Source organism: Athene noctua, chromosome 6 (genome assembly GCF_965140245.1).
Source record: "Athene noctua chromosome 6, bAthNoc1.hap1.1, whole genome shotgun sequence".
In the NCBI taxonomy this organism is placed as follows: domain Eukaryota; kingdom Metazoa; phylum Chordata; class Aves; order Strigiformes; family Strigidae; genus Athene; species Athene noctua.
In genome coordinates, this window is record NC_134042.1 from 10,635,040 (window position 1) to 10,776,284 (window position 141,245).

Genomic DNA, 141,245 nt, shown 5'->3' on the forward strand with positions numbered 1-141,245 from the left:
TAAACTATAAAGAGTTAAAGCGTAAATTATCTTTTCGTTCTTTAAGGTAAAATGAGTCATTCTTTTGAAGTTCAAAATAATGCAGCTTTCTACATTGAAAATTCAAAATTTCAGATGAACATAACATGATTTCTTAGGAAGTTCCTAAGCCCCTAAAATAAAATATGTGCAATCTTTTAAACAACATCAGGTTGTCATGTTTGTGATGTCTGTAGAACATTCAAAGAAGGTTCTAGCTGAAAAATCAGAATATTGTGGGTGATAGACAAATCTAGGAGGGGAAAAAAAGATTGGGAAATAATAAGTTTACTTTATTCTAGGCACAGAAAGTCCTTTATTCCTGAAACTCAGCAGCTACCAAAACTATTCCCTATCAAAAAATTACACAACACAGGCTACATACACACTAGCAGATAGTGCAGCTCACAGGGTATGATTTTGTTCAGTTAAATGGTGCTGAGGATGCTATGCCCTTACTGTACGTATTTCAGGGGGTGATTGCTGTGAACAAACTCTTAATAGTTTAGACTGAAGGCCTGTTAATGACTAACAACTATGCACCTGGAATAAGTTTTTCCAATTTAGTTTCACCCAAAAGGATTTAATCCAGTTAACGCACTCCAAGCCTGCTCTGGTGAGATTCAAAAATGTGAATTAATCTCAAAAATGTGTCTTTATCAAAGCAAAAAGGCTAATGTAGATGTTTCCATGGTTAAACTCTACTGTTTGTAAATTAAAAGTCATGTCTTTATAATGCAAAAATTCCCTTCCCAGCTTTCCTGAAGAACAGACCACTCTAGATTTACCTACCCACAATTTTCAGTGAAGGCTGAGGACCTCGAACATCTTAAATGACTAAAGTATGGTTCACTTATGATTTTCTTCAAGGTGTTGAAACAAGTGAAAAAATATTTTGACCTTTAGATTTGGTCACAGTACATTCCTAAACAACTTTTTACAAGAAAAAGAAATACAGTTTCATAAAAGTTGTTGTGGTTTGAGCTCAGAGGGCAGCTGAGCACCACGCAGCCACTCACTCCCCCCTTCCCCCCACAGCACTGGGAAGGAAAGTAAGCAAAGACGCTGCTCACTCCCCTCTTCCCCTCCAGCACTGAGGAGGAGGAAAACAAAAGACCCAGGAACTTGAGATAAGGATAAGGAGGGATGACCTCGTCCTTTAAGGCACAGACAAAAGACACATCCGTTAAGGGAAGGAGAAAAAAGAACATAAATTTAATACAGACACTAACACCACCACCACCACTTAACAGAGAGAGTAGGGCTGTGAGAAGTGTTACCATATCTTAAAAACACCTTCCCCCATCCCTCCCTTCTTCCTGGGCTCAGCTTTGCTCCTGATATCTCTACCTCCTCCCCCCAGCAGCACAGGGTGCAGGACGGGGGGTGCAGTCAGTCCTGCTGCTTCTGCCTCCTTGGGTTAGGGGTGGAGGCTTTTGGCATTCCTCCCTGTTCCAGCACGGTCCCCCTCTCCCAGCAGACAGTCCTCCACAGACCAGCTCCAACACGAGTCACTCCCACGGCTGTGTGGGTCCCCCCCCAACACGTTGCAGTTCTCCCAGCACTCAACTACGACAGCAGGACCTTCTTCCCATGGGGTCCTGGTCTCCTTTGGGGGCAGTCACCTGTCCCGGCGTGGGGCCCCATAGGCTGCAGATCACTGTCTGCTCCCCCATGGTGTCGGGGGGGGGGGGCGGCCCTGCCATCTCACCACTGGGTACAGGGGAGTCTCTGCCCTGGCACACCTTCCCTCCTTCTCCTTTCTTCCAGTGACCTTGGTGTTTGCACAGATGTTCTCCTCACAACTGCTCCTCACAACTCCCCTTCTTAAATACGTTATTGCAGAGGCACAGCGAATTGGCTTGGCCTTGGCCAGAGGCGGATCTGACTTGGAGCCAGGGGAGCATCAAGAAGCTTCTCAAAGGGGCCACTGCTGTAGTTCCCTCCCCTGCTACCAGAATCCCCTGCCACTCCCTCAGACCAGGACAGTTATCATTCTGTGTGTGTGTGTGTGTGAGTGAGAGATACTTGGGCATAATTCTTGCTGTGCTGGCTAGAAAGCACACTGCTCAGATACAGCATAACATAATGGCATCTCCCTGTCACACATGTTAACTTTAGGAGATGAGATTTCAGCACCTTTTTCCTACGCTGATGACCAGACACTGGCTTGGAGATAAGAGTTGGATCAACAACAGAGATTCCAAATCTCACCCCTACAATGATAGAGCTTTCCCTTACATGTATTTTAACATGCGGAGATAATTAGTGATCATTGTAAAGCATTCAGGTGAACTGAAGCATTAAAATAGAGATAATTGATACCAAATTAGACTGCTGTGAGTTTCTATTTCACCTTTCCATACTAGCCACCTGAGTGCAGGTGACTGGCACCATAAAACAGAATTGCCTTTGTTGTTACCCCTGTTTACCTTCATGCTCTTTTCATTCCTAGTTTCCTATGTCACATACTTGCCCTGTGTGACATTTGAACAGCCTTCACATTGCCTGCTGTTAAAAAGGATAATGCAGCAGAAAAGAAATGCAAGTACCATGTGATATAAGACAGGAAAACGATAAACAGTAATAATTCATTGTAACCGGTAGTCACGATATGGTGGCAGTAGTTGGCTCATGTGCTAAAGGGTCCTGGTAGTAAGGAAGTTATTTCCAGACAATGAAGCTGCTGGTTAGTAATGACTGTAGCATTTACGACTCCTACAGACCTCTCTGCAACTCCTACAGACCTCTCTGTTCCAGATCAAAACATTCTCCCTTACCTTGACAAAATAAATTGGCCACTGGCCTTATCAAGCATCCCAAGAACACCCAGAAAACCAATTAGCTACAACTTTGCTAAAATGTAAGCAGTGACCTTTCCTCATGCTTCATCTTGGTGAAGGACTTGTGTATTGAGGTCACTACCCTGAATCTGTGTTTTTTATAGGCTTATATAGCTGTCAGTACAGCAGCATTTGATTCTCTCTCTCCCAACTTCAACCTTACAACATCCCTGGAAGGTGGGGAGGTACTTGCTGCATTGGGTAGCTAGCTGGATATTGGAGAACACTCCACCTCCAGCAGAGAATTCATAAAATTCTCTCTGAGAATGAAGTTCAGATTTCTGAAGGCATAAAGGTGACTAAACACCACCATACATTGGAACCTGAACGAGGTATCAGATGCCACAGAAAACATTTTTGCTAGAGCACGGACCATCACATAGTCTCCTACATCCCGGACTGGTAAGTCTGATTCAGCAACTGACTCCTTTTAAATACTTGTCCCCTTTAAAACATCAATAAATCCTAACGGTGTAACAAGAAAAGCATCTTGTGATACAGTTATGTCACTGGGGGCCACGATTCATAGCTGTAGAAAGGGGCATTCAGAGGTCCACAGGTCTCTACCTGCCCTCTCCTGAGAGGAGCCCATGGCACTCAAGCTGAAGAATTTGGTGTGCCAAAAGCTGACATGCAATAGCAGTTTTTCCCCTGTGTGGATTTCAGTGTTTCACATGGCATTTTAGTGTTAGGTGCAAGGTGTACAGGTATGTTTAAAAGCAAAAGAATGGCTGGGTGTTGGATGAAGTAAAGGCAAGCCATGGTTCCCCCCTAGGCAGAAGAAAGTCTTTTTTATCAGGAAAGGAGAGGTATCAAGAAGGGGAATGGAATCAAGTATAGTCAAGTGACCAGTGTATTCTTGAATGCCTGTTTAGGGGATGGTAACACTAGGAGATTTATTAATAGTTTCTCAAATTACTTATAGCTGGATTTCGTATTTTATTGTCTAGCTTCTTGCATATGACTTCTGGGTTTTGCAGATGAGAAGAGATTTTGACGTTTCTAAATAATCTCTTACACTCATGTTTAAAGCAGATTTGGTGACTGTAGACTATTAAATATGGATACTTAAACAGTACTGCTGCACAAATTAATGCAAGCAACAGCAAGATTTGAGAGCATTTGAAATCTAAAAATAAGGAAATATTTTTCAGCTGATTTCTTTTCAATATGCTATAGAACAGATCTGTTTAATAAAATACTTCATAATAAGGGTAACGTGCATTAAAACATACCCATGACTGAACCCTGATGCTGCATCATTTAGTAATAATAGGGAGGATGGAGATTCTGCAGCCCAGACGATGTCTCTGCTATAGATGTATGTCTTAAGCCTTACAAAGAACAGAATGAAAAGTTGGCAAGGGGAACACAGATTTAACTAGCTGTTTTCACCATCTGAGCTGAAAGGCAAAATATAAAGACCAGACACTGAGAAATGTTCATTAAAATAGTAAACTTCTTTCCACCTGACAGATAACAACTGTTAAGAATAAATCATTTTAACTGTCAAAGCTATTCTCTTCATGGATATTGCACCCAGCTTGAGATCTGTCAGTTTTGGTCTAGGGTTCATTGTTTCTCCAAGTTTTTTGCTTATAGTTACACTTCACTCATGCATGAAGACACAGTGCAGTAGCTCCACTGTGAAGTACCAAGACAGTTTAAAAGGTATTTGCTGAACAGTGTAGTAGACTACACTGTTGGCAAGCCTTCAAAAACTGGTAGACCCAATTCTCCTATTCTGCATCTCAGCCTCAGGTCAGTGTAAGCTTCCCTATTAAAATAACAAAGCTATTGATAGATTTGTCTCCTGTAACTAATTTTTACTATGGATGACTGTACTACTATATTCTCCTTTCTTACCATACATATAAAAAATAAGCTGGAAAACTACTTGGTATTGACCTTTGTTTTCATAGTGGTTTGAATTCCCCTTTTCCCCCTCATTCAGTGTTGTTGCATTACTAACAGGGTTGGGTATTATAAATGTAAAAGTATTATTCTGATAGAGGAGCCCTAAGCAAGACTATAAAGATGTGATTTATACAATACTGAAAAATGGCAGTAATAGAAAAATTTATCAGCCCTTTTAGTAAGCTGAAATCATCTAGCTATCAAGTAGATATATGAACTCTGTACATATTGTTGCTTCAGATTACAAATGGTACTTAGGCTTTAGTCTGATTTTTTTCCCCCCTCTTACTGGAAAAGTTCTTAGATAAAATCCTTTTCAAATCTCTATTAAAGATCCTTCTGCACAGGGATGCAGCACTTACTCATTACCTTCTAGATCCGTACTGTAATCAGTCTGCCCACTTCTCTGAATGCAGATGGTTTTTGCTCCCTTTATAAAATCCTAAACGCCAAATATCAGCTTGGCTTATTGTGTCATTATTTTTAGTTTTGTTGTGTTTCTTTATAGTTCTTTGAAAGAGTGTGGGTAAATGAGGCTAGCTGTTTAATGCCTGTGACAGAGCCTTTCACAAACTGTTACATGACGAGAAAATAAATATATCAAAGATGATATGAGGAGACACTGAACTATGACCATGGTCTGCTTGTTCTCAGAACACTAAGAAGGAATGAGTTCCTCTTACACTATGGCAGGCAGTATTTCATGATGTTTATATTAAATGGGTAAAGCACTTCCACCAACAGATGATGGCATCTTCTAGGGAGATTTTTACAAAATGGGTTGTATAAGGAAGGGCACATTGCTGGCAACCAGGGATTCTTAAAGCCTGATTTTTCATCTGCCTTGGATCTTATATCATTACATCCCTGCAAACAAAGAACACACTAGGTAGAAAACACTACCACCTGGAAGGATGGCGTAAATGATAAAGTAAGAACAGCCATTACAGAAACACAACTATCATAGTTGCACCTCCCGTGCATTAGATAATAGTTACAGGAGCATTCAAGGAATAAAATCCTTTCATCACTGAAATCATACAAAATTCCCACTAATTTCCATAGGGCTCTTTTTTTGCTTCAGTTTGATAGCAATATCTCAGATACTCCATCTGTTTAAATCTCAGACTGGTCAAGAATTTTATTTTGTCTGATGTTCACATTTTCACTCTTTTTTATTGGAATTTGTATTCTTTGAGAATGAAGAAAATACTAATTTTAGAATTTTATAAAGGTAGTCAGTTTATTCATGTAGTATATGGTTAGCTTTGCATCACTGAGAAAAATAAACTAAGATTTGAAAGCACTTTATACCAAATAAACTGTGAAAGCATCTATGCTTATATGTTTCCAAAATTAAAACTCAGATGAGATTAATTGAAAAATCCAGTCTTAAAAGCAACTGGAAGCTGCATTTCATAAAAAGCCATGTATTTGGCAATGAAAGCAGGTTTTGATAATTTTAATGAGGGGAAAAAAAGTGAGAATAAGTGAGTTTGAACTTTTGGGTTCACTTAAACAAAGCTGCTGTATTTCATATGCCTTTAGTTACAGAGCACGAAGGCAATTTATCTTTTTATGTAGGCTTCAGTGTCTTGCAATAGCAAACTGTCTCTGCCAAAATGCCAGGATACATAACTGGATTCACATATGGGTCTCCCAGACTTCAGAAATTTTCAGATTCATTTTTACTTTGAACTTGTGCCAAAGACTCTGAAGTGTACAGACAGCAAAGCTCTGCTATTAGATTCTGCTGACATTTGGAATCACCAGTGATTTGTTCTCAGGATGCCAGAACAAGCCTCTAGATAATATTTCACCCCTATCGTGAACAACAGAATTCATATGGGGGTGTCTCTTTTTTCAGAATATTTTTGACCTTTTTGTTTTAAGTATTTTCTTCCACCTACACAGGCAGTAAATTCTTTTACAGAAGGAGATATTGACGTGATAACACTTGCAAAGTTATGGTGTTTCCTTTAACCAGTGCTTCTGGCCAAAATCCTTTAATGAATTTATCATCCATTTTGTGATCTCCCTTCCCTAGAGTAAAGTTTCTTCTCAACATTGATAAAAACAGGGATTAGAAATCAACTAGCAGCCTCCAAGCTCAGGATCTGTTGTCCAGCAAGAATATTAGTGGCACTGAACTGAGATAGACTTTTATTCCATCATAAATTCCATCACAAATAAGCCTTACAGTGTTAAGACTTAATTAAATATTGGCCTGGTTAACCTTCTGCTAACTTTCTGAGCTGCTTTTGGAGTGGGTGGAATTTTCCCTTCCCCTATTCTTCCTGTGAAACACTCTTCTTTCTCGCATCTTGCCACCACTGCACACACATGCAGATATGTATATCCCTTTAAATTAAATTGTCCCACAGCTGCAGATGGGAAAAGGTGAGTAATCTGTCCCATGAGACAGAGGAGGAAAAGAGAAGGAACCAAAAATCCTCTTTTCCAGTTGTTAGAACAGGGATAGTGGACACAGTAAAGGAGACCAAGGCCCTCCACTCCAGCCAACGGTAGGTGAAATGTAAGTAAGACATGCAGTATCCAGTGTTTTAGATTACTCATACCACCCTGCACATGTTGATCAGGAACCTTTCAAGACCTCCCAAAGACGACCATCTCCCAGTTTATCTCCCGGCCACATACTGCAGTGATAAACATGTGAAAAGGTGATTTTCTCCTTCATCTTTTGGACTTACCTACAAATACTGTTCTTGACATTCACTCCAGGAGTTCATTGTGGCTGCTCTCACATGTAGCATTTGGATTCTGGAACCATCCCTATAGCATATCTTGAGCAGGCATTACTGCCCAACCAACATGACTTGCTAATGAACCCACCCTTCCAGCAGTTAAGAAGCCAAGGATGGTACACTGATATTCCCCAGGCCCTTTCATCCGTAAGAGTCCCTCCTCTCAAATGCTGAATCTCAGGCCCCTGCTCTGCTCATTGTCTCTGTGTAGGGATGCCTGTGCACAACTAAAGAGCTAAACAGTATTGCACATATATAAATTATTAACTGGAGTGTCTTTCCCTCTAGTTGCTGTTAGTAGTGGGAACCAGAGGGAAATAACATCATGAGGCACTGCAGTAGAGAGACTCAGGATATTAGCCGTGGCTTTGCTGCTTCTGCAACCAGCTCTTTAGCTCCTTCTGCATCAAGGGATGGCACCCTGAGATTCCAAGGATTTTTGTCTTACAGCCCAGTTCTGCTAGGTGGAATTGCATCCCAATGGAGAGCCCTGCCTGCAGAGGTGTCTGCCACTACATTTAAGATGCTTGTCAACATTTGCAAATATGTATTTTGATTAAGCATAGTCACATGGCTTTATGCAAACTGTGTTTCAAAAGTAGACTGATGTCCTAAAGTACCTGCTATCAAAAGAGGAGATTCATTTAGTGTTAGCAGTGTTCTCTGGATTCTTCTCACAGGTCATTAGAAAAAAGGCATTAGGCTTGGTGGGGCCATCCCACAGCATAACATCCTTTGCCCTGCACAACAGGAAAGGACTGCGTAAGCATTTCACCTAATGGCAGGTAGGTTCCAGTGCACTGATCTCATTACTCTTTAATCAGTAATTAGTTGTGTAAAAATTAGTACTCCTAGAGAGGAGAGATTAGCAGCAGTGGCTTGTTTTTCTGCTGGGCACTGTGTGAACTCTTCTAAGCTCCACAGGTATACCTGGGGCTGTAAACTAATTCTAGATCTGCTTGTCCACTGCAGCTTTAGCCACATGCCCCTGTCCTGACACAGTGCCCTCTTCCTGCCTCTCCCAGGTCATCTTTCCAACCTGGCCACTGATCTGCAAAGCATCCCCTGCCCTGCATTAGACCCATATTAATGTTCCAACACACCCTCTGGAACAGTGACAGCGTTGTTGAACTGCCTAGCGAAGCAGGAAGAGACTACCTGGCAATCTACAGCGAGAAGAGAAATGTCAGTATCACTGTGTTGATACAGTGACTGGCAGAGATGCTTCACTTCTCACACAGGCACATTTTGTGTAGCTTTATATACTACCTACATTCAACAGCTTCTGCTGAAAACAAGTTTCCACTGAGAGCAGCTGACAATTCACATTAATGTTGATGGGAAAGTCCAATCACTACGGAAAAATTTTCTAAAAATCCCCAGACAGCTTCCAGAGAAGCAGGTCTGTGTTCATGCTGCCTATTATGGCAGGCTAGGGCAGATGTCAGCACCTGGAACGGCCTCTAGTTCCAGAGGGTGTTGAACACTTCAAACCACCTACTTGTAATCCCAGAATGACTAGTACTAAATGAGGAACAGGGATATGCATTCCCTTATTTGGTGTAATACACAATCCACATGTAGCTTTTGCAGTTTACGGTCAACACAGATATTGCTATAGCTGCCATAGGTGACTGACTCCCCTCTTACAGATCAGGTTTAGAGCCAGCTCCAATCTTTGGTTGATAAAAGGACTCTAGAGTACCTTCTTTCATTCTCTAGGTGCTTGGTCTCACTTTAGTTGGAACAGAGGCCCCTGGATAATGACTTGGAGCAAAAGCTGCATGAAAAAGGGAATAATTCACAGTGAATTAAACCATAAGCTGGAGATGCTCCATGAACAGCAATGACAGGGGCACACATATAAAAAAAATGCCTGGCAGTACATCAGTCAAAGGATGTGCTTTCTTATATTTATGAATATTTAATTGAAGTTGCACACAAAGTGGGTGACAACAATGCTTCAGAGCTGATGATATAATATATAACCACTGTCTTGACAGGAATCCCGTTCCATCTCAGACCCAACTCACAGCACTGGATTGGGGGGGGGTGGTGGTGGAAGGAGATTCTTACCTTATCCTCACCAGAAAAATACACAGAAGTATTTTGCACAGACTGTTTAAACTCCTGTTACAGATCTTATACACCCTTAAAAATCCCTTGCAAAGCAAATATTTGTTAATGTTTGTATGCTTACGTGCTTTCAAGAGACAGTGCCCATATGCAAAACTCTGTGCTTCTGCATTTATGCATGTACTTATGCTTTTATGCGTGCATATGGGGATTAGCATGTACAATTAGAGTTTTGTCTAATCCTAGTGAAATGTGGTAGGACCATTATTGCCAAGAAAGGAAACTTTTGTCTTCATACCCTTCATATTATTCTCCACCAATGGGTCGTGCCTTGGTAATTATAGCTCTAGAAAGAAGAACATTGACCTGGGTTTACCTGCTGTAGAGCTACCACAGAGACAGGATTAGCATTGCCCTGGAGATAAAAGCATGGGCAAGTTAGATACTAGTATTCTAGTAACTGTTGAAAAATATATGAACTATTTAAAAAGCAAAATGCTTACGGTGTAAGGTCTCAGTTCTCCACTGCATCCAAGAAAAGTACTAACTCTGCATAGCAGAACTGCAAAAGATGCTGTGGCAGTCCCACTACTGGCAGAGCCTTCCCGAATCACACTACAGACTCCTACTCCGTCACCTTCTTTTTCTCTTCCTCCTTCCCTTGCTTCAATTTTACTGTTCACCAGGTATCCAGTTCTTCAGCTGATGGAGACAGCCGTGTACCCTTATATAACGGTTTCCGCCCCTTTTCAGTCTCCAGGTAAAAGACAGTGACGAACCGAAATACTTTATTAACCCTGTAGAATGTTGAGATCTAAAATGCCTGACTTAAATATCAACCAGCACTACAATACTACAGCAGCTTCTCAGATTTGCCTGTTAAATGATTTGATTTTTTTTTTTCCCTACTTCATCTATTCCCCTGATAAAAAAAGCCTAGAAAACAGCTGCTGTTCATAAACATCAGACAGGCAAAGCAGAGGAATTCTGGGCATGGATAACGCACTACAGAGAGCAATGTCTTTCCAAGAACCCCACCAACCTATTAGGAAATCAGGTAGCAGTAGATGTGCATGTTGAAGCCAGTATGACTCCAGAATGCAGCTGGAGATTATTTTTCTGTACTAGCACAGGCTATAGGGCTGCTTGCATGACATGGCCCCACCATGGAAACTGCTCTTAAATGGCTCATCAACAATATGCAGTTGAAAAGGCACAGTTTGGAGATTTGTGAGATAATGCAACTCTAATCTTTGAATTGCTGCTATTATCCACTCCCAGCAATGCAATAAACCAAACTCAGTCAAACTGCTACATGTCTAGCTCCTGAGAGTCTCCAGGATTAAGGTTATAATGTGTATATCTCCTGTACATGCTGTAAACCCATCAGGTTTCAAAAGCAAATATAAACCTGTGTAAAATCGTTTTTCAGATAGTCAAGATAAACAGAAGAAACTCTGCTGATTACTAAATATATCACTTTTTCTCCTGTGAATTATAACCAGCTGATACTCACAGCTTGGTGTTTGAAGTACTTTTGGCTGGAAACTCCACTTCAGATGAGATATAAAATTAGGTCCTCAAATACTTATTTTCATGAAAGCTCTCCTAGTATGTTATGTCATGTCTTAAACTGTTGAAAACATACATTTCCCAAAACTGAGGAAGGATAATGTGGTTATATATTTCTCTGCTTTTGCAAAGAACATTATCATTTTCCCAAGGGGCAAGTAAACTTCAGTCTCCATGTTGACCCATTGCTCCAGCACACCTGATACACATCCCTCTTGCAGAGCATAAATCACTTTGCTCTTTGACCATTTATGACTTTTCTTCTCTGTTCTGGGCACTTCTGCTCCATTTCAGCAGACTAATTTTTCTGTGGGAGGTAGAAGATAAGAATATTTAGAGACCACAAAAAAGGCCTCACAAGCTGATTTTTTCTAACTGAAAATCCAAAAGTTTTGCCTAAGACAACCTAGACTGCTCTTTTCAACACTGTCCTTCAGAGCTCAGTACCCTCAAAACATTTTTCTCACTTCAGAAAAGAACACTTAGAACTATAGGATTGTAGAGTTGTATCGCCTCAGGTAAACCAGTGCTCTAAAAGTCAGCAGTGGTGAACACAATACAGCTATTTTAGTAGTAATGATATGCTACTCACCTAACTCCAAGCTGAGCTTCCTGTTACAATTCGTCTTCATCACAAATCTTTACTTCAAAGGATATTTTGGGTCATTAGCAATGTTTCCTTGGACCCCAGCTTCTCCCATGAACTCTCAACATACCATCATTAGTACCTGTATGATTAACAAAATCCACTTTCAGAACAGTATTCTAACAAGAGCACACGTGTGATGGGGAAAAGGTGGTGAATTTTAAGTTAAAAAGCTAACCTATGACATTAATACCTGGAGCAGCAGAAGCTGGACTAAGTGGCCTTGACAGGTCCTTGTAGTCTTTTATTTGTGCACTCTTACACCATCAAGTATCCACAGTGCTTGTTTTCTGCTGACAGACCACTGCACATACCGTATTCTGACTCAGAATTTTCAATACTAAAATGACAGTTATTTAGTGACTTTAAATGGTGGCACAACACTCTTCCATCACATGGGAAAATTCTGTGCAAGAGATTCCTGTTAACCACATGCTATCTAGTACCTCAGCAACTACTACTTGCAGTCCTTAGGATTAAAGGCAAAGGACTTAATCAGTAAGTATAAAGAGATTAACCACAAACACTAACAAAGCTTCCTCTATGTAAAGCTAGACAACTCCTTCAATACAACATTTTCAAAGCTGGATCCCTGAACTGTGTGAAAGCTGCAGTTATTAAGCACTTCTGGGAACTAGCATGCCTGTTTCAAATCCTAAATGTGGCTGAAGGTGCTTCTCTTTAGCATTAATCAGCTTTGAAAACCTGACCTTAATTTCTTGTCTAGAACAGAGGTAATAGCATCCAACTGCTTTGTAAGTGCTTGCAAGAGGACACTTGAAGACTGGAGGCTCTGTTCCTTTGCCAAACACTACTTGTCAGGGAAGTCTAGCAATCAAGGAGGGACGACATGGAATTCCTGCCTTCTAGTTCTCATTCTGCTACTGAGAGATCCTGGATACACTTTCTCATGAGTCAGCATCTGTATTTCTTTATTCATGAAACGTGGCTAAACATCCCATTTTTCAGTATAGTATTTCAATATATTTTCAAAATCCTTTGAATGAGACATGCTAAGAAAGTACCGAACATTATTACCTGCTCTTTCCATTTTTCATGTCACTTTTTAGTCTAGCAGCATATATTCCCAAGGCATGCGCTGTCCCTACAAACACACAGAGAAATTGAACCTATTCTATTTCTGAAGCTTAATCCTGACAGATTTATGAAAGAAATGTTTGTTCTTGCCCAATTGCCTGATGCTTATCTATTAAGAAGTTTCATCTGAAAGTGGTCTCTTGTGTATGGAACCAGTTTTGTTTCTTAGCAAGGTTTCAGGTTGCTTGGCGCGAAAGCTGCTGTAGAAATGCATATGCACATGTATATATGTTCCCGTGTTTGTATAAAGTCCAAGTTCTGGTTGCATAGAAAGACCTGAAAAATGCATGGTTGTAACATGACACTTTAAAAAGTGTAACTCCCTAAAAGCAAAGAACTTAAATAAAAGGAGCAACTAAAAGGAAAACACTTGAAAATGGCAAGAAAATATCATTATCTGAAATAGAAATAAAATACATACATTGTAAAAAGACAACAATCATGCTTAGACATAGGGAGCAGCAGAAATAAAGAGTGGAAGTCATATCTGAATGGTGAAAATAAAGAGCAGTCTAAATTCTGATAAGTGGCAACATATAACACAAGTAAAAAGATCATTTTTTTAAAAAACCTGGAAATCTATCAAAGTTGATGGAATCGGTAGATAAGCAAGATATAGAAGGGGAAGATAAGGTTACTGCAGAAAAGCTGTGCATCCCTTTGGTTGACATGTGCTATGGAGCAAGACAGTGATGTTCCTGATCAGATCATTCCTTACAGGGGTTGATCTGAGAATATCTCAGGTTGAGGAAGAATGTCTCAGAGAAAATATCATTGCTTGGAAGAAAGGGTTTTAGCACAAATCAGTGCAGTGAACAGTAACAACTTGCTAGGAGCAGATGACACTCGCCCAGGAGTTCAGAGGCAGCTCACGTATGAAACTGCTCAACTGCTGAGTGAGCTCGGTAAGTGCCGCTTAAATCACCGCACAGCCAGAGCTACAGGAATGTGCCATCAAACTTTTAAAAAGGATCCAGGATGAGTGATTGTATTTCTTCCATACCCAGCATTGGAAGAAATATGTAATAAAAATGGTAGTAGACTCAGGGATAAATATCATACGTTGGGGCTGAGTCAACATAGCTTTCACAGAGCCTGAAATACAATCTCCTAGAGATTTCTGGATAAGGCCGTGATGATCCAGTATGTGATGTGGTGGATATAGTTATCTAAGCTGCAGTTGTGTTCACTGGACTGTCCACACTGGGATATAGGGAGTGAGGAAGGCCGCTCTGCAACATGTTACAACGTTTAGGGATGGAGGGTGCCCACAGACCTGAATGGCTTCTGACTGGCCTCACCTGTGGCCTCTACCCATGGCCTCGGCCCATTGGCCTGAGGGCTCCGTTTAAGCTCTGGCCTTAGCCTTTGCTCCCTGCTTGGGCTGTGCTATATGGGTGCATATCTTCAGTCTGGTCTTTGGTTCCTTGCTGGACCCCGGATCTATGTTGTATCCTTGTCTTTAGTCTTGCCTCTGCCTTCAGCTTCTAGATGGGCTCTGGATGTGACTCAACAGGCTGTGCTGACGTACTGTGACACTGTCATGTAGTCATAGCCCCGAGGGAGCCCCCCTTATGGAGTAGCCTTTTTCTTGCTGCGCCCCTCTGGCCCATTTGTCTTCATGCTCTTTCAAGACAAACCATGGAATGGGGAAATAACCTATGTTGTGAAGTTAAAAGTGGAACTAGGACAGAGCCAGAAGAACATTTGGGTTTGGCAGTATAAGTTTTCCAAAAGCTTTCAGGAGGACACATCAAAAAAATAAATCCTGAGATTTAAAAATCCTTTAGGGAAGATGGTACAGGTAAATGGTTCATTTTCCTAACTGGCCATCAGAGCACCTCAGAAATCTATTGTGGCGTCTATATGTGTAATTTAAGTATCTGGAGAAGGTGAATAGTGAAGTAACAAGCTGCAGATGCTACAGCAAAGTTTTGAGATGGTTTGGGCTAAAACTGATTACTTCTTTGTATGAATTACAGGACAGACTCTTCATGCTTGCAAGCTTTTTCTGCAGGAAGCTGTTACTGACTGTACTGTGCAGGCAAGGATCAAAGGAGTGAACAGGCTGAGAGTGGTGATGAGGAGTTCCCGACTGTTTCTGGAAACATGTCCCACTTGCACAAACGGCAAACCACTAGAGAGCAGCATTAGATCAAGACTTCTGTTATGTGCCTGAACAACAAAACAAACCATTAACATTACAGTGATTGTGCTGTTTTCAGACTAGGTTTTATCAAAACCAGGGAAGCCACAGAGCAGCCAGTCCCATCTGGCTCAGCCCTTGGATACTTAGATATTCACCAGGAACCCAGCTTTCCCCATGCATCAAGTTCAAAAACTGTAGTAAAGTTCTCTTCAACCTACTGCTACTGCAGATAAAACCAATTTAGCTGTAGAAGTTTCAGCTGATTCTTGTCTCTAGCCATCATCTCAGGTTAAGGCTCAATGACACCTGTAGTTATCTCAAGTGTAGAGTCTTTGGACCTCTCCTTTCTAACATTATGGTATCATTTTGACACTGGAAGGGTAAAATCAAATGGTGGTAAAATAGCAGAGCTCACACTGCTGCAGGAGTAGTTTAGGAGGAACAGAGTCCAAACACACACTGTCTTCAAACAAATGTCAACATATCTCAATACTTACACTGGAAATTGTTTTCTTTTAAAGAATAAATCTTTCATTTAATAAAAACGTACCTAAAATGTGGAAATATATCAATATATGCTATGGTATAAGATACTCTAACCTACAGTAAAATCGACTCCTTCTATTAAAATTAGTGTTCAAGTGCTTATGTATCAACCATAGATTATGCTTGATAGTAACCTCTTCTGTGAAATGTTTTCGTTTGCTGCCTGGTAACTGGGGCAAAGTAAGGACTAGGCACCAGGGACCATCTTATTTTTGTGAATTTGACCTTTTCTGCAAAAGCCAAAACATTTTTTTGCACTTGAACAAAGTCAATGATTTAATTATTCTAAACTGATTAACTGACTGGCAACTTCTGCTCTCTCCCCTGTCATTTTGTGATGTGTAGCAGCAGAAATGTGCTCCTGTGACTCCCTCTGTCTCTCTTTTGAACCTGAGCTTGAACAGAAACAGAGGTTGCTCTGGTTAATGGAGTAACAAACTAATGAGGACTTCTGAACTTCATCCTCTTATCAGTCAAAGCAAAAGGGGTCCTTTATGTCTGTACTTTGTTACTACAGTATAATCTACATGGAAATTCTAACAGTAGATGAATTGTGGAAGTCACAGAAATGTGTAATATTTTTGAAGGTTTAGGAACAAACCATTATGTAAAATGAAAACATAAGTAGCAAAGCTTTATAACTTCAGCTAAAATTTTCCTAGCAAAGTACTCCTTAAAAACAAAGGACCAGCCCATACATGCATCTGGAAAGGCACTGTCTGCCATCTCAATCTGCTGTGAACCACATAGATTCCTCTGTATTTTGCCTTTTCAGGCAATCCCAAAGGTTTTCTTGCTTGTTTCTTAAAGATTTGATGCAGCAAATCCTTAGTATTTTCTATAGCATCTAGGTACCTGTGCAGGGGCTGAAGTTGGGAGAAGAAAGCAACATCTGCTTGCCTATGGTGGTGTTCATGTGGCTTCAACATAAATATTTCTATTGTGTGGTTTACTCTTACACTGTGGGTTTTCTAGGATTCAGCCTGCCTTTCTGGGCTTGTTTCCATTCGTGGACATCAAAGAAAGGAGGGCTTCCCAGAAGATGGGAAGTCAAAACTCTCGGAGCTGGTGGTTTTATTTCTATGTAGACTCCAGAAAGACACACAATCACTGCTAGTGATATGGTATTGGGAAAAAAAATTTCAATCAACAGTCAGATTCATCTCTGACTCCAACAGATTTCCAGCACTCCTGGCCAGCAATGCCTGGTTGAGAGCTGTGCACAGAGGGGGCATGCTGACAGACGGGCTCTGCAGAGTGGGGTGACTCCTGGCAGCAAGATAAGGAGTTTCTAGGACAGGTAGTCGGTGTGGATGGATCAAAGAGTTCCTTGACACTGAGTTTTGCGCTAAGACTGGTACTGGATATCCTGTCCCTTGGTCAGCAGTGAGGGGACCTGCAGCAGCTCATGCGTTCTTCTTAGAATTAAAGATGAGTCACTTTAAAGTTACTGGATCTTCTTTCCTATTGCTCCACTTCCTCTGTTTTCTGAAGATAAATAAGAAATGAGAGCCTGGAAATTCTCTTGAGAGGTTGTTTGTTTTGTGGAAATACTTGTTGTTATCTAATTTTGTTACACTTGTTAACAGCAACAGCAGCAGCTTTCCCATAAAACTTGCCCCAAGTAAACTAACCACAGCTTTGAGAACTGAGCTGCAGAGCAGAGAAGATCATCTTGGAAACTTGAAGATGAAGTACTTTCTTCTGCCAACTCATTTAGCATTTCTCTATAGCTTTGCACTAAGTAAACCTGTCCAGGTGTGTCCCTGCTCTCAGATGTTGAGAATTTACACTGCTGATGCTGAGTTGCTCTGACTATCTTAATACTACTTACAAACTTTTACTTCTGTGATTCTACATGATAGAAGCTTTCTGCTGTGGAGATAAGCATGTATTAAAAGACGTGTTTTTTCTTTTTGCAGATAGCTACAAGAAACAATTACTTCGGTGAGTCTGATTGTAATTATTATATAAATAACTGTAGGTTTTGGTGGGGCTGCTTCTCTATATCTCATTCTTATTATTCTGTATATTTTTTTCTTTTAAAATATTTTCCAGCATCAGTGGAAAACAATTCACATAGTTCAGATGTGTTTTAAAGTCATATTCAGTGTGATTATTTATGCTGTCATGATATAGAAATTAAGAAGACTTACTGAGCAATTGCTACATGGAATGTTCTTTTCCATCAGTAGCCTCAGCAAATCAGAATACTTTTCGCTTTGATTTCTTTCCTTTGTGATATAAGGCACTTCTGTGTCTGCTGTACCCAAGACTATTGTACATTTTTGGCATAAATAACCAATAGGTCTTGTCTGTGAGGCATGTATTCTATGTATTTTGGAGTCACAACTGTCACAATGTCTTATGTCAAATTAACAGTTAACCTGGAAATTATCAGCTTGCATGCATTCAATATGTATGATAAAAATAGTAATTTATTTTGTATGATTCATCCCATTTTTGCAGAGGTCAGTTATGATTTTTCTTTAATTCCAGAAGCTCTAATGAAGAGAACAATGACTTACAATGCTTAGCCTTTCACTCTGAAGGCTCCCAAATCTTCTTAAGCTAAAATATATTTAGTCATTACTTTGATTACAGGTGCACTATGACATCTGTATTAATATTAATCTTTTCTATCCAGGAAGCAAGGCCGGCCTAACCAGTCTTGGCATATTGTGAATGCTACAGATTCACTCAGTCTGAATTTAGTAATCTTTTTTCAGATTACTGGGAAATGAACTTCAGTGAAAGAAATTTCCAAAGGTACAAAAGCTTGGTTAGTTCCCTTCTCAGTACCTTGCATATTCTTTATTTTCATCATCTGCCAGGTAGTGAAATAGCTGTGTATGAAGGAGACATCCTTTTGAGAAGAGGACGACGCAGTGCAATTAACTGTGAGAGTTGTTTATGGCCCAAGTCACAAGATGGACTAGTCAAGGTTCCAGTTAACATCTCTTCTGATTTCTGTGAGTGTATGCAAATGGATGATGTAAAGTTAGCATTGATCTTCCGGTTCCTACACTCTGTTGTTTTATGTTTCTGTGGCATGCACCAAAAGCAGTCTTTGTCCAATGAGAATTTATTAACATGTCTCTTTTGCTAATCTGTTAGTCCCATGGTAGATTCGCCAAGACTCCTAACATTTCAGTTACAGACACTGAAATATGTATTTACTTGGGCATTAGTAGTTGTATAAATACCAGCTAATTTAGCAAGTATAGAAGAAGAAATATGATTTGTTCACATTATTAATGTATTTTTTGTCAAAATTGCCACCACGATCACTTCTTTGAACACTATAATTTTCTTTCAAATCTCACATAGAAATATTCCGGCAGTAGAAATCCTATAGAGGTTAAAAAGGAGGAATTCTGGAGGTGTTTTTTCCCTTATTATTTCCCCCTAGTCAGTCAATAGCTCTGTCCCATGCAAAAGGCTGCAGGACCAATGCCTTAATCTCAAAAATTTTGCTCCAGAAGGCTTCATAAAGGCTGTGCAGGTGTTCCATCTCCCCCCCAGGCTGAGGCTTCTCTGGTCTGAGGCTTCCATAGAGACACTTCTTAAAAGGTCTTACCTTGAGAGAACAGCATGGAAGTGAAATACAGGCTGTGCCTGATTCCCATTCCTGGGGAAAGGGAACCTGTGTTATCATTTGAGCTGAGGAAAGCCCAGTCTTTGTGTTACCTAGGCTGCCCATGTGCTTCCTGAACTGCAGCATATACTGTTGTGGTTGGGTGAGGGTTATTCCATCTACCTCCCTCTCTGCAAACTTTAAAGATGAGGAAATCGAGATGCAAATCAGTTGTAGATGATTCATAACTGAGGAAGCCAAATTAGGCCAAAATGTTCAAAAGTAGATAAACACTGATCTTTATTTGGTACCTGAAGAGAAACACTGTGATCTTCAGAGCCTCTGAACGCTGGCTGTCTCAAGTGACTCCAAGGGGTGTGTAGCAGACATTTGTTATCTCTGATAAACAAAATAGGTTTTTGGTGTTTAGCTACACTCAGATGGCTCATTTGGGATACTTTAATCCAATTATTTGTATCTGAAACTGTTTCATTCTTCCATTTTAACGAAAGAAACAATGCCAGTCTTTTGCTTTCGGTCAGCTGTCTCCTGTAGAATATGCATAAGGGGCAGCTATAATTCCTACATCTCCCCTTAAAAATCCAATCAAATTGAAGATCTCTGAAGGCTTTGTGCCCCTTTTTTATTATACTTGTGTGATGAAAAGCTAACGAGTGCTGTGAAGTTTTAAAGGAATGCACCACATCAATGCACCTTGGTTTTGATTAACCAAGGAAGATTTCTCCTGGCCCCTTTCTCTTTCTAGCAGAGACAGAGAGGTCTTGGATTGCTGATGCTCTGCAAGAGATCTCCACACTGACCTGTGTGCAGTTTGTAAATCGTACTACAGAAACAGACTACGTGTACGTTGAACGTGGGCAGAGGTAAGCTCCCTGTCTCCTTAGAGTGGAAGCACTCAAAAGGTCTTACAGCTTCTTTTCTGTTTTGATCTGGATTTAAGTAATTGCCCTTTTTTATCCTAGGAGTCAAGATTCAGATAGGAAGTGCAATTTTTCATTTTTCTTTAGATATACTGGTAGTTACATCAGTTAATAGGCTGCAAAGAGAAATGTATGTGTGAACTTAAAGATAAAAGGGTATAATTCAAAATTATGTATTTTCCTTAATTGTTGTAAAAATTTAAAGAAGTATAATTGTTTCCAGGTTCTTTGCTTAACTACTTAAACTGCTTCATCTTAGTTTGATGTAGCCATTTTACTGTATAAAAATTTGCTATACTCATCACAAAGGTTTTATTTCTCTCCCTGTTGAGTTTGGCAGCTTTTGGAAGCCTAGATATCTCATGCCAGTGACTATCTGCATCTCCCCTTCTGTGGCTACACATCTGGAGGCCTTGGTGGCATAATCAGTACATCTATTTCTTTGTATTTGCTGAATGTGATCATTTCGGTTATTGATTGCCTATTCTTAGCTGCTGGTCTTACTTTGGAAAAATTGGAGGACGTCAAGCAGTAGGCCTGGTGAAAAATGGCTGCATGGATAAAGGAGCAATTCAGCATGAAATGAACCATGCATTGGGTTTCATCCATGAACAGGCACGGAGTGATCGGGACAGGTTTGTCAAGATAATGTGGGAACACATTGTGGCAGGTATGTTCACTAAATCTTAAGAGAAAACATATACTCAGATAAAGGAGAATGTTTCTTCTGTGAACAGCCATGCAAATAAGAATCCTGATTAATGCTGGCTGAATTGCAGCAGCACCACATTCAATGGGATGGCATTTCTCATTCGGTGTTTGTACTAGGGGAATTTCTGTGGCTACACCTACATTAGTGTGGTCCTCCAAGGCACATGCAGTCTAAAAGTAGCTCTACCTTCTTATTTTGATTGCCATCTTCAACTCATACTCACCTTATATCCAAAATACCAACATCATCAGGAATGCAAAATGTTGTTGAAAAGACTTGGCCAGGAAGCAAGACTGTGGGACTTTTAGCTGAGGTGGGGTGAAATATGATATTCAGGGATCGTGGTAGGGAATCACACAGCAACTACCTCTTTTCCTTTTCTATGGAAAGCCATGGAAACAGGGAAGGCAGCAGGTAGGCCTCTTGGCACTGGCAGTGAGTGCAATGCACACAGCCTGAAATGTAGATGAACAAGAGACTCCATGCAGAGAGAATGGAAGCACAAGCAACCACTAGCATGTGCAAAATCCTGGGACCTGGCATGTTGTGAGAGGAAGGACTGCAATTATTTTCTCCTTGAGGGAAGACTAATATACACTGCCATGAAAAGAAGGAGCAACGGGGAGCAATCAGGACTGGTAATTATATAGAGGGAAAACAGGTGAATGTTATCTAGGGAAAGGAATGCAGAAGGAATAGCTTGTGCACGTGCCCTTGATCTGCGTGCTGGGAACACGGGAACCTATACAGAACTCCGGGCTCTGGGGAGGGGAGGGGAGTGAGAGGGAACCTCCTTTTTCCCAGGGAAAGGAAGAAAGTCATACATAGAAGGAAAGCAGGGGAAGAAATGATGCAAGGAATCACTTGTTTGACAGCTATGAGAGAGCTGGACAACACACAACAATTGTAGAAAGATAATAGTGTACTTAGTTCATTATAGAAAATAATAATAAATGAGGCTGGACAACTGAATACCAAATTCTAATAAGTCTCTCCAACAAATAAGATATTCAATTCTTCAATGTCATGCACAGCTGAAAATACATCTTTTTCTCCAGATGGAGCTTGATTGTTTTTATTGCAAATTCCTAACACACTGTTCTCCAAACTTTTTTCGGCTATTCCCTTGATATCTTAAGTAAATTCCATTTGTGCTGTTCTTTATTGAGGCTTCAGCTCTAGCGTTACGGTGTAATTTTGCTACGATTTGTTTGCCATTGTACAACAAGGGTGTACCATGTTTGAAATGCTAGCAAAGCATGTGCTAGGGGAGAGGAGTTGCGAACATGAAGTTACACCAAAGATACTAGAGACACATAAAATCTTACACTAGTTTTGCAGGGGGAAGTCCACGGGTTCAGATATCATCATTCCTAAAGGATATGGATTTAACCAAGCTCTGATTCAGGCACAGCATCATGAAAGGATAAAAGAAGGAGAAGAGCTGAAGACTATGCAAAAGGAGATGGTGTTGGTTAATATTCAGTGTTTTAACAGTATTCACCAGGAGTGGCAGCTGAGAAGATTGACATGACAAGGGAGTTAGATTGCAGTGTGTGTGCAGCACAAGCACTTTAGGGAAAAAATGCAAAGATATATAGGGAGAAGGAAATGAAGAAACACAGCTATGTTCGTGAGGACTTGTTAGCATAGATCTCCTGTAAAAACATGCTGCTGTTTACAGTGCTGATGGCAGAGCTCCCACTGACCTCAGTGGTGCAGAACTAGACCTCAAGACCTTTTGCAGCTTCCTGGCTCTCCCACACATGATGTTTTTCTTTTGCCAGGACTGCAGTACTGTGGATGTTTGCTGGGTTTTGTTTTTACCCAGCAATTCACCTTGGAAGCCATCCTATTTCTTTGTTTCAACAAAATGCTGCCTGATCGGTTGCTGTCCACTTAGCTACTTGAAATTCGGCTTGTTTTTCCCAAACTTTTTGGGGAAAAAACTTTCCGAGTCCTCAGCCAAAGCCAAAAACTATTCAGAGTCTTCAGCCAAAGCTTCCCTTTTCAGCTTTTCTGAGTCATTACACTTAAATTTTGGCAGCGGTAGTCTTTTTAGAGTGGAAAAGATGGGTAAAGTCCCCACACATGCGCAGGTCTAGACAGCCAAATCTTTCTGGCATGTGATGAGGCAGATACTATTATAGTTTGCTGGCAGTGCCTCTGTCCAGCCAGGCTGCTGTTACTTTTTTTAGCAAACCAATTCAACAAAGCACTCATGTGCCAAACAGTAGCCATATGCTTAAATGTTTCACAGCATTTGAACTGTGTTCTCTGTTCATCACCTCAAAAGAAGTTGTGCACTTGCTGATAATTCTTTCTCAAGTCAGTATAGCAGATAAGAGGAACTGAGATAAAAACCTAAGAGTCAGGAAAGCCAATGCTGTTGAGAACCAGTTTGAGCCTTAACTGAGTTTTTGAACTATGAGAAGCTCCGAAGTCATGCTTTTCCCCAAACTTTCTATAATTCAGGATTCTGAAGCTTCTCTTTGCATTTCCTAGCCCTCATTGGGGCCAGTGCTGAAGGACATTACTGGAAGAGACTGGCTCTGATTGCAAGCCTGCCAGCAAAGTTGTGTGGACTCCAGAGATTTTTCTGACAAGTGTCCAACCCTGAGCTCTTGTCCAGATGGTTTGTGGTATACAAACCACTAGTTACAATCATGAAGGTACAGATGTTGAACTGGAAAGAAGTGCTCAGTGGTTAGGGCATTAGCTTTGAGGCCAGGCTGACTGTATTCAGCTCCCTGCTCTGACATTGCCTGCTTGCCTGTCTTACCATGGACAAGAGACCCAGGGTGCAATTTGAAATCATGCTCTCCAGTCAATGGAGAGAAATAGTTGCCTTCAGATGAAACTCCCTCCAACTGTGTCTCTTTCTCTCCCTCTCCTCTGACTATCCTGGTAGCTTTGATGAATAACTTCAGTGCCTAACTTCAAGAAATAAAGCTAGGTGACATGAATTCCAGTCTGTGTCTCTGGGCCCCAGTCCTGTATCAGCGTAATGCTTCCTTACCTCATATGGGCTTTTTAAGGCTAAACAGATGAAAAGTGATGAGATGCTCAGCAGCTGTGATGAGTGGTGCTGTATCAGCAGCTGTACTCAGAATGTTTCTAGCTGATCTTACAGATTCCTCTTGCATCATGTGAGTCATATCACTTCAGTGCTGATGGGTTTGACCAGAGACAAAACCAGAATACAGCTGATGACATGTCCTTTGGGGCAAGTAACAGGCAAAATGTATCCCCTTCTTTTCTGGTCTTATAACCCTATGGTGGAAGGACTCAGCAAGACAGGTTGGTGGTCACTCACCCATACCTATGAATTTTTGATCTAGATGGTCAGCCAGATTTCCCTCTCAAGGTATGGATGCAGCTCTGGGGATGTAGGTTGGATGCTTATAATCTTCAAGATAATGCACTGAAATATACTTGGAGACACCCTAATGAAGATGGGCAGATGAACACCTTTACTTAAAAGTGGAATGGATTCATTGATTATATCAAAACTTTGACTTATTTGACTCAGTTTATATTCTGAAACCTACTAGACTGAGTGAAAATGGGTTCCCATGGACTTCAAAAGGCTCAGGTGGTTTTGATAGATTGAAGATATCATGATAACAAGGAATCATAACATAAATTACTCTTAGGATTATGACAGCAGGCAGTGTCTATTAAAGCAGCAATAATTGTTCTGACTGAAATGTTGCTTTCCTACCTTACAGGGGAACAAGGGAACTTTGGAAAAATGAATTCCAAAAATCTGGGCCTTCCCTATGACTACTCTTCAGTAATGCACTATGGCGCGTAAGTTGTTTTCTGAGATGTCTTTTCAAAGGAGCAAACAGCTTTCAGATCTACTCAGACCTAGGAAGAAGGAATTGCTCTGTGCAGGGCATGACTTTTGCTGTCCACTTAAAAGTGAGTGAATGGACAGAATTAAGGGTGAGCATACTTCCTTCGTCCGCAGGATTCCTGAAAAACAGAGTTAATATAAATAGAAGAAAAAATTAGGACTTTTTCTTTCACTGTACTCCTGTCTCTTGCTAGAGGCCTTCGACATGGCTATGGTCCAAAGTCTAACTCTACTGGGTCACTGATCTAAACCAGTTCTGAAGTCTAAATGATTTCATTAACGTAGTAACAGCTGATCATAGACAACAATATTTAGGTACAGAGAGAAAAAAAAAAAGAATTATTTTATATCATTAAGATGTTGTCCTGCCTCATATTCACCTGGGCATATGAGGCAGGAACACTAAGGCTGCACTTCAGTCCATAATGTACAAGGTATCATGTACCTTCTCCTTTATTTCTACTAGCAAGTAATAACTTCTGAACAAAACTGTGAAATAAAACTTGTCTAGTAGGAGGCAGGAAATTGCAGATAGTAAATAAACAATTACTAACTGAGACAGAACGACTCCTGCTCCTCTGCCTCCGGAACCATGAAGGTGGGAGTTCAGTTAATTTGCCAGGTCATTGGCGAAAGCCCTCCTCACTCAGGACAGTGCAGCTTTTTCTTGTTTCTTGCTTTTAGCTGCTGCACACAAAATGGCTGACATGATGGTCCTCTTCAGGGAAGACTAACTGGTGTCTAAGAAGCTTCTTGCCCTTTTCCACTGAAATTCTTTGCATGTGGTACATGAATAAGATTATGCATTTAGATAACTTCACTGTTTAAGAGAAGCAATCTAGAAATGTGATTCCCTTATTTCTACAGGTATGATTTCTCCAGCGCTCCAGGGAAAGCAACTATTGTACCAGTTCCTGACCCCTCTATACCCATTGGGCAGAGAGAAGGTCTGAGTAACTTGGATGTAGCTAAAATCAACAAGCTCTACAAGTGCAGTAAGTGCTGTAGATAGAAGGCATGTGAATCCTTATACAGCTGATGTCTGTAGGCACTGTCAGACATCCCCCAAAGGAACTAAGCCCACAGTCCTTTCAATACATCTCTCCCTCGCCCTATGAAAGGGCTGGTATGTGTGTAGAAACAGAACTGTCCTTGTGCCAAGCTGCTGCCTTAAAAAGGACAATTTACTTTCACTAATTCACTGTCATTCTGAGTTATCCTTACATAGTCCCTGCTGTTTGACATAAGCAATATCCATCAGAGAAATCATGGTTGCTATCTCTGTCAACTTCACATTTCAGGAAATCTCTGAAGGTTGCAAAGCATGTAAGCTATCCTCAGCCATGATTATAGCTTAGTCATGTGCATCAGCAGTGCCAGCAAGTGTGTGATTTCTTTCAGTTAGGAATTTACTACAGGTCTGTAAGTATGGGTGCCACTTAGGCTGATCAGAATATCTCTTTGAGGAGAATTCCTCAGGCCTTTTGTATAGTTATCTACTTCCTTGCCTGGTCCATTTCTTAACTCATCCCTGTGGCAAATTAAGGTCTAGAAATACCTAGCATTCCTCTGTAGCAGGAACTCTTCAGATGAACGCACAAAACACAGGCAAAACACCAGATGTGCTCCTGCAATGCACAGGTTTTGCCTCAACTCCCAGTACATAGGCTAATTGATTTATACAGTATTTGACTTTGCTGAGATGTTATTCAATTAGTTTCCACAAAACCAGCAAGAAACGTTAACACGGCCTAAATATTAGTGCACCACATTCTGCTCTGAACTATGTTAGAACTTAGTTAAATAACCATCAGTTACTAGTGGGAATCAGCATTCCTTCAGCTGGCTAGTTAGGTACAGAAATCATTAACCAGAGTAGTTCCTCCCCAGTTCTTAACTTCAGATAAGACTACTTTACAATTTAAGTGTCTGTCATGGTCTCAAAGATAGTGATAACGTGTATTTAATGATATTTATTTTTGATTGTGGGGCTGGGAAGGAATCACACTTCAGTGACTTTATTATATAATTTCATAATTAGATCTGTATGTTTTGGGAAAAAAGAGCTAAATTTTTAAAAAATGAGAAAATTTTAATTTTTTTTTTTAAAAAGGGCTTAGAAAGAAAAGGACAAAAAGTCCAGTTGTCTCAATGAAAGTAGAGAGCAAGAGAAAAATGTAATAAATTCCTACGTTCGGGTGTTATGTATTCATATTTTGTAATTGGAGGAGTTACATATAATGCAATAAATTAAGACTACATGTGGAAAGAGGAAAGCAGATGAGATCAGCCTTTGTATACCAGTCACTAGGTCTGTAGCTTGACTTCAATGCTCTCTCTTATTGTTTTTCCCCCAGTGACTACCCCTTTTTGCTTTCTGACAGAATCTAGTTTTCCAGCTCGATTTTTGCATATACGTATGAATACTCACAGATTTGCTGATGGGAATTGATGTACTGATGCCATTGAAACTACTCCTGTGATTGAGGTTAAGGAAGTTCATGAAAGATCCAGGCCTTTTTTAAGGCCTTTTAAAATATGTGAGTGAAGCCCTACTGTCTTTAAAAAACATTAGTAGCTGAAGCAGTGAAGTACCTTAACTAGTGTTATTTCATTCACAGGTTTTGAATAACTTTTACACTAGGGACATCAACACAATTGTAAGCATTATAATTCCTTTCTCTTTTACAAGCCCGACTGATGTAAATGGTTGGAGAGACTTGTCAGGTGTTTCGGGAAGATTTTTGTGCAGTTTTCATTCTCTTCAACACTGTTTGGTTCTTCCCTTCAGATTGCTGTAGCTATGTGTTGCCTAAATCCAAAGGCTCGTTCTCCTCTGTCAATTACCCATCCCCATACCCGAACAATAGCAGCTGCCTGTGGTTGATCCGCATCCGTCAAAGTAAGGTAATTTTTATTAGGAGAAAAAAGTGTTTGAACCACGGTGTCAAGGCTACACAGCATTATTTCATTATTATGACTGCCCTCTGGGAGTCATTTTCATGGACTAAGACATTTATTTTGTTACACAGTGAATGAAAAGACAGTCTCAACAATTTTCATAAGACTTATTAAGACTATTGGATGCATTATTTAACTTGATTTTTATCCAGTTAACACTGGATGGTTTTTCAGAGACAAGCAATAGTCAAACATCAATCACTGGGCTCAATAACAGGGTATTTAGATGAAATTCTATAGTCTTTTTGTACAGAAAGTAAAATTTCAGTGATACATAGATAGTAAAATGAATATGAAGTCCTAGTTTACTTCATCATAATTAGATAGTTTGAATCTTTCCCTGTGTATAACACTAAATACAACAACTGTTTTCTTGTTTCTCAAGATTTTCCTACAGTTTGAGGCTTTTGATCTCCAACCCTCCTCAGGCTGTTCTTCTGACTATATCAAAATTTACAATGGAAACAGCAAGAATTCTCCTGTCTTGCTGGACAAATACTGTGGGAAGGGGCCACTGCCCTCCTTAGTGGCATCTGGATCAACAATGCTGGTAGAGTTTGCAAGTGATGAAAGCATTACAGCCACAGGATTCAGAGCCTCCTACAACAGGGGTATGAACACTCCTTTACAGAACTTGGAGAACAGCATTAATAGTGTTTGTATGGAAGAACTGAAAATTTTGAACTCCAGAGTGGGTTTTTTCTGTGTTCTTATTTACACTTCCATAGCAATTGCTAATGCAGAAGGCTTGGCAATGATGGGGCTGAAGGTTAGCGGGAAACAGAAAATGTGATGTTGCATGGGTCTCATGTTAGTAATCCCAAGAACCACGCACATTCTTCTGAGACCCTCTGCTAGGCTTTTTCACATCTTTAGAACTATTTCTTTAAATAAAAACAATGCAATGACTGTAACTAATAGGAACAGTGCAGCCAAAGAGCACAACGACTGCAGAACTCAACAAGAAATCTCAAACAATGAGATGTAAAGCCAGTATCTGGGCAATATGTTATTCAAGGTTTTGTGGCTTTTTATGCAATGGGAGAGGTACTAAACTTGGGTAATTTACACTTTCTGAATTCAAGGTTTTTATTATGTTACATGAAACACAGTGCTTACTGTAGTCACTTGAGAGCTGTCTGTTTTACAAACATACAAATGCATTATGGACTGCTGGATAAAATTCTGTTGTGCTGCAATATGCTTTCAGTTAGAAGGCATTAGGCACTAGTAGCCCAAATAACTTGTTATTGTCTTATTTCAATTCAAAATGCAAACTTTTATAAAGCAGAAATTGAAGAAGTCTTAGAAACATGTCCTTTTTACTCTTTGCATTAGTTTATGGAGTAATTTCTAGATAGCATTAGAACTATCTTGATAATGGAATCTTGAATATTTAAGCTAATTCTTTTCTGAAAGTGCAGTGTTAGTACCATTAGAATGCTAATATGATAACACTCAATTTAAAGACAGGTACAGCTCTAAATGCAGCTGTTTCCTGTCCTCCAAAGGTTATTTAGCAGCCATGTTTTTAGTTCCTTCAGTACAGCTGCTGATACAAATACTAAGCAAAGAAATAAAATATTTCAGCAGTAGACTTTCATGGTAGCACTTTTTTATTCCTGGCTTGAATGCAGAATACAATAGAGTATAGGCAAGCTCACTTCTACTACCAGAATACTCTTGTTAATATGCCTTTCTCTGTTTTTCATCTTTACTCCTCAGTGAATTGTGGAGACACTTTCACAAACTCAGATGGAGTCATCACCTCTCCAAACTACCCCAATAAATATCCCAATAACCGAGCATGCTTCTGGGTCATCAGTTCTCCAGTAGGATACAAGGTGAGGCTCAGATGAATTCATTTGTGGGTTTCATCAGTGTTCTCTAATGGAATCTCTTTTTGCCTTGGAGAATAATAGCTGTAATATCACTCTTTGAGCAGGCATTCTCAGAGTAAAAATCTGAACATAAAAATCCAGTTTAAGAATTTATGCTGGATCTTGGTATCTGAGGTGTTCAGCAAGGGAAAACCTTTACACGTGTGTGTGAACTCATATGAATTTAGTTTGTACCAGTAGGTGGTGTTCAGAATAATCCCTAGGTAAGAGTTCCCACTAGAAAATGGAAACATTGCACAGGTGCTGTTTTTATATTTCTCTAGAGAAAAGAATTTAAAACGCACAAGATCAATCTTGTCCCTTGCTTCTCCCTCCAATCCAAATGATGATGAATAAGCAAATAATTTGCTACTAATTTGCATTACAATATGGGATCAGGATGTGGTGCAATCACAGAATAAATAACGATGCCTGCACATAAGGAATTTAAACTATTTGGGCTTGTTAGATACAAGGGGTAAGAGAAAAGGATATAACCTGGAAGCAAAGTCCTTTGATTGTATTTTCTCCAGATATCTCTCAAAATGTTATTCTTTGAGCTGGAAAATAGTGACAGATGCAGCTATGACTACTTGCTCATACATGATGGAAGCCGACCTACATCACCTGCAGTTGGCCCTTATTGTGGGACAGAGAAGGTTGCAGACTTTACTTCCACTGGGAACTTTGTGCTGGTTGAATTTCATAGTGATATATTTTGGGAGTTGCCCGGATTTGTGATGAGTTACACATTCAGTAGGTAGTACTATACAGATGGGAGAGGGAAAACATAGAATGAAAGTAAGAGACCAGCTAGCTACAGGTAAAAGTCAAGATGTCACCAATTCCAGCAAAAAATATAGCTCCCTGATACCTTTAACACGCGTGAAGCTTGATCTCTTAGTCTTACGTCTGCAGTGGTGTAATTTGCATGGTGAATTATGGTCAAAAATGTTCTTACCCATGGGATACTTCTGTCTGAGACTGTAAGCTTTTTGTTATACCCATTGCTGGTGTTGCATGGCCAAATACAATAGCAGAACTGAAACTAAGCAGATTTTCATGGACTTCTAGTGTTAGCAACTTCCCACAAAAATTTCAGAATATGGCTATGTAGCAACTTTAACTTGTATACTGACAAATGTTACCACCCAACCCTAACACGCATTCCAGTATGCATACAGAAGAACCTTCAGACACGTTTATTTATGCTTTGAAGCCAAGTTCACTTACACAGTTTGTATAGGCACCTTAGCTTAGCCTGGAAATCACCACTTTACACTTTACACTAGATGTTTGTACTGCATCTCAACTCAAAGAATTGCACTGCTGTCTGTGAGACGAACAGATTTAACTACAGAAACAGTTAAGAGTGGCAGGAACAAACAGTAAAGGAGGGGGAACAAAGTGAAGCACCTATTGTCACTTTGCTGTGGCCTGAGTCAAGTATTGAAATTGTCTATGGGGTATTACCAAAATATTTCTTTAAAAAGAGGCCTGAAAACCTAATGCAAAGCCCACTGAACGTAAATGCAGCCAATCACTTTGCAGAACCTTGTCTGTAGAAAGAAATCTTCCACCTCTGAGGAGACCTGTGAAGAGGAGAGAAATCACCACTGTAGACAGCTAACTCTTTGATGTATTCAGAACTAAATGCAAATGTCAAACTGGAAGATGCCAAAATGTAACAAATAATAAAAGTTCTTGCTGCAGTTATACTTTTGTGAAGAAGAGCATGTAGAAAATGCCAGTTTGTTTTCCTAGACCTAGGAAGGCAGCCAAGAAAATTTTGAATTTTACTGACTTTTGGTTTTGTGGGTTGTTTTAGGATCTGTAATGTCTTCCTTTCTAGGCACTGGTTAGTTTTCACCATATGAAGAATGATAATTGATAAGTTGTGGACATCAGGGTCCAGGGCTTGATTGCTTCATGGTGGGAAAGTGTGTGCACAACAGGCAACAAATAGTTGTAGTTCTTACAAGCTCCTGTCTTCTGGCTATAAAAAGTATTCCTTCATTTAATTTAGCTCACTATTTAGATTGGCACTTCTTTGAAGGATGTAAAAATTTCAGCAGCATTTAAACTCTTATTTCTGATTTTAACTTTAACTTCAGTCTGTACAAAAGCTAATTCTTTTCTCTGAGTCTGAGGACTTTCACGGAGGTGCAAAAGTAATAACCCCGTGACAACTGTTATTGTGTACAAAGCTGAATGGGTCCCTATTTTAAATATACAGTGCTGAACAGCTTTGTAACTTGAGTATTACTTTAGATTCCCTTCCTGTGGCCTGATGTGGGGTTCTCCATAGGTCCAGTGTTTCAGATGTTTACCCAGATTTGGTAAAGGAGCACGAACAACATGTTGAAACAGCAGTGAACCACATATAGGAATACTGGTCTTGCAACTTGTCCCTAGAAATATGGTTTTAAGTAGGAGTCTGAGATGTAGCAATGTGACTTGATCAGTGTGCTTTATTTGTAAGCAAGCCCTTCAATAGTAATGATGTAGAAACGCATTCCTGAATTTACAGACAGGTTGAAATATAGTGTGATGAATAAGTTCTCCCTTTTGTAAGAAAGGCTTTTCAGTCTGAGATCTAAAGGTCCTGCTTTTCGTAAGTTCTGTTAGGGGTCCTTGTTAACTGCTTTCCTTAAGGGGATATGAACATTAGCTGGAGTTTCCACACATGCTCCAAACCACCTCTTGACCCTCCGTGGATATCAAACCCTTCAGCTTTCCTCTAATTATTGCTAAAATCTCTGATTTCCTGCCAGCAGTCTCCACTTTAGTTATACATTACTCATCTATAAATCTGTGGCCCACCAAACAGGAAAATGCAAGATACAAAACATCCTGATGAATGGCATCCTTCTTATAATGACTGCTGCTCATTTTCACCCAGTTAGTTGGGAATCTTAAATGAGAGGCTGTAGAATTCACAAACCCTGATAAGAGGTTAGGTGTACCCAGCTGTACAGTGTAAGGGGACTTGCATCTAACGGACAATAACCCTCCCAAAACAGGCATTGCCAATATATAAAAAATATTTATAAGCTTGCTATTAACATTCATATTCTGAGATATATGAATTAAGAGTGAGCAGCCAGTAGACACAATGAACAGTATAGCCAAAAGTTTAGGATTCAAATACCACCATCGGAGGATTTTGAGAGGTTCTAATGAAAGTTCAGCATTCACTTAACACACCTTTGAAATCCAACATGTAACAATTTAACCTTAAAAACCAGAGCTGTCTAGAAGTGATGAATATATATGTGTATTCCCATATATGTGCATACCTCATGACACAAACAGGTATTACCTTAATTGCATACAAAATCAGATCTGTGCTAAGAGGCACCCACTTCCACAAGCCTGGGCATATGAAAGAGACAAGAGTGTGACATTGTATTCCCATCTTACTTGCTTTGGGACTGTCCAGGTTCTCATCTGGAAAGCAAATCAGGGCCTTCAAATGGTATCCTTCTGTAATCTGTAAGAACCAGAACAGAGATCTGTAAATTACTGCTGTATGAGAAAAGCAGCCTGGAATAAAGCACTACAGAAACACACAAAAAATGTACTACTCATAAGTCTTTTTTAAATTTAAAACACATTTCCCTTACATAAGTAAATAACTGTGGTTGAGATGACGCTTGTTTGCGTGACTAGAACCTGAATCATAGAATGATAGAATAATTTCGGTTGGAAGGAACCTTTAAAAGTCATCTAGTCCAACCTCTCCCTGCACTGAGCAGGGACATCTTCAACTAGATCAGGTTGCTCAAAGCCCCCTCCAACCTCACCTTGAACGTTTCCAGGGATGGGGCATCTACCCCCATCTCTGGGCAACCTGTATCAGTGTTTCACTACCCTCATTGTAAAAAACGTCTTCCTTGTATCTAGTCTAAGTCTACCCTCTTTTAGTTTAAAAACATTACCCCTTGTCCTATTGCAACAGGCTCTGCTAAAATATTTGTCCCCATTTTTCTTATAAACCCCCTTTACGTACTGAAAGGCTGAAGTAAGGTCTTCCCAGAGCCTTTTCCTTGTCCACTGTAACCAGTTTGCTAGCTGTGTTGATCATGGGGGAGTATGCTTTCTTTGATGTTTCTTTTCTGGCTGATATACCTGTAGAGGCCCTTGTTACTATTCTTTGCATCCCTTGTCAAGTTCAGCTCTACCTGTGCCTTGACCTCCCTGACCCCATCCCTGCATAAGCGGGCAGTGTCCCTGTACTCTTCCCAGGATACCTGTCCCTGCTTCCACTGCCCGTGCATTTCCTTCTTGCCCTCTAGTTTGACCAGCAGGTCTCGACTCAGCCATGCCCGTCTCTTGCCTTCCTTTCCTGATTTCTTACACCTGGGGATCAAGAGCTCTTGCAGTCCATGGAAAGCGTCCTTAAGGATCTGCCAGCTCTGTTCTGCTTCCTTGTCCCTGAAGGCAGTTTCCCAGGCGGTCCTACTGACTAACTCCTTGCACAGCTGAAAGTTTGCTTTCCTAAAATTCAGGGTCTTGACTTTACTCTTTGCCTGACCCATATCCCTCAGGACTGCAAACAATGCCTGAGAGAAAATATGGGCAGCTTTTGGCATGCTGATAGTACAGTTGGTTCCTCATCTAGAAGAAAATGAGCCTACTGAAACAGCAAGAGAGTACTGAAACTCAGTTTTCAATTTCACTATGGTGATGATCTGCCCTTTTTATTACACTGAACTGCAAGGAGAAATATCACAGCCTGGGAAACTTAGTAGGCAGTCAGCCACATTTTGAATTAATTTGAACTTTTTCAGACTAAAAGTTTTACTTCTACATGAATTCCATTATAGTAATCAAGCCCCAAGATTATCACGGCCAAGTCTAATACACTGGGGCAATGTTTCACAGCAAGTTAGAAAAGAACACAGCATTTTCAGCTATAACTATGTAGGACAGAGTACAACTTACTGTGCAACAACTGAGTTTGGCAAGGAGAAGACACATGAACCAAAGACCATTTAATCTCTCCTACACTTCAAACAGAAACTGAAAACCTTAGGAGCTAAGTCGTCACACAGGATTTTAATAATCGGAGTTCCCTTTATCATGGGAAACATCAGCAGGCAAGAGAAGAAATAAAGAAACGCTGCTGCTAGTCAGCTGCCAAATAGCTTTCTTGAGCAGGAGCCGGGAGAACTGTGGGGGCCGGTCCCCCTCTGGTGGACACCAGCAGGGGAACGTCACCGTCCCTTGTTCCTCTTCTCCAGACACGGCAGGGTGAGGTTTTCTGCACTCATCGCGACTCTCAGTTCCATCCCGCAAATTCAGCCGAGGTGTTTCTAAACAGGTAAATTAAATTTCTTCAACTGTCTTGCTCCCTCCTATGTGCCTCTGTTGATGGTGTTCTCTGAATAGGAAGGTTCTTTGAGTCGCTGCTTCTAATTTGTATTAAAGAGCAACACTCCAAATTACACCTGTCAGTCAGTAGGTTGCACTGTAACATTCAGATCGAAACTTCCTCTTTTCCCATTGACAAGTTCAATAGCAAAGACATCAAAGGAAGTATTTTATTTGATTAAATTCTGTTTTGTATTTGTCTTGATTCCCTGCTTTATGCCTATAGTACCTGGAATTTCCAGGTGATGTCTGATACAATTGCTGGGCAGGTGCAAAGTTTAGCTTCCAAGTTTTATACAGTTGTCTTTCCAACGTTCTTTACCATTAAAAAACCCTGAAAGCACAAGAGGGGAAATTGCAATTTTTTGCCTTTGAGTTTAGCTTTGTTCAGACACTAATGAGTCATACTTTCTTGCATAAGCAGTTTTCTAATTTAATTGAGTAGGTCTTTACAGTGTGGACTTACCTATTAAACTAGTAAGAATGCAGAATATAAGTGCAAACCCAGGCAATTAACAAGGTAACTCATGGAAACCAAAGGTACACTCAGTAACTTTTTTTTTTGACAAACACTGTAGGCCATTCATTTCTCAAGGTTGCAAACAAAACACTGGCAGCAGAGGTGTCGGCTAGGGATAACTGGAGTTTTGCAATTCAACTGATTTCATGGTCTTCTGAACCAGGATGTCACCACAGGTTTAAGAAACAAACAAACAAACAAACCAAGAGTAACGTGAGTGCAACCCTGTCAGCATTAGAGAATGCACCTTTTGTCTTGTTAACATCTAATAACGGCTAATGGGCAAAAATGCATCAGCCTACTAACTATATCTGCTGCACTGGGAGTATGGTGAGGCGCCCACCCTGACCGTTCTCTTCCCATTTCAAAAGTGGCAGCGCCCTTCGTTACTGCGGAGAGAGCGAACATCCCGCAAAGAGAGCTAGGCCGCGGCAATGGCGCTGAGGCGGCCGCCCGCTCTGCGTGCCCCCCCGGAGAGGAGGCGGGCAGGGCAGAGGCTCTACCGAGCCCCCCCGCTCCTCCCCAACCCACAGCAGGGCGGGCAGAGCCGCCAAGTCCGCCGCCATCGCCCAGAGGCTGAGCGTCACCTCAGCCCCGCCGCCGCCATCACCGGGCGCCCGCCCCGCGCGCTGCCTGCCGGGAAATGGCGGCTGCCCGCGCCCAGCCGCCCCGTGCCGCGCCACCGGCCAGCGCTGCCGGGCCGCTGCCCCAGCCTGCAGGGACCGCCGCGCATGGCGCCGCGCAAGAGGATGTTCTCGGGTCCCGGGCAGCGAGAAGTTTCTCTCTGGACACTGGGGTTTATCCGCGGAGTGGCGGCTGGAGGCGGCTCGAAGGACTACAGCTCCCGTCGGGCCGTAGTGCCCGGCGTCTGAGGGGCGGGAGGGCTGTGTTTGGGCCTCCCTGTTACCGATAGCCCCGGGTCGCTGCCGCGCTTGGGGCTTGCGGCAGTGTAAGGGTCCGCGGGGTGTGGGGGAAAAGTGTGGAGCTCCTCCGGTAGCGCCATGGATCGCCGGTGCTATGGGTGTGCGTCCAAGTTCTCTGTCTTCAAGAAAGAGGCAAGTCCGGCTGAGGGGGGGTCAGGACCGGCCGGTCCCGCGGGTGAGGGACTCAGCGGGGACCGGGGGACCCGCCTCGCCCGGCGCCGAGGCACGCTTCCCCACCGGCGGCCATCCTAGCCTTGTTTGCCTACCGAGCGCTTGTGGTGCCTGGCATCGGTATGTCGTTAAATATGTGCCGTTACTGCAGAAAAACAAAGGGGAAAAATCGTCATTGGATGTCATCCTCTAATCCAATATGCGGTCGTTGTCTCCGAGAATTCGCCTCACACCTTTATTATACTATGGGATGAAATGGTGTCTCTGCTTCCAGCAGCAGTTACGTGCTGGTGCTCAGAGGCTCTCCAGAGTCTCCGTATGTTCAGCAGCAGCTGACGGTACAGTTCTCTTAACAAATCAGCATAAGCACAGCGTTACTTTTAGCGCACCTTGGCACGGGCGTTGTTCCTGTATGTGGCCAGCCAGAGCAACGGAGTGTACACGGTGACTAGGTGACAAAACCCTGTCCTGCCCCTCTCCTGTCTCTCCGCAGTGTGGATGCAAGAACTGTGGACGGTCGTTCTGCTCCGGCTGCCTTAGCTTCAGTGCCGTTGTTCCCCGCTGTGGAAGCACTCAGCAGAAGGTGTGCAAGCAATGTCATGGAAAACTAACTGGGTAAGACAGCAGTGTTCATTCACCCAAAGGCAGTGTCCTGCTTTGTTTCTTCATTTTGCATCCCGATGTTGTGTTGCAGATTTCTGCGTGAGAGCTGTGCCTTGCACTTGTGCGTGTGTGCTGCATGTACCCTGGAGTTTTCAAGCCAGGCCATTACTGAACTGCTGTTACATGAGTTGTACTGTCCAAAGATAGGAATCAGGATTTGTGAGGCTGTTCTCTATGGTGACCCTGTTTAAACAGGGTTTAAATCTTCATGGATGGACGCTGAATGCCTTATATCTTCACTGCACGAGACCAGGTTAAGCCCCACTGTGTTTTTGCCCAGAAATCTACACCCCTTTGAAAGCTCTGGCAGTCTTTTCAGATGTGTAGTAGTTGAATAGCCTTACAAGATGCTCAAAGCATTACTATCTCTCTTGACAAACAGTGACACAAGTGCTTATTGTTGAGAGGTCTCTGCTATGTGTAGCCTAAAGACTTAACATTTTGCATCATAAAATCAGTTTGCTTTTAAAAGTAAAAAAAATGTCTGCAAACATAACATGTAGATTGCCTGTTCAAAACAAAAAAGGTGTAATTCAGTAGCAGTATTGGTTATACACGTGAACAAGTAACACAGAAGTACAAGTGTACACCAGAACCCCTCTCTCAACCAATTCGTCTGTGTCCTCGTCCTTCTCTTACCTCTCTTCCTCACTTCACTCCTATAGGAAGGAATTTTCACCAGTGAGTGGGGAATTTTCTGGCTCTGCAGGTGTCTAAAGGATGAAGGCCTCTCGTTAGCAGAGGTCTTCATTTTGGAAGCACTGGCTCATGGAAACAGTGTGAGCTACTGATGGTGAAAATACAGTATTCAGTCTTAAAGTTTTGAAATGTCCTGATTTCCCTTTACAACTCCAAAGCCATTAAGAAAACACAGCAGCCTTTCTCCATGTTTCTTTTGTTGGTTTTTTTTTTCCCCTCATCTGTTTAATCTCAGTACTATAGAGTTACAGCAGAAAAAAATCCTCCCTGACTGGATAGCAGGTAGATAATACATGTAGGCTGCAGGTCTGTAAGCTGTGTGTATTATTGTTCTTCATGCAAATAGTTTTCAGAACTGAAACCTTAGAACTGGGAAGTGGTTCGACAATGCTGCATTTATTTGTTGCTGTACAGGCCTTAGCACAGTGCAGATGTGTTTGTAGCTGTGACTTCTAAGAATGAATAAAATATGCCAGCTACCTTATGTAAGTGTGTAGTTTAACAGCTCGACCTGAATACAGCAAAGTAGAGGATAGTTAGACAAGATGTGTTTGTGGTGCGCCGTGTTCAAGTGTGCTAGAAGATGTCATTGTGATACTGGTGGTTATATAATGATTTTTTAAACATTTTGTTTAGCTTTTACATTATATAATTGTGTGTTTGTTGCATGCCACAGCTCCTTTTGGAGTGTTCTTGCTGAGTGGAGGCTAATTACACTGGGAGTCTTACCTAACTACTCTATCTGCTCTCTGAACTGGGAGGTGCAGGCTGTGGGAGGCAAGAATATTTCAGCCCCTCCTCCTTTGGATCACTGGTGACCATATTAAATCACATTTCATCCAGATGCAAAACAACTGGACCAAAGGACCAGAAATTAAGTCACCTGCTGTCCCAGGCAGCTATATTATCTTAATCCCTTCCATAAGCTGATTGCTCTCCATATTATGAAAGGGGCTCTACCGGGAGGTTGAGAAACTTATACTCATTCCTCTTGAGTTGAGAGACTAAATGAGTGAAGCACTGCTAGTATCTTGAGTTCAGAGAAATCATTGTTTTTGTCTTCCAGAGAGGAATCTCAAAGCAGTTCAGCAAAATGGTCACCACCAGAAAACTACAAAAAGTGAGTTGCACTTGCCAGTCAGATGGTTGTTTCTGCCGCAGAGTAGCCTTTCAGGCCCTCACTCTTCATCCCCTATAGAGGCCAGCAAAAGTGGGGCTTGTGATGTGGGTATTTGCTTGTTTAGATTTAGATTAAGGATGGGACTTTTGTTTTGTTGTTTGGGGTTTTTGTTTGTTTGTCTGGGGGAGTGAGCTGTGTGCTCTTTTGAATAGATTCCTGGAGAGCCACCTGCCTACATCTGATCGGGGTTGGCTTGGAAACAGGAAGGTGGTGGTGAAATGTTCCTTGTCTCCTTGGAAATGGTGCCAGATGTGCTGCTCCTGTGAGATAAGGTTTTCCTTAGTTTCGGGAGTACCTTACTGTGCCATTATGGGAGAGCCTGGTACAGGAGGGAGTGGTTTCTGTTCTGCACTGACATTCCTTAAATAGCCTGTTGGGTTGACAGAGGATGTTTTCATATCTCAGGGTTTAAACCCCTGTCTCAATTGTATTTTTTTTTTTTTTCCCATCCTTGTCACAGGCGTGTAGCAGCTTTGGAGGCTAAGCAAAACCAGCTGAAAGAACAACAGAAGGCAGCTGCAAAACCCTTGGGTCAGGGAGGCTCCAGATACCAGGGACTCTCGAAAGAGGATAGAGCTATTGCAGAGAGACTGGAGAGGCTCAGAGAAGAAAGGAAACCAAGTGAGTTTGAGTTTTGGAGGATACCAGAGATTTCTTGGGTGGGAACACTGCTGCTTGGGAAACATGGAACCTGGAGGGAGAGGGAAGTGCTGAGCTTTCAGAGCCTGCCTTTTTAGGGTTAAAATTGGACAGAGCATCCACATCCTGCTGCCACAATGGCCAAAATCTACAATGATTTTAGATTAATGTTCCAGCTTCTTTTTGCTTCTTGGGGTTTCCCTTGAAACTGCTTCTCAGTTTTGGGGTAGTATCTTATCTGTAAAACCACCTTCTCATTTCTCATTGGGGTAAAAACCTGTGTGAAGCCCACTAGGAGCAGAATGAAATGAGGGTCTTTGGCCAAACTATTATGCAGAAGATTTCCTGTGGGTCGTTGTCCTGGGCAGCAGCAGTGCCAGTCTATGCAATAATGTTCTGGCTAGCCTTGCCTCAGAGAGGAAGAAAAGAACTCCAATCCCAGTCCACAGCTGTCAGGTTCTGGGACAGCCTTGTGGTGCATGTGGGAGAATAAACTATTTAAAAAATGATGTGTTACCGCTAAAAGGGAAGGAACATGACGCAAAGTGGTTACCTGATTATCACAGAATCATAAAATTATTTAGGTTGGAAAAGACCTTTAAAATCATCAAGTCCAACCGTTAACCTAGCAGCTGCCAAGGCCACCACTAAACCATGTCCCTAAGCACCACATCTACATCTTTTAAATACCGCCAGGGATGGTGACTCAACCACTCCCCTGGGCAGCCTGTTCCAATGCTTGACAACCCTTTCAGTGAAGAAATTTTTCCTAATATCCAATATAAACTTCCCCTGGCGCAACTCAAGGCCGTATCCTTTCATCCTGAAACCCGAGGGGAGGGTTTCAGTCTGATACGCCTAGGATTACATTAAGAGGAACAATGGACTGTACTGCTTAAATGACACTTATTTCTCTGCCTGTCCCTAGTATCCCAAGTCAGCTGATTGCCAGATGGCATTACCCTAATACTAGCCTTATGGATAGGACATAAACTGTGAAGGAGGCAAGGACTTGGAAGAAAAGGATAGCAGTTAGGGTGGTCTCTGAGTCACTGCAGTATGATCCCTCATTCACATCAGGGGCTGAAGGAGGTTTTTGCTCAGGTGTTCAATCTGATTCCAGCAAGAAATACAATTTCAAGAAAACAAAATTTGAAACCTTTTGTTTCCAATAATGGAATAATCTCCTCCCTTGGGTTATTCTGAACTGCAGAGTCCATCCCTACTCAGGCTGAGATCGAAGCTAGGCTTGCTGCCCTGAAGGAGGACTGCTGGAGGCCTGTTCCATCCACAGAGGAAATAGAGGACCAGTTGGCTGTCCTGCAGGGAAGAGATCCTCCTTCCCAGGCTCCCAGACCTGTAAGCTCCCTCAGCTCTTTATCCAGCAATGTATTGTGAGCTGACACAGTAACTGGTGTTCTAGCACGTTAGCCGTTCTTTCTTCTTCAGCTTTTTTTGTGCAGGTGACTTCCTTCAGAAATCTGTTTCCTGTCTGTGATACTGCTCCAGAAGCAAACGGGTAGCCTTTACCAGTGCACTGCTTCAATCTGAATGCAGTATGTTCCTTTATGTCAAATGTAGTTCATGTGTTTATTTTTAACAATAGATGCTAACTTTTTTCCTCTCAGCCCATCTGTATACCTAAGTGATCTTTTTTTAGAGCTGTTTGTCTGTGTTTGGAGCTTATCAACCCTACCTTCTAATTGTATCTTGTAGTTATTACTGCATCCCAGCTGGCCAAAAGCCTGTTAATTATTCTGGGAATGGAAGCACAGAGTGGTTAGTCTGAGATTGCAGAGGAATGAATTGGACATATGCCTTCAAAGCCTATATGAATGATCTTGTCCCCAAGGAATCATTTCTCATGGTTCTTTTTCAGCAGTGCTGCACACCAGCTGTTACCATTGGCCTTGACAAGGCTGCTGGCTGGCACTGTTGAGAATGGCACTTCATTTACATTTGAGGTAATGGCAGAGCTGGGGTTGGGACCCAGCAGCATATCCTATACATTCAGCACCATTTTGCCTTGTTTGGGTAACTGCTTTTAGTTGTGTGTGTTCAGCACCTGAGAATGAAGCCCTGAAAGTCCTACACCAGGTAACTGCAAGCTGAGACTCTCAAGATCAATGGATGCATCTTTTTATGCTGCTCCCATCTAGGATGATCTTAGTTACCAAACTTCTCCTTTGATTGGGTATGCCACTTTCCTCTCATGTGCTTTTTCCTGTGCCTTCCTTGTTTCTTAGGTACACCAACCTCCTGATACCAGAAGTCTGGTCCAGCAGACAGATGACCTGTTAACCCAGCTGTCTGAGGAAGTTGCCATTGATGAGTGTTACAGGCAAAGAGCCCAGCCTCAAGGTATCTCTTCTGGGTTCCAAAGACCTGTTTCTGTCTCTGATAGTGTAGGTGCTATAGTGAGAAGGGAATATGTCTAGCCTACAAATGAGCTGCATGTCCAGTTTTCCCTTATCTCCCCTTACAACTCCCAAACTGACCAAGAGCAGTCATCCAGCTCCGTACTGGGTCTCACTGTCTTTGCCTGGAGATGGTTCTTCTTCTCAGGGTTGTATTATTCAGATCGCTCCTCTCTGTTTCTCTGAGGTGAGCCATCCGTGGGGAGGAACTGTTGCTACTCCTAACACACCTGTGCTTTGTTACAAAACATCAGAACCTTGGGATACTATTATCTTCCTAGCTGCAGTGCTTTCTCTGTAATCTCACTGTAAACCACAGATTAGCTCGCTCTCATACCATTGCTTTAGTCGTGTTGTCTGTGCCCAAGGAACATTGCTGCTGGGTCACCAGCATGTTCTCTGTGTCTATTTGCAGCTGTTAGTAGCCAAAGTTTGAATGATCTCAATCGGGAGAGTGAAGATTGTGTTTGCCCTGCAAATCTGGACCCAAAACAGCTAGAGGAAGAGAAGAATAAACTTCTGGCAGAAGCTGCTGCTGAGCTGCGGGAAGAGAACACTAGGCAGGAAAAAATCCTACAAGTTGCCAAGAGACTGGCAGTGCTCAGAGGCGAGGACCCAGAGAAAGGTGGGTAGCAGACAACAATACAGTGCCAAGAGAGGAACCAAGTTCCTGTGGCAGAGTAATTTTTTTTTTTCTGAGAGACTTTTATCCATTTAATTCCTCTGTTCTGTCAGAAACTGACTGAGATTTGGTTCTGTCTGTAAAGCCATACAGGTTGGGTCATCATGAGATCAGTATAAAAGATTTTAGTTGAGGGTAAGGCTGGAGCTGTAAAGTCAGGCTGCTTTGTCTTGCACCCTTCTTTGAGATAGTTCTAGCATGCTCTGATGAGCTTTAAAAAGCAAATCTCTGGGTTTGGGGGGGAATTTTTTCCTTCCTTCTTCCAGTATTAAAAACAAACAGTACACCCTTTTTGAGGAGTTCCCATCTGAAAAATCTGGCTGTGCCAGTGCCAGAATGCCAAAACCAGCTCTCGCCACAAAGGATTGTCTCCAGCACATAAACGGGCACAAGGTTTGAGGCAGGTATGGGTTACAGTCTCCTGTCTCTTATCCTGCAGTTACACTGGAAACCTATAAACTCCCAGACAGTGATGAGGAAGTGGCTGAGGAGGAAGCCATTCGTCGAGTGCTAAAACAGGTCAGAAATGACAGCTGTGGCCTTGTTTTTCTTGCTCTCAGTTTTTTCCAGTGTGTATGTTCCTTGGTGAATGTGCAAAGGATGTGTTTCTGGTCCTGGGCAGAGTTTCATTCCTTCCCCTCCTAGTGCTTTTCCAGTACTAGTTCCCATGGGCCATTAAGCTACAGGTGATTGACGACATTACTTCTAGTCTGTCACGTTGTCTTTCTCATACATGCTTGGTGTGTCTTGTGGTATGTGTCCTCTCCAACCCCACTCTTCTGGTGCTTCCTTGTTCTTCTCCCCCACCCAGCTGGAACATGAGTGATGAGATGTGTGCTGTTTAGCACAGCTTATGCCTAGATTTCTGTCTAGAATGTCTGTGATTTGTCTTGGAGGTAGACACAAGCTTTCTGTGCTTAAGTTTCTGCCTGATTACAGACCACATGCCTGTGATTAGCGTGGTGTGGAGGGTCTGCTGATAGCTGGACTGCAAAGCACAGTGTGTTAGCTGAAAGCCCCTGCTGCTACCCTGCCTGTTCACAATGTACACACAGTGTTCAGAGCGCAGACAGAGCAAGGTCACGTCTGCCTGGACAACACCAGCTGTATTCAGACTTGTCATCTCCTGTTACTGCATGAGAGCAAGGAGAAGGGCAGGAAGTTTAGAGTCTAGAATGAGGCTCACACTGTGTTTGAAACAAGAGGCTTCTTGCTTTTTGTTGTTACCAGCTCACAGAGGAAGCAGCCCTGGATGAAGCAAGTGGATTCAACATTCCTCCAGATCAGACCACCCAAACAGGACCCTCGCAACAGAACCTGCATATGAAAGCAAAGCAAAAGGTCAGTGAGCTGGTCAGGACCTCTTGAAATGACATGTTCCAGTGTGTCAGGAAAGTACAGTTCTGCAGCAAAAGTTTGCTGTATCCTAGGCTTGATGCAGGACAAAAAACCCCCTCAACCAGCTTCTCTAGAGCAGATGAGCTGAATGGCTTCTGCAAGGCTGACCAGCCCTGAGCACAGCTGTGAGTCATCCTTTTTACTTTTAAAAGGATATACTTTTAAAAGGAATTGCTCCCTGGAATACAGTTGCTTTCAAGCTGGCTTTATGCTGAGTGGGATGGTGTCCTCTAAACCCAGAGAAGTTAGCACAGACCTCTCAAGATGTATATTAGAAAAGGGATTTTTAACTCACTAATATATTTCGACCAAGAAGGCCATAGTCTAGTGCGATACAGCCTGAACCAGGGTAAGTGGGAGGTTTGCCAGGGCTTTCAGCATGTGCAGAATAGAACCTCTAGATAGTAATCGACTGTCTGTATTCTCATGTAACGTCAGAGGAAGGAATTAGTAACAAGATACCCTATGCTCGGGTGGATTCCAGCCTATTACGGAAATACATACACCTTCTCTAATATATATTACACGAATTAAATGGACCTGTGACTCACAGACACCTGACAGGCCTGTCCGCAGTGGAAGAAATTATTTAATTGTAAGCATTACTGAAAACATCCATCTCATAGATAGGCCACCTTGCGCTTCTGGGCTTACTGATGTAAAAGATAGTGCCATCTTATTGCTGTTGTGTTAGGAAGCTGCCTTTGCTAGTGTCCAGGCACTGTGTCCTAGTGTGTGTATGTCTGTTCAGTTCCATAATAGTTCTCTGTAAAGCTGAAGGAGACAATAGATGGCCTTATGGATAGATTTTTAGATTACGATTTTAGAAGATATTTTTGGCTCAACCTCAGCTACAGATCAATGATAGGGGCCTTTTGGCAGATCACTTCCTTTGTCCCTCAGTTTTCTTTCTACAACAGGGCGAAAACAAACCCCCCACCTTCCCACTTCTCTCCCTTCCCACATAACCGCTTTCAGCAGAACTGCTTGATTGCTTTTGCAGCAGGGATTGTCAGTCATATTTGGTATTGCTGTGGTGCCTACCAGAAGATCTGGGCTTCATGCCCTTAACACAGTATGGACAACGTTGGTATATATTGCTGTAGACACTAAATGAGGGTCAATACCTGTTTACCTTCCGAGCAACACAGATTCATGAGGAAATGATAGGGAGTACCTTGGGTTTTTATTTAACAATCTAGATATTAATGGAGCCTATCCTTGGGCTCTGGGCAAGTTCATCTCAGCCTTAGGATCAATAGAGAGTGAACTATGAACCATGTGACATGTCATTGTGACCACCATGCATTACAATGAAAGTCCTGTATTGTCTCTGCTGGCATTTGAATTCTATGTCTCTGTTCATTCTTTGTGAATTAGAGCCATGCTCCAACTACCACAGCTCTTGCCAGGGCAGATGACAGTGATGAGGATGAGTTACCCTGGTGCTGTATCTGCAATGAAGATGCTACTTTGCGTTGCCATGGCTGTGACGGGGACCTCTACTGCCAGCGCTGTTTTCGGTAAGTCTCACAATTCCTCTTGGTCTGACAGGCGGGTCACAGGTGAGCTTGGCTGCTTTTGATTGTCCTTCCCACCAGGCAGAAAAGCAGGCAATAGGAGGGAGGGTTTGAGGAACCCAGATCTGAGCGGAATGCTAGTCGTCACGGAAATACTTTTTGCAATCAGTAGTTATCCCAGGCTTCAGGGACTCAACTGGTCCTAGGCGGAAATATTCTCCAGTGCATGTTTGGGCACATTGTCTGAGTGTTCTCTGGAGCAGCTGATATGCTGCACTGTGTGGGATGGGATAAGCGAGACTATTGTTCAGCGACTCCTGTGGCTGGATTCCCATAAGAGGAGAGATCAGATAGCATAAATTCCTGAGGCTTTCCTTAGGTTGAGACTCTGCAGACTTAAACCAAAAATCTTTGATTTATGTTGAAATATATATGGATGAACCTTTCTTCCTCAGTCAGGCCTTGCAGCAGCTATAGTCCTGGTTCTTAAACATCTGTAGCTTGATTTTTGACAAAAAAGTTGCATGTCTCAGGTTTGGAGGGTTAGTTGCTCACACAGATTGTGTGGCTTCTCTTTTTTATTTCTCAAAAGTATTAGGTAGTTGGCTGGGTTCTCAGAGTAGTGCTGGATGACATTTAGACAGCAGGATGCTAAGAATCTGGTTGGGAAATTAAGACATGCTTTTGTATATAGTCTCTCATTTCCTGCAAATGTTTTTGTAGAGAGATGGAAATGAAGTGGGAGAGAACATATGAAAATGGTAAGAAAACATTTGACTGGCAGTGTTAGTTAAAAACAAAACAGACAAACAAAAGTGTCAGACAGCAAAAATCAGTAGAAGCAGAATCAGCAGTCTGGCAGGTGAGTGAGTGTATCAGTTGCATGCTGCAGATGCAGCTTGTGTCTTACTCAACACTGCCTGCTTCTGAGCATGGTTTAGACAGCTGTCAATACACTGTATTTTAGCCACAACAGTTAGTTTTCCAAGTTGTGTGGAGCAAACTGTCATTTTGACTGTTCTCATAGGAGTTGCTAATGTGCCTGGAAATCACAGACGCTGAAATGAGCCACCAGTTACATGAATCTCTCAAAGAGAGAAAGAGACACAGGGACCTGTTGCCATTTCCCATTCCAGCAGGCAAGGATGAGCAGACCTTTCCACAAAGCACCTCAGAGGTTTCTGTTATAAGCAAATATCTTAAGTAGTCAGTCCATGTGGCTGCCAGTCGGGTCCTCAAAGCTAACCCTTGGGATATGTTTCTAGTTAAGGGCTGCTGGGAGACATCTTGCGCAGTGGCTAAGGGTGAGTTCCCTGTCTGGGTATTTACTTCTGACCGCACTTTGTGTTTGCTTCTCAGGGAAGGCCATGATGAGTTTGACCTGAAGGATCACCACACCTCCCGCTATTATTTTCCTTGCAAGCAGAAGTGATCACACTCTTCATGGGCAGAAAAAGGGATGGAGAATGGGAAAAGAGAGGAGTTGGCCAGATGGGAAGAGGCCAAGTGGAATTGCAGCCAAAATGGGTGATGTTTTGGACAGCTAAAGGATGTGCTGTAATCTGAGAGAGGCTTGGAGGGCGTGTGACTTTGTCCTCACAAATACAGCCAGAGAAGTGCAGGGTTTGCTGTGCATGCTTGGGGATAAATGAGGACTTGATATGAGGAGGTGGATACGAGTCTATAAATACAGAGGGTAAGGCAATGTGGGTAGCAGTAAAGATGTGTGTTTAAGGCAGTAGTGACTGGCTGATAAGTAACTTCCTGCTTTTGCTAACAGCTTACACACTGGTTTAACAGGCAGAAAAGCACTTTGCACTAAGAAAACTGTCTACATCGTGATCACGTGTGTGTTGAGAACTTCCAAAGCATAATAAAAACTATTTACGGAGGCCTGTGGTTAAAGTCTCTCCTGGAAATGCCTGATAGCCCTTTGCAAAGTGTTGCCCTCTTGTAATGGTATGTTAGTCCTAGTGTCAAGTGGCTTAAGGAAAATGAAGGATCTATGAAGTCGTCAAAAATGTTTCTGTGGTGTGGCTGGAAAAGGTGCAGGGGCTACACTGCCTGGATGGGCAGTGTGGCTGATGTACTCTAAACGAAGGATGATTTGTAAAGGTAATCTGCTTTAGATGCACAGCCTTGTGATCTGCAGTGGCTGCGTCGAGGTTCCACGTGGTCTGTAAGAAGAGCATATTAGTCTGAAAGCGGGGTTTGGCTCTGTTTATTATTTGGTCCCCTGGTAGGATGAAGACATTACCCGTGTGATGCTCTTTATCTGGCTATGAGAGGAGCTCAGTTTAATACACTCATATGCCTCCCTGGGGACAGTCCAGATGCAAGTGGCACTTGCTGGTAACAAAAGGACCCAGAATTGCTTCAAATATCCAACTAAGTTTGCCCTAAATTTGCTCTAATATTGCATCAGGACAAGCTCTTCCCAGGACTTCTGAGACAGCTCTCTAAGGCTGGCAAATTCCAATGGCAAAAAAAATAAAGGATTTGTCTTTGACAGGGAGTTTCCAATGAATCTTGCCTGTCTGGTTTGACACTGCCACTCCCAGCTGTCTGCCCTGCCCCTGTGCTTAAGGTCATTGCCTCCGTAGGGGAGTTGATGAAACAGTGTTCACCTGCAACTCAGCCACCCCTGGACAGAGCACAGCAAATAAATAAAAGTACCGCTGAATGTGGATTTGTGCTCACATGCTGGACTGGATCAGGCCCTTCAACAGAAACCTGGATCAGACACTGTAGTATAGTAATATTGCAGGCTAGCACCCTAAAAATTGCAAGTGTATCAAGCAGTGCATTCAAAACACTTTGTTAGGAAGGGGTAGCAAAACCTGACTCATGTGGAGGATCTTCCTTCTCCTGGCAGTCCTTGCTTCACCAGTGCCTGCCTTTTTGGGACAGATAGACAGGAAAACTACTTAAGTTGTTCTGACGCAAGAGCTCACAATGAGCCCTGTCTTACACAAAACTGAAGCAGGGAGTTACTGCCCTGAGGAGCTTGCAGTCGTAAAAATGAAAACAAAATGCTGTTCTGGCTTTGTGTTACTGTAGGAATGACACTTCTTCATTGCTATTTGACCCGCATAATTAGTCTGATAATAGCCCAGTTCTGTCCTGGGTTAAATCCTTCGTGTTTTGCATGTATGAGAGAAGATGCAAATACCTGGTTTTATACCTCTTCTAAGGCTGATCCTCAACTTTGGGCTTCAGCCTGTGTCGTTTCCAAGCAGTTAGTAGACGTTTTCATTCTTGCTCTGCAGCTGCTTTTTTTTCTTTTAATATCTTAGTATAAGCTGATGTGCTACTTGCAACATTTTGAATGCTTCATCAGCCACAACTAAACTTCACGCTCCTTGTGCAGATAGGCAGCCTGTGTCTTGGAAGCCCTACCCTGTTCACAGCAGTAATAAAGGAGCAGGTTACAGCCGGAAGCAGTCTGTTTAGTTTCCCAGATTGGTTTCTGTCAGGCCATCCCAAGGAATCCAGAAGTGCACCCAACCCAATACCTGAAATAGCACTTAGTCATACATGGAAGAGTCGCTTCAGTCATACACACACATGCTGATGCTTTCCCTGTACCACTAATGGACATTTTTGTGGCTGCTGAGCTTTCTGCATGTAATTGGCCATTTTAGTGACAGCCCAATCACTTTCCCCTGCAAAGCCATCCCCACTGCAGCTGTTGCCTCAGAGACCTCCATGTAGGAGGGGTAGAAGGGGATTCTAGATCAGCTGTCTGCAGGAAGCAAACCTAGCTGAATCTCATTGTGGAAGAGGAATGCTGTGTGACCTTTAAGTGGGCAGTGCACTTTTAGCTGTGTTGCTTACTGGCTGTCCTTGTCTTTGAAAAGGTGCTGGTAAACAAGGCGAGATCAACTTCAATCGTAGCCATTCAAAGACTGAAGAGAGCTTGGGATCTTCAAGAAAGAGAATCAGCTTCTGTCTTTGTAGCATGCCATGAGGGTACAAGATTTTCTTTCCCTCAAAAAATGTTTTGTATGTGAACTATCAAATGTAGGCTCCATCCCAACAAGAATTCAAAACAATGATAACACAAGATTGAACTCAGATTAGATTACAAGAGAGGTCCCCACTTAGTTAAAGTGCATTTACTTGCAATTGCTGTGGTTCATGAGCATCTCAAATGCTGTAACACGGTCATGTGTCCAAGTGTCGCAGCCAGAATATTTTTAAAGGCAATGTAGGTGTTGATCATAACTAGGGGAAAATTGCATTAAAGGTTTACTTTATACACCTTCATAAACCTTCCATTAGGAAAGCACACGAACTTCCATACATTCTGAGTTACCTTGGTATAATCAAGAGGTCAAAGTTACTTTAAAGAAACATTCTTACATGGTATCTGTATACTAAACAGTACAGCCTTATGCTAGTGATGGTGCTGAGAAACAGCAAAGTTAACCAGAAGCTGTTTGTTAAAAAAAAATTTAATTTAGTCTATTGTCATAGTCTAAGCTGAAACAGCCAAAAAGTAAATAAAAGCAAGTATGATTTACTTCTTTGAAGAACTACATAAAAAGAAGTTGTTCTGATTGCTTTATGTTGCCTTTTCTTTTGCACTAGTGAGCTGAGAAGTCAGATGACAGGACTGGCCACATCATGCTTTGCTCCCCATGATCACACCGTGCTTATCTGAAGCACTCTCATGTGGTAGTAATGTCCTTATGTATCATAACCAACTCCACGTCATAGGAGCTGCAGCTTACTCTTTTTCTGCTACTTGCAGAACAAGTGCAGAGGCAACTTCTGTCAAGCAGTCTCAAGAGCCTGCTTTTTCCTGAGTTCTAATAATGTCTGCCTTAAAGCATAGACAAAAATCTTTGCATCACTCCATAGTGAGGGAATACAGAAGAGTGCCCAGCGTGGAGAAGATCTGTCTCTTGGGCCAGGGGAGAGGCATCTCAGTCTTTGTGCAGTCACAGCTCAGCAGAATAAAACAAAGCCTCTTCATAGGGTACGTAATTAATCTGGACTTCTATGCTGTGGCTAATTACAGGTCTAGTTAGCAGGTATCAGTCCGTGAGCAATGCCACATCCTCAGCTGGTGCAGCTCTGGATTTAATTTTGTTGTTATTTTACTTCCGAAGTTGAGATTCCAGGAGGGCAGGCATGTCCTATTAGCCCCTTACTAAACCAAAAATGGCATGTCCCTAGGGCTACAATAGATACACATGGACCTGATAAAGACAGACCATTTCTCCAGCTTAGTGGGTGAGGCTTAGAGCCTCTGGGAGCAGCCTTAGGACAAGGTGTGAGCTGCATGGCTTGCTAACTTCCAGGAGGCTGTTGCATACAAGAACAGCATGTGAAGGGGAGCAAGCCCTTACATCACAGTTGTTACTGCAGCTTGGATTTTGTCCTCTCAGAGATGTGCGCAGCCCACAGCTTGTCCACTGACACTTCTGCTGGAAAATATGAGGGAAGCAAAAGGTAATAGTTGTCACCCTGTTACTGATAAAGATTAAAAGATTAATGTATTTAAGACGAAAAAGACTAATGTATTTAAGTCCAAATACGTTGTCCAGCCCAAGAGTCTCTTTTGTTCCAGAGTTGGCTCCTTCTGTCCCTGTCTGACAAAACGTACTCAAAAGCTAACCTTGAACATACTGGTACATAGGAACCCCTCTGGGTGCAGCTCAGCAACTCATCTCTTGTGTCTGAGTGGCAGGCATGAGAGCGTAGGGGCAGGACATAGTGTGAGAGTCTGCTCTGCCTAAGCAATCAGCCTCCATTTGCTGTAGTATTTCCTAGCCACATGTGTGAAGTTACTGACTTGCGGAGAGGCTGGATGTAGTTTCCTCTGTATTTTTCCAGCCATACATTAGTTCTGCCCAGAAGAGTTTGTGCAGCAAGACAATGTGTCCTACTTCATTTCATTTCTCATTTGGGAGACCTACCTGTCTGCAAAAGACTTGCTCTGAGATGCTCCCTGCAGGGAAATCGGGAGTAGGTATTTTTCACTTCAGTTTTTCTTTAGTCGAAAAAAAGAGCAAAAGCAAGCAGTGCATGACTGTTTTCCCCTGTTTTAATATATAAAATAAGCATTTTCCCAACATCTTTTTAAATTATGAGAAAATTCATTCCCAGCCCTTGCTGCTAGATGCTTCTAAATCATTAAGTCCTAAATTCCACAAAAAGCAAAAACAATCTCTCTTCCATTAGCCTTAGCAGTTGTTTCACTAACTTCCCCTAAAGTAGACCAGGTGCACTTGAGCATTTTCCTTCCATCCTACTGTATATTTTCTGTTCAACCTTCATGAATAACAGAGGCTTAGTATGACTTACAAAGTATTTGCAATGCTGTAGTCAGGTACAGCAGTAACAAGCAGGAGATCACAGCTGGGTCCGAGCCAGACTGAAACAGGGTGCACCTTAACAGTAACTGATTTTCCATGTTGATGAATGAGTGATAACCAATGCCTTGTTTTCCTTGCAGTGGACGGAAAGAAAGAAGTCTTGATGAGCTCCTGAGAACTGTATTCAGTGCTCCTCAGCCAGCATGGAAATTCCTAGAAGAAACTAAAGGAAGGACATCTTGTCCTGTTCCCCAGGTTAGCATGCCCTTTAAGAATCAGGAAAATGTACAGTCTAGCTCCCTGCTGTGTGTGTGTAGATCTGGAAGGAGTGGAGACATCAAACCACTGGTACAAAGTTCACAAACTTGGTGATGTTTCTCAATAAGAGTAAGTCCTAAACATATTCTGAAGTGATGTTGCTGATCCTGGTTTTTGTGGGGAAGATACACATTTCCCTGTGACCAAAGCTGGGTGTCCCACGTGGGCAAGGTCATTTCTTCTGAGGATTGGTGACTCTCCGGAGACCTTTCAATCGACTGAGCAATTCTGTAATGAAGTCCTACAACGAGAATTGTTTGAAGAAGGATGTCACATTAATTTCAGTGCTCGCCAGCCCAAAGAGTACTATGTCACTTGCATTATTCCCACATTTGCCTTCAAGTTGAGCAGAAACTAGCATTTTCAAATGTATTGAGCAAACCTATCTTTTAGCTTAGGAAAGGAGACCTTTTGATGGATGAGAAGGGTCTGAAAGCCTCTCTACTTCCCTTCCCCTATCTCCCTCTGGAGCAGCCGTATTTACTTTCTCCCCAGAAGCCTGCCTGCCCTTCTTCATCCCAGATACCTGCTTTTCCACCTTGAGATGACCTAGGATGCTGTTGTCCTCTGTTAGGTTCCACTGCTTCCTGTTGCCACCATAACCTCCTGCCCACTTCTGCTGCCCTCCCAATCTAGGGCAAAGCAAGCTGTCCCTCTTGTTGAACCTGTAAAGCTCTGTGTTGTGGATTGCAAACCATCTCAAAGCTGTGCCAATTCTACAAGGAAGTGGCTGGCAGAGAAGAGGTGGAGCAAAACACACAGCAGGACTAATGATAACCTGGAGCAGAGGTTGAGGACAGGCAGAGCAGATAGATGAGCAGTTAGTAGAGATAAACCCCGACTACATTGCTGACACAGCCAAGGACTATGAACTAAACTGGACCATCTGGTTATTCCAAGCAGAAGTCAATGTGAGTAGTGCAAGATTTACCCTCTGCATTGCAAGTAACATCACCATAAAGGAGTGTGCAGCCTTTCTTCACCCAAAGAGATAGCTACATGTCCTTGTAATTAGGCAAGGTCACTGGAAGTATTGCAGCTTGTCACCATTTGTGCTGTGTGGAAGCCCAGCTTCCTCACCTGGGTGATCAGAGGTTGCTTGCCACAGCATGCTCTGGAAGTAAATGCCTAGGATCACACACACCTTTTCAGTCAGTTCCTTCAGAGGAAACCAGTTTGTTTCCTCTCTGTACTTTCTGAAAACAGGCTGCTCTTTCAAGGGGACTACATTCAAGATCACCAGGGTAAAAGCACATGTTTTTGCCAGTGGGGCAGCAGTATCTGTTTGTATTTACCAAATGCCATGCTGTCTGCAGAACACTTTGATGGCTCATGAATCAGTACAGCAAACTCTTTTCAGTTATCTCTGGGAACGTGGAGTTCTTGCCTAACATCTGAAATTCGGACACTGAAAATTATTTCCCTATTGCTAGCCTTGTCTGCTGAACCCTGCTAGGAAACGATCTGCAATGATTGCTACAGCCGAGTTTAATTTTAGTGACAGTCATGCATCCACCTCATTTTCTGTATGTTCATCACTGTACATAGGCTCCACAAGATGTGGAGACCAATGAATGATGTCCCAGCACAATGTTCACATGCAGTGCCTGTGACTGAGGCAGTGGTGGGACACCCCATTTTGCCCAGGTCTGCAGTGCAGTGAAGGCAACTGCTGTGTGGTGCATGCACTTCTGCTAAGTATTGGGCTCCACTCCTTTGGACATTGTGACAGCTTGTGGGATTTCTTTAACTCTCTAACTCAAAACCAGTACTTATAAAGTTCACGTGGGAAAAAAACCCCACATGTAAAACTAACTTATGTGGCCACTGCTCAACAATTACCTGCCCAGTCCAATTGAAGGCCATCCTACATTCTTGTCACACATAACACTAGAGTGGTTTAAGCTAAGAATACATTTGGTTAACAGTGTGCAAGATGATTATGGGCACTATATCACTGTCTATGGCTTTTCTACACTGAGAACCAAATAGCAACTCAGCCTGGTCAGCTTTGGATGTCCAAAACATGGAATGAACTTTATTTGGTTGTAAAGCATAATTCCTTATTTGGCCCATTGTTCTGCCTGCAGCTCACCCATGTAGATTTACATGTATTTTTCCTAACACAGCAGGATTAAGTGGAAAACACCTCCCATTGGGAAAGAAACAAATCTGCAGCATCATGTTAGGCACAGTAATATCTCGGTGATTCAGCCAAGCAGCAACAAAGACACACTCTTACAGCACAGTATAACACATATATATTGATGGTGCTTTGCTCACCTCTGTTGGGCTGGAGCACTCATGGAGGATTTCCTAGAAAATCAAGGAGGAGTCATTTCAGTATTTTATGAGTTGACCTGTTCTCCCCTCCCTATAAAAAGGGTACATAATCTTACTGCATTTGACAGGCTAAAACACAGGGAAGCATCATGCAACACTGTATACACATATTATGTGCCCCACACACCACTAGTTCTCTTTATGAACGAAGTCCCTAACTTAAAGTCACCAAGCTCTTCTATCTGACCTGTAGTTTTAATTTCTGTTCTTCATTAGGGACCTCCAGGAGATCTTCAAGATCAATTTGTGGTTCAGGAGCTGCTGCCTCTGTTTCCTCTCTTAGCTAAAAAATAAAAGGGCAAAAAAAAAATTAAGAGAGTTAATAAACCTTTGAACTTTACAGATCTGAGCAGCTGAGAAAAAAAACAGTTACAATAAAACTGTGCTGCAAAGTTGAGGCCAAGATACAAATTGTCTCAAAATAAGGAGGTTCTTAGAAAGAGGGCACAGATTCCAGCTGCTCTGTAGTGTCTGCCACAGCCACACATCCTGAGGTACACATTCTTCATCTTTTCCCACCTGAACACTTGATATCACTGCTCAAGGACTGTTGTCCATCATGGGAAGACCCTTTCAAGAATAGCCAACTGCAATTGCCAACTACAATGCAATGTAAGCCAGCCTGGGACAACCCTCATCTATGAAGAGCATGCACAAGCATTCACCAAACAGAAATCCAGCAGGCTTAATCTTAGGCACAACTAATACATGGAGATTTTAGGCTTTTAGGCTAAACACATTCACATAGTTGGTATTTATACTAAGGCTTTTTGCAGTAACAGAGAGAAAAACAATTACACTTTTGAAAGGCCCAACAATATTTTGCCAGCTTTCTCAGACACGAGAGGGATATAATAGTCTCCTTTAATGTAAGGGAGATCCCAAGCTTTGGTGAGTGGAGTAATGACCTTGTAATGCATAGAGGTGTTAGTTGGAAACATTTGTAAACTCGATCACAGACACATTTTAGCTCCACACGTCTCTACAAGACTGTAAGGAAAGCAGGCTGTGGTTTCTAATGTTATTTGCAAAATGAATGTTTGACAACACAACACTAGTGATATTTTAACATAGTAATCAGCAGAATAAGGATACTGAGTAAACAGTGCAGTATCTGATTGCTGGGTAGCATTTATGAATGTGTATGTAAACCATTAAACAATAAAGGTAATACGGGAAAAAAAGAAACTTGTTCTGAGCAGTCTCTGATACCAAGCCAGAGAGGAAGTAGAAAACTTTTGTTCAGCTTGGCTATGTAGCTGACTTGACAATAATAATAACTCAGAGTTAAATATATTGTACTGTGACCCACACGGCATTTCTTCTTAAAAGCAATAGTTATCATGTGACTATTTAGACAACAGGTGTTGATCCAGCCTGACTCAGTCTCCAGCTGAGAAGCAAAATAAGCCAGGATGGTGAAACAGCGTAGGAACTCCCTATGGCTTTCTGGTCCTAGTATGGATGATCTGCTGGCTTCCACACGCAGCGAGACCAAAACACTCTCCTGAGTCTTAGTTTTGTTGTAAAAAGCCTCATGACACTAAATTGCATAGAATTCGGATTATCTGTATCAGGAGGCCATGTTTCAACTAACCTTGCTGGCATTTGCATCACTCTGTCACATGGGTTTCTGGAAGACACTGAGGAACAATGCACTGCCAAGGGCAGGTGGAGCAAAGGAAGAAGCTGACAAAGAGACAGTGTAATGGAAGTAGATGGATCCAAGGAAGCCCAGACTAGCAGGGCTAACGACATTTTGCCACAATGCACAGAGGAGAGCAGGAGGACCTGCTGGACACCTGTGATTACAAGTAATTTACTGTGGCACACGTATTTATTTGACAAGAACCTATGTAACCCCCTGTTCTACCCTATTAACAGTCTCTGACCTGGCACAGCATCATGTTACGTAGTTCCTGGTAGCAAATCTCCTAGGCTGGCCCAAATACACCAGGAAGTTGGGAAACGTGTCATGCTGGAGAGGCGCTAGCAAAGGCAATCCACCAGCAATCTGTTCCTGTAAGGGCATGGCTCTATTTCTCACTTGTGCCTGCTGGGGTTCTGTGGTAGGGAAAAAAATATCCCCTTTGGTTAGCTCCGTTGATGACAGTAAACAGCTCCTAATTCTCAAAAAAACAGAAGTGGTAATGTAACATGACTTGGTTTTCTGACACATTTACAAGTGTACATCTGTAGACTTAGGCAAGTAAGAGTAGCACACAGGGAGCCTCGTCTTGTTACTGTGCTTCTCATCTATATATATTAAAAAAACCCAGCCTCGAAATTTCTCTTCACAATATTTACAGTAATTCCCCAAAAGGCAAGATGTTCTGTTACTTAAAGCAGCAGCCATTTTCCTTGCTTATCTCTGGCAAATCTCGATAGTCAGGCTAAGGGGTCTCTGAACTGAGCTACCAACCCAGGGACAGTGCCTTAAATGCCAGTGCAGACATGGTTGGCAAGTGACACTGTCAGTGTCACTGTTCCTTTGAACAGCCTTCACTCACCAGGACCACTGCTCTAGCGCTTCGTATACACACTGAATTTTGCCAGTCTGACCAGGTTTAGCAATAACATCTGCTCCTATGTACACTATATAATGTTTCATAATGCATTATCAAGAGGCCTAAGATACAGATGAGAATTAATTACTATCATATTATAAACTATAGAAAACAACTGGATATTCACAATTAAGTCTGGAAGAGATTATGAGCTTTTATCCTTTGTCATTTTTTACTAAAGAAGCTATAAAATTGTTTGGGAAGTCTAAGAATGTTAATTAACAGAACAGGAGCAGCAACATACTCATTTTCAGAAGAGCCATGCATTTGTGAGAGAAGGAAGGACCTTTTTCTCCATAGCTGTTTTCTGCTACATGTTCTTTGCATATTGCATAAATGAAAACAGAAAATAACTGTTTTTCTTTCCCAACATGTCTTGAGAACTCGGTATGTTCCCACAAATATCAAAAAGGAAAGAGTCACACAGAAGATTATGATAATAATAATAATAAACAATAATAACAATAATAAAGACAGCCTCAGAGTCAGTTACTGAAGTTTGGCTCTTCAGCTTTGGCGCTGAGATTGTTCTATGGCTCTCAGGCCCAGAAAATCAGCGTGGGCAGGCAAAAGCTTCTCTGTACCGTCATGGTATATAGCACAAAAATAGCCTTTGCTGGGCTGTTCTAACATGTCCGCTTCCACTGTTGATTGCAATCTGAAACTGCTGATGCTCAGAGTGGAAGACTAAGCAATCATCAGCTCTTTTTTCCTTGTATCTCAAAAAACATGCTTAACACTGCGCTGGGGTGAAAATACAGAAAACAGGGCAGAAAGGGCTTGACAGTTCATTTAGTCCGTCCCCAGCCAGGACATGAATAAATTGTTTTACGCAATTTGTTAAACCCATCTATGTCTTCTGTTGACAACATATTGGATTGTGAGTCAAGGAATCTATGTTCTCTTACTGCAACAGCCATTGCCCTACAGATAAAAGCAAAACCCTTAGTTAAGCTATTTAAATGGGATTAAGACCATGATGTACAATGTGGAAAATCCTTTCACCTTTTCCTGTACCACACTCCAAATAAATTATCTCAACCGTGGAAAAGCACTATCCCTTCTGAAAGCTCCCACTGTAAGCACCATCCATCTAAGCACAAAATATGAATAGAAGTGACACTACCAGATTAAAATTTCAGTGCACCTAGCCAGTGCTGGAACTTGACTTAAACGTCACACCACCCTGAAGACAAAATGTCATGCACTCTGCAACAGCGCAAGTGAAAACTGGTACCATTCAGGTGCTGGACTGAGCTACTCCTGGATCTTTCTTAGTGGGACAGCTCTCAGACAGGCAGGAAGAATGTAGGAGGGACTGTTCCTGGTGCAAAGTGAAGCTCAGGAAAGGAATACAGCTCTGCGGATTTATGAAGATGAAGGCATAAGATCTCTTTGAGCATGGTTTGGCTGGTTTTTCTTTCTTCCCCTGCTGCCAGTAGCGTATTCAGACTCTGCAGCTACAGATACAGCTTTATCTGGAGCATCTCGTTCAAAGATCAGCTATAGCTATACTGTTGTGACCAAAAGGAACAAGGATGCCCTTGTATAACTCTAACCCAGCTAGCTTAGATACTGCTCACAGCAGAGCCACTCACGGCAAGGAGCTCAGCAACAAGCAGCATCCCGGTTTGTATATCTCTCGAGGTTCTGCTACTTGTGCTGATCAGCAGGTGCAAGACCAGGCAGTTTAAAGCTAGTTGGATCATATCAGTGCACGCTCCTCTGACTGCAGACACAGCCGTCAGAGAGGTGCTGTAGCAGGTGGCAATAAGATATCTAATGAAGGCTGCAGGTGAGAAGCTGTTTCCAGTAAGGCAGAGCAAGCAAACTTGTGTCCCAGCACACAGGGCCTCTAGTCCCATTCACCTGATGAGTGAGGGGCTGATTTGCCCCAGTGACTCACCCGGCATTGGTACAGCTCCTGCAGCTGGGCATTGATCCATTCCTCCAGGTCTAGCCAGCGCTGTAGGTCTTTGCGGTTGTACTTTATGGTTAACTTGCCCAGTTTCCTGTGTGATGATTCCTCCCCAGGTTTCTCTGGTGTCTGGAAAGTCACCCGTGGCAGTGCGCTGGAGTTGCTGGCCATGCTCACCACTTTCTCCTCTCCCTTCTCTGATAGCAGGAACTAACTCACTTTCCTGTGGGCTCCCTCGCTCCTTTTCTCTGTCTCCTTTAACCAATGCCTCTCTGCAACTGGTGGCTCACAGCAGAAGCTCCTCTCAGACGCCCAAGGCAGCAAGCATCAGTGATCCCAGGGAGAGAGGTGGGGGAGAATACTGGGCCAGGGCAGCAGCCAGGCTCTGCAGGCAGAGTTACAGCAGCAGATTCTTGGGTTTCATCATCGGCTGTGTTGACAGGAGCAGGGAGGCAGGCAGAGGAGTTGTTGTAATAACATCTGTTGTTAAAAGAAGCCAAGTGAACCAGGGAATTGATGAACCGAGTTTGTTAATATTTAACACAAGTCAGCTCCAAGAGGTGGGGAAGAAGATGGTTTTAAATGACTGTTTTCCTACAGGCATAACTTATGTGCATGTGCAATTCCAGAGGGCTAAACCATGCATAATGCATTGAATCCTGCTGTGTTCAAGCTCCACGAGCCTCGGTAAACTACTTTGTCTGCAGCTACGGGGCTTAGCTCCCACTGAAGTGGTGTATTTGGCACTTCCCAGATAAAGCATTGGACCAGCACAGATAAGAAGCGGTCTGGAGTCAGGTGGCTACAAGCCCCTATTTTACAAGAGTGGGAATACTAGGTCAGTGACAGTGCAAGCCAAACTTGGTCTCAGTAGTCCCATTTTACATTGTTCTACACCTGTAAATTTATTCCAGCTTTCTCAAAAATTTCTGTAGCGATCCCAGTGGCCTGAATTTTAGATCATTTGATCAAGGTGTTCCTGAGATAAAACAAAATGTCTGTGTTCTTATTAAAAACAAAGTACAGTATTTGACATGCTAACACCACAGGGGAAGGCCTGCCTAGGGATATAGCACTATCTCCTTTCTACAGAAATGTATTCCTGGTAAACAGGTTCACCTGCTGAAGCATCATAAACTGCTATCTTATAATACATTATCATTGCTTGGTTTACAATCTTTTTCTTACTGGAAGACAGGATAAAGGTCGGCAGCGTTATTGCCCTATGCCATTTTAGAAGGATACACATGAACAGCGCTGTTCAGAGGACCAGAAATGAGGGTGGCTGTGTTTAGGGGATGTCAGGGCACTGGGACACCTGCGTTGCCTCTAGACGCTGTATCACACCTCCTTTTTCATCTGTTCCCAGAGCCCTCCGGCGACCTGCCCAGGAGCTGCCCTATCAAATGGACAAACCAGCTGAGACCCTCCATCATGAAGCAGATCCAACCACTCCAGTCTCATGATTTATGTGGAAAAAGCAAGTAAGTCTCTGCTGCTCCTGGCAGCCAAGGTATTTCCGATTTGAAGACCATGAACTAGATAAACCAAAGGAAAAGCAACCAACCCTTCTCCCACTGATAGCTGCTGCCAGGCAGCCCGGGGCAGTCTGCGGGGGGGCTGATCTCCTCTGGAAGTCGTACCCAGTCGCCCTGCCAAGGGCACATTCCTATGCCCAGAGGGATGGTGGTGCAGCCAGCCAGCAACATCTTGTACACAGGGTGGTAGAAAAATGATCAGGACCATTCCATCCCTTCTTTTCATCCTGAATTTGAGCAAAAATGAAAATCCTTTTCTGACAGAAAATCCCACAAAATGCTGATCCTGAAACTTGCTTCCACATCAGTGAGGGATAAAGTATTAAAGTTATATTATTATACTTGAAACTGATATCATCTTCTCTGCTTTTCAGAAAGCCTAGAATTTCTAATCAGAGACAGCTGTCAGGTCTTCAATTTAAGCATCTTTACCCATTTTTCCTCACTGCTTGGCTGTATCCTCCCTATGATCTTACTCCTAAATCTGTCTTATTTAGACCAGAATTTCCCAGAAAAATCCATATTGTGAGAGGCTCAGAGCATACTCAGTGAATGCAGATTCTTCAGAGATTCTTAACTGTTAGAAACCTTGCAAAACCCATTGAATATGTATTTACAATTATTGACTTTTCAAAGGTTAATATGCTGGCCCAACATGAGCAGATTTTCAGAAGGTAACTGTGGACCAAGGACATACATTGCCAGGTGTCAAGTTCCCGTCTCCAAATAGAAGTGCTTTATTTTGGTGATCAAGGACTGACATTTTTTAACAGGAGAAAACAACCTATGTTTGCTTTGGTCCTGTGGAGCTCCAGACAGGCTGGCATTAAGACCAGGGTAAAAGGACTAGACTTACAAGAGAAGTTACCTGGCATCCCTGAGTCAGTCCAAAAATTTGCAGCAGCTGAAGGGCTGGCAGGGAAGTTGCCCCCTTCCTCCATCCCCTGTGCTGACTCTGGTGCTCTTTGTTGAGCAGTTCAGTTCAACTCTACATGAAAGATGGGGTTTGCTTTGTTAATCTTCTGCCAGCGTAGCTGAATTTATGAAGCACAGGATCCAGAGGTCAATGAATAGGTGTGAGGAAGAGGGAAAGAGAATATAACCTGTCCTAATGGCTCTTCAAATGGCTCGAGCTGCTTTTGACTTGTAACCTCACTTGAGTGTGAGCAATGCACTGAGATCACATCTGAAAAGGTCCACAGGCAGACTCACCCCACCATCCATACTCTATTGACAAAATAATAAGCAGACCCTGGTGCCCTCGTGCTGCTCTATCACTGTCACTCTAAAATGGAATAAGACTAAGAATAAGAGGGGGATGTCAGAGGCCCTCTTGGGAAAACTGTAAGCCAAAATGAGCCAGATTACAGGATGTTCATCATACTGCTTTGTCTTATATGAGCTTAGTAATGAATTCTCTGTAATGAGAAGGTGGCAGTACAGAAAGAAATGTTTACAGATAAAGCAGGCCTCCTCCGGTAATAAACTAATCTACCATTAAAGCATGACGAAGCAGAAAAAGTGTGCAAGATCACTCTAGGAGGGTGTGGTAGAAGTTCCTGCAGGAATAGGATTGAGTGCCTTATACAGGGTAAGTGATACTGTCCCCTTCGAATGAGGCAGCATCTCCTATGGGTACACCAGCCACCTGCCAGTGCTGGTAAGTGCCAGCTGTCACCAAACAAGGAGCAGCTGCATGGCTCTTTTCACAGTGCTGCACTCCATCCTGTCCTTTCCTCGCATACAGCAGACTCAGGCGGCTGAAGGGACAGAAGGACGTTCACCATTTTGTTTGGACATGTACAGCAGGGAGATCTCAGAGATCTCAAGCGTGGCTGGGAGACACCATCTTATTTTCAACCTAGTTATCTCTCCGTGTAGCCTCAAGCATACAACCTGGACCAAAATTTCAGAAATAAACACACGTGCTTGGGCAACTGAATAATCTAATCAGACAACCTGTCTTTTCACAAGAGCTGCACACATGTAAGCTCCAATGGACCTCCTGCTGCAGTTGCTGGTGATCATGTCCTCTGCAAATATGCTTATCATTTATGTAGGTTTAAATGTGGCCACCAGAGTTGAATGTTAGACCGAAACACTGTGCCTCAGTTTCCACATGTGTGACCTGAGGTTGCTGCTCCTCCAGACCTGCCCTAAGAGTGAGGGTTTGCCTCTGAAAGGAGTGGGGGCTTCAACAGTGTGGAGCTGGGCTTTGGTGACTGTCTGGCCCCAGCGAGGGCCACCAAACCAAGCTGAGCATCTGTGTTGTAGTGCCAAGCAGCTGTGTCACTGATCCAGGCAGCAAAGCAACCAAGTGCATGAGGTAGATCTGGTTACACTCCTCTGTTCTTGAAGCTAATAATCTCCATCCCACACCTGTGACCTAAGCTGGTGCTGCTCTTTCCAAGCTGATGACTGGTGCGTGCTCAATAATTCAGCAGGGCACCAGCTCGTCTTTCCAGAGAACCAGGTCGGTGCCTTGAGTCCCAAGATAGAGAGGAATGTTTTCCTTCAAGACAGCCAGAAGCCACTCTCTGCCTGTTTTAGAAAATAATCACTTTCCCTGTGGTTGCAAACACGATAGTTAACACAAATTAAACCAGGGAAGAGAGCAGAGGTGACTGTATCAATACTACGTTGACACCACAAGGTAAAGAGGTTCTGCACCCTCCTGTGAGCAGGAACAGGCACATAAAAAAAAATTTGTGCAGATCAGAAAATGTAGCCAGGGCTGGAAATTAAAGAATCCAGAGCCCCAAGTCAGCCACACCAGTACACCCAGCCTCATGACATCCATCAGCCACTTCCCTCATCCTCCAGCATCTCCACAGGAGTGTGAAAACTGAAAAGGCTGCACTGTTGCCCCAGAGCACTAGCAGGAAAAGGGAGAGCACATCATCTCTTGCCTTCAACTCCTAGAGGCTTAAGGAAGCAGCCAGGGGTTTCTAGCTCACGCAGTCCCCACCTCTCACCTGAGCTGTACTGCTACCTTCCCACCAGCATGCGGAGAGGAGCCTATATATTCTTCAGTCAGGTGGTAGGTAATGAGCCTTACTCCTCTCCCCTGATGGTCTTGCCTTTCATAAGGCAATGAAACTTCAGTGAGAAGGAAGAATGCCAAGAGAGAGGGGAATACATTTCCCAACTTAGTATTTTACTAATCAAAACAAAATTGCAGTATTTGACACCGCCTCAGAAAACAGACAGGTCGGTAAGAGGTCAGATGAGCTAGCCTGCCTGCCTGCCCTCCCTCCTGCCTCTGCTACTGGCAGCCAAGTGAAGCATAGAGGCTACTGGCTCATCAGCAGCTGAGAAGGGTAAATGACAAATAGTTGTACTTACTGTTCTGGCACACCAGAGGAGTAGTAAACCCTGGGCTCTCTCCTTATTTAGGCAATTAATTCTGCTTATCTGTGTCCATCCTCAGACATCCCATAGGTAGTGGGTTGAGTAAGCATCTCCACTGAGGAGAAAGCCCCCTCCCCACCTTGAATACTTAGGTGAAGCTGATAACATGAATTAGATATAAATGGATTATTTGGGGATCTTTGAAAACCTGTCCATGTAGTCTTGTTGCCCTCCCTCTTGCATTGCTTTACCGTTTTCCTACAGAAAAAGGCCTGCGGCACTGAAAGCATTATCAGTGTTTTCATGTGGCACAGAGGTTTCAGCAAGTCCTTGAATGGTAGAGTTGGAGACCAGACAAACACTGACTGAATAGATGAAGGGGATCTTCCTTCTTTTCCAGCCTGATTTCAACATTTCAGGCTTGCACAAGCTGTCTGTATAGTTCTTACACCAAGAAGCTTATTGTGACCCGATCTCCTTGGACGGGTGCAATTACACTTGCAGGGACTGTACTGCTCACACCTGCAGGGAAATCGCCATCTACAAACCCAGGGGAGAGCAGCCCTTCACTGGAGGCACTGGCAGCTGGCCTGAAGGTGTTGCAAGTCAGAAGGTTTCCGGGGATGCAGTCACTGTAGGAAGTGATGGAGAAGGAGAGGCCGTGGGGAACCCCGCGGCTGATCCTGTTGCACTCACAGGTGCTGTGAAGAACAGCTCAGGTTGCCTACGAGGACTTCAGTGGAAAATGTTTATTCTAGTTCCTGCAAGATTCTTTGCTTCATACTTTCTTACCTATCTCACTGTAAAAGCCTAGCGTAAACAAGAATGCAGATATTTTCTCGGTGTAAATAGTCTTGACACTATCTTCCCTTCTTCCTTTCCCAGTGCTCCTGCCCTTAAGGGTTTACCTTGACCAGCAACATTAAAACAAAAGCCAGTGCCATGCAGGACCATAGACAAGAACCTCCCCAAAGAAACAGTATACCCTCATTGTAACTCCCTTCCCCAAATCTACCCTCTGTGCAATGGGAATGGCTCTCGGGAGGACTCAGCAGCCTTTCCCTTGCTTCGCTCCACAGGACCAGTGATTAGTCACGGCCCAACAGAAGTTCCTCCCTGTCTCCTTCCTTTGCCACATCTTTGTGCTGTCACTTGCATCTGGGTCTCACCCCTAAACCACACCAGGAGGTTTAACCTGAGGCAAATAAAACAAAACAAGCAAGCAAGCAAACCTGTCTCCCAAGCGTTAATTATATATGGAGCAGTTCCCAGGCAAAGCGCAGCAGAGTGGGTTCGTCTGCAGCAGCCGGTGGGACAAGCTGCTGTCAGGAAATCATTGCAGACAGTGATGCCATGGAGCTGGGCTGCACAGCAGGACAAAGGGGATCTGCAACAAGTCTGCTTTATTTTTTTGCCTGTTGGGATCACTTCCTTCTAGAAGGTGGGCAACCACCTACCAGTGGGTGCTGGGGTCTCCATAGCAATCGCAAGAAGGCAGGTGATGCAGGCTCCTGCACTGAGTTTGTTACAAGCCATGCGTGTCTAAGAGATCTTATAATCTTAGTCAAATATTAAACTATGGTGCGTTTTACCCCTCCTGAGTCACGTCCTGAATAGTTATTGCCAGACCAAGCACAGACACTTCTCAAAGACAGACAAATGTTAACAATGACTCACTGTTTCAAGACCCCTTAAAAACACTCCCCAAGTCATAAAATCACACACCCTACTTTCCCTTCACGCTAATATGAATAACACATGGCTCAGCTGAAGTCGTGGGAAATTATTCGTTTGGCAGAAGATGCAGGCTGCAATAGGATTTCTAGGTTAGGAGGGCAAAGAGTAAGTTACTGAGTTAGAAGGAAAGCTGCTGCTGCAAGAGAGAGGTTCCTAGTAGAAGTCCCTGATCTTGAGACTAATTTCAATCAAGATTTTAATTACTGCACCTCTTCAGAAGAAACTGGGAATATTTAGAATCTGTGCTACTGGCACAGAGGTGGGATGCATCCCTCCTACAGCAGAGGATGAAAAATGTGATCTTTAAAGGTCAAATAAACAGGCCAGACCCATCTGCTAAGCTGAAAAAAATGGATCAAATTTAAGAATATACAGAATATAAAAAGTAAGATCACATAATTGGGAAATTGTCACAAAAAATTTAGCTGGGGACAGATCAGCTGAAAATGGCAGAAGAGAACAAGTCCAAGATCCATTAAAACGTGTACTGTTCAAAAGGTGGCTCTGCAGTGAGCCTACGAATGATACTAACATGAGCCCAAGATGTATTCAGCAACGTATTTCCAGCAGAGAGAGAGAAGATTAAATACTTGGTAATGGGTGATCCAGTCTTTAGACTGTGGTATAGAATTCTGTAACACATATTTAATAATAGAAAACCTGAAACCAGAAAATGTGCAGAAAAAGGGCCATTAGGATAACAGAGGGGAAATGGAGACTCTACCATAAAAGAAGTGATTGAAAGATCATGCCTTGCCCTGGAATTGTTCAAGGCCAGGTTGGATGGGGCTTTGAGCAACCTAATCTGGTGGAAGGTGTCCCTGCCCATGACAGGGGGGTGGAACTAGATGATCTTTAAGGCCCCTTCCAACACAAACCACTCTGTGATTCTGTGATTCTATGCTTGCAGTAGTAAACTGAAGACTGAGTTAGGATATGATTTCACTAAAATAAATTCAGCTGAAGAAGACAAAAGGAGAGAAGATTTTGAAATGAAAGGACAATACTGCACAAGAAAACTGAATATAAAGTAATTATAAATACACATAGGATGAGCAGCAGAAAACCTTGTATCAGGACATCAGGACAGCCTTCTGCTGAGAGTAGAAGCTATCAAAACTCCCTACTTTAAAGCCTGATCAGCTTATGAAGGGGGTCATGGGGCTCATCCCTTCATAAACATTTTTAAAAGAAAGAAAAGGCTAGAGATTCCAATCAAAGAGTCCTCTCAGCCCTGCATTTGTAGGAGTTATGTTACCTGGCACAAGCAGAAGAGATGTCATGTCCTTCAGGTTTGCAAGAAACCCCCGACAGGGATTCTGTAACACAACACTACCGCTGAAGTAGATTGGGTTGTTGCCAGTTAGACAAAAATGCCAAAATAGAGTGTTTAGTGGCAGTTTTGCCAATGTGGATATCCAAGCACAGTTGCTGGTTTGCAAAGGGGATGGGGCCAGCTGCTCCCTGAGCAGCATGCTCCTGTGTCAGGGAACTGCACTGAGTCTCACCTGACTCCAGACCGAAGGCTTTAAATATCTATCCAGGAAAAACTCTCCTCCAGGTTAAATATACGAGGGACCCTCCCCACAGAGTGCCTCAAGCAGCGCAGAATAAAAGAAGGAAACAACCTTGTTGTCATTTTTATTTCTCCTGTGTGTATTTAGATGATGTGCAGGACAGCGAGGTCAGCTCTCCCTTCACCACTTGCACCGTCTACAGGCAGGTCTTAAAGTCCTGGTATAGAGATGAGGTCTGAGTGTGGAGTGCAAGACACCCATGCTTCTTCTGACAGAGATTCATATAGCCAATAAGGAAAACAAACATCTCTCTGCCCTGCAGACATGCATGTTTCCTACTGCCCTACCTATTTTCATGGTTTAGGCTTTGCCTATATTTTTTTTTATACCCTACCATAGCCAGATCAAAGCAATTCCCTTTTCCAAACAGAATTCAGTACTATACTCAAATGTCAGCATCAGGCCACAGAAAGTCTTGGGAGGTGTGGAATAATAATATTCCCACATTACGTTCCCATAGTGTTTGTGACAGCCAGGAGGGGGAAACATGTCTCTAAGGATTCTCAATAAATCCCGTGAAGCTGGATCAGAGGTACAGAAAGAAGCAGCAAGAATTGAAACACTGGACACCAGAATGATCTCCAAAGCTGCAAAACAAGCTGCTGTTCTATACATAGCTGCTGCTCACCACCTCTTTTCAAAGGTATGCCACTTAATACCATCTCACAATTGCTGCTGTTTTAAGTGATGCAATATTTCATTACAAATAATGTCCAAGCAAATTACAAGCACTCCCTGCTTTCCTAAGGACTACGACAGTTTAAGAACAGTTTACCCAGGGGCTTTAGGACTGTTTACAAAGGGGGTGGATGACACTGGTGTATCTGTTGAACAGAGGAATTTGATCATGGATCTGCAAGTAGAAGCAGAAGGGAGAAAATACAAGGAAGATATGTCAGGCAGCCTTTGTGTTTCTGTGGCCCCAAAGAGCACCGTACTGCAAGACCAAGGACACCATAAATGCACCGCATCTGATCTATATGAGATTGTGGGGAGTAGTGAGATGTTGCTCATCAGTGGGAAGTGATTACTAAAAGTTTTCACTGCTGTGGTGGCTACCAAGTGCTTTCACTCAAAAAGAATATCGTGTCCTAAGAGCAGGGAATTCATGATTTCGAGGTGACTGTGCTGAGCACAAAACCTCCTGCAGCAGCGATGGCAGCGGGCACTGCAGATGTGACTGCAAGGTTGACTCGTTTGGGCTAGTGAGACCTGGGCTAATAGTGCGCCGTGTAGCTGGCCACACTGGAGCACGAAGGCTACAGCCGGAGGACACAACCCGTGTGCTCCCCAGCTTTTGGTTCCTTCGAAGCACCCTAAGCACGGGGATGCAGCCAGTGCCTGTCCGGTGGGTGCTCATCTGGAGAGGGTGCCCGCGCACCTGCGTGCGCCAGAGTATGGCTCCGGGCTCCCACGGCGAGGCAGCCTTGACTCCCTTCGCCACAGGAGTGGAAGATGGTATCAGCCTGCCTCTCCTCCCCTTCCTCTTACGCAAGTCAGCAAGCAGGGGAGTGACTTCATTTTTTTTTTCCCCCTCTCTGAGGGAGTTAGTTTTCACTTCCTGCACTCTCCGTGCCTTTGTCTCCGCTGGACGCGGCCGAAGGCACACCTGAGGGGTGAAGGAGCGGGGGGACGAGGGGGACTCCCCGCTCCCCGCATCGCTTTCACCGGAGACCGCCCAGGTAGGGGGCTGAGAGCACGTGCCTGGGAATGAGTTGCAGGGGGGAGACACACGCTGGTCACCCCGGGGCGAGCGGGGTCCCAGAGCACGGCCTTGGTGGATCCCTGCTCACCCTGGGGTGGCGTGCGCTGGACACCGGCCTCTTAGCCTCATCTAACTTCTCCTTTCCTTTAGGAGAGGATTAAGGTCTCAAGGCGGTGAGGATTGGGGTGCCAACATGGCCAGAGGGAGTCCGGGTCCGCGGTTTGTTCTCTGGGTCTGCATGGTGCTGGCAGTGGACTTTGGTGAAGGGCAGGAGGAAAAACCCTTCGGTGAAACGTGCTTGGAGGACTTTACGGCAGGAATGCCGGATTTGGTGCTGGATACAGACGCCTCCGTCCAGAATGGAGCCACCTTCTTGTCGTCCCCCATGGTCCACCGGAGCAGAGACTGTATGAGAGCCTGCTGTAAGGAGCCCACTTGTAACCTGGCTCTCGTGGAGCAGGTCCCGGGCACGGAGGAGGACCACATCCAGGGCTGCTTTCTCCTCAACTGCCTCTACGAGCAGGCTTTCGTCTGCAGGTTTGCCAGGAAGATCGGCTTTCTCAACTTCTTGAGGAAGGACGTGTACGACTCCTACCTGGCGATGCAGGATCACAGATCTAGTGGTAAGGTGCCCATAATGGATTTGTGCAAACTGCGGCTGGGAGAGCACTAATGGTCACTGGTGCCGGCTCCTCCAGCCGCCTTATGTGCAGCTGTGCTGCCAAATGGTCAGCATTAAGTGATATTAAAGATGGGGGTTCTATATGTCCCTCTGCCGCGAAGGTTTTCCCTTTGATAAACCAGCTTAAGAGAAGTGAGGTTAAGTTAAACTGTGCCTCAGTTTACCTATTAGTAAACAGAGAGAGAATTGTTCTTTAACTTATTTGAAGCGGCTGGTGTGAGTGTTTACCAAACACGGGCTGAGTTTTTGATACTTGACATGTAAAGAAAAAGGTATTGTTTTTTTTCTCCCTCCCCCCAGGCCTTTGAGGTTGGAAAGTGAAATCTTCTAAAAATCTACACATCGCCACGTTTTAAAGGGCTGCATTAATCTCTTAATTGCTCAGGGGCTGGAGGCAGGGTGCAATCCACATACTTCCCTTTCATTTTGCCACAGCCTGAATCTTGTGAGCAGCAGCCTGAATGGTGAGGTGTCTCGGTATCACTCTGCTTGTTGGGGCTGGTCCCTGCTGCTGGGGGAGGGAGAGGGAGCAGCTGGGGAAAGCTGATTAGAAAACTCCCCCTTTGGAGGAGGGTTTCTCTTCCCTGGTCCCTCGTTTCCTGCCCTGAAAGATTGCACCTGGACCCAGAAAACCAGGTAGAAAGCAAATTAATCTGGAGCTGGCTGCCTGCCACGTGCTCTGCCCTTTCCAAAGAAACGCAGCGTGTTTGGAAACACTGGAAACGTGGCAATTCTTCCTTTTGCCTCCTGCTTCTGTGTTTTGCAGGAAGCCTGATGAGGCTGGGTCTCGAGCCTGGCCGGGTCTTTGGCAGCCATAACCAGTTTATTATATGTTGATGGCTGGGCAGGGCTGTCAGGGAATATCTGTATGGGTAATCTTCCTTACCCCCCTCCCCCCCACCCCAACCCACCTGTGGCAGGGAAGGAAAGGAGCTGTGAACATGACAAGGGCGGCATCCAGGTGAGCACATGGGCTTGGGCTCGAATAGGTCTTTGGTCTTCTGCTGGGATGTGCCAGCCTGTGAGCCTTGTAGGTGCTGGAGGTGTGAAATAGCAGCAAACCCCATACTGACTGCTTTTGTCCATCCTAAGTAGCAGTGCAGGGGGTTTAGAGCAGGGCACAGCTTCTCTGGAGCAACCCTTGGGTGTCACTGGTTTGAATAGCAGTGTGGCAGAAGTGGTCCTCCTGATCTCTGTCCCTCCTACTTGCTTCTCACTGCATTTTAGGGCCTTCTGCTAAATCTCTGTCTCACTTTTGCAGTAGTTGTCCTGCATCTTCATTCCAGGCTCAAAGTCCTTTCTACAGGAGCTGCAGTTAGTGGGGAATTGAAGTCCACATCACCAGGACTGGAGGTGGCATGCTGGCAGCTGTCTGACCTCCTACATGATCTGTTGCAGGAGGGAGAGGGAATGCATCATCTCCAGTACATCCTGATTTCACAAGATTAGATTAAAATACAGGGTATTGTTGAGCAATGCAGTCTCTTCATCTCCATGGACCAACACCCCTTACAAGGACACTACAGCCCCCTCCTCCCCGGGCTGGTCCCAGGGCCTGGCATCGAATGTGTGCAGGTCTCTAGAAAGTGTCCCTGGGTCACCGAGCTCTGTGCCACCAGCAGTGCTGTGTTTGCCAATCCGTGGCACCAAGCTGGAGCATCCCAGCCACTGATCTGCAGGTGCTGCCTTGCAGACCCTCCCTAATGCTGCTTTCACAGGTGCTGGGATGGCTGCGGTAGAGCAGGAAGACCCAGGAGGGGTTATCAGTAAGAAGTGAAAAACATGCCAGAAATGCTGTTGGGGATACTCTGCCCGCTGAGGCGGGCATGCCGCTCCTCGCTCACGTGGGGCTTACGCCATGATACCGCTGCAGGTGTAGGAAGGGCTCTGTCCCTTCTACACCTCGTGTTTGCACTCTCGGAGGGTGCAGGGCCCCTCCTCCCCACAGCAGTTGATGAGACACTGAAGAATGCAGATTGCGATTTGGGTTCAGATCCAAACAAAAAAAATCCAAACCAAAACCCCAAGCTCCTCCAGCTATGATGCTGGAGCTGGGCCCACGCAGGAGAAGGGGGCCTGACTGGGTGGGAGGCGGGTGCTTGGCTGCCACCGAGGGTGACTGGGGAAGGGCACGGAGGTGCAGGTGCAGGAGGCCAAATGAAGGAGCCCCTGGGCACTGAGCGTGTCCACCCGGCAGCATAAGGAAGCTCTGCAGCATTTTGTCTTCCAAATCTTTTGAGGATGCCTGAAGAGGCCAGGTGAAATAAGTGTTAAGGAAGACGGTTTTGGCATGTCACGTTTTCCTCCCAGACATTTATAGGCAAAAAATCTTGGGCCAGGTTTTGGACCGGAGACAAAACTGTCTAGTATCGCTGCTGTTGTGTTGCATTGCTGTTAAAATGTGAAGCTCTGTGGTTGCTCTGGAGCCTGAGTTACTGTCAGCCCCCTGAGACTGGCTCTAAAGGTCTGCAGGAAGCTTATATGCTGCTTTGTCACCCATCGCTTCCCTTTATGTGCCACTGTCAGGTGTCCTAGAAGCCTTCAGGGCATGCCCATGTGGCAATCTTCAGATGTCCTCTGCGATAATGAGGATTAAAATTATGTTTTTTCTAGTGAATAGTGGAATATATATTTAGTGATGCCAGTGGGTGACATTAAACAAAAAAGCCACACGTTGCAAGACCCACACTACTACTACAGGGAGCAGACCTATTGAATTAAGAGGTTTATATATGTTCAAGAGGAGACTAAGTAACACTTGAAAGAGAGAGCGCAGCTGGGGGCTGCTGAATGGGCATATTTAATCTTGGGATGTTTTGGAAGCCTGATGGAAGTAGCTGAAAGCTGGGAGAGTACTACAGGAGAAGCAACTGTGTGTGCTTGCCCTGTCTTTGCTCTTGCTTGAGCATCCCCAGCGAGACTGTTGGCCACTAAACACAGGGACAGAGGCACCCTTGCTCTGACGCACTGAGGCCACTCTTACAGTGTTAGGACTTCAGAAAAACCTATGGGTACAGGCAACAGTGAATACAGCTGAAATCTAGCTTCTGCACATCACCTGAGTATATTTTCAGTATCTTGGAGAACAAGAGTTTCTGAGTTATGTATGAGCTGGTGACAGCAGCTTAGCTCTGTCCCTCACCTGTTCCAGGTAACGTACAGCTCGAAGTCTCTGATGTTATTGTTAAAAGGCACTATCCTCTTAAATGATTCTCCAGCCTGAACTTTGGTGCGAGTTTTCTGCCTGGCTCATTCGGGAGGGGCAGGCTCACCATGTGCTTTATTGGTAATAATGGAGCCTAGTGTTTAAGTAACTACCCGGAGCTTATTCTGGTCTAGGCAAACCAGTTCTGGGTGTGAAACTGGAAAATAACCTCCCTGAACCTTTGTCCGTTTCTTGAACTGAACCTTTTGTGGGGGTTGTGAAATGCTCAGTGACACTCTCCTCCTCCTGTTGGATTCAGGGCTTGTGAGTGGGAGACGGGAAGCGCGGGGGAACCGCAGGGTTCAGGATGTGTCTGCTCCTGTCTCAACGTGGAGAGAGATTTGCGGGTTAAAACTTCGGTAATGCATTCAAAAAAGCAGAGCTCCCCAAGTTTGAAGCTCATCCTTCTTAAAATATTTGGTCCCGCACTGGTTTCTGTTCTGAGGGTGCGGTGCAACTAAAATGAGTGGTGCTGGGATGGTGGCCGGAGCTGAGACAGGTCCGGTTACTGGTGTCCCCTTGGCCGCCTCTGCTTGGCCCTGAGCCAGCTGCTCGCTCGTCCTCCAGCATCCAGCTCAGGCCAGGCGAGGGGGAATTGCACGTTCAGTACCCACACCACAGATTGAGAGGCCGATGTGTACTGGAAGAGCCCTTGGAGACCAACCAGTCCAACTCCCTGCTCAGAGCAGGTGATGAGCAGCTTCCACTCCACTTGCTGCGAAATTACCACTTGTCACGCAGAATTTAATGAAGTGCCCCATGTCGTGGCTACCTTGCGTCTTGTCTCTGGAGCTGTTTAAGGAGATTGGAGGAACAAACTGATCTTTACTAAAATGGCACGAAGACCCACGGGAAACTCTTTTCCTTTGCCTGCTAAAGCAAATTGGACTGGTTTCCCATACCCTGAGGAAGGATGGAAGGAGCCTGGCAGCAGGAGCAGATTGCATTATTCTGAAAATACAACCTGTTCAGTCATGCTCTGTTGTTTTAGAGAGGTTAAGTAGACCTGCTGTGTGCACCTCTTACAAACCACTACAGAAACCTCTAGAAATGAATGCTGAGAGCTGCTTGGCTCGCATGACTTGTCAGAAAACTATATGGCTTTGTCATGACTGTTTTTGCTGCGCAGCCAGGATGAATCCCTACAGGAAGAGCCTGTATTTCTCTTTCTCCAGGCGCTATGTTGCATGGCTTTGTTCCCTTCTCCCTCTCCTCCCCCTCAGGCAAATTAACGTTGTGGCCGAGGCATCATCCTTCATTACCTTTGCCTGTCACAATGGAGTTTTCTAGTGTCGATGGCTGAGATTCGAATGAACCCTCCCTGAAAGCTGTTCACTTTTGAATGACTTCCCTGGAAAAAGCTTTAGCATTTGTCTCTGCCCCGCTGCTTGTGCAGCAGGCAGGCTCAGCTGGCTTCTGACACTTGAAATCACTGAGGTTACGTGTCTTGTGGATGCTGGAATTTGGGTGGCCTCATTTCTGCTCCTGTCTCTGCTACTGGCCTGCCCGGTGGCTTTTGTCCCCAGTGAGGTCCTTCCCTTCACAGAGCCTCAGTGTCCCCTGTGCAAGCTACACTGGTCTGGGTTGTAAACTGCTCCTGTGGGAGACACCAGTGGGCTATAAGAGTCCCCTGGTGATGAGAGAGCTTTCCAGCTCTTTCTAGTGGCAACCTCAAATCATTCTGAGGTATTTTCAAGCATTGATTTATAGTCTCAAGTACTCAGGGTATATCTGCATGAGCACTGGAATGGAGGAAATCTGGTTTTCTGTGAATTTGTGTCTGGAGGGCAAGAGCTGATATCTGAGCTCCAAAAGAGAAATCCCCAAACTGGGAGCTTTGCAAGTGCTTTCCGCTGTGGGATTTCACTTAGTGCCTGCATGTTCAGCTAGCAAGGTCCCCTGTGAGGTCTCTCCTAACCTAGATGCTTACTTTTGCAGCCGTCGTAGGAATTTAATATCTTTCAGATTCCTGATCCCCCACCAACTTTGATGCACGTTTACTCATTGTTAGAGGTGAAGCCAGACAAACCACCGACTGCATAAGCCTGAAAACTAGATGAAATTTTTTAAAAAGCAAGAAGCAGGGACTGAGGCATGAATACACTGCAAGCCATATATATTTGGTTTTAAGCATTTCGGATTTACTCTGTCAAGCTTTTCTCAAGGATCATAAAGAAAAGATATTTCACCTTCCAATGTATTTTATAAAGGGAAACGGTAGCTGTCACTTAATGATGTGACTCCAGGAGCACGTGTTCCACAGTAAAGAGCACAACATAGAACAGCATCATAAAGCTTTAATCTCCCTGCTAATTACACAGTTTTACAGCAGAAACTTTCCATAGTCAAAAGAGCATTATAGCAAAGGTAACTTTCATTTTTCAAGCAGACTTTCAGAGCAAAACAAACTGAATGGAGAATCTCCCTTCTGTGAGCAGTTTGTTGATACTCATTCTGGCTCAGTCAGTGCTAGGTTATGAAGCACAGGGGGGGAACAGCCATGATGCCACTGAAGGCACCATATACTCAGTGTAGTAGAAATACTCCGAAGTCACTGAGCTTTCAGACATCCTAAGGATAAAAGACTTGAAAAATAAGTCCTTAATTTCTAGTGGGAGTTCCTTCTTGGCAGTCACTGCAGATAAGCAAATACTCTTGACTGTTTTGTCCAGAGGTGAGGAGGGTCGGGGAATCTGGCTAATCGGAGATGACATCTGGAGAAGTTGCTGACCCACTGATCAGAAATGAGCTTTTAAAACTTCACCGTGTAATCCACAACCCAAAGTAACTAAATTGACCTGTGGAGAAATGTTTGGCCTGCAGTTTTGTTTTTTTTTTAAAAGTGTACATGTTTTTTTAAGTGTACATTTTTAAGAAATGTCAAGGAAAAATATTATTGAGAGTTGTGAGTTAATGATCAGCCTCTCTGTTGCTGAAGAACTGGTCTTTCCCTTGTGCAATTGCACCTGTCTACTGGGCTCACCCTGTCAAGAGGGTGGGAGGGAGCAGGCTGCATTTCTCCCTAGCAGGGTCATGGCATTTGCCTGACAGGAATGGCAGGAACGTGCCCCCTTTCCAGAGGTTGTAGTGCCATGTACAAGGTGCTTGTGGGGCTGTTTTTCCCTGTTCAGTTTGGAAAGTGTTGCCAGCTCCAGTCATGGCTTTCGCTTATAAATGTTCTCATGACAAGACTACTTGAAAGTAAAGCAAAACTCCATTTACTTGTTCTACTGGCCCTGCTCAAAACCAAGAGGTGCCAGGCTCTCTCGGCTCTGCTTGGTGTCTTTTCAGCAGTCTTTGTGCCTAACTGAGACAGAACCCACCGCTCTGGCAGGTAGCCCTGAGGAAGGAGTGGCAGGGAGGTGTGCGTCACCCAAAGGTGAGAGGACACCAGGGTGGGCATCTCTGCTTGTGCCATCTTCCTGGCCTTTTTCGGTCCAGCTCGGTCTCCTCTGCCTATTTTGGTGGTTGTTCCCACTCAATATTTACATGAAAAGATGAACTAAAACATAAAACCAGTAACAGACTGCAGAGAGCACACAGACTGGTGCAATAAATGTGACCAGAAGCCATGTGGCTGCACAAGTTAGAAGTGACTTACCTACCTCTTCTCGGAGAGTAAAACTGCAGCCCCGTCAGCCTAGTGATGAGGGAGGTGGGCTGCAGCTGGGGAGCAGGCTGCAGGGGGAACCTCAGAGGGCTGGCACGCACGTACCCTCCCTGATTCTGCAGCTGAACAGGCCAAGTGCAGCGTTCCAACCTGTAAACAAGGGAAGGTTTGTGTGACTTCACCTGTGACTTCCTGATGGCAGCAGCATTTGTAAGATCAGGATAGAATGAATATGGCTTATTTGGTAAAAGATACCAGAGAATATAATAGAAGATTCTGGGTGGGATTGTGGTACCTGATCTGGAATATGTGTTGCAAAGCCCTCTATCCTACTGAATTTAGTGACGTAAGAACTATTACTTTTAGCATTTAGTGATGGAAGTAGCTTGTTTTGAATGTCATAATTTAAAAGTCCCTTTAGTAGGCTCTAGCAAGAGTCAGCAGCTGAGACCTGAATCCAGAAACCCTCAAACAGGAAATTAGGAGCAAGTTTACACCAGTGAAGATAATTAGCTGATGCAGTAGTTTTTTAAGGGGGTTGGGCACTAATCCTCTTATATCGACCGTGACTAAAGAATAGTGTAATGGTAGAGTGATTTATATCTAACTTACAAACGACAATCAGTGCCTTTACAAAGACTCAGGTTGAACTTGAACACTGAGTCTTGGACTTGGTACAGGTGCTACCAGGTGGAGATTTATGGGCTGAGCTATGCAGGAAGCCTGCTGATCAGAGACGTTCAGGCCGAAAGGAGATATGAGTCAGGCTCAATGCTGTCATTGTGCAGGCTATTCTTGCTGGGATGGGCAGGGATCGGTGGTCATCTCTTACGCTTACAGTCTGGAAGAGTGTTTAATGGACTGTGGGGGCTGCTGCTATGCTAATCCATGGAATGACACAAAATAATGATCTCATGAATGGCATCTGTGTGATTTTTTTTTAAGGCACACATGTCAGAGAGTAGAGTGGAAGGTGAGGTGGAGAAGGGATATTTTCGTGCAAATCCCGCATTGCATAGCTCTGGTTAAGTATGCTAACACAGTGCTTAGAGATGATGGTAGGAATGATGAGAGTTAGTTCCACATTCTTCAACACCCACACCAGGTCATCTCCCTAAGTGAAGGGTGGAGATTGCCGTGTGCTGTTCTGTGAGGAACACAATGGCTGTAGCCACAGGGACACCCTCTTACAGTGGTTCCTGTGGGCAGAAATGGCCAGGGAGACAGCTGGCTCAAAGGCACTGCCAGAGTGGGTTGCGGAGTTACTAAATTAGTGAGGGCAGTAGTAACAGTATTGATTGCCTGTTGCTTGCTCAGGCTACAAGAAGCACAACTGTATAAGTGTTTTCCTTTTCAGTGGTCGAAGCCTGTATTAATCTAGCCTGGAAGAAGCCCCCTCTCTAAAAGAGACAAGGCTGGACCCTTCAGCTACTTACCCAAGCCTTGTTCTGCATTTCTTCTGCAGATGACCATCCTCCAATAGCCCGCACTGGCATGGACATGAGGGTACAGCCGGGGGAGCCAGTGATGCTGAGGGGCACAGAGAGCACGGATGACCGAGGGATAGTCAGCTACGAATGGAAACAGATCCTCGGCGATCCCTCCGTGGAGATGAAGGTAAGGAGCTTCAGGAAGGAAGCAGCTTGCTCAGTGTCACCTCTGGTCTGCACTAGGTTGGGCTCTTACAGCCACTGACTTAGAGATCACCCCCCTTGTCCTGCCCTCCTTGAGCCAGTCCACCCACGAGCTTGTTCCCAAAATCTATGGAGCACTCTTCATGGTTGCCCCCACCCTCTCACACACTACTGGGATGTGGCATTTCTTGGCCTCATCAGGTCTCAGGCTCCCTGCACCAGGATGCCATCTCAAACCTTCCTGAAAAACACCAGATCTGCCTGGGTGGCAGCACCCGAGAGGGCAGCAGCTTCGTTGCAAGAGCTGCCTCTGCTCCCAAGCTCCTGTAGTTCAGTGAGGGGCCTGCCCTTAGTTTTGCTCTGCTCCATGTTGGTGTTTCTCCTTCTCTGGCTCTGAATAATCCAGTCTCAGGTTGTGCTTCTGTTCTGCTCGGGCTTTTCCTAGACTTTGTCTCTTTAGAGTATAGCTGGTTCCTCCTGTTTTATCTGAGCTGGAGCAGAAGTCACATCTGCTGACTGGCTCAAATATCTCTGGGGTGTGAGCGCTGCCTATCTGATAGATGTTAAATGTGAATTGTGGCTTTAGAAGAACAAATGGTTATTGTTAAACTTCTGAAAAATGCTCTGGAAAGCCTTGTTGCTCATATGGAGCTCTTGTGGCATCTTTGGGAAGAATTAGCAAATAAGTGCATCAGCCCCATAGCTGATTTTGAAGACCAGCAATGACTAGCTCTAGGGTGCTGAGACGGCTGTGGAAATCTAGAAGTGCTCCTTCCTTTTTCACTTCCCCCTAGCCTGACCAAAGCAACTTTTGGGGGCAGAGGGAGAAGAATGAGTCCTCTTGTATTCTGTGTTCACTACAGTAAGATGATATATAGCAACACTCTTGAAACCTAACCAAAAAGGTTGACAGCATGGAAATGGAAGCCAAATATTGTTAGCAAATACAGGGAAAAAGTTTGTGTCGGTAATATCACAGCTTTCTATTCTGATGAAATAATTCACTCTCTTTTAGAAACGTCTCAGCAGGCAAAGAAATAGGCACTCGTTTCCATCTCTAAAACTGTGTACTTGTCATATTAAAAATGAAAGAGTATATATTTCTTAAATACAACTAGTTTATTCCCTATGCACTAAATAAATGATTCATAATCGGTTTTATTTTTTAAAAGTTAAATAAAAACTACAGGTATTTCAGTCCTCTCCAAAGATTTTTTATTTTCCCTCATGCCTTTACAATGCCCCTGTGAAATGTCTAATTACGCTTGTGGTACTCTTTCTCTCTGCTATTCCAGACCATGGATTTGGGGGGATTCTATAGCACTGAGACATTTTTCATGTCAGACATCTGCTTGGGGGTTTCCAGCCAATGCAGGAACATGGGCCTTGCACTCACTGCCTCATTAGAGGTACTTTCTTCTGCATAAGCCCTTTTTTTTTGCATTCTCAGAAGCACGAAGAAGATCAGGTAGAAATCTCCAATCTGCAGGCGGGGACTTACGTCTTCCAGCTTACTGTCACAGACACTGCACAACAGCAAGACTTCACCAACATCACCATCATGGTGCTGAATTCTGAACAGACTGAAGGTGAGCTTGAGCCCACAGATGTCTAGCTGGAGTCCCTAAGCCTGGGTACTGGTTTGGCATTACTGGTGCTCTTCTCAGAGGGGTGGATGGGAAAAGAACACAACCAAGAGACCAGACGTGTGTCAACTTTTCCCAGTAAAAGCCTGCAGCTGACCAGTAGTGGAAGGTCTCTGCACTCATAGTGATCTATTCTAGGGTTTTTGCATCCTCTTGCAGAAGAGGTGGCTTGCAATAACCCCGTCCTCTCTGCATGTCGTTGCCCTCTGCTGGGTAATGTCAGAGTGGCTGAAGTCTGGGGTGCAACTGAGAGTGTAAGACAGGAGAACATGAAAGGTCTTGTTGACTCCATGGTTTTACTGTGAAGGCCCTAATTCCCTTAAGCTGCAGGATAGGTGGAGCTGTCTGCATGACATTCAAAGTGTCCTTGGCTTTATTTATCTGTTTTATGTTAATGGTCTCGTTTAATGATCAATATGTTCAGCATTACAAGTGCATTAGGAGCAAGGAGCTCTTGGACAAATGTTTGTCTAGTAGCTAAGCAGGGAATTTGTCCTCCTACCACAAGTACCAGAAAAAATGTAAGAACAGCCATGTCAAGTGATGCTAATGATCTGTCCAAAATTCAGTACACTGCATCCAACAGTGTCCAGAGGTTGATACTTTGGAGAGAGCACAAGAACATGACAAGCCATCAGTAAATCTCTACTATGCTTGGCTAGTCCCCAGGTGATTTGCAGCTGAGAGACTTTTTTAAGCAGAAGATGGTGTCTTTGTGTTTAATAGCCATGGACAAACCCCTTTTTGAATTCATGTAATCATTGCACAGCAGCAACTTCCTGAAGGACGGAGTTTCACAGCTTAACCGTGTGGAAAAGCAGCTCCTTTTGTTTTGTGGATATAGCACCTTCTATTTTGATTTTGTGACCCTGCCTTTCATATAAGAAAATACTTACCATGATTTCCTACTCACCTTCTCCATGCCACTCAAGATTTTCTAAATTGTCCAGACAGGTGTCCACACTGTTGACAAACTTTCTTTTGGAAGATTTTCTCCTTTGTAAATATAAAGGCAAAACAAGCTAACCAGAGCCTGTTATGTTAACTTTCTTGATAGAGCATTGTTTGACTCCTAAGAAGGTGGGTTGGTGTCGGGGATCTTTTCCACGTTGGTTTTACAACCCGACCCTTCAGCAGTGTGAGGAGTTCATTTTTGGCGGCTGCAAGCCCAACAAGAATAACTACTTACGGGAAGAGGAGTGTAAACTCGCCTGCAAGAATGTTAGAGGTGAGTCTTCTTCAAAAATCAGCACCCCCTTTCTCATAGGGTTGGGGTGACTGCATGGCCAGGTACTGCAGCTTCTTGGCTGGCAGCTAGTTAGAGCCCAGAGAGCTGAGGAGACCGGACTAGTTATGGATGGGGTGTCCTAGTCTTATGCTGCCAACATTTCTGACCTAGCTCCTGAAGCACTGCTCCCCTGGTCAGTGTCCCTGGTGTGTCTCTGGCTGCAGAAACCCTCACCAAATCTTCCTGTCACATCTGAAACCTAAATTCAGAGGGTAACATTGTGCTGTGGGGGAGCCAGAAGTGCTTCACTCCTAAAATGAAGATAATCTTCCTCCTTGGCACCCTCTTAGCCAAGTCTGAGAATGGCTTAGTGCTGCCACGTATAAACGGGCTGAGCCTCTGCTAAGCCCTTTGTGGTGTACAGCTTAAGGAGGAGGAAGAAGCCTTGGAAAAGAAACGCCATTTGGGAATTGTCTAGCTAGTGGTGGGAAGTTCTCCTGTGCTCCTGCAGGCCTGCCTCACATGGGTACTACTCATCCAGGGTCTCTGGGTGGTGGGCACCTGTATTTCCCCTCCCTAAGCCCTACTGGGCTTGCTTCCAGAAAATATGCACTTCTTAGGTGAGATATGAAGGCAATATAAAGCTGATCTTGAGCTGGCAAAATGATGTGGTGGTAAATTTATTCTGGTTTTCCCCTTATCTCTTCAGGTTCTGTTGGTGGGCGACAACAGCCAGGTGAGCCTCCGGTACCACTCTGTAATCCTGCTGTGAGCTCAGGCTCAGTGTCTCACATCCATTCCTGTGGCTTTTGATTAGCATTGAGTGTGGAAAGCATGGCACTGGAGACTAATTTCTTTACTAAGCCTTTCGCTTTCATGTCATAGGATAATTTAGGTTGGGGATTACCCCTGGAGATCATCTGGTCCAACACACTACTCAAAGCAGGGCCAGCTTTGAGTCACATTGTGTTGCTCAGAACTGCATCTGATCCAGTTTGGGGTGTCTCTGATGATTTTACACTTTCTCTGGTCCAATTGTGCCAGTGTTTGAAGACCCTTGTTATAGTTTTTTTCCCCTTATATTCAATCCCTTTCCCTTGTAGCAACTTGTGTCTGTTGCTGCTCATCCTATTAGTGCACACCTCCAAAATGAGTCTGTCTCCATCTTTTCCACAACCTTATACTAGGTCTTGTGCTCTGGTCCCTTGCTGAGTCTCTGCTGAATTCACTTAGTGTGCCAATGTCTTTTGTGCACTGGGGAGCTCAGAAGGGGACACAGTCCTCAGCACTTGGGACCACCTCTGGAGCAGAGAGGAATAACTGCTCTTCTCCATTGGATCTGCCTTGTTTCTTGTTTGCCAGCCCTATCAGCAGCTTTTAAGTCCTTCATAAAGCATCTGTGTGGCAGGGAGAAACAATGAATTTTAATGAGCTATCTGAACTGTTTCTGATGCAGTGTGCAATGGGAAATGTCAGTCCCCCTTCTTCAGATGCAAGGATGGCTGCTGCATTGATGCTTATCTGGAGTGTGATGAAACTCTTGACTGTGCTGATGGATCGGACGAGATGTATTGTGAACAATGTGAGTACTTCAAATTCTGGCTTAGTCAACTTAGTATCTGCCCGAGAATAAGTGCAGTGTAAGTTACAGGTGTTGACTCAGTGCTCTTTGGTACCTTCTGTTCTTATTTCCTGACCCTGCATTATCTCTTTCTGCAGTATTATATTTGCAGGTTCTGACATCTCCCATATCTCTGCTGACTTCAGGAACTGATTTTCCTTCTGGGATGTTTCTCGCCTCTTAAATATTCTTTGACTCTCTTCTCTGCATCTGTCTGTAAGACTTCAGAGCCTGTCCTCCCCTCCCCTTCCAATATTTTTCTCACTGAATGACCTTACCTGCTCTCCTAAAGTTGGTAGATGGGAAATAAAACCATGATTTCTCCCCATCTGTCCAGTGTCACAGTCCCCTTAACATCCTCGCGTTATGCGAATATAAATGTACAGTGGCAAGCTGCCCAAGTCCACCATCCCTCCTTCCCTCCCTCTTCTGACAGAATTCCCATAATCTCTTTCCTATATGTGAGTGTTTTGTTGCTTTTTAGGTTGCAAGCATATAACTGATCTATCTTGCCCTCTCTTACAACCTACACCAGTGCTCTTTCACACTTCTTAAAACCTGGAGTGATAGCAGTTTCCCCATACTTTTTGATGGGGGGAAAAAAAAAAAGAAGAAGAAAGCAGCCTTTGTTTTCCTTAGTTTTGTCTCTGTATTTGTGGACCAGAAATTGGGAGTAGTTTCTCATTATTACATTTTATTTTTTCCATGTTCCTCTCACAGCTTTGAGATATTTAAGAATCTCCAATATTATCTCCCTCTCCCTGGCTTGTGATAGCTAAGGAATGTGCAGGAAAGCCCTGTCTCCCCATGTCTGTGTGGATGGAGGCATTTCTTTCGTATTCAACTGGTGACAGAAGTTTTAACAAGAAATGTTTCTCTTGCAGATGCTCGTGAGTTCAATAGGCTGCAGAAAATCAATGTCACACATAAGCAAGGTAAGTACTGTCCGCAGCACCTAGGCTGAAATCTGCCAGCTTTTGTTTTTCTCTTCAGTCTGTTATTTCATGGTAAAGCTGCTTCCCTGTATCATTCCAAAAATGGGTGTAGAATGTGCATAGTCCCTGTACTAAAAATGAGCAAGGGCCTGGTCTTTGACCCTGAGGACAGCTGTTTATAACAGGCTTTCACTCTCCTGCCTAATCTTTTTCCACCCAAACCAGTGTCATGCATATTGCCTGTTGGAACAGTACTTGGCCTGTACAAAGTCCTGCAGCACTTTTTTGGAAATAGTGCAAACCAAAGCAAAATGGGAGATAACAACAATGGCATAATAGGAGTAATCATATGCCTGTGCTCAATCCCTTTGCTTTGTTTGTGCTAGTGTTGACAGCGGCACTATCACTGGACTGAAAGAGTATAGATATCCCCAGTCATCTTAAATGCAGCTGGTTTGTAGAGGAGACCTGAGCCAAACTGTGGTTTCTGTGTGTCCAGGCTCTTCATGTTCCCTTCTGCCACCCGAGGAGGACAGGGCATTTCTGCAGGAGCATGACTGCATGCTCTGATGTTTCTTGTCCTCCTTGCTAGTCGGGTTTATGAGCAGGTGGCAGTTTACCTTGGCAATGCCAATTTGAGCAGCTGGCAACTGGGCAGTGGGGACCCAAGAGCGCTGCTCTGGCCATGGATTCCCTCTGCCCTGGTGTTTGTGCTCTTTTGTTGTGAGCAGAAAGTGCTGCTGTCCTGGAAACCCACTGCTTGGGCTAGAGCACCTCCCCCTTGCTTTGCCAGGTCACTGTGTGGACTTGCCTGACACTGGACAGTGCACCGAGAGCATCCCCCGCTGGTACTATAACCCATTCACTGAGAAATGTGACCCCTTCACCTACGGGGGGTGTGGTGGCAACGACAACAACTTTGAAGAAGAGGAAGAGTGCATGAAATCATGTTCAGGCATCACAAGTAAGCAGACATAGCGAGGGCTGGAGTTTTACAGATCAGACTATGAAAATCATTCCAGATTAAATTCTGTGGTCCCAAAGAGGCAGTGACTCAGGAGCTTTTGGTCAAAGCAAGCAGCTCTGCTTTCAAACTTGGACTGTGCCTCACAGCGTTCTTCAACGTGACTGATGGCTTACAGGGAACAGTGGGTGTCTGCAGCATCTTTCTGCAACGCAGCTTGTCATTTCTCAGAGCTGGAAAACATTTTGTGTGCTGATGTTGAAAAAGGGACAGAGGAAGATGACAAAACTAACCAGAGATATGCTGTAGCCTCTCTAAAGAGAATCTAACTTTCTAGCTTGGCTTCCATTCTCCCCAAGTGGGAGGGGAGAAATTAAGAAATCCTCAATGACACATATTAGGCAGAAGTTTTAAACAAAAAGGAGGGAAAGGTTTACATTGTAGAGCTTTGTAGGGGTTGCTGTGGAGGCCAACAGCTGAAACATGAGGAATGCTGCCAGACTGTATCTGTTAGGAGGGAAACTGTTGCTGCTTTTCTGAAGTGCCACCCTGTGCTATGCTGTGCCTCACAGCCTGCCCTGAGAGCTCAGTACCATGGCTGTAAAGAAGGATCCTGTAGACATTCAGTCACTTAAGAGCACTGAAAATATGCTCTTCAGACACCTGTCTTATCCCTTGTTCCCAACCTTCTTTGTAAAACTTTTTTCTCCTTCTTTGCTCCCAACTAAGAAGCAGATGTCATTGGCCGGAGATGGGAATCATTTGAGTCCCAAAGTGCTATCTTAAGTAAGTAACAGTTTTTCCTACAGATCTTGCTTGTTGCTTTTACCCTGTCTTTCCTTGCAAATAATAGCCTTCTCTCGCACCCCCCTCTTGAAGCTGAGGGAACAATGTGTGATTTGGGGGATGTCAGAGATGCTTCTATGCGCTGAGCATCTGTGGCCCAATTTCTCCTTTGTCTGTGATTCGGTAGCTCATATCAGAGGCTCCTGATTTTCATTCCATCATCTTGTATGAGTGTTCCACTGTTCAACATCAAAAAATGGCAACTAAAATTCTTCTGAGGGCCAGGTTCACATAAGGACCACTAACTTCCGCAAGAAAGAAGGCCCAGGTGGGTATGTGAATAATGTTGGGTGCTAGCCTGTGGGGAAATCTGATGACCTATATACCCTCTCTACAACTGTAAAGAACTCCAAAGCTATTGATTTAACAGGTTCTTAAAAGAATATCACCTTACGGTTGGTGTCCTTTCACCACAGAGCTGTAAGACCTCATTCTTCAGTAGACAACTCCTGAAATGATACACTTCAACCCTAGAGCTTGATTTAATCTTCAAATTCACACCAGCTCTCAAATGCATCATGTTTGACTGTCCCCACTGATGCAGGAGTTTGGTTGTCTGTAGAAGAACAAGTGCTCGCAGCACTGCTACAAGCTTTTTCCCCACAAGCTCAGCCTACCCACCAAAGCTCATCTGACAGCATTATCCCAACCGGGACATGCTTTCTACGACCACCCCTTGGTGGCCTCCCTGTTGAGCTGTGAAGCAAGACCAGTGTTACAGAAGGGCTTGATATTCCTAGAGGTGTCAAACAGCCGAGTCTGCCAAAGCCACTGAAAGGCCTTTAGAGGGCGTGGTGCATCTGGGAAAGGATGGGAACCGTAATTTGGGAGAGACAGGCTGGCTATACCCTGGCCGTACCCTTACGCCATGTGCTGGCCTTCTTTCTTCTTTGCCCAGTTGTGCAGGGAGCACCCTGCTGTCAGGGCAGCTATTGCCCACCTCTTCTCTTTGCCAGCACAGCTTGCACAGCAACTTTGGTGCTTGTTTCTTCCTGACTGCTCATGGTGCAGCCCTTCTAAGATGTTCGCGTGTCCCCCACAGGTGCCTTTGAGGTAGTGATTGCTGTGCTCCTTGGGATCTGCATCATGGTGGTCCTGGTGATCATCGGCTACTTCTTCCTGAAGAAGAGGAAGAAGAACAGCCGCCGCCGGCAGCCGACTACTGCTACCAACTCAACCCTCTCCACCACAGAGGACACTGAGCATCTGTTTTACAGCAGTGCCACTAAACCTGTCTGACCTGCAGCCTCACTCTCTCCAGCCCAGCACAGGGGCACTCCCCAGAACTTCTGGAGTTCTGTTTTTAGACACTGGCCTGTGCCTGAAGGGCTCTTCCTCCTTGAAGACATTTGTAGCATCAGGCCAAGATCTAGCCATCATTTGGCAGTACTAGTGTTTGTGATTGTTTTGGCTAAATGGCTGCTCTGAAAAGTGAGGATCAGGAAGCATTTTGATGCTCTCTGATGTCTATTCCTTCCTAACCTCAAACAACCCAGTGAAACTCTGAATTACGTCTTTCTTCCTGCTCAAACCCAGAGCACAACTCTACTCAACTTACTGAAGGACCCTGAGACTGGATCTGTGTAGCATTTGCATTGGTGAATGGTAAAAGCTCACCAGAGCCAGCAATTTTTTATTAGCAGTGCCACTTTCTTCCACCAAAGCTTGTATTTTCCTCCCATTCTCCCAGTCCTCTGCAAGGTGGCCCTGCCTCCCAAGCAGTCCTGGTCAGGGTGAGCCTCTTAAGGGCTGTGAGATTCACGTAACCATCCAGACCTGTTCCAAGGGCTCTATGATACTTTCCAGTCATTTCTGTTTTTGAGATGGAAGGAAACGGAAATACCTGCTTTAATCACTAGGCTTTGCTTTTTAACAGAAAAGCACACCTAGATTCTTTTTTTTGCCTGGCTGCCATGTTACAGCCTCCTATGTACAGTATGTGTCCACTATTTTCTCTCTGTGAGATGCCCTGCATGCTTTTCCAGTGTTCAGTCTCAACCCAAACACATTGAGAAAATATCTATTTATTCTCACAAGAAAATAAATGTTGCTACTTTTCCTGTTGATTATGAGGGGAGGGTGGAAGGACCCAGCTCCCTTGCAGCTGGATCTTTGCTGCAGCTTTGATTTCACCATGCTTCCCTCCGAGCACGCAGCCTGACCTGAGTCCCTGGCATCTCCCAGAGCACGGGAGTGGGCTGGATACTGCAGCTGATGTCCCTGGGCATCCTTGCTCCAGCTGGCCTGTCCCTCCTGGTGCAAGATGAGCCCAGCCATGGGAGGTCCAGAGCTCATCCCTGGCCCCATGGCAGCCTGTGACATCCCCATTTAGGTGAGCTCCCATGTGTTTCCCTGGTGAGGTGCTTCCCAGATCGGTACCGCTGCATCTCTGTTGTCCAGGCTTATACCTCAGGGAGCTGAGGACTTCTGTTGGGGGCAGAAGCTGCTATTTCTGAAGTGTCTAGTATGCTTTGTTGGTTATAGGGTTGGAACCAATCCCCAAACTTCCAGTGCCTGCTGCTCTTGAAAAACTGCTGTGAAGAGAGAGGAAATCGGTGGGGGTGTGTTTGCATGTGTGTGTATGTGTGCGTGTGTGCAAGAAGCATAAATCTCTGTACAGACTTCAGTTTAAAAGCTTGGACCCTTTCAGGGTCGAGGGCAGAGTGGCTCTGGAAGGCTCTGGTGAGGCCATGCCTGGCTCAGGGCACAGCTCAGGTCCTCTCGAGCACTGCTCCAGGAGACCTGCCTCCTTGGGCCAATGCTTGGGCTGGAAGGGAAGAAACCGCTGCCCACAGCCTGCTGGCAATCTGACTGCACGCTTCTCACGGGCATCAGCCTCCGTGTCCCCAGGGCTGGTCAGATTCCTCCATGGCTTTTCATGACCCGTCTCATATCATTTCTTCCATCTCTTTGTTTTTCCCACAGCCTATCATGGCCTATGCAATAAGTCTAACATCTTGATTTATTTTTTTGTGTGCTCACTCTGATAATACAAGTTGCAATAAAAAGGAATTGTTTGTCTTATCTGACTTGGGAGTGGTGTCTGAGGAGCAGTGACCCGCAGAGGGGGCAGGTATCGTTCCCATGCCTGCTATCTCATACCCTTTCATCTGCCCAGACTGCAGTAACTCAGGGGAGGGCTCCCAGGTGCTGCAGCAGCGGCAATCCCAGGGTTTGGGGAGGGCTGGGAATGGGGGATGCAGCCTGTGTGGACACCTGGAGAGACGACTGAGGTGTGCTAGGAGTGAGATCATTACCCACTAAGTCACCCAGAGAGCAAGGCAGGGTGTAACCTGAAACTGGGTTCCAGCTGGTCAGACTGGTTTGGGGTTTGGGTCTGAAACCAAAAGCAGACACTGTTCTTCAAAGGAGTTGCCCTAGCTGTGTCTCCAGGCTGGTGATCGCTCAGGCACTGCAATGTAAAGTTAGCTAAATGTAAATTTGGCTAATTGGCAACGGGTATGCATGGGAACCAGGCAAACATGCTCCTGCATCACTGACCTGGCAGCGCTGGACCTCCAAGTGCTGCTGCGCATCGGGAAGGCTTTCCCCCCGTGCTCTGCTCTGGACCATGGGGTTTGCTCTGTCGCTACCATCTCTCTTCCCCCAGTTCTCCCGTCCTGCCATTTCCAGCTATTTGCACCTATGTTATCCCACATGTTCCCTGAAGAGCTGCCCCGGGAGCAGCTCTGCTGAGCCATGCTCTGCTTGGCCCATGGGGTCACCAGTTCTGGCACGGTGCGGGTAACCCCAGGCCTGGGAGTGCTGTTTGAAACCAAGGCTGCATCACTTGACACTCTCCAAAGAGAGAAGGCTGTATTACACTCTCTTTCACTTAAAGCACATTTTTGTGTTCCTGGTGTTTGACACGTCCCTGGTGGAGTACCCTCTGCTTCAAGGGGAGCCGCTGCTGCTGCTCCCGGGTGTGGAGGCGATGGGAGCCACGAGCAGTGCCACCGTTTGGGTACAGCACGGCCCCGGGAGGCTCAGACACGCAGCTGGCACCAGAGTCAGGCCAGTGCTGTGCCGCACGCCCACACCTGTAACCGCACACGCCAGGCGGCTGCATTCCCCAGGTTGTACCGTGTGGGGTCACTCGGCCTGCGCCAGCAGATCCCCAGTGGGGTGGCCGAGGAAAGGCCCTGGACCCCCCCAGGGCATCCCACCCTCCTTCGTGCCCCTGTGCTGCCCTGCAGAGGAGGCAGGTGTCGTCCCCCCCCAGAATCCACTTTCCAGGAAATCCCAGCTCTTTAAAATGCATTTGTTTTTCAGAAGGGAACAGGAGCCCAGATTTTGGAACTTTCTGCAAAACGAAAATCCCCCTCTCCCAAAAACCAGAACTGAAGACTGCGTCACTGTCAGCTGATTATGAAACACATTTTTTTTGGTGAAAACTGAGCTGTCTTGTTTCGCTGGCTGTGCCTGACAGTGAGCAAATCCTTGCTATTCCCCCAGCTGTGGCAGTTACGTGAAGTGTCGGTAATTTTTGGGCAGAGTGGCTCCTCCTGAGCTCCCCAGCGCATCCCACCTGAGCCCATTGGCCCAGCACAGCCACTCTGGGGTACAGAAGGCTCTCGGGGGTCTGAGGTTTGCCTCCTGTCCTTGCAGTGGCTGCTGGCAATGTCCTCCCCACCTAGGTCAGTGTTTTTGAGGGGGGTTATTTGTATGGTTTACAGAGCCAGACTCCTGCCAGGCCCCAGGAGCTGCTGCCCACTGTGCTGCTCCACCGAGGGAAACCTGCTGCCTGTTCACAAGTGCCCGGTCTGATTTGGTGGTGGCCTCCACCCCTGCAGAAGGAAGACCATCAAGCCTCTTATCCCTTCCTGACCAGCAAAGCTTTTGACCCACCTTGCTCAGACTGTCAGGCCAGAGAGCTTGCCCGAGCTTTTGGCTGAGTTAATCCCAGCAGCCTTTAGGGGACCTCTCAGGCTTTGTGTGACTGCCGGGCTGGATGCAGGAAGCATTAGCTCACAGTTAAATATTGGGTGTCTCCGGCCTCCCCGTGGCACAATGGCTCTGCAAATAAACACAGCAGCCGCCCTGCCACGACAAGGGATAGCTCCACAGTGGCAGGCCAGAATATTGTCCCCTGCACAAAAGCCACCGTGATGTGATACTTTCTGATAAGTTACTTTAGCTCTCCAGCCTAATTTATTGCTTAAGGAAGAAATTATTTTGTCTTTAAGGTCAAACAGATCATTCAGGTTAAAAAGAAGGCTCTAAAGCTGGGGGGAAGGAGGAATGGGGTTGTCTGCAAGCTCTGCATAACGCAAAGAGGAATCTTGAATGCCATTACGCACCCCCCCAGGCTTACTGCAAGCATTAGGAATGACCAGACATTGCTTCCACTGAAGTAGGAACTTTGAGCTCCTAAATGGAGCAGATGCAGATTTGAAGTGCCATGGCTCAACCAGAATGTGGTAGACAAACTTTGCTCACCTAAGTAGTACCCATGTGGGAAAAAGCCTGTGAAAACTTTCCAGATACTCTTCTCCCTAAAGAGAACAGAAATTGGAAATACTCTCCCTTGGTCATCAGCACAGAATTGCATGTTACTGTGATAGCTTGTAGTCACAGAGAAATACAGTCAGCTGTCGAAATGATAGCATATCCAATCTCGTCTGCAACACGTAAATGGGCATGGAGGAGCCTTTCTGCAAGGCAGCTTGGCTGACCAGTGTCACAGGGAAATGAGTGTTTCCTGGGCAAGGTGCCACCTGAGGCATGACAGTTTCTGTGGCCCTTAGTCAATGGTTGCCTCTCCAAGATGTCCTCATCTCCTGCTGTGTCAGGAGCTTTGAAACTCACCATTGGTTCCTGTAACAGCTCTAGGAGATTTTGCAGAGGCCAGACCCAACATTCAATTACCGTCTTCGCTAAGTTGCCCAGAGCCAGCCTACATGAGAGGATATACAAAATGACAGCGAGCATTTGACAGGAGCTGCAGAGGCCAGGCGCCCTGCTGGAGCCAGCCGGCCGCTCCGGCAAGAAGAGGGGAAATTTTCCACAAGTCTCAGTGCAGACAAAGTGTCTGTGTCTTTGTTCTCTGCCCTGACACACCTGACTCACATGCCGGCTGCTTCAGGATTGTTAGAAAGTATTTGTGACTGGTCTCCAAGTGAAGCATTGGCCCAGGAATTTGAACTGCCGGGACACCCCCAGCTAGAAACTCTTCTTTAAATTCAACGATAGTGTCCCTCTCACGTAGGCATCCCTCCTCCCGCTGCACCCCCAGGGAGGACCTGAGCTCTGTTGCCTGCCTCCTGCCTGCAACTCCACCACCAGCTGTGGGTTGCACTGCTGCATTTTTTACTCATTATGGGGTTATCGTTCAGCCACAGCAGCTGCCCACTCTGGTTTGCCAGCTCCTTTGAGATGTCCACAAGAGGGGGCAGCAATATCTTAAAATCCCACCCAATGTTGCCTCCGACACTGTACTGTCGAACCAGCGGGGACGTTGTGCAGTGCTGGAGCTGGGTACTAAGATGTGAGATGCTCTGGGCCTCTATGAGCTCCATAAGATGTGAGGTCCTGTTCCCTTCCCCTCTGTCTATGGTAATGTTATGGTCCATATTACCATACTCTCCCTGGCCTTGAAGCTGCATAGCCACCTGCAAGGCAAGGGAGAGCTGGTACAACCTTCAGAAGAATTGACTTCAGGTCTCCCAAGCTTCTTGGGGGTCCTCTGTGCCCTGGGTCTGCTTCCCCTTGGTTTTGTATGGGTTATACAGAGCCAGCCCCAGTTCCTGCAGTCACCAGTCCAGAAGCAAAAATTTGACAACGAGGCATTAAAAAAACCACAACACTTCTCCCTCTTGTGGTTTTATCTATTTGAATCAGTTTCCCAGATTTTTTTTCTGACTTCTACTCTTTCCTCCAATACACTCACACTATGTCTTGAAAGAAATCAGATATTTTTTTCCGTAATCAGAGGACTTCAGGCAGTAGAGCCTTCATTAAAACCAAAGCAAGCCAAAACAGTCCTTTTGTAGTGTCATCAAATTTGGAAGCTGGTAGCCTCGTCTTCCAAGCCTCACCACACAACCATTTTCTCCACCTTGGAGATGGTTGCAAATGTATATTAGAGGATGAAGGGGCGTTTGTGACACACTCAAGGAGTCTTTACAACAGAGGCAGATGCTTTGGGAGCTGTGGGGTCATTGCGTGGACCACGTGGCTCCAGAGCCGAGCAGACGGGAGCTGCTGCCAAGGATGCAACGCTCTTATTCTAATGTCCTTGCTAGAGGTTTTTGGTGCACAAAGTTTCTGTTAAACCAGTTTGAACTGGTTCTCTCTCATATTTAGAAACTATCCCTGCTTATGCTGTAGAATTACACCCTGCCAACAAATCTTCCTTTGCCTCTCATCCTCATATTTTGGGAGAGGGGGAAGTCTTTTCCCCTTTACCCCAAAGCCTGGGATAATCTGTTTTAAATGGAAAGCAGATTTGCCCAGGAATTGCCTCTCGCCTGCCATGTCTTCTGCTAACTGATCCTTCCAGCACCCCTCCACTGATCAGCCATGCAATTCCCACCCTCCTTCTGCTTATCTCCCGGTTCAGCTGCTAAGGGACAGATCAAAGATAGGATCTGTTCAGAGCACAACCCAGTAAATAAAGGGAAGAGCTGGCACAGTGTGTGTACCCAGTATCATTCTTCCTATCACACACATTCTCAGCCAGAAAGGCTTTATCTTCTTCCTTTTCTGTTGCATTCCCATCACATTACTGTCTTAAGCACACAGGGCTGTAAAACCCATGCAAATACCTGGCCATCCTGAAAATGAGTAAGCGTCTCTGCTTGGAAATAGTCACTGTAACCAAACACGTTTGCATACTAAAAGCTTGTGTTCTGGGGAAACTTCCACTGTTGGCCAGCCCTGGGGCAACCAGGTGAGGTCCAGAAGGAAGCCCAAGTACCAAGAAAATAGCTATTTGTTTTCATCAGTATTTTTTCACCGCTAGGCTCCTCTTCCTCCTCAAGGCCCTGGATGCCAGGAACTGATCTACGATCTCCTATGCTGCACCTCACAGTTGATGTTTCACAATCCACTGCAGCTTCTCCCAGACTGCTGAACGTGTTTGTCTCCTTGTGCTGGAGGTGAGCTGGGCTCTATCGCGTGGGCGCTGGTCCTCATATCACCAAGTGCCAGCCAAGTCTGCTTGGCAGGACAGGCTGGAAGGGACATTTTAATTTTCTGCTGGGTAAGCAATCTGCTGGGCTGTTCCTCCATGTTGGTGGGAGCCTCCAGCCACGGGTACAAGACGGGGCAGGACCCCTGGGTGAGCAGCAGCCTGCAGAGCTGATGGTGACAACTGAGCCCAAAGGAGCAGCTCAGCATTACGACTCAGTCCATCCTACAGCTAGGCCCTGCTGAAGGGGAAGTCCCATGCTCTGGCTGCTTTCTTCATATTAGCACTGCCCCCGCCTCCGCTGAAACATCCCGGCAAAAAGCTACTTGCTTTTCAGGGATTTGCCTTCTGCTAGTGCAGCTCCTGGAACCAACTCCCCAGGGCATCAGCTGAGCATCAGCGCTGGCAGGAGAAATCCTACAGGAGCAGGTCTTGGAGAGCATCTCTGAGGGAAGCTAACCCAGAAATGTCAAACAGTACCCATCAGCCCTGACATCTCCGTTAGCCCCGTACACCCCATCTCTACAACACCAGACTAAGGCTCTAGAAAACTGCATCCAGCTTCTGTTTGCTGTCCTGCAGGTCACATCCCTGCTCGGTGTATCGTCAGCAGATCAGGAGCAACATTACCACCTCTCCTCTCAGCCCTCCCTGTGGTTCAGAGAGCTCTCCCCTGCCCTGTTTGCAGCGGGGCTGGTGTCTGGGGCAGGTGGCTTACCTGCTGTCCTGCCTTGGCCCACAGCACTGGGGCTGAGGGGGCCAGAAGTGCTGCCCCAAACTGCCCTCATCCACCCTTTCACAAGGACCGGCAACCTCATGAAAGGCTCCTTCTTCCCCATGCCTCCAGGCTTTCTGTAAATTGCCTCATCCAGCTGCTGAGAAAAGGGGGCTTTCCCAGCGTTCATTTATTCCCCACTTAGTTCAGGTTTATGTTAATTGCGTGCGATTAACAGGCTGTGGGCTGGAAACCCTTCTGACAGCCTGTTCTGAGGAGCTTGTGAGGAAACGGCCATGGCAAAACCCCGATATCAAACTGCAGAAGCTTCTCCCTTGAGCTTGGATTTCAGTAGAAAGAGGAGCAAACTGTGACAGCCCAGGAGCGCAGGCTCAAGCAGAACCTGTGTTTGGGACAAAAGTAACCATTTATTTTGCATAAGTCACTTGAGACAGCAGGCTGAGGACTGCCTGGCAGGGTTGTGTGTGTGACCATCAGTAGGTCAGGAGAAAAGCTTCTCCCAGAGCCAGGAAGGGATGCCCTGGGCCCCAGCTCACAGGGTCTGCATCCCTGGAACCATGTGCTCCAATATTTCATCCATGCAGTCATTGCACTGCATGTAAAGCAGGTACAAAAGGCCATTCGGTCATCATTTCCCTCCGGGTGAAAAAAAAAAGTAGTGGTAGCGCTTTTTTTTTGGTAGCTCTGAAGAGCTCGGCAGGTTTCTAGGCTGGAGGGAACCAAGCCCTGTGTCTGCTCCACTCCCTGCACTCCAGCAAAGTTCCTCCAGACGGTTTTTGTAGCTGAGTTGATGGCAACTCTCAGATGACCTGCAGGTACTTGAGCATCCCTTTTCTTGCTCTCTTCAGCAGAAACAAGGCAGAAATGCACAGCTGTTGTCTCCAGACCTGGAGAAGTAACCAGGAAATGAGGGTAGCAGAGACCACAGGATGCTTGTCCTTCCCTGGGGGATAACTGTCTTGCCTGACTCTGCCCAGCTGATGCCCTTGCTACTCCATAGCTCCTAATGACTTTTCCTTCTGGGATAATCCAATTGATACATAACTAATGAAATCCAGAACAGTTAATCTCTGCTTGGAATTGGCTTTGGAGTATACTGCTTCTGTTTCGAAATGGAGGAGGGTTCCAGGTGTTTGTTATTTTAATCTAGTGCTGCCTCTTCTCACCAAGCTTGGCCAGATCATTATACTCTGTAGGGTAAGAGAGAGGCAGATGTTCTGGATAGGGGGAGTCGTTTCTCTTCTGTAAAGAAGGAACGATGCTAAGCTGCAGTGACTTGTGAATATATGTGGTCCTGTCACCAGGGCCCCCTCTGCCACCCCTCTCAGCAACCAGATGCACCTCGAGGTGAGCTGCAAAATCCTCTTCTGTCACTGTCCCACAACTAGTTGCTTCCCAAGCCCCGCACATGTGAACAAGTGTTTCCTTTCCAGAGCCACTTCTGGTGCCTGTGCATGGGCCTTTGGCAAGAGCTGTCAGCCGACTGACGCTCTCCTCGCAAGGCCTCTTGGCCACCTTCCCCTCCACAGGAACACCACCAGCAAACAAACCCCACTCACTCGGTGCTGCTCCGCACCCCAGTTCCCGCTGCAGTCACTGGGCAGACTGGGCTGTGATCAGGGTGGCAGGCAGGTAGAACCAGTACCTGTGGCATGACCGGGCTTGTTCAAAGTCTAACTTCCTATTGCTCTTGTTTGCCCCCCTCCCCTTCACTTTCCCATAAACTCTACCTTTGTTTGACTCTCAGCACACCCTTCTTCCCTTCTTTTTTTTTTTTTTTTTTTTTTTTTTTTTCCCCAGAGACTTCTGATATGCATTGCAAGATGTCTGGAACCACCAGACCATGTGGCACAATTCAAATATCACATCATCAGGCAGGAGATAGCATCTTTCTTCAGTCACAGAAACACCGTATCTCTCTGTGTGTTCCTGGGACCCTGTAAACTTTCTGCACCAGGTGTAATGGTGTCAGGAAAGGAAGTGGTAATAAATTTTTCCAGTTTGAATCACTGAGGAGACTTTTGGCACTGTGCAAAGCATTACGATAGCAGCCTGGGTGGGACACTTGCAAACCTTGCAGAAAGCACCATGGGAACCCTAATGATTGAAAATGTGCTTTGGCTGTGAAAACCAGTGCCTCTGATTCCAAGGAAGCTAACTTCAGCTGAGTGTCCTGCAGCAAAATTCTGCATAAGGAAATGTTCACCCCAGTGCACCTACATGAGACCCACACTCCAGCTCCTGTCTGTGGGTGATCTCCAGCAACTGTGTGCAGGTAAAAACAACCTGGCTGTCTTCTCACCCAGCTTAATGGTGCTCTGCAGCAAGGATGAACCAAACTGTCCTCTCCAGGGCGCCTTTCATGTCCTTGAGCAGAAGATGAAGCAGCTCCTCCTCGATGTGTTCAGAGCTTGACTACCCACCTCATTGTGACCAGACTGCTGCCTCCATGACATGGGTTTGGGGCTGTCTGCTGAGGTGTTGTGCTCCCATCTCTGGTGTTTTGGGTTGATTCTTGTGAGCCCAAACCTGTGGGTAGCTGATGAGGGCAGAATGCTTGTCCCAGCCCAGGCAGTAAGGAAATCAGTTCTCTGCCCAGTTGTCCCAGGGAAAAAGCAATGGTCAGGAGCCCAGGCTCACCATGAAGGACTCTGTTAGGAGGGAAGAGGTGATGCAGGGGTGCTTCTTAAAACTAGCCACTGAAAGCAATGAGACAAACCGTGTTTGGTTCCTAACCAAGTCTATGCTTGTCTGTGATGTAATTAGAGTGAAGTAATACATGTTGCACACAGTATGGTCCAAATTTCTCATAGAGATGAGTGTTGTGGAGCTGAGCAAAGCTCGGGAGCCATCCCCAGCACAACTGTAATTGTAAGGTATGGCAGTCCTTTGAAACTGCTTTTGAATGCAGGGCTGGAAAGGGCCTCCTGACTCATGTCCACTTACTTGCCTTCTATTTTAGACAACTTTGTCATCTGGTAGTTTTCATAAACAAGACATGCTCAGTCTTTGAGGGGAGGGATTTGTTCTCACACTGTTCCAGCTGAAAAACTGTCCAGAACCTCCAGGCCCTGTGACCAAAAAACCATCTTCTACTTTCTGGCCTGTCCTGAATTTTGTCCAGTCTGCACCCATTTAATTTGGGTCACAATTTGTTCTTTTGCTTAAAAAGTTCCTCTTCTACCCCTAGCATGAGGAAGCTGAGAATCTCATGAGGAGGCTAGCCAGTGGCTCAGTCTCAACCTCTCCTGCAATAATTCACGTATCTGATGGTTAGACTGCTGGATTTTCTAGCTCCATAGGATTGGCAATAAACCTCACAAAATAAGAGAGATTTCAGAAATCCTTAGGTTGTCTAATGAAGCTGAGACTTGCTGATTCACCCTAGGACAAATCAGAGGGACTGCCCTGTTGCCCAGGCATTCCTGTTCCTCTCAGGTAAGGGTAGGTGTCAAAGAGGATCCTGCTGTGGCCAGTGACTGTTTCTAAGTCACTTGTTTGCCAGCAATACCCAGTCAAAGTTCAGACAGGGTGAGAGGAAAGCAAACCTTTGTGTTTTCATGACAAAATGTATTCTAGCATAACTAGATCTGTTTGCTCATTTAGTTTAAAAGTCCCTCTGTTTTCAACCTCTTGAAACTGTCAGGAAATACCCCGGCACCTTTGCAATGCCTCTCCAGCCCTCAAGCTTTAAAGCCTTACATGCTGTCATTGCTGAACTGAGACAGCTATTTAAATCAGGGATGGAGACTCTATTGATGTTGTCTGCTTCACAGGTACAAAAGAAAGAGATCAACTCAGCTCTGAGTTTATTAGCTGATGCAAGCATGACCCCATGCCATCTAAACCTCCTGGAAGCAAGTCAGATTGATGCTCCACCGATAAACATATCAGCAGCTGAGGAGCTGTGCACAGTGCGGCTCCCATAATTACTAACTCTGGTTCAAAGACTTTTATGCAAAGGAACAATGGGCACCAAAACAGTGCTGCAGCCTGTTATGCACCGCAGTGTTTTGCTGTGATGGAAGGGCTTGCCCTGTCAGACAAGTCTGCTTTTCATATCCCTGTCCTCTTCATAACAGAGGTAATTCCTACCGGTAAGGAGGCTATTGTCCACCTTTTAAGAACAGGAGCCAGGGATGTACATGCTGGCTAAGAAGATGAGAAGAGGTTTTAGCAAAAAGGGAAATGGCAGTCAAAAAAAAGGGCTTTTTCCTCATTGGAAAACTGTCCCTATTACCAGAAGATTTCCCTGTCACTGGCAGTGGCTGAGATGGAAGTGACAGCCCATTTGTTTTGCCCTCGCTGCCAACAGTCGAGCTCATCTGTGCATGTAGTGAAGGAGCGTGCAGAAGACATTTGCATTTTTGTCTCATGTCCATTTACCTTCCATTTACAACTGCTCACCGAGTTGATGTCTGGCTTTGAAAATACGACTGTATTCAACGTGATCTGAAAAACTCTGTGGGACTGTGAGCTGTTGCCTGGTCAGCCCCTGTCATTTCAGGGTGATCACCAAGCTGCTCTCGCCAACTTCAGAACCAGCTGCTTCTTGTGCAATATTGCGATTAGTGATGCATATTATAACCAGGCAACTTCCTTACATCCAGAGCAGTATTTATTTTGCAGGGAAATGCTTTCTGTAAAGCATTCATACCCTGCTCAGTCAGCACTGTTGAGGCAGGACTCTGCAGACAGCACCCCACGTGTAGGGTGATTTCCCCCCAGGAGTTTCTCAGCCCTTGTGAGAGACCCTTTTCCAGTTCCCTGGGCTTTTGAGAGCTCTGGCCCTTCTGCACAAAACTAGATTATCCCTTAGTGACTTTCATCCATTTACTGAGATGTGGTTTGTTTTCAGACGGTTGCTTTCCTTCCTACTCATTTTTCCTTCTCGACCCCAGAACACCAATCCAGTGTATTTGCACAGCAGCACCCCAAAGCCAGATCTACGGACAGTTCATCCAAATTATCGCACAAGAGCAGATATCTCTCTTAGCTGGTGGGCTACTTGGAGGGGAAGGGAAGAAATAGAAAGGCGGTGATCCTCACAGAGTTATCCCAGCAGGCCCCCATCACCTGTACTCCTCCAACCTCATTTCATAGCATGGCAGGTGTGATGTGAAATGCTCTGCTGCATGACCAGCTGAAGAGGTTGTGCTAGAAGTTTGTGCCCTTTTAAACCACCAGAATTCTTTTGCTCTGCAAATGCTTCTCTGAAGCACGAGAGGTACATGCAAGGGCTGCTCAGGGAGATGGTGGAGTCCCCATCCCTGGAGGTGTTTAAGAGTCGGGTCGACATAGTGCTGAGGGCTATGGTATAGTTGGGAACTGTCAGTGTTAGGTCAATGGCTGGACTGGATGATCTTCAAGGTCTTTTCCAACCTAGACAATTCTGTGATTCTGTGAAGCTGGTGGGCCAGGGCCACCTGAGTGTTTATTTGCATAGTCAGGATCTCTACAAGGATGAAGTAAACTTCAGTGGGGAGGATGACTATAGCCAACACTCACAGAGAGTCTGTGTTGGTAGACTGAGCTCAGTAACAAAACCAGTTATTAGTAAGTAGTAATAACGCTAAAGGTAACAAGGTATCTACTTCATATTGTGCATAATATCAATAGATTTAATTTTCCTTCCAAATGCTACAACTTGCTGAAATTCCATTTCTTCTTTGGGGATATACTTCCACCACTTTGGAATGTTCCTGGCACATATTCCAAAGTAGATTTTTGTTATGACCCACACTGAAGTCCGGGATTTCTGTAGGACAAAAAACTTTCCCTCTAGGGAACCATGAGTCCTTTGCCTCCTAAATGAAAGAAGCAGCGTGGTCTGTTCACCTCTGAGGGATCCCCCTTCCCACAGAGCCAAGGGATCTTGAAAGAAATCTCCTTCTAGACAGGGCTCTTAGGGCATCAGAGCTATAAGGGCTGAAGGTGTGACTCGTTTCTTCTCAGCAGGAAGGTGGGAATCCTGGAGATGTCAAGTCAGGAGTGGTCAGTGTGGCTGGGTTGCTCCAGGGCTCATCCAGACCCGCTGACGACAACAGGCCTGTGGTTCAGCAGCCCTGGCCACACTGCAGTGGGTGGTCACCAAAAGAGTACTGTTCCACCGAAAAATCCACTGGAAAAAGCTAATCTATCAAAACACGAAAGTGTTGGTTTGATAATTCCTGGCCAGCACAAGCCTGTAGCCCTCTTATCGGTTCTACCAGGTGAGGGAAAAGACAGGGTTGTGGAGTACATGAGGCTGGGCAGCAGCTGGGGCTTGCTCCTTGCCATGAGAGTTTCCCAGGCATGGAATGACCAAAGGCAGCTGAGGTCTCCAGGCAAAGGAGATGTCTGGAAGAACCTTGCAGGGGGAAGCGATCTAGCGATGAGTCACCCTAGGCTCAGCTCTGATATCCTTGCCTGAAGAGGCAGAGGTAATTGCCTCTGATTAATGCTGGCAAACGTCTGTGAACTCCAGTGAGGATATGAAAGGCCTGACATGCCTCTGAGATGGGGGTAAGATAGAGTACAGCCAAGTGTGGGAAGAAAATTAAGCTGAGATGTAGTTTTTAATTACCAGTAAAGCCATGCTCTAGGATGGAGGGTTGAGAGCAGGACTCGGTCTCTTCCTACTCTTTTATGCTCTTTGATATATAGAAAGGAGTTTAGGGAAGAGCAACCAGAGCTTGCTGTAGAGTCCCATTTGTAACATTTAAATGCTCATGCTGCCCCCTCATCCTTTCTTGCTGGGAGGCTGTAATTATTTAGACCACAGATGTGGCCAGAGATTTCCAGCGAGTGCCAATAAAACACAGAATGGCAGCACCAGTGAAGTCAGCACTGATATTTAGCAGAAGAAAAACTACCCCTTTACTGATTGACTATTCAGCCAAATGAGGCAGGAGGAAGGCTGGACTACAAAGTGTTCCGTTCCCTGGGTGCTCAACAGCCCCGTTTGGGTCTCTGGAAGAGGGAGGGCAAAATGGGCCAACCTATGTCTGACAGTAAGTGGCAGCAGGAGGCTTTCAAGCCCCTCGGGTGCATCTTTTTGCACCTGAGAGTCTGTTTGCAGCTCAGTTAGGAAGCGTGATCAGCGCTTGGTGGCAGTGAGCTAGCTTCATCCAGCCGTGTTGGGTAATGCGACAGCCCAGCAGCACGGACGTCCGCATGGGCTCGGGCATGCCTGCCCAGGCCGTCGGCTGCTTACCCAGCGAGCTGGCCTTCTAGGACACGTCTGCTGCTCTCGGCTGGCTGATCTTCTCTGCCAGACTATGCAGAAGTGTTTCCATGGTCAGAGCACCTCTTCCTCCTCTCTCCATCCTACACCATGATAGATGCAAGGTAGGATGCTGTTTCTCCACTCATAAGCTAGTTCTGAGTCTTGTTCAGAAATGGTTCCTACTGCTGCTGGGTGTACAGACCTCTTGTGTGGTGGCCTCTCATCCACCTGGGCTGTGGCTGTGCTCAGATCATTCTGCCTGTGTTACAGGTGCTGGGTGGAAGCAGTGGAGCCAGACATGAATGTCCCACATTCTGTATTTTGGGTTCATATCTTCATTTTTCTCTGGTGACTTGATAGTACTAGTTATCTGAAAACATCACATTTCATTCTTCCTCCTCCCCCGCCACATCACCAAGGTGGCATATGTACCATTTAAGTAGTAATATGTATAGGGCTTCCTTTTAATCACCTCTTAATTTTGCAGACCATGGGGTTTCATGTTTCCTTCAACAGCTCTGAAGGTTGGAGACATTTGCTCTAACTGAATACTGAATTTGTCCCTTAATTGCCTGAACCTAAGAGCTGGAGCTATAATCACAGAGTTTGGTTTTCCAGATTTCTCTGGAAACTCACAGAAGACAATAATGGAGACTGCTGTCTGGACACATCTCAGGGCTTTTGTCCCATTTTTAGGATCATGAGAAGTGCTGTGATGTTCATGGCAGTAACCCTTCCCCTGCGATGGCACCCTGTGAATATCAGTTAATAAATGTGTATCACACCCCATGGAGGGGAGGGAGCTCCCTTTTGCAAATAGAAAAGGGAAAGTCATTCACCTAAAACCACACAGGGAAATTACTTTAAAGTCTCGGTTAGCACTTGCAGATTTCTGGTGACCTAAACTATATTTAGACTTGCCCTCTCTCCCGTCACTTAATGCAGTGTCTTTATCATCTGAAAAGAGATGTTTGGAGATAGTGGATAATGCACTCCATGGAAAGGTAGGATGCTGCTGTTACTGGTACTCATAAGTTAGCCAAGCAGGTGCTGCAGGATTTCCTTTTCCTCCCAAGGTATGGTTGTATTTCATTGGAGTCCCCATATTTCAGACTTAGCATCCTTTGACAGGAGTCTTGTACATGTAAAACTTTACTGTTAGGCTCTAATAACTCTGGCTATTCTACAAATCTATTTGCCTTACAAGAAATAAACCAAGTCATCCTATAGAAGATGTCACAACATGAGATATCCTATCCTACCCTCTCTTCAGATTATACCCTGCTGCCCAGATAATATTCCAGGGTGGCTGTCATCTTTCATCTGCTCCACGTTATTAAAACCCCTTAGCAAGAGGAATGAATATTTATCTGTGCTATATATAGCACCGTGCGTATTACTATCCACAGCTGGAAGTACAGCTTGGGTGCCCACACTCAGATCTTCACGGTTTGGTTTTTGCAAGCCTTTTTCTCTCTGCGGCCACCGTGTCTCTCACTGGCTGGTGGCTTTGGCACTCTGCAAGAAGCCTGCTGCTTTCCTGGCAGAGGTTTCACAGGGTTTCAAAGCCTCCCTCCAGTGCGGTTATTAAAGGCTTTTGTTTATCTTGTGAAATCTGCCCCGTGAATGCTGACACTGGCTGAAGTGCTGGGAGAGTTTCCCTGACTCTTCCTCTCGCTGTCTCTCACGGGTCTATTCCCATGAAAATGATCTCAGGTGTGCCGTGCGTCATCAGTCCGCCCCAGGCACTCACTGGCTTACTGGCAGGGAAGATGAATGCAGAGTTTCTGAAGCTCTGCCCGCTGTAGCCAGGTCCTCCTGCCTCGCGGCCTGCTCCAGCACTGCAAAGCGCCATCCCAGCGGCTCTGGTAGCGGCAGGCACCAGCCATCCCCAGGCACAGGCCGCTCCCCGGGCAGGTGGCGCAGCAAAGAGCCGCGGCAGGAGAGCAGCTAGGGCCCTGCAATACCTCCTGAACCCTATTTGCACTGCTCGGGCAGCACTTTTGCAGCCTCTCTCCTGTCCAGCCCCACAGGGATGCAGACTCTGCCGGGAGACCCGAATCCTCCCATGACGGCCCCGCTGCAGCACGTGATGCTGACTTACCTCTTTGGATGAGAAAGCACCTCAGTCTGCAGGGCTGGGGTGTTGACGCTTGCTGCCAGCGAGATCCCAGCTAGATCCCTGGCTTCTCCCTGTGTCCCTGTTGCCACTGAGCTACCCAACCAGGTGTTCACCTGGAGAAGCAGAGGGTTAAGCTCAGTGGCAGGGTGAGACTTAACGGGATGGTGGAGGAAGGGCAGGCCCATGACTTGAGTGCCCTGAGCCCCTCCAGATTTTAACAGCGGTGATGGCACCACCAGCACAAGCGTTCACATGTGGGTGGCCGCTTGGAAATCACCAGCACTGTCCCCACCAGCAAGCTCCACCGTGCCACCAGCACGAAGGCGCGGCCACCAGGGTGCTGCAGCAAGGGGGCTTTGCTGTTCGTGCTTGACTCGCCAACCCATCCCCTCCCATCCCCCTGCCTCTACAGGACTGTGGAGGTTCCTCCATGGGAAGTTGAGCTCTTCCAGCCTCACCACCAGGAGAGCCAGGTCCCACAGGTGGGATCCTGCTACCAGCCGGGGGCTGGGGGAAGCATCAGGCACCTTCCCCTGGCCAGAAAGCCAGGCCTGGCTCCGAGGCTGACTCTGCAGCGCTGCCCTCTCTGTCACAAGCTTGGGGAAGGTTCCCGCAGTGCCTGGCTCGCTTTCTGAGAAAACAAGGAAAGAGAAATTTACCCTAAACCCTGGGAAGCCCGTGTATTTTCATTGTATTTTAATTTTAAGAGATTGTCTGCCCCGCCCAAGATTATCTCATGGGAAAGAAAAGCCTGGCTCAGTGACTCGTGGTGAAACTTGTCCCGGAGCCAAATTTCCCCGCACCTGATGTTCCTCCATAGCAGCAGAAACCAGAGTATTTCAGTTCACAACACTGCCCCAGGGGCAGTGCTGGGGATAAGGGGATGGAGGGGGAGGATGGGACCCACATCTCCTCCTGCTCTTCCAGAACAAGTCCGTCGAGTTTGGATGCTAAGCAGCTCAGTCGGGGAGCTGGAAAGGGCATGGTGTCACCCTGGGAACCAGGATCACGTGGGGCTGCAGCAGAGGGAACCTGTCTCAGGGATACGTTGAAACATACCCTGCTCTCTTGTGCAATAGGTCTTTGCAAGTACAATGCTGTATTTATACGGTGGGAACGGAGAGCCCAGGGCTGGACTCCGCAGAGGCATGAGTAAGCAGCTTCCAGGAGGCCCAGGTGCCAGCTGGGCCAGCTCTTTGATTCCTCTTCTGGGAGCAGATGCAGACTGGGAGCTGGGTCTTGACAGCATAGTCTTAGAGCCATATTGTAAAATTTGAGTGGTTTCTTTGTATAAATGCATAAATCTCCCTGGCCTACTACAGAGTGATTTAGCATGGCTCCAAGAGAAACAACGATGTAAAAGAGAGCCAAGATGTTTAAGCAGACCAAGCGGGCCAAGGAGAGCCTCCTGGGCACGGAGAACTCGGCAGGGTTGGAAGAGCAGCAGTCCGACTGAAGCATAGGCTGCGAGAAAACAAACATTTCTTGTGGTGCCAGTGCCTGTTTGAGCAGTGCCTCTGCTCACCCTCACTCCTCCAGTTCCCACGCCGCTCTTCACAAGGCCATGGAGAGGACCGCAGGAAGGGACCAACCAAGGGCAGGAAGGCTTTAGGAGCAAAGTTGAAGCAGACTACTTACCTGCCACTGCAGCTGAGACAAGTCAAACCAGGCCCTGCTTCCAAGCTGGAAATGGTTGCCTAATTGATAAATAGCATTAAACTTGCAGCAATCTGAAGAAAAAAAGCCAGTTAGCACCTGAGCATTAAATTGGAGGACGTTAAGAAAGTGATAAGGTTGTTAACAAAATCACACCCCTCTCAGGAAATGGGGGAGGATGCCATTCTCAGGTAATTGTGTTTCAGCAGGATTCAAGAACTGCCAGGTTCCTGCTGCTGGACTCATGTCAGCTCCTGACCTGGTAATAATTCAGCCCGTCCTTCAAAGTAAATAGGACGTAACCTACAGGGCATAAAGATCTCCTGAAGGGACCTTTCAGACTTGCCCTTCTGGCGCTGGAAGGAGGCTGTGTTGAGTCAGACGAAACTTGGTGTTATTTTGGGGATTAATTCCCAGTCAGGGTTCAGTGGAAGCTTGGGAAAGCGTTGCCAGCTGGGAACCTTCTTGGCACAGCTAAGCCCATTTAGGGTGTGCTACCTACAGAGAAAGGAAACAAAAGGGTCTTTTCCACACCGCGTTCCTACCATTGCTGACACCCGAGCTCAGCTCCTTTGGAGGTGGCAGCTAGCACACCGGCTTCATGCAGAATTACACACACCCCAGTGCATACCTGTGCTGAAGTACTTGCAGTGTCGCTTATGGTAGTGGGAAGGCCCTGATGAGTTACTCTGCTGGATGTGGGACTGTGCAGAAGTCTGTTGACCAGGGTACAAGTCAGAGATCTGAGCAAGAAGGAACGTACTAGAGAGTTTCAAGCCTACAAGCATGTTGGCTTTTTTTAGCATTTGATGCTGAGCTTTGCGCTATGGAGCATCAGATCTACTAATCATAAGTATCCTTACTGGCATTAAAGTAAGTGGCACTCATGTGGAATTGTGCTGGCCTAGTAATGGGCTTGGCTAGCTTCATCCAGCCTGGTGGGGTGGTTTGTGTTAGCAACAGTCTCCCAGGAACTCTCCTGTGCTCACAGCACCATCTGAAAATACAGGTCAGTCAAGCAGCACTGCAAGGCAGAAACAAGCCCAAGCTGTACCAGAGCCAGGTTAGCAGCACAGGTCTGGTAATGCACCATGGAGAGGACTAGAGGCAATGCTTTAAAGACCCCTGGGGTGGCTTTGGTAGGACACTCCATTTAATGATATAGATTCACCCCCACCACCAGGAATTCAGCTTTGTTCACAGGTTTCAGGGAGTTTTAGGGTGCTTATTGTGCACATGACAGGATATGGCTCAGCGGGATGACTCACTCCCCAGTAAAGTTAATTCACACTTTCCTGCTATTTCCATTCACAGGTTCTTCTGTAAGCTTTAATGCTGGGAAGCTGCAAAGCAGGGAAACGGCTCCAATTAATCCCACAGGGTTGCTTTACATCTAGCAAACAGCAGACTGCAGGACAGCGTGGTAAAAAAACCCCAAACCAAACCCAAAACAAGTTTTATTGGCAAGAATCGTGTCCTATCGGCAATAATTTCCTATTCCCTTCTAGTTTCTGAATCACATTTGCTCATTACCTCTGCTACACTGTGGGTTTTGTCCATTTTCTTTTCTACTTCTCTGCTTATCTCCTCTCGCAGTCTCACTTTGGAGTGGCTGCGGGGCCCCAGATGTGGGTAGACAGGAGCCCTGACCTACCTGCGATGCTGTGATGAAGGCTAAAACGATGAGCCCTGGGAGCTGTCATGGATAGAGCTTTTGTGTCCTACGTGGCACAGACAAAATTTTTCAGCACTCAAGCAGTGTTTAACTACCAAGGTAAGTTAAATAAAGCCAGTCGCTAAATTACCCACCAGACTAATGACAGAGCAGCATGCTGTTATTAAGGCTCCAAATGCAAGTCCTACATGGGCTTGTCTCAGTGAGTGCTGGGAGGGCCTCCTGACTGGTCCTTGGGTGGCAGCTTCTGGGGAGAGGCACTGAAAGTCTCCATCCCCCTCAGCAGCCTCCACCCTGAGCAGCTGCTGAGGGAGACGAAAATTAACTGAGGCAACAGAAGGCTCTCGGAAGGTTTCAGCTATAAGGGTATTTTTCTACCATTGCTAGTGGGGGTTAGGACATGGAGTGAGTAACTGGGCAATTTCCCTCTTATGCTATTGTCAGTAAAATGGAATAACTCCTCCTCCATCTTAAAGCCCAGCTTATTTTGCACTGACAAAATTGCAAACACAAATTGCAGACATTCAAAACATTTATTTAGTTGAACAAATATTAGATACAATCACAGAGGAAGAAAGCAGCTCTCAGAACAAGTTTCTTTTCCAGAATGAAATAATCCCTGTTTCATACCAAGCTATTTCAGGACAACCCTTGCTCTCCTCAGCAGGAGGGAGGCTGGCGTTTTTTCCACCTGTGGGTTTGTTCCACAGGGGTATGGCGTGCTCCTTCGCAGGTCACACCACAGCCCTCCGCCCCACAGGCTAAAGAAATGCGTAAAGACCCAACAGACAAACTGGACTAGTGGTACAGCAAAGGTGCCTGTACAGGTAAGTAATGCATGCAGGGATGCATTGGCAAGTGAGAGCTTTGTTCGGGAAGTGCTGTCCTGTCTAGAGGCCTGTAGGACGCCACTTCTAGCTACCACCTCTGTACTCTCCTCTTAGGACTCCTCCCTGGACCTGGATGGCCTTTCAGCTGGGGGAGTCCTCGCAACATTCAGCTCATTTTGCCACACCATCCTTTCCAGCTGCCTTACCTACAAGCAGCTGTGGGCCACATCCCTTTGCAAGAAGACCTGCCCGCCTCTTTCATACTACGATACCGCCCAGGGAGACAGCAGGCTCGTCTCGCGTCCTGGGGACTACGTGAGCTGGGCCACAAAGGGAGAGGATTGTGAGAGATATTTGCAGGCATTTGTATGGATCCAGAGCCATGCTGCATGACTTGCATTTGTTTTTTTACAGGCCCACCAGTACAGATATGCTTGCTTTTGGTACAGGGCAACCAATCCACAGCTATAGCCCCTTCTGTCACATTACTCCCGTGTCCCCAGAGTGATGGGTCATAGCCACATGCAGAAAACCCCCTGAGTATTGAAAGCATTGCTTGACAGACCTGTCATGCTCTCTGCTACATAAACCAGAACGAAATGTCTCTGTGAAAGAAGTTTTAGAAATTGATGTAAGTTCTGTAATAAAATGTGAATAGACTCACAGGGAAATTAATCCCCTGAGAAAGAGGGGAACGGAGCAAACAGAGTGAATGTTTTTGTCTGGCAGGAACTTCATGGATTTCCTTTGCTTTTGATTTCAGCAGATCAAGCAGCAGCTTTTAAGAAAAGGAAGCACAACAGAAGGAAGCCCTGAGCTCTCCGTTCCTGTTCTGCAGCCTCAGGAAGAACAGTACAAGGTAAATTCTGTTCTCCTGCGTGGATCTGAAACTGAGGATTTATTGAACAAGAGGGACTCTCTCTCACTACAACCCTCTCGTTTTGATACAAAACTTAATGTATGGAAAATATTACTTTGAAATTGAGATCACTAGCAAAGTTTCCAGGTCCTTAGAAGATCCCCTGAATATTAGCATCTCAGCTAAGTAGAATCACAACCTCCATTTAACAGTGTTCATTCTTCTTTCCTTCTCCATCTCCCTTTCTTCCTTCCTTCCTTCCTTCCATCTCTTTTTCCTTTTTATTCTTTTTCTTCCCTCTCTCTTCTCCTTTCAATACATGCATCTGCATTTCACCCCTCAGTAGTATTACAAATCCTTCACTGACACAGTTTCATCTCTGCTAGACAGACAGAGCCACTCAATTGTGGTTCTTCACCTTTTGTTTCTCTCAGAACACCACACACAAAAAAAGCCTTTCAAAATAGGTCCCCAAGTTCATGACTACCTCTTAAGATAGGACTATAGCACTGGCATCCGCTGGGCTACAGAGTTCTCTCAGAGAACGTTTTCCTTAAAGAATTACTGCAGCTCCCAGTGCATTTTCTCTTCAGCCTGCTAATGGCCTTTATTTAGGAAAAACCTTCTCAAGGGTACTTCTCAAGAGCACAGCCAAGTGACTTCTACCTATTTTGTCAAGCAGAACCTGAGAGGGAACCCAAGCCTCATGTTACAAACTTGGCAGCCCATGTCTGACCACACTGCAGTTGTCAGTAACTGCCCCTGCCCTACTCTCTGCCAAGCCTGTAAATCAGCCAAAACATAGGCAGACTTCAAAAGTCCCTCACGTTTATTATACTGCGTTAGGACTCCAAAAGCGTGTTAGCTTCAGACAGAAAACTGATCATTTTGAACAATATAAGGAATCTGCCTGTTCTAGGGTACTGAGTCTTGGTGTGTTAAAGGCTCACATCAGTGCAGGACGTTACAGACGTGTCCGGCAGGTGCTTATAGCTGTCTGGACCATTCCACATCCCGGCACAAGGGAAATCCAGTTCATGTCTCCTAGGGATCTGATACCGTAACCCAGCAAGAGCTAGGTTTCCAAGCCCAGCAGCTTATCATACCCTCCTCGCTGGGGCCATAGGAGCAGTCACTCCAAGAAGGTGCAGAGCCAATACTAGCATCGGGTGTTTCTTTCTTCCCCCCCTCAAAGCAGCTTCAGACAAAGCAGAAGAACTTCTTCCAGCGGCACTTGGAGAGAGTTTTGATGCCTTTGGCTGTCATCTTCTTTTCCTGACGTGCTTTGTGCTCAACACCGCTGACAATGGCCATGTCAAAAACTTCTTTGAGGTTCTTCTGGGTCAGTGCTGAGCACTCCAGGTAGGCTTCAGCCCGGATTTTGTCAGCTAGACCTTCTGCCTGAGGCCGGGGCACAGGCTTCACATGGTAGCGATCCAGGCTGATGAGGACATTGACATCGTCCCGCAAATCTGCCTGCGTCCCCACTAGCAGCACCGGCGCCCGGGGGTTGTGAGTTCGTATCTCGGGAATCCATTTCTCCGTAATGTTTTGGAAGGAGCTTGGGTTTACCACGCTGAAGCAGACAAGGAAGACATCGGTGTCGGGGTAACAAAGTGAGCGCAAACAGTCAAAGTCCTCCTGTAGGAAATGGAGGGGGGGGGGAAAAAAGGTCTTTACTGGACTGATCTCCTAACAGCATGACGTTGCTGTGGCTTTTCCACACATTAACTAGGACAGCAGCACCCTCAGAGGCAGGCATTGTGCTGACTTTGCGGCCACGCTGCCGTTCAGACACATGTTTCAGAGCTGAGGGAGTCTGTCATTCACTCGCCTGACTGCCATACCAGCAAACAGCTGATGCTGGGCTAGTGCATTTCCTTCCTTCCCAGTTAAACACTGCCTTCCTCAAAAGCCTGCAAACAGTCCCTGTCCCACTGGACCAGAGCTGACAGCTGCTCTGATAGTCGGAGCTTACCTGTCCAGCGGTGTCCCACAGCTGGATCCGGACTGGGGCTCCATCCACCAGGACTTGCACTGTAGCAGAACAGAATAAGGGTGAGTCTAAGGGAGTTGTCCAGCATACACACGCACACCCATACAGGGTTTCCCCAGCACACTCTGGTTTGTATCCCACTGAAACGAGTTGCTGAAGTCACTCAAGCCTGTCCTCCTTGCTGAACACCCTCCCAAACCTCAATAAAACAGCTGAAGCTTGCACTGGCAACATTAAGAGCCTGTAATACTTTCTAATTTTGTTATCCCTCAGGTGTTTTGGGCTGTGCTCTGGTATTTTGAAAGAACAGTTCTATATTATGGGACAACTGCTCCTCTAGAGAAGAAGAGCCCCTAGCCAAACGGTGCTCTGAGAAAAATTTGTTGTTCTTCTTCCACAACCCAAAAAAGCAGACAAAGATAAACACAAACTGAGAACTCCAGCAACTTGCTCCTAGCTTCTTGGCCAAGGGTGGAAGTTCAAATTAGTCTTCATTAAACAAGCTATTGGAGAGTTTTCCCAACCAGGCCAGGGATTTGGCCTTAAAAACAGGGTTTCTGTGAGTGTCTTAGCTAAGGAAAAGCAAAGACCTAAACCTAACTTTGAAATGGAGAAGCTATTAAGGAAACTGATGAGTGAAATCCCCTTCAGAGTCTATCCACACAGAGAAAAACTGCTGAGTTACACATGTAAGGTCTGCTCCCATTTCACTCCCTAATCACAGTAAGCCTTCATGTGGTATCAGCTGACTCAGACTGAGGGCTGGCAGGACCTCTGATGGAAATCTGGAATGAAACTGTTAGATGTTTAAGTGCACAGACACCACAAAGACTGGCTAGGAACAGAGCAAAAGGAGAAAGGGGCTGAGGGAGCTGGAAATCACTTGAAAGCCTTAATAAAGGGTAGGGGGCTGTGCTCTGATGAATAGAGGCAGACATCCTGGCTAAGGTGATGATGGCTGGCACTTGACACAAGGTAGCTAAACTCCTTTGCTGTGCAAGGCAAGGAGGCTTTACTATCCTTTTTGTTTAAAACAAACCCCAAACCCCTAAACAGAAGTAGGATCAATCTTTTGTGATTCTTGAAGTAATTAGCCAGGTGAGAAAAGCAATAGAAACCACTGACTTGGAGGGTTTTACACAAGCTCTTGGAGGAGAGCACTCCTCCCTGAAAGCAGTCTGGGAGAAAGAGGGAGAGACAGACAAAAGGTGAACTGAGTTTTGGTGGGAGACTGAAACTGAAGGAAAAAAAGAAGGGGTGGGTGCATCCACCACAGTGCCAGTCCTTGCAGCATAGCTGAAAGTCATTGCTTCCTTGTGACTGGGAAACAGTTGGATTGTTACCATATCTTTGCCCCAGAGGAGGAAGAGAAACCTGTTCCTGATCAAAGGACCTGCTAGATCCTGACTTGATCTTCAAGGCACTGGGCATTTGCCTTTCTAGTATCTGGTTTCTTCTGTCTCCCAAGTGCCTTGAGAGAAGGAATTAGCATCTCTGAGGTGTTTTACAGTCTTCAGAAGAAAGACACCACATATATTAACTGCTGCTCCAGTACTTGCACAGGGTTTTTTCGTACCTGCTGCTAACTAAAGCTATGCTAGCAACTCTGCGACAGCCCTCCAAACACCGCCCTCACAAGGTCCACACCCTCAGGATTGAGGCTGGATTTTGGTACAATAGCGAAGGGGCCGGCAGAACAGGATAGCCTGGTAAAGAAAGGTCACTGGGTACATGTTTCACTCAAAGCTGCTCTACCTGGCAGTGACACCCAGCAGGAGGTAGCGCCCAGACAAATGTGGCTGGGTCACAGACCCAGAGCCATTCCCCTGATAATGCAATACTTTCTCCTGTCTTGTTATTGGCATTACAGTCCCATGACCAGGCTTAAGGTTAAGATGTAAACTGCAAAGCTCAGTTCTGCCGACAGTTTCAACTGCAAGTATTCCCCAAAAGAGGGGGAGAATTGGGCTGAGATTTCTGAAGTGGATCTTGAACTGTGCTTTGTGAATCCAGGGAGGGAATCTCCTCAGGTTTATCCAGGTTAAGAGTAGGGGTAGGAGGGGAAACTTCTCTATTCTTCCCTTTCCTCCCAATAAGCAGAGAGTGAACTTTGGAAGACCTGTTTTTAATGGGTTTGATTCCTATCAGTTGCAAATGCTACGCACTTTGGGAACTCGGGCTCGGCACTTGGACAGTCAGAGTGGGGCTAAACCCACACGCAGCTATCTTCAAATTACTTGCTGCCCATCAGGGAGTCTCTGAACTCAAACTGCCTCCTCCTTTCTGGATCCTTTTACTATGGATTTTCCCTTTCCAAAAAGGTGGAGGCTAATAACTATGGTAATTCCAAGCCTCTCTTAGCCCACACTGTACACATCAGTGTAAAGGGAGCAGAGAGAGCAGTAACCTTTCCCTTGGAGGACTCGGGGACTCAAGGACTCGGTTCCCAAAGGGCTGCTGGACCCTGAGCAGCAGCGTGTTCCCAGTTCCCTTCCTTCAAGCGACAGTGGAAGAGCTTAGAGAGGGTCAAGTCAAATCAACAGCTCCCAGTGTAACAGTGATCAACTGGAGAGACACTGAGACAAACACTCCCTCTAAGAACCCCTGAGACTATGACACATTAGAAGTCTTGTTCCTGGTCTGCCTTGTGAGCCCATCTCTGATCTACCGATCTGTACTGTCACGTACTGTTGTGTTTCTCCATATCAGAAATCTTTCAAAGGGCTTTGTACTTTCCTGGGGTTTAGATTAGAAATTGGAGCCCAAAAGAAGTGGAGAACAAGAACAAAGATAGCATTTACAGAAGTGGAAACTAATGAGAGCTCATCAGCTGACGGGGAAGGCAATTCTAGCCAGACTCACAAAGCTCTTCAACTTTCTGACAACTTCTGTGCAGCGCTAGCTTCAGCGGACATGTGGGGAAAGGGATGTTTTTGCTGAATATCAGCCAAAGCTAGAAAGCCTACAGTGCAATGCTGTGATATTTCTGAAGCTAAAACCCACCACCAGCAACAAAAAATTAAGCCCCCTTCTACTTAGCCATAATAAGACCCCAAAGCCAGGAAGGTGCCCGATTTCATGGAACTTGCAAGCCAACCCAACACGCGCCCCGTTGACCCACACAGCTGCCAAAACACAAAACTTCACCAACCGCCCGAGGGGCTCAGCCCCGAGTGGCAGCAAACGCCCCTGGGGCTCTGTGCCCCCAGGCTCCGCTCCCCCTCCCTACACCCGCAGATCCGCCGGGATCCCCCCGAGGCGCGGCGGGGCCCGGTGCCTACCGGAGAAGGTGTCGAGGGCGGTGGGCTGGTACTCGTCGGGGTACCCGTTGGTGGTGTAGCTGACGACCAGGCTGGTCTTGCCCACGGCGCCGTCGCCCACCAGCACGCACTTGATGCCCAGCTCCGGGCCGCTGCCCCGGGGGGGGCTGTGTCTCCGTACGGCGGGCGAGTAGTCCAGGAGCTCCTGTGGGGGCATGGTACCGGTACCGGTACCGGTACCGGCGGCTCGGCGGGGCTCAGCGCGGGGAGCGGCGCGGCGGGGCCGCTGCCATGCCCGGGCGGACGGGCTGCTGTCGGGGCTGAGCGCTGCCGTGCGGGGACACCCTCCCCGATCCGCCCGGCACCGCTCCGCATCGCTACACCTGCCGCCCCGCGCCCAAAACCGGCCCCCATTTCCCTAGGCCCGCCCCGGCCCGCCCCGGCCCCGCCGCCTCCGCCCCGGCCCGCCCCGCCTGCGCACACACGGGGGAAAGCCGCTGGCCCGTCGGTCCCCCCGTCCCCCCCGGCCGTCCGGTCGTGTCCGCCGTCCGTCCCCTCCGTTCCCCTCCCTGTTCCCTCGTCCGTCCCCGTCCGACCGTCCGTGTCCGTCCCCGTCCGTCTGTCCGTGTCCCCCGCCCCGTGTCCCCCGTCGGTCCCCCCGTCCCCCTCCCAGTTCCCCCGTCCCCGCCGTCCGTCCATCCATTCGTCAATCTGTCCCCCCGTCCGTCCATCCGTCCTTGACCCCCGTCGCCCCCCCCTTTCTTTCAAAAGAAGCACACTGATGTATTTAATTCCACTGACCAGCAGCCCCACCTGCAGCATCTGTGATTTCTGGGCACAGCAGGAATAAAACCAACAGAGCTACTCAATATTTTGAGGGACAAATAGAAACCAAATGGCGCAAATCCATGGCGTTTGTTAAGGATGGGATTGCCATTACCGAGTTCCTCTGACCCAGACGAGCTGTTGCTACTTGCTGGCAAAAAGCACAGAGCATTTTCTCCCAGCTCCATGGACATGCACAGGGGTTCCCAGCCCACTGCCTTTTTGCCTATTTACCTCCAGCAGCTCACACACTACACTGTGCCCTCGGCAGCTGGGAGGATGGCTCGTCCCTGCCCCAGGGAGCTCGCTGTCTAAAGAAGTACGACTAAACAAAGAGAAGAGTGGGAGCACACCACTTAAAAGGAAAGATGTGGCCACCCTATCGCAGCACCCCCAGTGTAACACCAACAAGTGAATGAAAAAACCGGAGGGAAAGTATTAATGCCTGCAATATCTAGCGTTGCAACATCAGCTTTGAAAGTGGAGCTGTTCCAGCTAAGCTCAGGCTGCCAATGAATGGCACCAACTTAGTTATATGATGCCCTTCACCCTGCTCTCAGCACAGGAGACCTGCCTGCACTAGGCAGGTTCGTGCTGCAAGAAGCTGTTGGTTTGCATCCACATTGAGAATCTGCCCAGGTGTTTCACCTCTATTAACGCTAAACTTGAGAAGACAGCTTGAAGTCAGGCACAGTCTAAAATGCTTTTCCCTGTGGTTGACAGCAGGTCACAAGCACTGCAGGCCCTTGGGTTCAAGAGTCTTGGCTGGACAAAGCAGGCCCACTCTTTGGAGATAGCCCACAAGCTTCCTGGGAACAGCAAGAAGGCTTTTTCTCTGCAGTTTTCTCTACCAGTTTGCTTTAATCAACCTCTTTTACGTTTTTACTAGCATAACCTTAAATTTCTGTAGTTACAAAAAATGGGGATGGTGTTATAAACTAGGCTGCTGCTGAAACGTGTGCCAGGTAAGTCTTGCTACAGCGAGTGGCGCCAACTCAAGTGACTGGCCTGCATTAGACTGGCACCGTGCTCTTCAGTGCTAGTTCAGAGTCGAGTGGCAGCTGAACTGCCCCAGAAGAGGCTGAAAGCGCCGGGCCAGGCGATACTCCGCCATTTCGGACGTGTGGCTGTGCCTCCGAGGGGAAGGGCAGGGGCACGCGGCACCGCGGCCGGGGCAGGCTCCGCAGCGAGCGGGGATCTCATAGAGGGTTTTCAGTGCATTTCAGGCACAGGCTGACATTCTGTGAACTATGACATTTCATTTAATCAGAAGAAATGAATGTAAATGAGGGATTATTCACCAAATTATTCACTGTTAGCAAGAGCTGGCAGCAGCAGGAGGAAGAGATGAAGAGAAGCTGGCAGCTCTTGTTTCCTATATGTTATTTACTTAGCAATGTATGTCCCTTAAGAAAATACATTGTTGCACCACTCCAAGGATTGAATCCCTTTTTCTCTCATTCTTTTCCTAAAATCTCATCCTTCCCTGACTTTTTTTTCCTTGCAGTTTCTGACAGCCGTTGGTTGACACACACTTAAATTGTGGATGAGCTTAAGTGATTTTTAATCTATATTTAAACTAAGTGATTAAGCAAACAAACAGGGCAGCTCCCACGGGTTTGTTTCTCAGGTCTTGCCTTGCTCCTGACAGCTAACAGGAGACAAAGGTTTAGTTTCACAATGCAGTGAGGAGTCAGACATTTTGGTTTTGCGAGACTTTTGTACAGTTTTGTTTTCTGCAGTGAAAGCCTGTCCCATTCCTACGAGCTGTTGAACCGACAGCCACGGGGACAGGCTCTGTACACGTGGGTAGTGGGTAGAGGAGAAGAGCCCCATGGCACGCTGCCTCCCTGAGCTGCTCCTCTGCCAAGATCAGCTCTCTGGCTGAGTGGGAAATACGCAGTCTGCAAGGCTATGCTTGGCCTCCCTCCCTGGAATTATAATTAGTACCCACTATGATGGTATTCCTCTCAATATGAATTCCCATCCACCGGGAATTAAGTGCAGAAGACCAAACTCTTTTCAGGCAGACCAAATACAGATTGCAGGTACTGTTAGCATTCAGCCATTCCTCAGCTGAGCTGATCTATCATATGTAGCTTCTTAAATTAAACAGAAAAGCTGCTTCATTAGAGTACACAGTGATTTACGGTGGAAATCGATTTATAGATTTAGGCAGTGTGTGATTGTCACCACTGAACAAACTATACATCTGTACAAAGTTACAAAAGCCCAATTATTTAGAGGAAGACACTTCCTTTTCTGCCAGTCTCTATTAATTATAGACACCTTTCTCACTGGAGCTGTGGAGGGAGAAGTCCACCTATGGACCAATTTAAAAACAGTAACTAAGCCATTTTCGATGAGGAGGAAACTAGGGCTTTTCCCTTGCAGTGGGGGCGAAGCTATGGATCAGCTCAAACCGTTCCATATAATTTCCCTCCTGAGGTGCAGTGTTACAGTATTGGGAAATTGTGATGCTGGGATTTTTTGCAGCTAGTGGGCCTGACTTTCACTGGCTCCTGAGCAATACTGCACCTCTGACAACATCATATTTGCCCCCCTGGCTGATCTCATTTGTAACTTCATAATTATGTGTGGCCACAGACCTGTCTGCCTGAAAGCCACAGAGTGGGAGCCACTACCATTGTCTTTTGCAAAGCCTACCAAACTACTCATGTTGCCTCAGAAAAAGCCTTGAATGTTATGGGAGTTGGCAGACATCTGTTTAAAAAATAGCAGGGCTCCCTTCTTACCCAGGGAGAGAGAAAAATTTACTGGCCACTCTTAACACCATAGTGAGCAAACTTGGCCTTCAGCTTAACCCACGTTTGTACAGGTGGGCTGTGTATGTCAATACACTCCCTTTGCAAACGAAGCCCTTAGATCATGTTTCTGAATCCTTTCATAATGCTATGCGTAAGGAAACACGAAACTGGGGGATGATGAGAACACGCGACGATGCCGTCATGCATGGGGCAGGTGGGTGGGGATCTAGATGGGGAGAGGGGCCAAGCTGGAGTGCAGGTGCCAGAGCAAACCTGACCCCATGGTGTCAAGAGATAGGCTGAAGAAGTACCTCTTGATCTGGCTGTGTCTGAGATACAGCCGCTCTCCTGCCAGTCGTCATCATAATCACAAGCCATGAGACAACCAGTGCTGAGTCACTCGGCACTTTGTCATGCACCTGAGTGTGCATCCTCCCTGGGAAAAATCAAGCGTAATTACCACTTAAAAGAAGTGACAGACAAGAGGGTGAAGACAAGAGCCTGAGCCTGGTTTTCCCTTGTGGTATACCCCGTCTAGTCACCGCAACCTGCAGGAAGTGATGTCAAATGTTTCTTTGTACCATTTTCTATCAACCTTGCAGAGGCAGAAATAGCTACAATGCACAAGTCAGTGGAAAATCAGGCTTCGAGTAGTCACAGAAAAATTACTACAGCTGAAATCAAAGGAAGAAAGATCCTAGTATTTGCTTTCCCACATAGACCTCTTGACTGATAGGAGCCCCATAGTTTCTGAGTCCACAGCAATAACCATACTTTATGATTCTATAGCAGCTAATGGGTATTTCTGGTGTGCACTGGAGAGGTGTGATTCTGAAATTCCCTCTGGGAAAATCAAAAAAGGAGAGAAACAACGTGAGAATTCAGCTCCCACTATCCTGGACTCTGAACTACTTTATTGCTCCTTGGAAATAAAAGCAATGCCAATGGGAATGCACAGAGATGTTCTGGTTCATCTGTTCACTGCCACTCTAGTTAAATGTGGAGGCAAAGAGTTACAACAATATTACACTACATTTTAATGTTACAGAATAATGTTTAAATGAAATGACAATGCCACTAGCTTAAAAAATATTTTCTTAAATGTTCCAGGGAAAGATGAGCACCTAGATTGTGCTCAGCCCCTTTCTCAAACACAAATTTATCTCCTATCTGACTTGCACAAGAACGAGTCCTACCTCTCAGGTGTTCTATAAATAATTTAGAAGTATGTTGCCATCTGCTGGAGAAAGTACATCTTTTAATAAATCAACTGATAAATGTGAAAAAGCGGGCAAGGTTTAAGGCACTCAAAGGCCTTTCTTTAAATCTGAAATGGAAACAGCAAACTTCAGACTAAGGGATAGGTTGGGAGCCAATGCTCTGAGCTTAATCTAATTATGTCAATCAAATAGACACTCTACAAGAAAAGAGAAGTTAACGCTTAACTGGAAGGGGTAAGGGAATTAGTAAGAGGAAGGTGATAGGGTTCATATCCCCCTTGTGAAACAGGGAAAGGCAGGCAGTTAACACCGAACAGTAAGGGGTTGGGTTGAAGAGGGATGGCTAGAAGAACCATAAAAAGCTGTCAGACCACTGTCTCTGCCAAGTAGCCAGTTTCAGATCTCAAGTTTATCATTTATAGATCTTCCTCGAGGATCAGAACTGAGGGATTAGCTACGGGGAGGTAGTGATGGGAAAAAGTTTTTCTTACTGCAAAAGCACATTTCTGTCCTTCCTCTCTGGTGCTTGTACACTCGTTCTAGGACTGCCGGGTTACGCCGGCAGAGTTTCCACGAGAGACCTCAGTGTGCTTACTGCAGGGCAGCACGCTCTGGAGTCCACGTGTAGCATCAACAGACCTTGACAGTTCACTTGTGGGAAAACGTCTTAAGGTGTCAGAGGACCTGTGTCATACAGGTCTGCGATTGCCGTTCTGGCATAATACGGTTCCACTCGGCATCTGCTGCTCTGCAGGAAGTGTGCTTCTGACAGGGAGTTTGGAGAGCTTGGGAAGCTGGTTAATGTTTAGGAGGTGGGCTCTGGAAAACTCATTTTTGAGCTTTGATCTCTTCCAGTGTAAATTATAATTGCTGTATGGCTTCCCATGTTCAGTTCAGGTTCTCATGGGTAACTGTGATACCCATGGGTACATAGCCACGGCATGTACCATTTCTCTTACTGTAGTAAATTTGTACATAGAATTCAAGGGGTCACTCAAAGACACTGTTTGTGTCACTTGGGAAGTGTCACTCTTGGGACAAGGTCTCTTGATTGGGTGGGGGACATAGGTATCTGCAGCGCTCCTCTCAAAGCAGGTACTGGGGTGCCCAAGAGCCTGGCTGTATATTACATCTTTGTTGGTGCCTGATGGAGGCTGTTGTGTTGGGGAAAATACACCTATTTGCCTATGGCTTTTATGAACGCAGTGTGTTTTTTATGTTCATCACGAGGAAAGAATATTCTATATACATTGAGGTAGAGTGATGATCAGTATCACATTTGTAGTGGAAATCTGTGAGGAAGTCCAGGGTTTAATTCAAATTATAATTGTGTCACTGGGTTATCTCAGGGTGGTTCATTTAAATCTGAGCTGCTTTTGTTTAGCCCTTACCTCTTCCCACAGCCACATCTTCCTCCCTCTCTTCTGCACCCGCACTCATGTTTAGACTGTGGATCACACAGTTATCTGCTGCGGGGCAATGAACTGGCTCACTCTGCAATCCTACGTGCACAAATAGTGGCAGAAAAGTGTGGGCCAGGCAGGGCAGCCAGGAATGAGAGACAGCGTTGTGGAAGCTCAGATTTAGACAGGCTTCATCTGCTGGGAATCTGGACTTTGGAGACAGTATATGTCTGTCAATGCCATTATCTAGAATCTGTTCCTCAAGGCAGCTGAAGAGATTAGCATATCATACAGCATCTAGATGTTATAGCTGTGTCGTCCATAGTTTGGAGAAAATCTTAACTGTTTAAGCCAAAATTACTGCAAGTGTGACCACAGCCATACAAAAACAAGACCAGAATTTAGGTTTCCAATCCAAACATGTCACCAAAATCACTCACTTAATTCTCTCCCACACATCCCTCTTATAGACTTAAACCACTACTACACACAGAATGTAATCATCTGAATCTCCACACATTCCTGGTGAATCAAAGAGCTGACAAACCTTTTGCCTGCAACCCTTGCTCTCCCCTTCTTTTCAGAATATCAAATCTCTGAATGCAGCACTGGTATATAATTATTGCACATGTTTGTAAATTAAATAGTCACAGCAGATGATAGTACAGATGGATGGAGCAGGCTTGTGGGCCTGGATTAGCTTTGGGCTGATGTTTCATTTCCAAATAAGGTGAGAATTTGGCTTCCAATTTAGCCACACTAAAATCAGACACAGGTTTCTCATGAGATATCAGCTTTAACTGTCAATAATATCTGCCGGAATGAGAAAGAAAATCTCTTCCACTTCTGGACCTGACCAAGAAAAAAAAGATTATAAAGGAGAAAAAGTATAAGCATCATTGTTGAAGGCAACAAGGGGAGGCCTCATCTGAAATGAGGGGCCACACTATGCTCACCCCTGTTACATGAACATGAGCTGAAGCTGCAACCAATGCAGAGAACTATTTGGATGCTCCAGAAAACTAATTGCCTCCTCTTTTTAAAAGGAGAAAGGCAAGAACTTATCAGTAAATCCTGAATTTGGTAAATCTGAATGGAGGCTATGATCAATGATGATTTTTGCAAAGGAAATTAATGCTCTAAAATTTCCTGTATGCTGAAGAACCAGTGTCTGAACAAGAACAAAAGGATTCAGACTAGCCACAACTTACGTTAGACTGGAAATCAGAGCTTGAAATCATGAGAGTTATCAGCATTTGGAACAGGTACGAGCTGGAGTAGTCAAGGGAAAAAATACCCACGCTTTCAGATAGCGCTTGATCGGAATAGAGAAAGGACTATATGATGTGGTTGGTACCTACAAGAGTGGGAGAATGGATCTGATAGTCCAAGATCTCCCTTCCTGCCTCATTACCCTAAACCTAATGTAGTTTGTGTGTACCTTTTGAGAAGCTGAAAGAGAACAGTTGCTGTTTATGATGATCAGGACGATTGGAGAGCAAATGAATGTGGTTTTGTTGTTTTGGCTCAGAGCTGCCACATAAAAAAGGTAAACAGCAGAGGCTGGGGCTGGGTCTCGGCTCCTGCCAGCGCTTGCAGGCAGGCTGAGTCAGGAAGAGCCATGTTAAGTTTTCAGCAAAGCAGGCAGAGGTGACCTCACGGAGGCACGCCATGGGAGCCTCCAGGGACTCGGCTAGCGTGGGACCTGCACAGCTGGCTCGGCGCTGGGGAGAAGACCTGAGGCTGAGCGATGCACACCAGAGCCCTAGTTTATGTGGCTGAGGTGTCCAGGAGACGAGCGGAGAGATGTAACTTTGTTTATGCAAAGCCAACTACTTGTCATTGCTACTGGTGGTGCCTCACTTGCCACCTGAGGTGCAAGCTAAGTTTGGGAAGACCTCCTCTACTTTGTAACAGATCCCTCTGTGTTGCAAACTGTCCTGTACCCTGTGGGACAACAGTTTTCTGCTCCTTCCAGAAAGTGCTGTGAAGATTACATATAATATACAGTATATACTGTAGCATATACATCTGTATTCAGTTTATATATGATGAAACCCAAAAGTGTTGTATAAGAAATTAGTCTTTTTGTTTACACCAGTTACAAATTCTGCTAGTTTAAGTTAGAAGGTAAAGCTGTAGATAACAACTGTTAGTATACCAGAACAAAAGAAAACCCCAGATTTTAAGTCCTATTTAGTGATACAGAAGCCAAGTCCGATACACTTTTAGTCTAGAAAGCTAGGATAGACTTGCATAGCAAATTAGCACAGTTCAAGGACTGCTTACACTGGATCCCTGTATGCTGTGCCACAACCATTATTTTAGCAATAAAGCCAAGATTTCACCACGCAGTGCTATAGGAGTTTTTACAGAAGAGTTTAAAACCAGCCAACTCCTGGTTGCAATCAATAGACACACTAGAAAATACTGTTTTTGCAGCACGATAACAACTAAGTGATCCCAGTAAAGCATGCTGAGTTGATTTATTATGCACATGGCAGCACATAACAGGCCAGCACTGAGTAGAAGCTGTGAGTATCACAGGAGCGTGGGGCCTGCAAGCTTTGCTGTGTCCACATGCACCCCAAGGCCTGGAAGCAAGGGTACAGGCCATCTAGCCATCTCCAGGGTGTTATTACTGGCGTAAAGGTGAAACAAAGACATTGACTCAACAAGTAATGTTTTTTTACTGTTAAGCAAGCATTCTTAATTAGCAGCGCTGGGGTCACCCTGGGGATTTTCTACCATAAGGGCTCCCAAGATTTAGTAAGGGACATCAGTTTACATATACACAAATCATATATATTAATTAGATTTCCTAGAAAGGGGTGTCTTATGATAATGAGTTCCCAGAATTCATTTACGTAGTCCAAGCACGCACAGTGAGAATAGGGTGAGGGTCTTTGGTGGTCAAGGGACAAAGTAAGTAGTCTTCTTCACAGTGTTTGATAGTTGACCTTCTTTCCAGAGCATGAGCTGTGAAATAAAGTCTAGGTGCCTCCTTCACAAATCAGCAGAATCATCCTCCCTATAATATGGTCTCCTTGTTCAAGCCCCTGCTTTATGTTAGCTTTCCCATTCTAGGAGTTACCCAAGCGTCCACTGAAGGCCTTGAGTCTGCTCTCAGTGATTTACGCAGGGAGCCTAATGAGCATTTCTATCCTACCTAAACGGACAAAGAGACCTAAAGAAATAGTTGAGGAGTCAGGAGCCCTTGAGAAACAAGTGAAGCAAAGCACAAGCAAAACTTTAAAACAAATGAAGCAAAGATTTCATACATTACAGTTTAGTCTTAATAATTATCAAATTCATTTGTTTGAGCATTTGTTTCATTCCCTTTCAAATATCCGGGCTGTGACTACGAGCGGGACGTGCAGCCGCGGAGCCGAAGCGACAGGCGCTCCCGCCGCCATTTTGAGGAGACAGAGGCACCCCGCGCGCGGGGGGGGTCGGTGCGCGGGGCCGAGGCGCAGGCGCAGTGCGCCGCCCGGGGGGCACGTGACGCGGGTCAGCTGAGCGCTGGCGGAAGCGGCCGGCGCGGGCCCGGGGTGTCGGTGCCCGCTGGCGGTCGGTGCCCGCTGGCGGCCATGGCCTCTATCCTGGACGAGTACGAGGATTCCCTGTACCGCTCCGCCTCCGTGCAGCAGAGCCGCGCCAGCGTGGGCATCCCGCACTCCGGTAGGCCCCCCGTGGGTGGCGCGGCGCTGTGGTTAGAGCCGGGCCCTGGGTACGTCGTGTCCCCCCTGCAGCGGAGGACTAGGCCCGGTGTCTGGCCGGCTGGAGGCCTGCTTCCACCCTTAGCCCCTCGGCGGGGCTGCCGGTGTGCGCGGGGGAGTCCCGTCTGCGGGTTTTCCTGCTGGGAAGGGGGAGGCAAGGTGGCAGCTCATTAGTTAGGGGTGGGAGGGGGGAGTAGGGCATGCCAGGCTGCGTGGAATGCTTTCAGGAAAAGGTGTGTCGCAGTGTATGTGGCGTAACATTCAGCTGCAATTCATTTTGTCATCATTTGCTGTGTGAAATGTTTTGACGCAGGGGACGCTCGATTCCTGATGAAGCTTAGGGGTGGTGCAGGTCATCTTAGCAAAACTGGGGTGCTGGTTGTCTGCAGGAGGGCTTCATAAGGTCATAGCCCCTGTGCTGTGGTGTAAGCACGTGTACGTGAAGTGGCATGCCTTCACAGTCACCAATTATAACCACACCTCAGCACTGTTCAGTTCAGAGCTGTAGTAGTTGTCTGAGATCACCTTATCAGCTTGCTTTTTTTTTTTTTTTTTTTACCTCTTTCTGAGAAACCCAACTGTTAAAGAGTATTTTGGCTGTGTGCACACCTGTACCTGCGTAGGCTTAAGTTTCCTAACCCAGGGGTAGCTTGCCAACGACTTAATTGGTTCCTTAGGCAGACTGCTGAAGAAGGTTACCAAGAAAGCAATCTGTATCACTATTGAACTTTTCTGTTAAGGTTTGTGAAGCTTTGGTATACTGTACTATTCAGGGAGGTGTACAATCAGAGTACAGTAACAGTGTGATGACTGGTCAGTTGCTTCTTTCATGTGAGAGAAAGCGAACAAATGGCAGGTATATTCCATGATAAATTCAAGGTTCATTAGGTTCTATAGCTGTTCCCTATTAGATGCCACCTCCCAACATTTACTGAGTGTGGCAGGGAAATGTAGGTTGTGAGAGGATTCTGTTACCTGGTATTGTCATGGTAGTACTAGGTTTTCTGCAGAGCTGGCATTTTTGAGTTACAAGTTTAGAAATGCATGGACACGTTCTTTCAATTTTTTTCCTCATATAGTGTTGCCCACTGTTAACTTTCGGGGAAACCAGATTGTGAGGTTTCTATATCTGTTTAGAATTGATGAATTCTGACATACTGTGTATATTATTGAGTATAAGGCAGAATTACTCAAGAGTTACTCTCATTACTTAGAGTTACTCAGCCTGGATACTGAAATAGATATGTTCCCTGTGTTTGTTTTAACATGCATAGTTATTTTGTTGTGTAATGTTACATATAGAATAAGTGTCCTGAATGGGTTTATGCAAAACAGTGTTGGGACAAGTTATGTTACTGAAAATAAGTTATCAAGGACTAAGCTTCTCTTGACTGCTGCAACACTGTCTTCAGTCATGGCTGTCTTAGTGTTGAGAAATCTGCACGTTTGCTGGCAATTGATGTTGGCAAAGGAAGTTTGGGAAACTTCTCAACTGCAAAGGCACAGTCTAATCAGGATTTTAATTATTCTTTAAGGAGACTACACTAGTAATTTTGAAAAAGACTTGGGCTGGTAGAAGTTGTGGACAATCAGAATTTTAAACAAATTGATTTTGGAAAAAGATGCAAGTAAACAGTTAACTTCCTGAAAGCAGTCCTTAAGGTTAGGTTGGAAATTTTGGAAGGTGTTAAAACTTATTCCTCTTTTTCAATTAGTTGTTCACTGTGCTTGTTAAACTGCAGGTACAAAGCTGTAAATAACCAAGCAGTGACTCTGTTGCTAACCTAAAGTGTGGGAAAGAAGCAACCGATTTCATTAACCACACTGAAGTACTGCTGCATTGTAAACTTCAAGTACTGCAGTTTCAGCATGAAGAGACCTACTTTCACCCACTAGACTTGACTGATGCTGGCAGGAGGACGACATTGGGGTCTGGATGAAGGAGGGCACTGTTTGAAAGGAATGCACGTTATAAAATAGGCATCTTGGTTTTATAGAGAACTGTAAATTGAAATTCATCCTTCTTCTGTTACGGATGCTGATTAAAATCCTCATGTCAGTGATGATGATCCTACAGTGTTTATAATTGTAATGGGTACAGTCCTAATGAGTTCAGAATGCTGCAATCCAATCCATTGGTTTGCATTATGACTGAATTAAAAAAACCACAACACACACACACACCCCCCAGCTCTAATCCTCTGATTGTTTATAGGTGCTAGTTCTCTTTCCTTTTTGTATTTGGGTTTCCTTGCTGTCTCAGTCAGCCTTGTTTTGCCTGGTGGCAATCTGAGAAAAGTTCAAGATTACCCGAATGAATGTGTTTTAGTAATCTGTTGGTATGTGGGTTTTTCCCATCGGAGTAATCCTTTTTTGATGTATATAAATATTTACTTACATTTATTGGTTCGCTGTGACATCTTGTGAATCTGCAGCTTGTGAGCTTTGTCTGAATGTTTTGAACCACAGTTCACGCCAGCAAATTTAAACTGTGGCATTGCAGCTCCTTAATCTGGAATGAAGGACATCTGTTTTGCTTAACTGGAAATAAAGGAATGCACATTTGCATAAGTGGGTAATGTTTAAGATGTGGATCAATGTGTAAAAATAAAAAAAACATATGCGCTGAGCAAAAGGCTGCCTACTCAGATTGTGGTTGCTTTGTCTGTTTCTGCATGTGCATCTTTCCTTTAAAACAAGAATCGTTTAAAGATCCTGCAGCTGGTGTAGTGGTGAGGCAGAAGCAAGGAGAAAGCATTGGTGGAACAGGCAATTAAAGGATTCGTAGTGTTAGCAGGCTGCTTTCCTCTACCCCACTGACTTTTTCAACAGCAACAGGGCTGAAATTAAGAGTTCTTCAGGATAATTTGGGGGACGTTATAGGTATTGAGTGTCCTTCAAAGTGCTGCTGTTAGTCCCAGTCTAGAAAGTCGAAACACTCTTTCCTCTGAGATACAATCCCAGGTTTCTTTTTTTCTTTAAGGTTACATCTTCCTAGCTGGCTACTTTGGCTGTGAATGGCCTTAACTTGCTATAGTTCTTCTCATTTTTGATCATTTTGGTTTTCCTGTCCAGGCTAACTGCTGCAAGGATCTGCTTGCTTTAGAAGTCCTTCACTCACACATGGAGCAAAGCAGATGGCTTCACCTAGCAATGTATCAATCTGTCTTGCTTTCTGGCTTGAGCTGGTGTGGTCAGAGATCCTCTGCTGTTTTCTTTGTCAGAGGGTTATGTAAGACTTTGTGCGTATGGGAAATTCAGTCACTGGGAAAGCTTGTCCCGTGGGACAGATATGGATGAAACTTTGTGATAAGATCTGTTTGTGGACGCACATATGTTCCAGGATTTTGCTAATGAGTATCATCACTTGGTTTTGATTTTGTATGAATGCCTTCTTATTTTGCAGTTCACTGGCATATCTGAGCTCTTCTGTAGTGTTTTGCTTCCTCACAGGAAACCATAAAAAGTGCTGTCCTCATTTAGGAATGGAATGGTATGATCTCTGCAAGTACCACGTTTTTGGGTGTAGAGGTCTGCCCATCTTCAGTGAAGACTAAATCTGTCGTGCTGCTTTTCTGTGCTGCCACGTGGTGTTTACAGGTTCACCTGTTTGTTGACTGTTTGCCTATGACTGGGTTTTTGCCTTTGTCGTAGCCAAGGAAATGGGTTTGAACTGCATCTTGTGCTTTGCCCATCTGCACTGAAGATCATAAGAGGTTTTTAAAGCAACAGATTTCAAAATTTTATTTATTTATTAACATATTTCTCCAGAAGTATGTCGCTTCGTTCAAGTCAGACCTTACCTCTGTTCTCTGCCTTTCCTGCCTAGATCTCCTTCATAAGTAATTCCTCAACATGCCTTCCTGTGGATGCCACATTTCCCACGCTGGTTGGGACTAAACTGACCAGCTGAATACTTAAATAGTCACACAAGCTAACTTGATTTGGTTGTAGAAACTCCCATTTTCATTCATTTGTCAGGTTTGCTTGGTTGAGCTCAAAATGCAGCATGTGTCCCATTAGGTGGCTGTGTCCTGTCAAACTTCAACCCTTAACTCTAATGTTAACTTAATTGGGCATTTCTTAGAGTTCAGGCATGGTTTTTGAAGGGATCTGAGGATTAGGTTAATCTGGTTCCATTTTTGGATTTGCCCTGAAACAGTAAACCAGTCTGAATGGGTTTTGGCTCAGGAAGCAGTTTATGCCAAGACTGGAGCACTGATTCAGCAATCACCAGGTCTTGGTTATTGTTTTGTCTCTAATGAGTAGTTTTTGTGCCTTCTAGCAGCAACTGGGAAGATGCAATTAGGATAGTGTTACGGTTGTTAAAACGGGGTTATGGTAGAAGCATCATTGTGACCTCCAGCTGTGTTCCCCGCAGCAAATAATCCAACAGACTTCTTTCTATGATGAAGTCTGCTATGTGGATACAAAAAAACCCACCATGGCTTTAAAATTAACTTTATCTTGTGAATGATGGATGTCAAGTATGATAGCTCGTTCAGTTCCAACATGGAACAAGAGAGAAATATGTTTCGATTAACGCCACAGTAGTCTCTTGGGTATCTTGTTATGGGAGTGTCAAACCAGAGCCCTCTTTGTGTCTTATGTAATACCAGCCATACCTTCCTGTCTCTAACAAATAAACTGTCGACTAAGGAAAACAAATTACTTTGTGATTCTCCTCACCTTTTCAGCTTTTTATGCAGTTTATGTGACAGTTTTGTCACTGGAATTCTGTGTGCTCTCAAATTAATGCTTTGTGACCAGTTTGCAGTTCTGTGACAAGACAAATGTTCTACTACTTTTCTGTCCTGTTATACATATCTATGTGAGTGCTACTCTCTGTGTTCATGCTCCATGGAGCACGCTACTTTTCCAGAGCAGGTGATGATCCTTCTAGTCTTTCAGGTTAGATTTTGAAGTAGTGTGGGGTGGTTGTTGTGGGTTTTTCTCTTGTTTTTAAGTGTTCATGTTCTTTCTCCAGGATATGTGAATGCACGACTGGAGAAGGAAACACCAATATTTAACAAGCAAAGGATTGATTTTGCTCCTCCAGAGAAAATTAACAGCTTAGTGGTCTCCTCTAACCAGCTCTGTATGAGCCTTGGCAAAGACACCCTTCTCAGGTAATGTTGTCAGAGACCTGAAGTTATTGTTCATTTTCCTCTGCCTCTTTTTGTCCTGAGGTATTAGGGAATTTACAGTTCGAAACTGGGTAAGAAGCCATGAACCCAATATGGAAAGCAGTAAGCAATAACGCCTCCACAAACTTTTGCTGGAAACATGCTTTCATGGTTTCTCTTTGCAGGATTGATCTTGGGAAGCCAGATGAACCTAATCAGGTAGAGCTGGGACGCAAAGATGAAGCCAAAGTCTACAAGATGTTTTTGGACCACACAGGTGAGGGAACGGACTATGTGTATTTACAGACAGTGGTTGGCAGCAGATGCAATTGAATGTGCGTAACAAGTACTGGTGAAGGAGTTCTTTTTCTGTTCCATAAATGTGGTTCTTCTGTGGGCAGGGTTCCATTGCCCCGGGGCCTTGCCTACTGATTTGCCTCCGTGCTATTAGAAAAACACTGGCTTGTTGCGTTTGTGTTGTTGCTTTTGAACTCTCTGAAATGTACACACGCAATTAGGCTGTTCTGAGCAAGGCTGCTAAAATCAATAAGGAAAGGAAATCTTTTGCAGTCACCCTGTGCTGTATGTGTTTATGTAAGAATTTTTAAAAAGTACCATAAAACATCTGCAGCTCACTGTAGCTTTGACTGATTTTAAAAAACAAAACAAAAGTTTGGAAAGAGATGCTCATATCTGTCACCAACTGCCAAGGATAGGAGAGAACTCTGGGAACTGTTTATCCTTAGAATACTTATCTGGGACTAGTAATTTAAGTTTGCAACATATGGACCACTATTCTGATCCAGCATGGAAAGCCCCCACATTCCTATGAATGTCTGGGAGAGTCTTAGATTAAGTATGTTGGTATCGGAGCTTATCAAATGCGAGGATTAGAAGCCTCAAGAATTTGGCTTGCTTAGGCACAGTCTTAATTTGTTCTCTCCTTGTCTTTCCCATACCCCTCTCCTGTTGGCAGGCTCTCATCTCCTGATTGCTCTGAACACCAGTGAATGCCTTTACCTGAACAGAAGTGTTCAGAAGGTGCGAGCACTCTCCCGCTGGAAAGGCCACTTGATTGAGAGTGTGGGCTGGAACAAATTTCTTGGTTCAGAGACCAACACTGGGCCTATCCTGGTGGGGACAGCCCAGGGACAGATCTATGAGGCCGAAATCTCTGTCAGCGAGGGAAGCCTCTTCAGCACTAATCCCGACCAGTACTTCCGACAGGTCTACACTCTGGAGGAGGAATCAGGACCTGCCCCTGTCTGCTGCTTGGAGATTGAACGAGGGATAGAAGGGAAATTTTTTATTATAGCCACCACTCGAAAGAGACTCTTCCAGTTTGTGGGCAAAGTGCCTGAAGGGACGGAGCAGCAAGGCTTCAGCTCTATATTTGCTATGCATGCTGACCATTTGCCCAGCTTCCGGGAGTTTCCGGCCAACCTTGGTTTCAGTGAGATAGCCTTTTACACCCCAAAATTGCGCTCCAACCCACGCTCCTTTGCCTGGATGATGGGAAACGGTGTTTTATATGGTACATTGGATTATAGCCGTCCTGATTCAATTCTGAGTGATGAACGGGTCTGGGTTTATCCTTCTGATATTGACATAACTGTGAACAAGCCAATATCCATTGTACTTACCCAGTTCCACTTCCTGTTGCTGCTGCCTGACCGGGTGAAGGCTGTATGCACGCTGAATGGGCAGGTTGTTTTTCAAGATCTGTTCTTGGAGAAGTTTGGCTTACTGACACGTATGATCAAAGATCCCACAGTCCAGCAGATATGGATCCACACTGAGAAAGTAGTGTTCCGCTACCACGTCCAACGGGAATCTAGAGATGTGTGGAAGATGTATATGAATATGAACAAATTTGATTTAGCCAAAGAGTACTGTAAGGACCGTCCAGAGTGCCTGGATATTGTGCTGGCAAAAGAAGCAGAGCACTGCTTCCAAAACAAGAGGTATTTAGACAGTGCCAAATGCTATGCGCTGACCCAGAACTACTTTGAGGAAATTGCCCTTAAGTTCATTGAAGCCAAGCAAGAAGAGGCCCTGATGGAGTTTCTGATTAAGAAGCTAAGTAACCTAAAGCCTTCTGAGAAGACACAGACCACTCTGCTGACCACATGGTTAACAGAGCTGTACCTGAACTGGCTAGGTATATTGGAAGGAGATCCCTCACAGCGAAATCTCTATTTGGATACACGGGAGAAGTTTCGCACTTTCCTAAGCAGTCCTAAAATCAAGGACTGTCTGTTTAATAACCGGGCATCCATTTACGAGCTGTTGGCAAGCCATGGGGACACGGAGCACATGGTCTACTTTGCGGTCATCATGCAGGACTATGAGCGTGTAGTAGCTCACCACTGCCAGCATGATGAGTACGATGAAGCTCTAAATGTGCTGTCCAGGCACAGAGACGAGAAGCTGTTCTACAAGTTCTCTCCAGTCCTCATCCAGCATATTCCCAAGAAGGTAGTTGATGCTTGGATTTCTATGGGCTCTAGACTGGATGCCAGGAACCTCATTCCAGCCCTTGTTAACTATAGTCAGAGTGCCAGCACCCAGCAGATCAATGAAGCCATTAGATATATGGAGTTCTGTGTCTATCAGTTGGAGGAAACCCAGCAAGCCATTCACAACTACCTGTTGTCTCTTTATGCTTTGTGTCGGCCAGACTCGCTGCTGTCGTACCTGGAGCAAGCAGGAACCAACCCAAACAGGATCCACTATGACCTGAAGTATGCGTTGCGCCTGTGCGCAGAGCATGGGCACCACCACGCCTGTGTCCATATCTACAAAGTGATGGAATTGTATGAGGAGGCTGTGGATCTCGCTTTACAGGTGTGTGTGTGTGTCTGTGCATGCGTGCTGTTGTATACAGGAATGTAGCTTGTTCAATTTATCTTGAACAACCGAGTACTGAGAGGAACTGGACAGACTCATCGGTATAGGAGCTGTGCAGCTAAATCTAGGAAGAAAGACCTGTCTCTGTTAACATACTTCTATGCTTTCAGAATTGTTTTAATTAGACAACTGACTGTGACAAGCCATAATTGCGGGTAGGGGTGTGGAAAGCACAAGGGGGAGTATTGTCTGTCTTGAGCTCAGTCTCTAACATAAAATACCTTTAACATATCTGCATTTATGCAAGACTTGTATAGCTATTGTTCAGTAGTCTAATTACTTCCTATTTCTAGCTGTGATAATTATCACAGAAGAATGCCTTTGTCAGCTTAGTCTGACCTTCAGAGAGATGTTGGATTTTTTTTCTCTTGGCATTGCTATGTCTTTGTTGAAATGCGTGGCCAGTGAAGATACTGTAACATGGATTTGCCCTTACTCTAGTGCTGGGCTTTGTTCTCTCCTGGGTAGCAAGCAAATCTTCGGGGAGGGATACTGGTGGAGAGGAGAGGTGTTTGACTTGTAAACAAGGAGCAGGCCAGTAGTGCAGCCCTAGGCAGTGAGATAGCAATGGAAGTTTTCTATGAATGCCTCCTGTAATGGACAGCAGGCTTTGAAGTTGAGTGGTGGATAAACAAAGAGGGAAGCTTAACTCGGTTTCCTTGTCTGTCTGACTTCTAGGTGGATGTTGATCTTGCCAAGTCATGTGCAGATCTCCCTGAAGATGATGAGGAACTCCGGAAGAAACTCTGGTTGAAGATTGCTCGCCACGTTGTTCAGGAAGAGAAGGATGTCAAGAAGGCAATGGCCTGCCTCTCCAGCTGTGCCCTGCTGAAGATTGAAGACGTCCTGCCATTCTTTCCAGACTTTGTCACTATTGACCATTTCAAGGAGGCAATCTGTAACTCCCTGGAGGACTACAATAAGCACATTGAGGAGCTGAAAAGGGAGATGGAGGAAGCCACACAGAGTGCCAAGAGAATCAGAGAGGACATCCAGGAAATGCGAAATAAGTATGGCTCTGTGGAGCCTCAGGAAAAATGTGCTGCTTGTGACTTTCCACTTTTAAACCGCCCTTTTTACCTTTTCCTGTGTGGTCACATGTTTCACTATGACTGTCTCCTCCAGGCAGTTTTCTCAAACCTTCCTGCCTATAAGCAGGCAAAACTTGAAGACCTTCAGAAGAAGCTGGCAGCTACCACTCAGCCTTCCAAAAGCCACCATCGTCCCAAGGACACAGATACCATTAGCTTGGGGAAGGGGCAGCAGAGCCGGGAACAGATCAAAGCTGACATTGATGATATTGTGGCAGCCGAATGTGTGTACTGTGGCGAGCTGATGATCCGGTCCATTGACAAGCCTTTTATCGATCCCCAAAAATATGAAGAGGAGATGCAAAGCTGGCTGTAGTTTTTCAAATTGGCAACTGTCAATGCACAGGCGTGGTTTTCTTCACAACTTGTGAAGCTTCTGTGGTGGGAATATAACCTCGTGAAGCAGGAACGTGGTGGTTTCTGTGGAACTCTTAAGGAAAGAGGAGTGGGGTCTTGTTATCAGGATCACAGGGAACTAGTCCTGAAAAATGGGGAGATACAGCTATGGATTTCTAAAAACTTGAACAATAGAGCTAACCTACTGGAATATATTTAGCAGATGTTTGCTGCTGCAGTTCTTCTGAGCTTCTCAGTGTGAAGCTAATGGAGTGCCTTGTTGTCCAGAAGAAATTGGGAACGGCCTATGATTTGTCTTCCCTGGTGTGTGGTATTTGTTTCAGTGAAGACAAGCTTAAAGGGGAAGCTAGTGAAGAACACTAAGCAGTGTAGTCTTCATCACTTTCAAAGTGTAGAATTGCCTTTGTTTCCTTTTTGCTGAAAATCGATAACCACATACATGGAAAGAACATGAAAGGACAAATGCTCTTGCATATATATTTTGTAAACGTCATACTACACAAATACATGTTTCTACACAGTGTAAAATAAGATGTGTATAATTCTCAAGCAGGAGTGTCTCATAATACACTTAAGTCATTTGCCTGCAATTCAAGGTGTATAATTCTTTCCCACAAGCTTTATGGACAAGCCTGTACATTTGAATTTTCTGTAGGTACTGTTTCTGACAATACTTCCTAGCCTGTTCACCCCTTTCTCCCGCTCTCCATCCTGTTTCTACTATGACTGTCTTTGCAGAGTGGGGCTTGGTTTTGTCTTTACCCGAGACCAGAATTGATACGCGCAGTAGTAAGGTTTCAACTGATGCACTCTGCAAAGCAGGAACACGAGCCTCTGTGTATTGTCCTGCTGTGGTCCTTGACAAGCTGCACTTGAGCACTAGACTAGTGATCTAGTCATATATTCCCTCAGCAGTAGACTACAGAAAAGTTCTGTTGGTCTGAAATTTGCTTTGCTGTTTGAAGCCAGTACCTTGTGACCAGACAGTCTTTTGCCTTCCTGACAGTATTTGCTACTTTCTGGAGATGGCTGCAGGTCAGTGCTTCTGTCCATTGCACTGACTTGAAAACTCTTCCCAGAAGGTGGTGATCACTACATTGTGGGTGAGGGAATAACAAATTTTCTTTAGCGATTTAGCAAGGGTTCCTTGGATTATTTTTGAAGAAACGAAAATTTTTGTGAAGTTCTGCTGGTTGGGGATGAAGTGCAAAGGTAGTAATTGGCAGAAGAATGGAATGATGTAAATGAAAAATGATGGTTCTTGTAGTTAAAGCAATAGAAACTACTGTCTTCTGAAAATCCTATTTGGTTCTTTCACATGAATGTATGTGCTTGTCTTGAGTTCCTCTCTAAATCTGCTAGTCACTTAGCCTGTTCGTAGGGTTGTAGAAATGGGCCTTCACGTTAGTGAAAGGAAATATAAATTGGTTTCCTCAAGCAGCTGACCTAAGCACTCCAGAAGAACACCCATGCTTTTGCTGGGAGCTTCAGCCTGGAATTCATTAATTTTATCTGTATAAAATTACATGAGTAACAAAAAACAGAGCTGAGCGTAGGAATACCTGAGGTTTTGAAATTCTCTTTTCATTGTTAGAGCCATGGGATAGGCAGTCTCATTGCCACCTCATAGTGTTTGTTGCTAGCTTATCAGAAACCACTGTTTCCATTAAGAACCAGTGGTTCTTACCAGAAACCAGTGGTTCCATTAAGTAGTGCTTCAGAAACCCCACATGCTGTAGTTTTCTTTGGCTTTGAATAGCCTTTTGCTTTGAATAAGTCGATGGGTCTGCCAGAAGAATTTGTGATGAAAACTAAATGTGATGTCTAAGTTCATCATTAAACCTGTTACAACTGACCACTCCTGAATCATCATCTTTTCATGTAAAGAATGCAATATTTAAGGTTGTATGTGTCATTATAAAGCAGCAGTAGCCCCCCCCCACCCCCCCCCAAGTTTCTAGTCAAAGGCAACTGGCTGGTTTTCTGCCCTTTAGCAGAAACTTAAGTAACATCTCCTTGTGATGCAGGGAGTCATTTCAAGTTATGTATTTTCTTTGAGACGTTCTTAATAGCTATTCGATCTCTTTACTTTTGCATTTTTACAGGATGCTTTCCTAGTATATTAGAATTATTATAGTCCTCCATTCTTTTCCTGTTAGTGCTACAGAACAGTCACATCACTAGATGTTTCTGTTGTGCTCTGAAGATTAGCAATATTATTCACTTACAGACCATTCTAGGGAGATCTGCTCAACTGTAATATTGGAAGAAGCATGTCTCTGTGGGAACTGAAGCACAACAAGTAACTAAAACCCCTCAAGTCTTTGCTTGAGATGGGGTGGTAGGGGAAGGCACCTCAAGAACCTACTGATTCCAGTCTTGGGTATTAATATGTCTCAGTTAACAAAACTAGAACTAGATTGTTGTGGGTTTTTTTCAGTGGTGAGTATGCAATGTTCTCTGAGGGCTGTAGGCTTGTACACCAGATATATATACCACAAATTTCATGCTTTCTCACCATTGTTAACTGAAAAATCTTTTAGGTCATTCGCTGTCAAGGCTATGGAGAGTGTTAATGTCTGCAAAGACTCCAGCAGTGATTAAATGACTAGTGCCAGTAGTACAGGAAGCTACATAAATATATCTTAGCTTTCCTTACACCGTCACATGCTTCAAAAGTGTCAGTAACCACTCACCTGTGCTTCTCAGCAATTTTGCAATATCACTTGGTGAAAAAGGTAAGAGGGTTTTTTGGTGAGTTGGAGAAAAGTGAACAGCTTGCTGTTCTCCAAAAAGTCTAATCTGCAAAATCTCTTCCTCTTTGCTTTCAGAATAGCATTTTTATCTTTTCTCCTTGTAATTTCAGCACAGTTACATTTTAGAAATCACAGTCCTTTGTATTTTTTTTAGCTGTGAATGAGCTGTGTACCAGCTGTTACAAATGATGTGGCCTTGGACCTTGTCCTTGTCTGTGTGACTAACCCCTACCATTTAGTTTAATGCAGCTAAAAGCAGTGTAACCAAAAGGGTAGGTGGGAGCCTCAGCCCTGTGTAACCAGAACAAATATCTGTAGCTAGATCTACGCTGAAGAAATTTAGTTCCGCACCCAAGGCCTAAAGCAAACTTGTGCCTGCTACTTCTCCTAGGCTTCAAGCAAGGGATTGGGGAAATGCTGTGAGTTGCGGGAAACAACGGTGTGTGTTAGAGAAAACTGTAGAGAATTTTGGATGTGCTCTTGTTGTTGGTCTGTGTAGTTGGAAGCAGCTAACTGAAATGCTGGGAGCCGTGTGTTTTATCTTCTTCCTAAAAATAAAATGACTGGGCTAGAAATTTAGGAAGGCAAATTCTTAACAATCCACTAGGTGTCATTGCTGTCCATTTAAATACCGAGATTTGCTGCAGAGAAGCTAAAGGTGTTCTGTAGCAGAAGAAAGATGGGTAACAGTGAGAGACTGAAGCAGGTCCCCAGTGCCTTTGGCAGGGGCAAGTGTGGGGTGTGGAGGTAGACCTGTAAGGTAGTTATGGGAGGCAAAGATACTAAAAAAATTGTCTCTGAAAGGCAATTTCTGTTCACAAATCACTGTTTTTCAGGTTTTTAATATCAAAAGCTGGATTTGCTCTGTTAACAAATAAGTATCAGTAATTGTTTATTTAATTTCATCGTAGTGCAAGTTCCTACAAACCTAGTTGATTTAGTAAACTCTAGAGAGATCATCTCTGGGCTTGGAGTTGCAGTATCTGGTGGCCTTGTGTCTGGCTGTTTTTGCTTGATTCCTCTTCACCCTGTCCCGGTAGCAGAGATGGTAGAAGTGAATGTGAGTCAGCTCCTTAGTTGCCTGAGTTCACATCTAGTGTGTTTTGTTAAAAGCATCAGTAAAGCTGGGTTTGTAATGCAATATTGGACAGTGACTTGCATGAACAGGGAAGTTAGTGTGTTTGCTTTTGCCTCTTGAGTTGTGGGGTCATAATCCCAATAAAGGGGTGAGTGGAATTGGGAACATCTTGTACTCCATCAAAATTAGATGTTTGTAGTTTGACTCAGACTGTAGTTCTTGGAATGGGTAGTTCCCATTCACTACTGCCCTGTCACTGTCAGCTTGGAGACTGTGTTTACAAGTTCAAATACTTAGCTTCTAGTGGGAATTCATAAGAATTCTGTTGTTCTTGCATCGCTTCATCTAACAAGCCTGTACTGGGCTGTGGGAAGACAAACAGAAAATGGGCTTCTTCCTTGCAACAAGTGTGCTGAGCTGAAATTTGAGGTTTGAAATATGCAAGATTTACAGAGTTTGGGATTTTTAAAATTACTATTTTTATTCAGGAGGATTAAGTACTTTTCTCCAGGCTAGATTGAGTACCAAGTGATTCACTGTGGTATGTGTAGTGTTTATGAGAGAATCTTATGGCATCCTCAAAGTAGAGAGAGGTTGGTCAGGATCTCCTATCCATTTTGTACATGGAGGAGGACACACCCTAGAAAGGAGAAGGAATGGTGGTTTCTATAAAATAATTTCGCTGAACTTTATCTGACTTCAGAGAAGCTTCCCCCATGGAACTGCAATATTGATGGATCTGTACTTTTCACACTGAGGTGCTGAAGAAAAAGCTAATTTCCTTTGGTATAGGAATTTTGGTAGAATTGAAGAGTTTAGGGCTTGAAAGTGGAACATTACAGGAGTGCCTTAAATTTGCAGTGGGTTGTGTATGGGTTTAGCTCCTAAACGATGTGCTGTCTCTGATCATGCCCAGTCCAGACTTTGTACTGTACAAGCTCTCTAGGATTTGAGCTTCATGCCCTTACTGTGATTTTGGAGACTCGTGATGCTTCCCTCTCAACTCAGGGTTTGGGGTTTTTTACTCCCAGATCTCATGGAAAGGCATCAGGCTACTTATTTGGGGTATGAGCTTTAAAGCACCCTGGCCTGCAGCTGCTTTCAGGTGGAAGGAGGAGAAAAAGATTAAACAAACTTGTTTTGTTAGATCTGCGTGTTGAAACTGGTTAGGATGGAGAGAAAAAGGGGCTCAGGCGTTTCCTTTCTGTAATGGCCAGCTTGTTTGAGTAAGACTGGTTGCTTAGGAACAAGGAAGCTACAGGAGCACTCTAAGGTTACAAGCAGAGCTATAACTGATCCTGTAGACTTGCTTTGTCGTTGTGGGGCAGATCAGCAGAGGACAGTTTCCAACCTGCAGCGTCAGTATTGGGTTCAGACTTTGCTGCAGTGCTTTACGGCCACTATGAGGATGGTTGTAGAGCTGTTTGAATTCAGCACTTGAGCTGCAGAGCTTGGTTGGTGTGGGAATAAGCACAGCTGATGTGTCTGTGCAACATCAGGCTGTCTCACTGTACAGAGGTGTCCATCATATGCTTCCAAACACTGCATAAATACCCTTGTTTTGTTACAGGCTGTACATGATTTGTGTCAGGTAGTAATTTTGGTGTTTCCATACTTTGCAGGGGTTCATATATTCCTGCTATGCTGCTGTGTTGGCTGTAGGCTGGGTTATCTTCAGAAAGGGATTTTATCTAGTCTTTTGATTGTTTGCTTCATCTGTAATGGAGAACACTACTAGTAGAGGTTTTTGCAATGAAAGTGTTCAAGAGAAGCTGAACCATAGCCTGCCCCTCATTTTATCCTCCATGTTAAATGGTCATTGTAGGGGTAGCTTATATGAAAAGGTTTGAACAACTGGTTTGGTATCCAAAAGCAGGTATTCTGCACTTTATGCAATCGAAATCCAAGTGCTGGTCACTTGGCAGAGGACATGATCTTCAGAACACAGCCCAAACTTGGAGGCTGCTGGACTTCGCTTAAGCAGACATCTGTGTTTTCCAATTAGTCAGTTATTCAACAGTCTTTTTTCATGTCTTTGCATGTACATGCTGAATAGATTTTTCTAATAATTGATTACTGTGGAACTGGGTTCATAAGAGAGTTGTTCCTATCTATAGGTTCTCTTTTCTCACATTAAAAACAAGGTGCACAGTGTGGTTTTCTCTGAAAGTGGATCTGGTGTGTTTTGATGTCTGAGTTTCAACTCTGTTCCTCTTTTCACACAGAGGAGTGTGTGTATATTGGGCCAATGCCTTTGGATGAATTAGGAATGTCACAGAGGACCACGAAGGCTGCTGTATTCATTTTTTAGGACTTTCTCTACAGATTCTACATGACAATTATTAGCAGCTGTCTCAGCTGGTTTTGAAGGCTGCTGTGTGTTTTTCATCACATGAACAAGATACTTTGGTAAGAGACTGTGAAGGTACTGGTAGTCAAAAATTGTTGGTCTTTGGCTAGTTAACTTGATTCTAGCAAAATAGCTGTTGTCCAATTATTCTGATAATAGCTGTCAAGGTAACATATGTATAGCTGATCTAAATAAAATAATATTCCACGGGTAGCTGAACCGTATGTTGCCATCCTTGATAACAGGGCCATAAACTTAGATCAGCTCATGCTGTTTGAAAGAACTGAGCAGAATGTTGCTAGGTGAGGAGGAAACTGAGAGTTGAGGCTTACTCTCCTAGATGTCCCAGTTCTTTGTTTAATACTTGCCCGTGTGACACAGCATGAGTGTCTCAGGGCGACATCTGCATTTGTGTTACAGTGGTACGTTCTGCTGAGCACCCTTTTTGGGAGAAAAGCACTTCCTTATGTTCTGCAGTCTGTTTCAAACACTTGCCTGCTTGCCCAGTTAATGAGATTGGAATAACTAGGACCATGTCATCTTTCTGCTGTGTTCTTCTGAAAGGTTGCTTATGGTAATCCTCAGTATGTGCCTTAAAGACTTGCAGTGGCAGGGCTTTCAAAGCAAAAATTATTATAGTACAGGAAATGTCTAATGAAAGCAGAACATACCAAAAGCCATTCCATAATAAGCCAGAGTTTGTTTTCATTCTGTTTAAAATTCTTAGTGAGAAAGTAAATATAAATTGTAAAGTAACTTTTTTTTTTTTACTTTTCAGCTCAGGCTTCTCAAACACATGAAGGACAAATATCCTCTTCTGTGAGCTTGAGTGGGTGCAAATCAGTTAATGTGGACTTCTCTGTTTATAAGTAGCATCTTCTTAAATTTGTTGCTGGCTGTTGATTGAGAAAGGTCTAGTGATCCTTGATCTTCCTAATATTTGTACACGCAGCCAGTATTAGGAGACAGTGAAGTGGACCAATGTATAGCAGTATTCAGCAGTAAAGCCTAGACTCTAGTAATAGTTTCTTTGCTGGTGTAGAATCAGAATTTGCTCCCTGAAAGCTGTTTTTCTCTGCAGCATTACAAAAGCAGTAGGGATTTTTCAGAAGAACCTTGAGTGGCCCGTGTATCTTTATGGAGAGGTACCTGGAAAGTAGTAACTTCATGGAATTGAGTGATTCAGTACTGTGTTTCAGCAGCTTTGAGTTACAGCCAGTTGCTCGCTTGCTACTGTGGCACCTGAGCCAAAGGGAAAGCTGCGGATTATTTGCATGCCAGGCATCTTGCCCTGCCCTGCGTTATGCTCTGAAGAAAATCAAAAACTTGGGAGATTCAGTCTGAACTTAGGTTGAAATGAGGAAGTAGGAAGAATTTCTGCACACAACATAGGTATGGAGATGTGCTGAAGGACTGACAGTAATAATGCTAGGCCAGAGCAAGCTTGCTGGATGCTCCCCGCAAGTCAACCAAAATTTGTAGGGAGGGCCTTGGGCAGAAGTTCAAAGTGCTCTCTTTTTCTCCTGCTCTTCAGAAGTCAGAGCACTTCCAGAGCTGACTGCCTCCTTGAGACACTCAGGGTCATCAGTGGTGGTGATATAGCCATTCCTTTGTGATGCCTGACATGTACCTTTTTTTTAATTGATTCTTCTGTTACTGGGACAGTCA

At 45.0% G+C, this 141,245-nt stretch overlaps 6 protein-coding genes across 8 annotated transcripts; 4 read left to right on the forward strand and 2 right to left on the reverse strand.

The window, feature by feature from the left end:
• The first annotated feature begins 17,284 nt into the window (after positions 1 to 17,284).
• On the forward strand, positions 17,285 to 30,705 carry LOC141961808 (embryonic protein UVS.2-like). Its single transcript, XM_074909146.1, has 11 exons — positions 17,285 to 17,388; positions 17,553 to 17,577; positions 18,465 to 18,602; positions 19,974 to 20,091; positions 20,640 to 20,818; positions 24,592 to 24,673; positions 25,590 to 25,717; positions 27,514 to 27,629; positions 28,069 to 28,294; positions 29,409 to 29,527; positions 30,097 to 30,705. Exons 1-11 carry the CDS (start codon positions 17,320 to 17,322, stop codon positions 30,325 to 30,327), a joined length of 1,431 nt encoding a protein of 476 aa, XP_074765247.1. The 5' UTR covers positions 17,285 to 17,319; the 3' UTR covers positions 30,328 to 30,705.
• A 5,435-nt stretch (positions 30,706 to 36,140) lies between these two features.
• Positions 36,141 to 60,607, forward strand: ZFYVE19 (zinc finger FYVE-type containing 19). 2 transcript variants are annotated; one of them, XR_012633850.1, is made up of 13 exons: positions 36,141 to 36,514; positions 37,047 to 37,168; positions 38,982 to 39,035; positions 39,556 to 39,716; positions 40,948 to 41,093; positions 41,981 to 42,095; positions 42,567 to 42,776; positions 43,273 to 43,352; positions 44,064 to 44,174; positions 45,612 to 45,754; positions 47,111 to 47,447; positions 52,218 to 52,332; positions 60,593 to 60,607. XR_012633850.1 is itself a non-coding variant. In XM_074909533.1 (11 exons), the coding sequence occupies exons 1-11, from the start codon at positions 36,461 to 36,463 to the stop codon at positions 47,181 to 47,183; spliced, it is 1,269 nt and encodes a 422-aa protein (XP_074765634.1). In that variant the 5' UTR covers positions 36,141 to 36,460; the 3' UTR covers positions 47,184 to 48,819. The 2 variants fall into 2 exon arrangements, 1 of the variants encoding a protein (XP_074765634.1); XM_074909533.1 differs by lacking the exons at positions 52,218 to 52,332; positions 60,593 to 60,607 and having other exon boundaries at positions 47,111 to 48,819.
• PPP1R14D (protein phosphatase 1 regulatory inhibitor subunit 14D) lies at positions 52,457 to 59,394 on the reverse strand. The gene is made up of 4 exons (XM_074909535.1): positions 59,212 to 59,394; positions 54,926 to 55,021; positions 54,679 to 54,711; positions 52,457 to 52,636 (listed from the first exon to the last, which is right to left on the reverse strand). The coding sequence occupies exons 1-4, from the start codon at positions 59,392 to 59,394 to the stop codon at positions 52,568 to 52,570; spliced, it is 381 nt and encodes a 126-aa protein (XP_074765636.1). The 3' UTR covers positions 52,457 to 52,567.
• Positions 60,608 to 69,000: 8,393 nt separating the features above from the next.
• Positions 69,001 to 88,509, forward strand: SPINT1 (serine peptidase inhibitor, Kunitz type 1). 2 transcript variants are annotated; one of them, XM_074909531.1, is made up of 11 exons: positions 69,001 to 69,108; positions 69,282 to 69,754; positions 78,094 to 78,245; positions 79,713 to 79,851; positions 80,966 to 81,136; positions 81,846 to 81,872; positions 82,593 to 82,718; positions 83,642 to 83,692; positions 84,486 to 84,656; positions 85,386 to 85,442; positions 86,545 to 88,509. In XM_074909531.1, exons 2-11 carry the CDS (start codon positions 69,325 to 69,327, stop codon positions 86,739 to 86,741), a joined length of 1,521 nt encoding a protein of 506 aa, XP_074765632.1. In that variant the 5' UTR covers positions 69,001 to 69,108; positions 69,282 to 69,324; the 3' UTR covers positions 86,742 to 88,509. The 2 variants fall into 2 exon arrangements, with proteins under 2 accessions (XP_074765632.1, XP_074765633.1); XM_074909532.1 differs by having other exon boundaries at positions 85,389 to 85,442.
• A 20,042-nt stretch (positions 88,510 to 108,551) lies between these two features.
• Positions 108,552 to 114,356, reverse strand: RHOV (ras homolog family member V). The gene is made up of 3 exons (XM_074909080.1): positions 113,996 to 114,356; positions 110,697 to 110,755; positions 108,552 to 110,359 (listed from the first exon to the last, which is right to left on the reverse strand). Exons 1-3 carry the CDS (start codon positions 114,189 to 114,191, stop codon positions 109,919 to 109,921), a joined length of 696 nt encoding a protein of 231 aa, XP_074765181.1. The 5' UTR covers positions 114,192 to 114,356; the 3' UTR covers positions 108,552 to 109,918.
• Positions 114,357 to 123,766: 9,410 nt separating this feature from the next.
• Positions 123,767 to 135,239, forward strand: VPS18 (VPS18 core subunit of CORVET and HOPS complexes). Its single transcript, XM_074909536.1, has 5 exons — positions 123,767 to 123,871; positions 128,897 to 129,038; positions 129,221 to 129,312; positions 130,012 to 131,882; positions 132,624 to 135,239. Exons 1-5 carry the CDS (start codon positions 123,781 to 123,783, stop codon positions 133,350 to 133,352), a joined length of 2,925 nt encoding a protein of 974 aa, XP_074765637.1. The 5' UTR covers positions 123,767 to 123,780; the 3' UTR covers positions 133,353 to 135,239.
• The last annotated feature ends 6,006 nt before the right edge of the window (positions 135,240 to 141,245 follow it).

Coding starts and splice junctions, on each gene's coding strand:
- LOC141961808 (XM_074909146.1), top strand. CDS start 17,320: ATGAAGTACTTTCTTCTGCCAACTCATTTAGCATTTCTCTATAGCTTT. Junction 20,092..20,639: donor TACGTTGAACGTGGGCAGAG/GTAAGCTCCCTG, acceptor GCCTATTCTTAG/CTGCTGGTCTTACTTTGGAA. Junction 28,295..29,408: donor CAGAGCCTCCTACAACAGGG/GTATGAACACTC, acceptor TTTACTCCTCAG/TGAATTGTGGAGACACTTTC.
- ZFYVE19 (XM_074909533.1), top strand. CDS start 36,461: ATGGATCGCCGGTGCTATGGGTGTGCGTCCAAGTTCTCTGTCTTCAAG. Junction 41,094..41,980: donor CTTCCCAGGCTCCCAGACCT/GTAAGCTCCCTC, acceptor CTTGTTTCTTAG/GTACACCAACCTCCTGATAC. Junction 43,353..44,063: donor TTCGTCGAGTGCTAAAACAG/GTCAGAAATGAC, acceptor TGTTGTTACCAG/CTCACAGAGGAAGCAGCCCT.
- PPP1R14D (XM_074909535.1), bottom strand. CDS start 59,394: ATGGCCAGCAACTCCAGCGCACTGCCACGGGTGACTTTCCAGACACCA. Junction 55,022..59,211: donor AGGAGCTGTACCAATGCCGG/GTGAGTCACTGG, acceptor TTTATTTTTTAG/CTAAGAGAGGAAACAGAGGC. Junction 54,712..54,925: donor AACAGAAATTAAAACTACAG/GTCAGATAGAAG, acceptor TTGATTTTCTAG/GAAATCCTCCATGAGTGCTC.
- SPINT1 (XM_074909531.1), top strand. CDS start 69,325: ATGGCCAGAGGGAGTCCGGGTCCGCGGTTTGTTCTCTGGGTCTGCATG. Junction 69,755..78,093: donor GCAGGATCACAGATCTAGTG/GTAAGGTGCCCA, acceptor TTTCTTCTGCAG/ATGACCATCCTCCAATAGCC. Junction 81,873..82,592: donor TGGTGGGCGACAACAGCCAG/GTGAGCCTCCGG, acceptor TTTCTGATGCAG/TGTGCAATGGGAAATGTCAG.
- RHOV (XM_074909080.1), bottom strand. CDS start 114,191: ATGCCCCCACAGGAGCTCCTGGACTACTCGCCCGCCGTACGGAGACAC. Junction 110,756..113,995: donor CGCCCTCGACACCTTCTCCG/GTAGGCACCGGG, acceptor GTTCTGCTACAG/TGCAAGTCCTGGTGGATGGA. Junction 110,360..110,696: donor TGTGGGACACCGCTGGACAG/GTAAGCTCCGAC, acceptor CATTTCCTACAG/GAGGACTTTGACTGTTTGCG.
- VPS18 (XM_074909536.1), top strand. CDS start 123,781: ATGGCCTCTATCCTGGACGAGTACGAGGATTCCCTGTACCGCTCCGCC. Junction 129,039..129,220: donor GGCAAAGACACCCTTCTCAG/GTAATGTTGTCA, acceptor TTCTCTTTGCAG/GATTGATCTTGGGAAGCCAG. Junction 131,883..132,623: donor CTGTGGATCTCGCTTTACAG/GTGTGTGTGTGT, acceptor TCTGACTTCTAG/GTGGATGTTGATCTTGCCAA.